The sequence below is a fragment of the Alnus glutinosa genome, chromosome 4 (assembly GCF_958979055.1).
Source record: "Alnus glutinosa chromosome 4, dhAlnGlut1.1, whole genome shotgun sequence".
Classification (NCBI taxonomy): domain Eukaryota; kingdom Viridiplantae; phylum Streptophyta; class Magnoliopsida; order Fagales; family Betulaceae; genus Alnus; species Alnus glutinosa.
Genome location: NC_084889.1, coordinates 17,314,842 through 17,459,020, shown reverse-complemented (window position 1 = coordinate 17,459,020; position 144,179 = coordinate 17,314,842). Strand labels below are relative to the sequence as shown.

Sequence of the window (144,179 nt, the reverse complement as noted above, 5' to 3'; positions counted from 1 at the left end):
CACTCCCAACTTTTCTTAATATAAATTCATTAATTAAAATAACAAAATATGCAAAGTCCACATGCGCAAACAATTAAATAAAGTAGAAATCATAACATTATAGAAATTCAGCATCGCCCTCAGTGAGTAAGAAATACTCACAGTTATTTTCTGCTTTAGACAATATTCACACAAGTGCTCACTGCAATACAATTTTGTACATGTGATAGTGTGTTAGTACGAAATTGCTAAGAAACTTATTTTATCACATTTATCACTTTCGACTTCTGAATTACTTATCCCAATTTCTAATGTCACTTAGATATTATAACGGCATAAAATAGGTTAATTATATTACCACATATTTTATGCGGACATTATTACGGCATTTATTAATTAACGTCCAAAATTCCTTTTAAGAAAAATAAATATCGCAACAACATTAGCATTAAAAGCTTAGATATTTTTATCAAATAACATAATAACACCATTAATATAATGGGTTTTACACTTTAAAAATAACTGAATAGTACAACGATATAAATATAAATAATCCTAATTTCATTCTTTATAAAATTGGGCAGAATAACGGCACTACAAAAAATATTCATTTTCTCTACTAAATATACTTCCCTTACAAATATATATATAATTAAACATATATTTTTATATGTATAACACTTACACTAATTAGTAATATATCTATATACATAATAAAACATATATCAATAACACTCACACACACTTATTTATGTATTATTACACAAAGTTCGACACACACATATATAGAGACAAGTGTCCTCTTTATTTATTTCTTTTAGGATCCAGATGCTTCTATTTCTCTTCTTCTTGGTTTCATCAACCTTTATATGTTTTCCTCTTTTCTTTGTTTTTTTGTTGACCGAGATAGAAAGGGGAGACTTTCTAGACTATTCTCTTTCTTCTTTTATTCTACATATGGACACACACATCAACAAAGAAATAGAGAAATAGACAGAGAGGAACTTACGGGGAGAGAGAAGGATTTGGGTCTACCACCGTGCAAGGCAAAAAGGGCAGGTATTTTTTTTTTCAAAATTTGGTTCCTGATTATTTTCTTGTTTTGCTTTGAATGAGAGAAGGTGTATTCTACATAAAATCCTAAAAGGAATGGAGGAGAAAAAGAGTGATCTCTTTTTTGGGTTCCTGCACCGATTGAAGAAGAGAGAAAGGTGTTTCTTTTCTATATGGGTCGAGGGATGCAAGAGCAAGGGAAAATTTCTATGTTTTTTGCACAAAAACGAGAAGGGAGATGAGTTGTAGAGAGTGAGCTTCGGTTTCTTTGAGGTGTGAAGAATGATCGCAATGTAAGCTTCCCATTTATAGGATCCTTGACGGTTGGATTTCCACCAGGTGGCTCTTTATCGACGGTTGGGGTAATGGCAAGTGTCCTCTGAGCTAGTTCGTAGGTGGAAGAAAATCTGCAATTGATAAGAGCTCTTATCAACTTCTAACGAGTTTTTAGTTTTTAACTTTCCTCTGACTGAGTTCTCTTTAGTTAGGTATTGATGGTTAAGATTGCTCAAGAGCTAATCAAGGGCTGGAGGTTAAACGTGGGGAGCAAGTTTGAGAGATGAGATATTTTGGTTAGAAGTCAATGAAGGGGAAGAAGGAAGAAGCCATGTGTGAATGAGAGCTTCATTTGGGCTCTAAGTTTTTTTTCCACATGTGTGGGCTGCTGGGTTGGTTACATAAGTTTGGGCTGATATGTGGACTGGACTGGGTTCATGTAAGACAAAATGGGCCCACAAATTATTAATGCTAATTTTCACTCAAATCAGGGATAGTATTTTTCACGGGTATTTTGATACCTTTACCGAAGTCGAAAAATTATGAAATTCGGAGGTTAGCTAAAGAACTTCGAGAAGAACATTCTGGCTTTTAAATCGACCAAAATAGAGTTCGTTTGACCCTGTTTATGTTATTCCAAAGTTTAAGATCCTTTTGAACTTTTACTAAACTGAAACTATAAATGCTTCTTAATAAATGAATACATAAATATTCATATTTATTCTTTTACATTATTATTAGGTCTTAAATTATATTTTAAGATATTTTATTTAATATCTTAAAATACAAGGAATTACAATTTTCGTGGATGTTGACCGATTATCAGTTTTGAGTGTTGAGGTTAAAGTTTGATTTCTTGTTGAAGTTGATTGGGTATTTTCGGAGTTAGTATTTGCTGTTGATAGGCTGTGTGTGTCGGCCAGACCAGTTTGTGTTGTTCTATGGGTTCGGTCAGTGGTGATGTATATGGATATTGGGTCCCTATTTCAGATTATGTTAAATTCTAGGGTTTGGTTGAATTGATTTGAAGTTTGGATTCCTATTACTTGTACTTAGCAAGAAGTTCCCTTGTTTTTCCTATAGTGTGTACTGATTTGGGATTCAATTGATTGTATGTTGGCTATGGGTATATTGGACGGCTGTGTGTATTGTGATGGGGGTTTTGCTGACTGTTTTAGTGTTTCTATTTTAGTTATGGTATCTTTGAGAGTTAGGTGTTGATATTTGGGTTGTTCTAACCAAATTAATTGATGAGCTTTATTGTTGGTTGATTTAATGATTAAAATGATGATTAATGACTTTTAAAGAGGTTGCTGGTTTGAGTTGGTTAATTTGGTATGTGGGTATAGTGTTTTGACCAATTATGAGTATGATGATGTTTTCATTTGGGTGATTTGGTAAGTGTTCGGGTTGTGTTCAACTATTGGAAGCTTAGTGGTGTTTGAAGACTGGATATTGGAATGATTGTGGATTTACTGAGTTTTGGATCATGCTCTATGTTTTGAGTGTATTTCTATTTTAATTGAAATAGCCGAATACATGTATTTTGGAAATTATCATATGTACCTCAATTATGATCCATGTTGCCTATATGTGGTTTTGACAGATTATGTTACGTTGTTAATAAATTGATATTGATGTTTTAAAGGGAATTCTTTTAAAACGAAAAGGTTTGAATATTAAGTAAATGAGTTTTATAATCTAAAGAAAATATATGAGCATTGTTGTTGAGTTATATGGTTTTATATGAAGTTAATTATGGAAATTGAATATGCTGTTTTGCTGTGATTTCTTTCATATATGTTGGTTGAAATAATTGTGAGAGTTAATATGTTTTAAACCAGATGTTTTGTTAGAAGTGTTGGTATTTTTGCAGAAAATGGGTTTAGGTGTTATTGTTGAAAAATAATATTGGAACTTAACCATGTTATGTTAAGTGTTAATAAATGTAAATGATTTTCCAATTAATAGATAATTGCTTCTTTGTATGCATATATAAATGATTAGGGCTCATGTTTAGGCATAAGTTTCTAAAAGTAATGATATTAACCTTCTATGCATATATATATATATATATATATATATGTGTGTGTGTGTGTGTGTGTATTTGATGCAGATGATGAACTACAACTGTACAAAAGGGCTATAAGTATAAATTACTTACTGAGGGTAGTACTGGGTTTCAATAGTGTTGTGTTTATGTTTTATTTTAATTGGATGCGTGTGACTGATTATTGCATACTGTTAATAATCAGCCTATTAATATTGGGAGCTGCGTTTCCCAAAGGTTCAGGATGGGAATAGTGCTTGAACCGAAAACCCTAATAATTCATATTGATTGCTACGCCTCTCAAAGTGCTAGTAGAGTGACGTGGAATGTACTCTGCTAGTGTGGAAACCATGCTAGTAAAATGTAATGTAGGAGGTACGTCTCCGAGATAGACGCTAATCGAGTGGCGGCTCTAAATGAGTGGAGTACAATGACTATATTGAACTGTTTAAAACTTTGCATAGAAATCTGTCATCTCATTTTTATGTCATCTCTGTTCCTTAAATAATGCATAAATCATGATATTGTTGAATGACAGTTAGCTCACTTATGGAACTATGGGGTTGTGGTAATAACCACCGTCTCATAGATGTTTGCACAAGTTGTGAAGATTATGGAATGGATTAACTGCTAGCTTAAGAGATTTAAAGCTATTGTAGTTAGGATCTTAGTGCTTTGTACTTATAAATGTTTGTACTATTTTGTATGTAACATGTTTAGGAATTTACTTGTATTTAGTAAACTTTCCATATATGCTTTTGTGTCATTTGTAACACGTATTTCTTTGAAAATAGTTTAAAGGACATTAAAGGATTTTTAATTTATGTCTAGAGGAATTTCAGTTAAAGCTCTGAATGTATTGTAAGGGAATTGTCCCTGATGTTTGAAAAGAAAAAAAGAAAGAAAGAAAAGATATTCATATTTTTCACTGTGAGATATATCGTATGTGAAAGTAGTAATGGCACGTAATTATCCAGATATAATTTTTACGCCTTTTTGTAAAAAGCGGGTCGTTACACTCAGCTTGCGTCCAGAAGCTGCCTAGAGAAATACATTTCAGACTTGTTTTATGTCTGCTGAGCCTATAAATAGAGGCCTCTAGGCATATATTATTTACAGAATTCAGCATTGAATTCTTTATAACTTAGAGAGGGTGTTTAGGGAGATATTGTAAAGATCAGCTAGCCCCCAAGCTGTTGTCGTTGTGCTGTTCTTGTACTTGTGTTGAAGTCTATCTTAGGGAGGAAGCTTAAGGTAAAGAAATTCATAGAAGACCCCTTCAAGTAGGTGACTTGGTTGGGAGGTGTTCACGTTGGGTTACGTGTCAGAGTGCAAGATACAATCGCTGCATCGGATATGTGACTGTTACTGTCTTTGTACTAGATTTGTCTTCTGATAGTGGATTTTCTGGGTTTGGCTGCCTCGGAGTGGTTTTTCCCTTAATTGTGTTTCGATTTCGTTAAAAGAATATCCGTCTCTTTTAATTCTGCACTTTTAATATTTTGTTAGACATTGCACACACAAGGTTAAATTAGAAGTCAATTTAAATTTTCAATACATATGCATCGTATAACTTTGTATGCTTCTCTATCCCTTTTCAAATACATCATGAAAACATAATTCTCAACTCATTTTAAATTATCTGAAGACATAACTTAACATAATTGAAGGTATTGAAATCAATCACAAGCATATATAATCTCAAAATATCATTGGCTCGGTTTATCATAAATCTAACATTTATTTCATCGTAAAAACTTCACAAAATTTAATTTCTTTTCTCAGTGAGTTGAATACTCACCTTGGCTGCTTGACAATTGGGTATGCAGAAATCTTCCTTGTAAGTCACGCGATGTATCACTGGACAATACATGTGATAACAATTAATACTAACACATTGTATTTTCTAACTTTAAATTCCTACTTAACTCTTGAATTGGTCAAGAATAAAGACCCATGGTGTGACGATCCATTTTTTATTTTTTTTTTAAGTTTTGAAGTATAAGTCAAATTTAAGTCTTTCAGAGTTATTTATTTGTTTACATATTTGGGGCAATTAGGGTCTTTCCATTCGCTTTTTTTTTTTTTTTTTTCCTCTTCCTGAATTTCCTTTTTCATTTTTTTTTCATTAAATATTTTTGGAATCCGTCAAGTGTTTTGATGGAATTTGAACTAATTTTGCTTTTTTCTATTTTTTTTACTAAGAGTGACACATGTCACTATTTTATTGGTACTCGCATGGATACTAATGAAATATGTCAAGTGTTTTGAATACAATGACTAAATTGTTATATTGGCCTACTCTAATGACCTCTAAGTTATTTTTATACCTTAGAGAACGATTTGTAATTTAGGTCAATTACAGAGACTGATTTTGCATTTATTTATTTATTTATTTTTTTTGTATTAATTCACCCGTTGGGTTTTTTTTTTCTTTTTTTTTTGTTTAAAAAATATTTTTTATTTGTTTTAGTTTTTAAGAGAATAAGTGTATTATCGAAAAAAAAAAAGTGGCGTTTTTGGCACACCTTGGTAGTTTGATAGTTCACTTTAGCACACTTGAAAATTCATAGGGCTATTTTCAAATTGGCTGTTAGTTGAGGGAGTTTTTTAATATTTTTCCCTAAATAATAAATGGTAGTTTTCGTTAGTGTGAAGCACAACTTGGTTCCTAACATTAATCTAAGATATTAGTATCTTCACAATATTTATGATTTTGGTAGATAGAAAGTAGACTACCTCACTGTTGTGGGTGTGAAGGTGCACACATCCTCCTATTTGGTAGTTGTTTCAGAAACAATTCTTTTTTTTTTTTTTTTAAAAAAAAAAAAAAAGGCAAAACGCTTTTCTGTACTATTGATATGTGTTTGGTAAACTGTTTTAAAAATGAAAACAAGTAAAAGCAAAAACACGAGGGAAACAAAATTTGGAAACAACGCATACATGTTTCTAAAAACAGTTTTCGATGTTTTCATTTAGTATTCTTTGTTTTTCTTCCTCCGTCGAGAGAAATATACTTATGCATATACTCATACATAATATATTATATTTAATTATTTATATACTTATATAAATATTAGTATACTTATTACATAAATGATAATATTATATAATAGATATCATAAATTATTTAATATTATTATAAATTATAACTTATAGCATTATAGCATATACTTATAACTTCTAACATATAACATATAACGTACAATTTTTACTACACTCTTAAATTATATATATACGAGTATACGAGTTGACCAAACGTATGTTATAAGTATCATTTAATAATTTAGACTAATTTCGTGTTTACGAACATCTCTTTTAATAATCAAGTCTAGCTTGAGTTGAGCCTAATCCAGTCGAGCCCAAGTATGTTAACAAGTAGTTATGTTCATTTACAGCTCTATTTGCTTCACTTACATAGCAATTTTTTTCTTTTCTCATACATATTTTGCTGGGTTCCATTCCATATACATATATTTTACCATTCTAATTGGTTTTGGGTCTCAAATTTAGCTTATTTTTCGGTAATGGTGAAATGAGCTTGTTGCAAATTTTCTAATAAATCAATGTGTGTATGAGAAGAAAATTTGATTTTAGAACAATTGTCCAAACGAAATCAGACCAGTTTTTTTTTTTTTTTTCAAAAACTATTTTCGGAAGCAGTTTACCAAACGCTTCTTTAGCAAAAATAAAAAATAAACAAAATTGTTTTCTATTTTGTTTCTAAAAAACAGTTCTCAAAAACAAAAACAAAATCCAATTTTCCAAGGAGTTATTATTTAGAAAATTAGGGATTAAAAAAAATAGATCACTTTTGTGGTTACCCTTAGTGGAGAAGGGTGGTCATGCAGCCATGACAATAGGCTATGCATGGCCACATAGCCATCCCTCTTCTACATTAAGGGTGGCCACACGATCACTATTTTTTTGAAAAAAAGATAATAATAATTTTTTTTATAAGTAATAAGTGAGCACTACATCTTATTGTATTTTCTCAAAATAAGTAGTTGTAATCTATAGAAAATATTTTCTCAAATGTGGATCACACAAGAAAATATTTTAAATTCTCACATTTATATCACATCAAAATATTTTTCAAATATAAAATAAAAAACACTCACAATAACATACTAGCAAATGTAGCATATTAATTCCAAGCAAATTGTATGCCAATGGTAATTCATTCGTTGGCAGGGTATTGTAGGATAGTATGCTACAATAGAGAAAAATGTAAGAAGAGGATTTCTAAAGAGGATTTTCTATTTTTTCTATTGAAAGATGATGGCCTATTGATAGTGGAATGTGCTTAATAATAATAATAATAATAATAAGGGGTAATCAACTTTTTCCCCCATCAACTACTGCCATTGTTAATATGCCATCTTGAACTGACACCTCGACGAAAAGAGAGAATGCATCTACCATTTTCATACCATTACCCCCCTTTCGTCAGTCAGCGTCGTTAATTCGGATGGTCAACCCATCGCGTGTGCCTCGCATGCTGTTTAACTAGGTTTTCATCCACTTTTACCTACGGCCTCGGTTGTTAAAGGACACATATATCCTTCGTCCAGTTTGTTCAAAATTTAAAATATCTAGATGGAGAAATGACACTTATACCCTTTGTTTACCAAAGAAAAACCTCAAATGCCCTGTGCTCTTATTGAAAGTCTAAACTTCCCTAAATATCCCATTGCAGTGCCGCGCATTTCATCTTCCACACTCAAAACCCTAGAACATAGATTCGAACCTGATGCTTTGCATATCAAAATCAGAACAAACCCTAGAGATTTGCTACCAACTAACTCTTCGCACTCGAGATTTTGAAGGCATCGCGAACTTGTTTTAGCATTGTATGTATCGTCCGATTTTCTTGTTTTCATTAAAATAAAGCATTAACCTTTCTTGTTAGAGTGAAAGCAACAGTTTATTGTTTAATACTTCAAATTTTGTTCCTTTTTTGCGATAAAGTACTTGTCCTTTGCTTATTTGTTGGGTGTTTTTTTTTTTTCCTTAAATGGTCTTGCATGGTCGTCGTTTTCCCCTTTGTCGGTGGTCCCCTTTGTTTGTTGGTTTTTTTTTTCCCTGAAGTGGTCTCGAATGTTGGATTTTTGCGGTCTGCGTTGGAATTTTCTCACATGTCTTGTGTTGGATGTATTTACTATAATGTCTGTTACATTGCCCGTACAAAATAACAAAAAAAGCTACTATAATTAGCCTTTATTTGGTGGTTCCGAATGTTAACAGGTTGTTGGAAAAATCAAGGTTATGCTTAGGAATTTTTTATTGTCTTTTTGCAAATATAAGGAATATAATGCTTGTATCATCTGCTCCATGTAGTTTTTTGTGATTTTTTTTGAGATTTTTTCTATATTTAAGGAAGATAATAGGCTTTAAAAAAGCCAATGAGAGTGCTCTAAATGTTTTGACCGCTTTGGATAAATGGCCTTGGCTTAAAGTCCCTTGTTTGTTTTTACATGTTGTTCACATAAGTTCCTTTATTATTTTTGTTATTAGAAAGTAGATACTAACTAACTTCCCCCCCCCCTCCCCCCCCCCTTTTTGTCATTTTATGTTATGGACTTTGGAACAACAAGAATTTATTTTGTGGAGTACCTTTTTATTGGTTTTATTTAGAGCAATTTCGCTTTGCTGTGGAGTATCAAATGTTAATGTTATTAGGAGCAGAATGTTATTTATGTTTAATTTCCTTTCTTATTTCTGCTAAGGAGGGAAACTAACTTTTATTTTTATTTATTTATTTTTGTCCCTTCGTATTCTTCTTATGATGGTAAGATGTGATATGATTCGATTGTTGGATTTTGATGTGCTCACCAAGTCACTGGTTTTGCAAGTTAATTGATAATGCATATGAACTTTTTGGTATGGTTGTGCTGTCTTTTTAATATGTTAGGGTTATGTTGTTATTACTTGCTGACTTGGCAAGTGATTGTTGATTTTGATATGTTTGATTTTATGACTAAGTGGTCATTAGAAGTTAATAATGCATAAGTCATTCTGCTTATGATATAAACTTATTTTTTATTTGTTGTCTTTTTAATAGGTTACCTTTATATTGCTTGCTGACTTGGTGCTTGTGATTTTGAGGTATTTGTGTAGTTATTTGATGAAAGTGTAAGTTGTAAGTTGTGTAATTTTATTTTTTTGAATAATTTTGTCGTAATTATGAGTTGTAGCTAGCTTGGAGAATTTCTAAGTTTTAATTTTGATTTGAGTAGTATAGTATAATTGCAAACAAAAATCGACTGTTGTGGATGTTGGGAAAGTTTAGCATGAGTTTGTATAGTTTGTTGCTTAGTAATGTTGTTTCTGTTTATGGTACAAGAAAAGAGGCTCCAAATAGCTTTAGATCATAAGTTTTGGTTTATATCCCAATGGGTAAGCATCAAATATTTTATAGCTCATTTATCCATCCAAAATTGCCACCATAATTTTTTTTTGCATATCTAATTGAAGGTCTAAATTAACATGTAATATCTATCTAGCATTGTAATGAGATAATTTTGAAAACATTATCTAAGAATAAGTTTTAAGGTACAAAACTTGTGGGATTACAAGAGGGCTTTTTTTTTTTAAAAAAAAAAATCATACACATCCAAGTTATATTTTACTTGTTAGTTTGTAATTGATTGCATTCTGTTGGACAAAATCACTTCTAAGTAATGATGCTTTTTAAATAAGGATTCAGTTATTTTTAGAATATTTTTATTCAGAGTTATACTTCTCAAAGATTCTGCACAGATTCCAAGACAAAGAAATCGGATCCTTTGCATCTGTTCGGAAGATGTGATATTCCATCCGGACACTCAACTGTCAAATCATCATCTGTCCGGACAACGAGAACTTTCCATACGGACCTTCCTCTGTGTCGAAATGCTCCACGTTGCATCCGTCTGGATGTCTCATCAACACGGCCAGATGCCTTTCAGTGTTTGACAAGAAAAATGATTTCGTTCTAAAACACAAATATGGGAAGACAGCTGCAACCGTATGGATGATGTGTGTTCCTGTCCAGACACTATCCTTGATAAGGCAAGTTGTGCATACAAAGTTCAACCGTCCGGACGTCAGTCTCCATGGTTTGGATGTGCCAACCTTAATATGGAAATGTGTGCCACATAAGTCCAATCGTCCGAACGTTAGTCTCCATGGTCCGGACGCTGAAGCCTTAATATGGAAACTGCGTGCAGCTGAAGTGCAATTGTTCGGGATGCTAGGGCAACACAGTCCGGGCGCTGCCTAGGAAAATCTCATTGGACACGAATTAGGTTTCTATGGCCTATAAATAGGGACCCCTAGGCATATAATTTGTAAGAATTCAGTATTGAATTCTATAAAGCTTAGAGAGTTTATTTTAGGAGTTGTTGTGCTGATCCGCTCACTCTCTAGCCGTTGCAATTGCCATTGTGTACTGTTGCTGTGATGAAACTGAAGTCTATCTTAGGGGTTGGCCCTAAGGTAAAGGATTCCATTGAAGACTCCTTCAAGTAGGTGACTTGGTTGGGAAGTGTTCGTGTTGGGTTACACGTCAGAGTTCAAGGTACGACCATTGCATAAAGGGTATGTGAGTGCTACTGCTTTGTAACTAGCTTTGTCTTTTGAATAGTGGATATCCTAGGTTTGGCTGCCCCGGAGTGGTTTTTCTCTTAATTGAGTTTCCACTTCGTTAACAAAATTCTCGTATCATTTAAATTCCACTTTATATTATTTTGTTAACACATTGTGCACACACACACGGTTAAAATAGAAGTCATCTATTTTTCATTACTTTTTTTTGAAATTGTACAGCTGATATAGGCTTGAGGCCAAAGCAGCATTTTATGTTGAAAAATCTATAGATTCCCTCTGTTAATAGTAATCAATATTATTGTTTTCTTGTGGATCTACACAATACTAAAAATACACTAAATCTTGTTATGTATGTGAACACGTTAAAATTGGGGTATTCCTTTAATATGATGATATTATGTACTCAAACACAAGTACTCATAATGTTTGTACGTTTTATGTGTAGGGTCAAGTTGTCCAAGTAGATAATGGTAAACAATGATGTGCGTTTTTAGGGTTCATTTTGGGGGCCGGTTTGATAGGTGGCACAAGTTCACGTATGTTGGTGGGGATATAGGGTTAAATGAAGAGACATATGATCTGGATTGTCTATCTTTTGTTGAAGTTGAAACAATTGTTAAGAAATTTGGATACCAACCAGGTGACTTGATTTACTAACTATCGTGAACCTGGTAAAGAATTAGATGATGGGTTGGTTTTTATAACATCTGATGAGGATAGAATGACTATGTTCTTTCTAGGCCATAAACTTGTAGTACTGTATACGGTGTCTTTTGCAAATGCTATTGATGAAGTAGAGCCAAATGTGGGTGAGGTTGCAAAGGTTGAGGATAGTGATGATGAGGAAAGGAGGATGAAGGTTATAAATGATCCATATTGGCAGTCATTGATCAGTGATGATGACGATGCATGGGATGCTATGGATGAACCAGTGGCTCGTACATCAACCCATGGAGATGACACTTCCACATTTGGAGAGGATGATGATTTTCATGATTGTGATGAGGATGATGATTTTCATGAGAAGGATGGTGATGAGAATGATGGGGATGGTGGTGATAAGGAGGCTGGCCATGAGGAGGCTGTTGAACTAGAGACCACTCATGTTGGTGGCTCAAGAGATCCGGCTAGTTTGGGTGGCTGATTGTTAGATGATGAAGAAGAGCATGAGTTATGTGACAACCCCTTTTTTTTTTCTAAACATACAAACAGATCATCACAGTAGCGCGACTACTTGTCGCTCAGCCAACGTATGGTACACGTCCATAACACGTATGTGATAATTAGAGTTACATCTAACAGTGGAATACAATAATCAATGTGTAACGGAGCACATCTATATAGACATAACTGTTAATCAATAATAAGAGACATTTACACGTCTATCTATTTAAGGCTTGCATACATATTAATCTACTTACATACCCATAAGACCAGCTCTACAAAATACAAATGTCACGTAGGACACGAGCCAACTACAAAAGTCTATCAAATGGGGATATCTGCGTCCGCATCACTATGACGCCTGCTATATGCCTCAATCACAGAACCCCAAATATTGTGCTACGGGGTCGCCTTCTACATTCGCTTAACCTGCAGTAAAAGCATCGACATCTGTATGGTTGTGGGGTTAATCACATCCATACAAGTGAAAGTATGAGTTCACCAACTCAGTATAAATATAGAGGTCTCAGCAATATAGTAGTCACTCACAATGAGCCAACCCTTTTTATCATCAAAGGGTAAGTTTATAAATATGTTTCTTACCGATAAAGTAAACCATGATAATCTCTGTTCAAAAACATTACATATAAATAAAGTGTAAGGCTCAGACATTCCCATACGCATGCTCTTCCGTACTTTTGAGGAATTGCAAGCATACGTGAGCATCTAAGCATTGAGTGTCATTACATTTCGACCGTGTATGCATAAGAGTCATCCGTGCTTTTTGGAGAATCCTGATATACGCACACTCCCAAACGTGGTATCACTTAGAGGCGATTGACATAACATTCCGGATTTGTGTGCATGCATTTCTTCCATTCCTATGAGGAATATGTGCATGAATACACTCCAAAAATTTACATCAATATAATGTAGACAAAACAATCAACACAAGCAATGTCATACAAACTAGTCCGATATCACTATGTATATGCTCCCCGTCCCATACCAAGAAACATAGGCATACAAATACGTCTAGCACAATCAATTAATCCATCACTATGCTATGCATGCTTTTGTTTCGTTTCTCATTTCTGTCCTATAGGCATCAACCTTGTTTTTGAGGCATCAACCATGTTTCCAAGGCATCAAACCCACTTGAGTCCACCCATCAGGCATCCACCCTAGGGATCGTTCTTTAGCATTATGGCATCAACCCTTTATGAGGCATCGACCTCATTCTGTGGCATCAACCCTTTATGAGGCATCTGCCTCGTTCTATGGCATCAACCCTTTATGAGGTATCCACCTCGTTCTGTAATGTCCGAGACATTATTTAATAATTAAAGTATAAAATTTGAGTAAATAAGTGATTAAAGTTAATTTAGTGCCCTTAAAAAAATGCTAGAGAATAATTTTTAGGTCCAAAATGGAATAATAGAAAAAAAAATAGAAATGAATTAGAAAAAAAAAAAGGGGGCCGCACAGCCTGTCAAATGAAAGGTCGTACAACCAACAAAAAAACACAATGGCAGAATGGCCTTTGTTCAAATGGCCATTCAACCATTAGAGCAAATGGCCGTTGGCCATTTTACAAATGAAGGGCCCGATGGCCCTTCAGTAAAAAAAAAGTTATAAGTGAGGTGGCGCATAGACGTGCACCCCTTAGGAGAAAAGAAAAGAGGCAGATTGCCTCTTTTCGGACTAGACCAAAAAAACAAAAAGAAGAAAAAAAGTAAGGGCTCCTCTCTTAGTTTTCAAGAAGAAAAATTGTGATCTACGAAGATCCAACGGTTCGATCTTCAATCCGTCTTCGGAAACGTGATCCTTGCACTTGGATCTATGTTTTCACTGATCATTTTGAGGTAAAACACTAAACTCATGGTTTTGTGATTTTGGGGTAAAATCCTATAAATGAGTTTAATCCTCTATGTTGTTTAGGTATTTGGGCTTGTTGGAACTTACTTGAGGCAACCCAAACCTTGGGTTTTGGTTTGGTGAATTTTGAGTGAGTTTTCTTCAAACCCTAACTTTTGGGTTATGTATTTAAATTGCGGTTTTTGTGCCTAACCCTAAGTAAACTTTATGGGTTAGTGTTATTTGCGTTAAAATGGCATTGTTATGTTATAGGTTAGTAAGTATAAATTGTGGTTACTATTTATTGTGATTAGGTTAGTGAAAATTAATTTGGGCATTTTTAGGTGTTCTAACCCCAGATTATTAATTAGTGGATTAATTGCATCTAGTGTGTTAATTAATCCCATATTATCTATGAGTTTCATGAATGTTAGTTTGTAATTACCCACATTCTGTTGGACAAAATCACTTATGTGTAAAGATGCTTTTTAATAGGGATTTTGCTATTCAGAGTGCTTCTAGAAGATTATGCACAGTTTGCAAAGTCAGAAAATTCAGTTCCCTGCCAGCCGTCCGGACGATGTGTCATACCGTCCGGACGCCCATCTGTCCAAAGCATCATCCGTCCAGTCGACGTGGATTCCTGTCCTGACCTTCCACTGTGTCGAGAAGTTTCAAACTGTTCCAGCTTGCATCCGTTCAGACGTTTCAGCAGCATGTCTGGATGACACTTAGTGTTCGACAAAGCTTCAGGATTTCTTTCAAAAACACAGTTATGGGAAGATCCCTGCAACCGTCCGGACGACGTTGATTTCCGTCCGGGCGCGCTCATCCATAAGGCAAGTATCGCAATTCAAATCCAGATGTCTGGACGCCAGTCATCATGGTCCGGACGCGCGTGCATCAGATATGGAAATTGCGTTCATCAAATCAACCGTCCGGACGACCATCCTCTTGGTCTGGATGGGCGAAGCCTTTATATGGAAATTACTTGCAGCGGACGTGCGACCGTCCAAACGACAGGGCACCATCGTCTGGACTCGGCTCATTTCAGGAAAGAATTTCAGCGAAATTCTCAGACAATTGATCGCACAGTTGTCCATCCAGATGGCCCATGACTACTGTCCGAAGGACGCCCAGTTTTTATCAAGCCAGATGCTCATTTGAACCGTCAGCCTATACATAGAGGTCCCTAGGCTTGAGAACAGCAAGAATTTGGTATTGAATTCCACTAGTGCTTTGAGAGCTATATGGTGAGGTTATTGAGTTGAGTTTGTCTCTCTAAAGCCGTAGTTGTGTGTGCTGTTGCCGCACTTAATCTGAAGTCTATCTTAGGGGTTGGCCCTAAGGTAAAGGACTCCATTGAAGACCCCTTCTGGTAGGAGACCTGGTTGGGAGGCGTTTGTGTTAGGCTACACGTTAGATTGCAAGGTACGATGACTGCATCAGGGGTATGTGAGTGTTATTACTTTGTATCTAGTCTTGTCTTCTAAATAGTGGATATCCTGGGTTTGGCTACCCCAGAGTGGTTTTTGCATCTTGAGTTTCCACTTCGTTAACGAAAATCTTGTGTTATTTCCGCATTATTTTGCTAACACATTGTGCACACACACACTTGCTTTATATTAGAATTCAAATTCCATTTTTCAATGAAAAATAGACATTTATGGGATTAGGTCCTAAAAATAGTAATTAGCATAAATTGTAGATTTTAATTGTAAACTTAGGAATATTTTTTTGTATGGGTTTAGTCAAATAATGGGTAACTTCGTGTTATAGCCTTTGAGCGATTTGAAGTGCTAATTGATAAAGTTGTTGGTTAAATAGCTAAATGGTGCATTGTGTTTTAATTATAGCGGCATATTGCTGGTCAAACCTAGGATTGTTGGAATCAGGAGTGCGAGCAATCCAAGGTGAGTATTCTACTTACTGAGAAAGTATTATTTTTCATATATGATGAATTGCAAAATATATATTGTTTTACAAACCCGAACCAACTGTATGTTGATTATGATCTGTTTTGGATGATTTGAGTTGAAAAATTGAAATGACTTCTAACACAAAGTAAGAGTGTGTGTGCACAAAGTTTTAAACAAAATATCAATGCAGAATTTAAAAGACACAAGAAATTTTGTTAACGAAGTGGAAACTCAATATGAGAAAAACCACTCTGGGGCAGCCAAACCCAGGATATCCACTATTCAGAAGACAAGACTAGTTATAAAGTAGTAGCACTCACATACCCTTGAAGCAGTGGTTGTACCTTGAACTCTAACGTGTAACCCAACACGAAAGCCTCCCAACCAGGTCTCCTATCTGAAAGGGTCTTCAATGGAATCCTTTACCTTAGGGCCAACCCCTAAGATAGACTTCAGATTAGCGCAGCAACAGCACACACAGCAACGGCTTCAGAGAGACTAACTCAGCTGAATAATCTCACACTATAACTTTCTAAGCACTAATGGAATTCAATACCGAATTCTTGCTGTTCTCAAGTCTAGGTGCCTCTATTTATAGGCTGAGGGTTCAAATAAGCGTCTGGCTTGATAAAACCTAGGCACCGTCCTGATGGTAGTCATAAAGAGTCCGGACGGACAATTGTGCGATCGGCTTTCTGAAAATTTCACTGAAATTCTTTCCTGGTTTGAGCCTCGTCCGAATGGTGGTGTCTAGTCATCCGGACGGTCTTACTTTCGCTGCAAGTAATTTCCATACCAAGGGGATGGTCGTCCAGACGGTTGATCTGATGCACGCAATTTCCATATCTGATGCTCGCGCGTCCGGACTATGCTGACTGGTCCAGACGTCTGGATTTTGAACGCAATACTTGCCTTTTGGATGAGCGCGTCCGGATGGGAATCCACATCGTCCGGACGGTTGCAAGGATCTTCCCATAACCGTGTCTTGAAAAGAAATCCTGAAGCTTGTCGAACACTGAAACTCGTCCGGACGTGCTGCTGAAAAGTCCGGACGAATGTAAGCTAGAGCAGTTCAAAGCTTCTCAACACAGAGGAAGGTCTAGAAGGAAAGTTCTCGTCGTTTGGACGGATGATGCTTTGGACAGGTGGGCGTCCGATGGCTGGCAGGGAACCAAATTTTCTAACCTGTAAATTGTGCAGAATCTTCTAGACGCATTCTGAATAGCAGAATCCCTATTAAAAAGCATCATTACAAAGAAGTGGTTTTGTCCAACAGAATGTGGCCAATTACAAACTAACATGAGTACTTTTGAGTATATTGAAATTATGATGATGTTTTGAAGTGTGAGTATGATATGTGGAGTTTGAATGAATGGTGTGACAGTATGTTATGGTTGGGAGTTTTGAAAAATGTGATTGCATTGGAACATGAATGTAATTTTAGAGTGAGTATAAAGTTTGGGAACATGATGCATTACGTGCACAACATGGTTACTTGCATGCCACAAGAGCACAGCATGGTCACTTACATGCCACAAGATCACAACCTTGAGCCACAACTCATGGTACTCGCATATGCATACATATATTGTGATGTGATGGAATGTGTTGCATGTCTTATATATTGTAGTTTTGCTAAACGTATTAGTTGCATGATTTAAGAAGCATTAAGTTTGGATGTGCCTAGATGTTCACATTGTTCAGAGATTGGTATGTTATGTCTTGGTATAGTTGGTAGTTGTTATTTGTTCTTCAGCAAAGACATGCTTGCATATTGGAGTCTCACTCTAGTGCTCGCATGATCACATTGACATTCAAAGGCAATAAGTCTCAATGTATTCAAGCGTAATGTTACCGATAACTGGGAATGCAAATGTCTTTGTATAGCTAAGCTAAATGTCTTGTTTTAGTATTTCCAAAATGCATTAAGCCTCAATGTATTAGGAGGCAGGTATTTCATTAACTTAAGGATGCTAATGCTCTGTATAGATATGCCTCGAGCAACAATGTACAGTGTGTTGGTATTTCTTATGTGAAAATTAAATAGACTTCTAATTTTAACAGGTGTGTGCAATAGAGTACAACAAAATATCACAATGTACAAAATAAAGAGACATATATTTTGTTGACCAAGTGGAAACTCAATTAAGAGAAAAACCACTATGGGGTAGCCAAACCTAGGATATTCACTATTCAGAAGACAATGCTAGTTACAAAGCAGTAGCACTCACATACCCTTATGCAGTGGTCGAACCTTGAACTCTAACGTGTAACCCAAAACGAACGCCTCCCAACCAAGTCACCTACTTGAAGGGGTCTTCAATGGAATCCTTTACCTTAGGGCCGACCCCTATGGTAGACTTCAGTTTTAGCATAGCAACAACACTTGGCAATGTCTTGAGAGTGAGCAGAACAACACATGTTAGTTTGTAATTGGTTTCATTCTGTTGGACATCACTTCTTTGTGATGATGCTTTTAAACAGGGATTTAGCTATTCAGAGGTCTTCTAGAAGATTCTGCACTGTCTACAAGTACGAGAAATTGGATCCTTTGCATCCGTCCGGACGTTTCAGCAGCACGTTCGGACAACACTCAGTGTTCGACCAGCTATGGGATTTCCTTCCAAAAACATAGATATGGAAAGATTGCTGCAACAATCCGGACAATGTGGATTCCCGTCTGGACATTCTCATGCATAAGGCAAGTATTGCATTCAAAATCTAGACGTCCGGACGCCAGTCTTCATGGTCCGGATGCACGAGCTACTAATATGGAAATTGTGTGCATCTGATCAACCGTCCAGACGACCGTTCCCTTGGTCCGGATGCACAAAGCCTTAATATGGAAATTGCATACAGCTGAAGTGCGACTGTCCGGACAACAGGGCACCACCGTCTGGACGCGACTCAAATCAGGAAAGAATTTCAACAAAATTTTGTAAAGCCGATCGCACAGTTGTCCGTCAGGAGGCCCCTTTGTCTACCGTCCGGATGGTGCCTAGGTTTTATCAAGCCAGACGCTCATTTGAACCCTTGAGAATAGCAAGAATTCAGTATTGAATTCCTTAGTGCTTAGAGAGTTATATTGTGAGATTACTGTGTTAAGTCAATCTCTCTGAAGCCATTGATGTGTGTGCTGTTACTGCGCTGATCTGAAGTTTATCTTAGGGGTTGGCTCTAAGGTAAAGGATTCCATTGAAGACCCATTCAGGTAGGAGACCTGGTTGGGAAGCGTTCGTGTCAGGCTACACGTTATAGTGCAAGGTACGACCACTACATCAAGGGTATGTGAGTGCTACTACTTTGTAACTAGTCTTGTCTTTTGAATAGAGGATATCTTGGGTTTGGCTGCCCCGGAGTGGTTTTTCTCACATTGAGTTTCCACTTCATTAACAAAATTCTTGTGTTGTTTAAAGTCTGCATTGATATCATTTTGTTAACACCTTGTGCGCGCGCACACACACACACACACACACTTGTTTATATTAGAAGTCAAATTTAATTTTTTCAATTGGTATCAGAACTTGGTACACTCTGAGAAGATTAAATTCTTGAGTGTTATTCTGTCTGACTTCTATCATGTCTGATTTGAGTATTAATAAAGTTACTTCTATTTCTCATGCTATGTCTGTTCATAGAACTATGTTCATTAAGCCTAGCATGTCTCATAATCATACTCAGTTTACTTGTAAGGATAAAAGGGCCAATCATTCTATACCTACATGTCACCACTGTGGTGTTAGTGGTCATATTTGCCCAAATTGTTTCCAGATTCGTTCTCAAAAACCTTGGAACAAAACTCATGCTCCTACAAAAGATGAACCAGGTTTTGAAAAACAAGTCAAGAAGTTAAGTGATCAAGTTAAGCTCATTAGTGAGAAGTTAGCATACCTCACCCCTAATGAACAAAGATCTGTCTTGGTAAATAATAATAAGAAAGCTTCCAAACAAGTTTGGGTTAAAAAGGAAGATAATCTATGTTTAGTTGGTCATACTAACCTAAAAATTCTTGATACTTGTTTGTAGTATTTGGATAGTGGTTGTTCTAAACATATGACAGGTGATAAGACTCTACTGAAAGAAGTTCAGATGGGCAAAGGAGGAAGGATCACATATGGAGATGGGAGCCAATCCAAAGTTATTGGAAAAGGATTCATTGACATTCCAGGTCTCTGAACATCTCAAGAAGCTTTGTATGTGGAGGGGCTCAAGATAAATCTCCTCAGCACCAGCCAATTTTGTGACAATGATTTGTGGTGCAATTCTCCAAAAAGGAATGTAATATTTTTGACAGCAGTGGCAAGTGGCTTAAAAGGGGAGAAAGAACTGCTGACAACTGCTATGGTCTTCCTGGTCTCACTGGAGACCCTCAAATTTTCTGCAATAAGGCAACCATAGATGACAGTGAACTGTGGCATCAACGGTTGGGACATCTAAATTTCATAGATATGTTGAAGATTGCTAGCAAAGATATTGTCAAAGATTTGCCCAAAATGGAGAAGACTGGGAATCTGTGGTTCTTGACAACTAGGTAAACAGACTCGAGCGGCTCATAAAAAGACCTCAGGTATTCATACTTCCAGAAATTTAGAATTACTGCATATGGATCTCATGGGTCCAACTAGAACAACTAATCTAAGTGGGATGAGATATATGCTGGTAATTGTGGATGATTTCTCTTGATATATGTAATACCTGGGAAAAACACCATACTTAAGTTATTGTCGCATAAATTAAATTATGTGCACTCGCATGCATAAGTATAAGGCTTAAAAATTATTATTAGTCTAAATAAAATTATATATATATATATATATATATATGCATGTAGAGAAATTGGGTTAGTAAATAAGTTATTGAACAAAATCGATCTAGCGACTTTATGGTCGATCGAGCGATTATGGGTCGAAGTCAATCGAGCAACTGAATCATCGATCAAGCGACTTTACCCAGTGCGGTGCAGTTTACGTTGAACAGCAAGGATCGATTTTCAACCATTGATTTTTGGACCCACACCTTGCTCTTAGGACCACACGATCATACCCCATTTTTAGTTAGTCTAGTTGGCCTAATTTGGTTCAAAGCTAACAAGATTTCCATAGATATCAAGCAATCAATGCCTAGAGATGTTGAATAGTGACCTAAGGGATTTGGGCTACAAATTTGGAGGATTATTTGGCTCAAATCTCCATTGGAGTGTCTTCTTGATGGCTTGATCTCAGCCTTTCAAGGACATTATATATAGGATGCATGGGAAGTTGATTTTCATGAAGAAGGAACCAAAATTTCAACCCAACTCTCTCTTGCTCTAATGCAGTAGCTATAGCACGAAAATTCCTCTCATTTCACCTTACTTTCCAGCACCTAGCAAGCCAAATTTAAGCCTCAAATCACCCTCATTCTATCACAAAATCAGTAGTAAAGTCTGAACAGAAACTGTCCTTGTTTTTAGACTAAAAATCAAGCACTATTAGTATAATTTTCTGTTGGACAGCAACACCTCTTTTTCCTTTGAGTCTTTAAAGAAGCTTTGGTAAGTATCTTCTTACTTAAACTTCTCAAAGAACAAGTAGTCCTATTGTTATTTTGAAATTATGATTTGCCCTTGCTTTGATTATGTAAATATATGTAAGTTATGTGAGAAGTTGGCCAACTTATATTATGAACATATGAGTATATCTGTAAGCATGTGGGTGAGTGTTTACTACATGAGAAGTAAGTTGGAGTGGGTGAATTGTGTTTAAAATGGATCAAGAAAATATAAGTGTGAGAGTGTGTGTGTTGAGGTTTTGATATGTGATATATATATAGTAAGGAAATAGGTGTGTAACTTTGTAGGAATATATATGTATTTGGATTTATTAACTTATAATATGTAAATATATATAGAGAGAGAGAGATATATATATATGTGTGTGCACATGTGTAGGTGTATGCTTGAAAGGAATGTGTTTATAAGTGTGCGTGTGTGTGCACTTTTATTATAAGCTTCATTATAAAGGATGTATTTTTAAGTGTGTATATTATTTGGATGTGTGTGCTAATTAAAAGGCAAGTTCATATGTGTGCTTAATTAGATGACACTTGTATTCTTGTTTTAAAAGTTCACTATGTGCTAAAGAGATTGAAAATTGAAATTGACTTCTAAAAATAAAGTGTGTGCAACAAGTGTCAACAAAAATTAAGCACAACGGAAAATAAAAGACACATAGTTTTTGTTGACGAAGTGGAAACTCAATCAAGAGAAAAACCACTCTGGGGCAGCCAAACCCAGGAATTCCACTATTCAGAAGACGAAGCTAGATACAAGATAGTAACACTCACATTATCCTGATGTAGTGGTCGTACCTTGCTCTCTGACGTGTAACCCAACACGAACGCTTCCCAACCCGGTCTCCTTCCTGAAGGGGTCTTCAATGGATTTCCTTACCTTAGAGCCGACCTCTAAGATAGACTTCAATTGTAGCGTAGCACACTTGAAACGGCTTCAGAGGGATCTTGAACTTCTTTGAGCTCTTGTGGAATTCAATACCGAATTTTTGCAGTTCTCAATGCCTAGGGGCCTCTATTTATAGCCTGGGGTGTAGAATGGGCGACTGCTGTAATATGTACGGACCCCGTCCGGACGGTGAACCTGGGCCATCCGGACGGACAACTGTGCGACATGATTTTTCAAAAATTTCGCTGAAAATGTTTCCTGTTTAACACCTACGTCTGGACGGTCGCACGTCCGCTACAAGTAATTTCCTTATAAGGCTTCGTGCGTCCGGACCAAGGGGGAATAATGTCCAGACAGCAATTCTTCAACACGCAATTTCCATATCTGCTATGCGTGCGTCCGGACCATGAGAGGCAGACGTCCGTACGGTTGAAGTCGAATCAGCAATTTTCATATTAGTTGCATGCGCGTCCGGACCAAGGCTGATTGACGTCCGGAAGGTGATATTGAATTGCGATTCTTGCCTTATATATGATCGCGTCCGGATGGGAAACCACATCGTCCGGACGGTGTGTCAATCTTCCCATATACTGAACTTGGAAAGAATCTGAAGCTTATCGATCACTGATGGACGTCCGGACTAGCTGCTGAGAGGTCCAGATGGATGCAAACTGGAACAGAAGCTTCTCAACACAGTGAAGGGTCCGGACGGAAAAGATACGTCAGCCGGACGGATGATGCTGGTCTGTCTGGCATCCGGTTGGGATGAATACGTCGTATGGACGGATGGAACAGTGGACAGATGGGCGTCCGGACGGGATGACACGTCGTCTGGACGGCTGATAGGGAATCTGAAATCTTCTATCTTTTTCGCAGTGCAGAGTCTTCTGAAAATACTCTGACAAGTGGAATCCCTGCTTACAACATCTTTACACATAAGTGATTTTGTCCAAACACAAAATGAGGCCAACATACTAACAAACTCCCCCTTTGGCCATATTGAGACAAAAATCACTTGACCGGTTTGGAAATACATTCCCGGTCCAAAAATTAAAATTACTCCCCCTAACGGTCTCAGAAGGACCGGGGTAAACAGAGTAATATTAGTTTAAGTTTTTAACAAAATAATAAAAAAAAGTCTCAAAATAACAAAAAACAATAAAACAAAGGGAAATCAAACATCCTTTGGCATGTGTATAGTCTGAGCTACAGCATCCTCATCATCACCGCTGTTCGGATGATGAACTCGAAGGCACTCGTGAATGTCCAAATGGGTCTGCTCCACTCGCTTGTTGATAGACCGCACTTGGAGCTGCAAGGATGAGAGGGACTGCTACATGGTGGACATCCCTCCCTGAATGGCAGCTAAGGCCTCCATGATCTAAGAATAATTCGCCTCTGACTCAGATGGCGGGACGGTATGAGAGGATGAAGCCACGTTTGGAAAAGCAACATGCATAGCAGCAGGCATGTCATCATCAGAATCTTCTCGTCGCAGCTGCGCATTCGACTTCATCAGTGTCTGTTTACTGAGGGCTGCTGGATTTTCATCCTAGGCTCTCCATTCTCATTGATACCCGACTGAAGGATGATCTGAGTGATTAGACAGCCGAAGGAGAGACCGGTATTGCTCTCATCATGAGCCTCGAGCATGACTCCCAGAATATGCTTGCAAAGACAGAAAGGCAAGCGAAGATGAACAGCATAAACAAACTGTTCCTTCTTCAGTATTAGATCATTGTGCCTGGTAACTGGCCAGAGATTGTGCTGAACAATTTTGGCCAACATATGATGAGCCGGAGCTAGTGCACCAATCTTGATATTAGTTGGACGCCCCTCACCCTGTGGAACGGCATGGAAGAACTCTCAAAGATCGTCCATAGATCGAGGAAGCACCACCTCATTGTAAGGACTGGCAGGCAGATCAAGGACTGGTACTCCAAGGAACCGACTGATGGTCTGGGGATCTACAGTGATGATGTGTCCATCAACAATGGACTACAGTACCATCCCATGCTCATCATCCTGAGCCACCTTAAGGTTGACATAGAAGAGCCTTACTAACCTGGTGAGGACGATGCAGGCACAAGTGTAGAGGTAGCCCCAGTGATAGGTCTGGATAGTCTCATAAATGTTATCCAATGGAGGCACCATGATGTCAGCACGGACCACGTTCCACTCAGCGAGGACATTGCGGTCCATGATCTTGGCTTGGAAAGCACTCTGCTCTTCCTCTGTCCTCTGACGGACCTGGCGCTGGGAGCTGATGGCAGACATGATTCTGCAAAAGAACCAACAAGAATTTTTGCCAAAAATAATCCAAAAAGAATATTCTTGTTAGTGTAATAAAAATTTGGCAGAATAACAGCAGTAACAAGGACTTTTGTAAAAATAAAAACAGAGAATATCACAATTAAGTCAAAAGAATTTCAGCATGGAAAATATCCCAAAAACATTCCAAAAAAAAATCTAACAATTGTAAAATAAACTGAAAGAAATAAGACAAGAAAAAAAAATACCTGGAATGAGAGTGAGAATACACACAAAAATAATGAGATACTCCAAAAACTCAAAGAACTTACTCACAAGATGCCAAAGAGAAAAGTTTGTGGGGTATGAGGGGAGAGATCAGCGATCTGGGCAATTTATAGCCTCTGGTCCCCGTCCGGACGGTGTTTTGATAACGTCCGGACGCGCGCTGCCTCGAAAAGGAGCAAAACGGTTACGCACGTCCAGACGAATTAAATTACCCGTTCCGACGAGGATGACAGCTCACGTCCGGACGTGGAACAGATTCCGTACGGACTGCAGAACGTCGTCCGTTCGGACTCCAAAACAAGAACCGTCCGAACTGCTGAACTCCACCCGTCCGGAAGCCAAGAGGGACCGTCTGGACGCTCCACACTGAAACACCAGAAAAACTGAGGAAAATTTTACAAAGATCAAATTTTCTCAAGTCAGTGTCAGAACATGCATGTATAATCAACTGATAACACAATCAGAGAGCATCTCAAAACTAAACAGAGATATAAAAGAGAGTTGAGATTTTAATTAGCACAAATTTTTTTTTTCCTGGTCATAGAAAATTCAAATAGACAACTCAACTCACTCAATGCATGTGTGTGTGTGAAGAATCTTTTCCCACAAGGTATGACTTACGATGACATGACATAGAGCAACTAGATTTTCAAGACAGGAGAGAAAATCAGTGACAGATTAGCCAAAAGTCAAACCTTAAAACTCGCTAGGGCCTAGCCACCCTCATCTGATACACTCCCCCTGAGATGCAGCACCTAAGTGATTTACTTGTACCATGAAGGACAACGTAAATGTTTTACTTGCAAGTAGAGGGCAAGGCATAAAGCAAAAGTAGCGCATAAGCAGTGAATATATACTTTAAACCATAGATATCATACGATTAACTGCTTGTTTCTTATGGTGCTGCAAACTGTAGGGAGTGCCAAAGTTTATAGGCTCTAGGTTCAACTAGCATGAGGTCAATTTGGTCATCTTATCAAGGACTTCTTCTCTTATCCAAAATTTCTAAAAGCAAAAGGTCAGAGAAGGAAGGATGTACCTTTAGGGGAGCCCGGGATAGTGCACTTTTTCATCGAGTGAGGAAAGAAGCTATCCTACTTTTACACAAATAGGAAAAACACTTGGCCAATATAGTCATAAACTCTTAATTATATCTAAGCAAAGTAGATTAATGCTTACAGAATTGAGATATCAGGCAAAAATACATGCAATAACTAATAAGCCAAGAGAAAATAAATCCTGCAAATCCTCCCCATTTTTTTTTTATATAAAAAAAATGCAATATGGAAATGATATCATATGCAAAGGCAAGATCACACCTGTGTATGCTCAATGATGCCACTATAGAAAAACAGTCGCTCGACTTGCTTTTTCTGTCTTCCCCAAAAAAAACCTGCACAGTTCTCTCAAGAAACATAGGGGGCAAATAGAACTGGTTCCTAGATTGCATATAACAATATGTCAAGTAAAATGAGCAATCAAACCTGATGCCATAGGATTACGAACTGAATCCTAGGCATGAACACCCGAAACTGATAGGTGCGTTCATTCCCCCTCATGGGGTGAATGGTCTCATCCTTCCTGACCCATACCTGCTTGACTCGAGGCGGTGGCTTGCAGGTCTTGTCCATGTTGGCCATATTCCTTAGCATACCCTGCATCAGGCTTAGCAACCCTTCATAGCCATGGTTGCTGGTGGGCTTCTTTCTCTTGTAGCGCCTTGATTTGTTCTTCTTTGATTTGCCACTTTGGTTGGCAGGAACATATTGCTGCTGATGTCATGGAGCTTGATGTGTTGTCGAAGGTAGAATGTTCTTGCTGGAAGCTCCTTTTGAACCTTCAACTTCTGAGCCTAGAGCTGTGGACATTTGGGTCGGATGTGACCGGTGATGCCGCAGTGATGATAGGTAGGCAAGCTTCTTTTGTTTGAATGCTTCTTTGTAGTCTCTGCAGAATTATGATTAGCATTCTTACAAACAATATTGCCTTTACCTTTTATATGTCTCCTACGAGGAGGGACATATTTTGATGAGGAAGAATCTTCAGCTTCACTTTTCCTCAAAGCATCCTACTCAATCCAAGGCCTGTGGGATCTCAACAAATAACAATTTGGCCTAATATGACCAATCTTCCCACAATTATGACAAGTAGGGACAAACTTACCATGAGCTTGTGTACCTGTATCTTTGGATTCTGGCTTCACACAATTATTCAAGCAAGAATTTTCAGAACAAGCTGCATCTACTTCAAAATTAGAAGCATGTGAAGTAGAAGTACTCATATCATCAACAATTAAAGCAGGCTTGTTAGAAATATCTGAATGAATACAAAGCATGCTCTTCAAATTATCACTTGAGAATTTTTTCAAGAGATCCTCAGATTCTTTTAATTTATTCTCAAGTGTATCAATAATGTTAAAAAGCATGGTATTCTCAGATCTCAAAGAGTCAATCAAAGCATGTGGTTCAAACAATTGAACAATCAATGACTCTTTTTCTTGCTTCACCTTTTTTAGCTCTTTTGGAGAAATAAGTTCATCAAATTTTGCAAAAACTTTAGAGAGCTCAATATCATGATTTTCTTCAGATAACTGAGAGAAATCCATGATAAAAGGTGTAATAAAAAATAAAAGTCACAATGAAATGAGGATCACACTCAGGAAATAAATCCTTACAACGGAGTGTGCCTGCTCTGATACCAATTGAAAATTGAAATTGACTTCTAAAAATAAAGTGTGTGCAACAAGTGTCAACAAAAATTAAGCACAGAGGAAAATAAAAGACACAGTTTTTGTTGACGAAGTGGAAACTCAATCAAGAGAAAAATCACTCTGGGGCAGCCAAACCCAGGAATTCCACTATTCAGAAGACGAAGCTAGATACAAGATATTAACACTCACATTAACCCGATGTAGTGGTCGTACCTTGCTCTCTGACGTGTAACCCAACACGAACGCTTCCCAACCAGGTCTCCTTCCTGAAGGGTTCTTCAATGGAATTCCTTACCTTAGAGCCGACCTTTTAGATAGACTTCAGTTGTAGCGCAGCACACTTGAAACGGCTTCAAAGGGATCTTGAACTTCTCTGAGCTCTTGTGGAATTCAATACCGAATTCTTGCAGTTCTCAATGCCCAAGGGCCTCTATTTATAGGCTGGGGTGCAGAATGGATGACTGTTGTAATATGTACGGACGCTGTCCAGATGGTGAACCTAGGCCGTCCGGACGGACAACTGTGAGACAGGATTTTTCAAAAATTTCACTGAAAATCTTTCCTGTTTAAGACCTACGTCAGGACAGTTAGACATTGATGTCCGGACGGTCGCACGTCTGCTGCAAGTAATTTCCTTATAAGGCTTCGTGTGTCCAAACCAAGGGGAAGAACGTCCAGACGGCAATTCTTCAACACGCAATTTCCATATCTGCTATGCGTGCGTCCGGACCATGAGAGGCAGACGTCCGGACGGTGTGTCAATCTTCCCATATACTGAACTTGGAAAGAATCTGAAGCTGATCAATCACTGATGAACATCCGGACGAGCTGCTGAAAGGTCCGGACGGATGCAAGCTGGAACAGAAGCTTCTCGACACAGTGATGGGTCCGGACGGAAAAGATATGTCGTCCGGACGGATGATGCTGGTCTGTCTGGCGTCCGGTCGGGATGAATACGTCGTCCGGATGGATGGAACAGTGGACAGATGGGCGTCCAGACGGGATGACACGTTGTCCGAACGTCTAATAGGGAATCTGAAATCTTCTATCTTCTTCGCAGTGCAGAGTCTTCGGAAAATTCTCTGACAAGTGGAATCCCAGTTTACAGCATCTTTACACATAAGTGATTTTGTCCAAACACAGAATGAGGACAAAATACTAACAAATATATATATATATATATATATATATATATATATATATATATATATATATATATATTCAAGAATTTTCTAAAAGAATGAATAACTCTAGTAGTACTATTATGAAGAGTTGGTGAAAGTAAGCACTAAACCGAAATAAATAAATACGAGATCATATTTATTATATTTAAATCTGTAGCCGTTGTAATGTTTAGAAAAAGATATGGTAATAATAATGAATGTTTTCACAAATGCTTTTATTAATCTATTATTATTACTTGATGATAATTATGCAGTTGTAGAGGAAAATCTTTGGAGCAGAAACTAGTAAGTATCTCTATACTTACTGAGGACGAAGCTGGTTGACTTTCCTATAATATATGTTTACTGCTTTATTTATTTGTTTGCGCATGTGATTTTACATATTTTTTATTTTAACTAAAATGGTTAATAACAAAGCTGGTAAGCAGCGGGGGGGGGGGGGGTGATGGCTGCCAGTGGAACCTTTGGCTTCCGTGACGCTTAGTAAATAAACGGGTTATGACCTTTGGCTCATAATCTGCTAGGACCTTTGGATTCCAGTAACAAACAAATAAGCTTTAAGTGAGTGGAACCGTTGGCTTCCACAACATGTTATTCCGGACCGTTGGTTCCATTAGGAGAGGAGTGCAAAAGATAATAATTAAAACTCTGCATTTAAAACTGTCATATCATTGGCTTATGATTATCTTTATGTTCAATTTATGTCTATGGCTCACGACTATAGATTATATATTGCGTATACATATAATCATGAAACCCTTGCATTATGTTACATTTATTAAATAAATCAGCATTCATTATATTATTGGAAACAGTGGACTCACTTTAGTGTTTTATGTTGCTGTTTTCTCTCTGTATTATGTGACAATTCAGGCTGTGAAGAAGAAGAATATTAGGACTATCCGGACTCTTAGATGGTTCCTAATATTGGTTTTGTGAGGCCGGACAGCCTTTCTTTTTGGGAACTACTATGACGTAGTTCATTAACCTAGCTCAAGACAATCTTTATAATTTTACAGTTATGTAGATTTTTTGGCTTGTATGACTATCTTGCCCTGTGAGGCATGACTGCTACTACTATTTGTATAATTATATTGATTGGCTTATTATATATATTTTGAGGTATTTCAGTAAAAGCTCTGAAGTGTCATTCAATTCCCAAGTCTGTATTATATTTATATATAATCCGTTGCCAATATTTAACTCTGATAAGTAAGTAATGTCACGTGGAAATTCAAAAATTTTCACTTACGCTTTTTGTAAAAGCGGGACGTTATAATTTGGTACCAGAGCGGTTTCTTTGAGGACTTTAGACTTAACCTTAGCATAGGATTGAGGCACACAAAGCTATAGGAATATAAAAGTATTTTTGTTTGTGTGTATATATATATATATGCTAGATACTAATTTCAATTTCATGAGTTAGAATAAGAATAAAATCTTTTAACGTGCTTCATTAGATAGATGTATTTGTACACTTAAAATTTTATTGTTTATAATCATTATTTACTTGAGTGATTTTGAGTATTATAATTGTTCATAACACGATTTGTTTATTAATGAAATCTTTATCAATGATTGATTATTAAATGATTAGGTTGTTAGCTTTATTGATTGGTTTTAAATATTATATAGTCATTTAAAGGAAAATGATTGTATCCTACAAAATGTGGAATAACTGTTCCTTTAGAACATAGAGTCATGCCTCCTAGATGCTGTCCTCTCTGTGACTCTAATCGTGTCCCTCGTCCTGAAGAAAACGGTGAGGAAGATCCGCCACCTCCACCTCCACCGCCACCATACAATGATGGCATACACCCAACTTTAATACAACAGCTGACACCACTAGGCATCTTGCCGAAGCAATATCACGAATTCCATAACCTAATGAACGAGCCTAACCCGTAGGTTGTTCATTACGTGATTTTGCTAGCTATCATTTTCGAACTTTTGAAGGAACCGAAGAGCCGAATGCCGCAGAAGCATGGCTCACAGACATAGATGTATTGTACACTACTCTCGGCTAAAGGGTGAAGTTGAGAGATGGTGGACTGCAAGGAAGGTGCTGCTTGGGGAAGGAACAGTGATAACTTGGGAGATGTTCAAGGAGGAGTACAATCAACGCTTTTTCCCTAGATCCCAAAGGCAATTGCGGGCGATAGAATTCTAGAATCTTGTCCAAGGTGGCATGACTGTGGAGCAATATTCTGCTAGATTTATGGAGCTAGCTCGGTTCGCGGCCAATCTCATCCTTGATGAAGAAACGAAGGCGGAACGATTTGAGAATGGCCTCGACCCTCGTATCAAGGAGAGAGTAATTTGTCTGGAAATAAAGGATTACGCCAAATTGGTGGAAGTTGCATCAGTAGCCAAAAGAGGAATGCAAGAATCAGCAACGGCATATGAATTGAAGAAACGTTCGAAGCAGCAAATGACACGTCCAGTCAAGAGGTTAGCCACTGGAAGCGGTGCTAGGCCACCTATTAGAAAAAATCTTCCATCGGCTGATAAGAGTCAAGGACCTCCATGCGACAAGTGCGCGAAGTCACACCCCGGAGAATGCTGGGTTGCAAACCCAAAATGCTTTACTTGCGGTAAGACCAGTCACTTCGCAAGGAATTGCCCTAAGAAAGCTACTCAGCAACAAAACCCAGCCCCAGCACAAATATATTCTCTTACACCTGGAGGAATGGAAGTAAAGGAAGGTGAAGGCGAAGAAGAAGATGCGGATGTAGTAACAAGTACCATCCCTCTATTTGGTAAATTAGCAAGTACTCTTTTTGACTCAGGTGCAACGCATTCCTTCATATCATCTACATACGTTAAATTATGTAGCATGACTACTCAACCTTTGAATCAAAACATAATTGTATCCACACTTGCTGGGAATGTAGTTACATGTAGAAAATTCATTGAGAACTGCCCTATCGTTATAGGAGATAGAGTCTTACCGGCAAACCTAGCAATGTTTCAAATGTTAGGTTTTGATATAATTTTAGGAATGGATTGGTTGTCAAAGAACTATGCCAATATCGATTGTAGAAAGAAAGAAGTTATCTTTCGCTCACCAAGCGAAGGAGAATTCAAATTTTATGGATCTCGAGTACTAGCCACTCCACCTCTTCTTTCTGCAATTCAAGAAAGATGAAGCATTAGCTGTGGTGCACAAGCATTTTTAGCTTATATCAAGGCTGAGCCAGAAGGAGAACGTAAGCTGGAACATATACAGGTAGTGCGCGATTATCCAGATGTTTTCACCGATGTCACAACTGGGTTGCCGCCTGATCGAGAGATCGAGTTCACTATCGAACTGATGCCAGGAACTCAACCCATTGACAAAGCACCGTATCGTATGGCGCCATCCGAATTGAAGGAACTGAAAAAGCAACTAGAAGACTTGGTAGACCGGCGTTTTATTCGCCCTAGCGTCTCACCATGGGGAGCACCCGTTTTGTTTGTAAGGAAGAAGGATGGATCTCTGCGTATGTGCATTGATTATCGCGAACTCAACCGGGTGACAATCAAGAACAAGTACCCGTTACCAAGGATTGATGATCTCTTTGACCAATTGAAGGAAGCTGCGGTATTTTCCAAGATTGACCTTCGATCGGGATATCACCAGCTCAAGGTGAAGGAAGCAGACATACCAAAGACGGCAATACGTACGCGCTATGGGCATTATGAATTCCTAGTCATGCTATTTGGAGTGACTAATGCACCTTCCGTATTCATGGATTTAATGAATCAGTTGTTTCACAAGTACCTTGATCAGTTCGTAGTGGTGTTCATAGATGACATCTTAGTTTATTCCGCCACTCACGAAGATCACGAAGAACATTTGAAGACAGTGCTGAGCATCTTGAGAGAAAAGAAGCTTTTTGCTAAACTCAAGAAGTGCGAGTTTTGGCTAAAGGAAGTCTCATTCTTAGGTCACATCATTTCGAAAGATGGAGTAGCAGTTGACCCAAGAAAGATTGAAGCATTGACGAATTGGGAGCGACGATCGAATGTAAATGAGATTCGGAGCATCCTAGGGTTTGCTGGATACTACCGAACATTTGTTTAAGGTTTTTCCAAGCTTTCAGGACCTTTAACTGCTTTAACAAAGAAGAATGCTCATTTTATCTGGAGTGATGAATGTGAAGAATGTTTTCAAGAACTGAAGCAAAGGCTAGTATCTGCACCTGTCCTGACCCTCCCCAAGGAGTTAGAGAAATTCGTTATTTTTAACGATGCGTCTCTTCAAGGTCTAGGTTGCGTTCTCATGCAGCAAGACAAGGTGATCGCTTATGCGTCAAGACAGCTGAAGGACCAAGAGAGAAACTACCTTGTGCATGATTTGGAACTTGCGGCCATCGTCTATGCATTGAAGATTTGGAGACATTACTTACTCCAAGAAACAGTTGAGATCTACACCGATCACAAGAGCCTCAAGTATATCTTCACGCAAAGGGAATTGAATATGAGGCAACGAAGGTGGCGAAAGTTAATCAAAGATTACGATTGTCGTATTATGTACCATTCGGGGAAGGCAAACGTTGTAGCTGATGCATTAAGCAGGAAGTTGTGTAGTAAAGTTTTGAATTCTATCACCACCCCAGATCATGTGGCTCAACATGTAGAGATGATCCAATTGAACGCTGTAAAGGAGCAAGCAGTTTTAGCAACCCTAGTCATTCAACCTCTAATTTTTGATAGAATCAAATTGGCCCAGGAAAATGATCTTGAAATGAAAGGATTGATGGAGAAGGCTAATCGCAGCAACGCTTCTGGACTTTATTTCACCAATGACGAATTACTGAGAATGGGAGATGCTAGGATTGTCATACCTAACAATGTGGAGCTAAGAAGAGATATCTTAGATGAAGCTCATAAAACGCGATATACGGTTCATCCAGGAAGTACTAAGATGTATCAAAATCTGAGGAAGAATTTTTGAAGGCAGGGTATGAAGCGAGATGTTGCTGAATACGTGGCCCATTGTCATGTTTGTCAACAAGTGAAAGTTGAACATCAAAGACCTGCAAGACCTCTTCAACCTTTAAGTATTCCGGAATGGAAGTGGGATCAGATTGCCATGGATTTTGTGGTAGGTTTGCCAAAGGCACTCGGTGGCCAAGATTCCATTTGGGTTGTGATTGACAGGCTTACCAAAAGTGCTCATTTCATTCCATTCCACATCACCGACTCTGTGCCCAAGCTAGCTGAAATGTACATTAGAGACATCGTCAGATTACATGGAGTGCTTGTTTCTATTGTATCGGACAGAGATTCCCGTTTTACTTCTAGATTCTAGAAGTACTTACAAGACGCATTGGGAACTAAGTTGAACGTTATCACTACCTATCATCCTTAAACCGACGGACAATCAGAGAGAACTATCCAAGTTTTGGAGGACATGTTGAGACTGTGCATGCTTGACTTTAAAGGTAAGTGGATTAAATATTTACCTTTAGTCCAATTTGCCTAAAACTATTGATTTCAGGCGACTATTGGAATGGCACCATATGAAGCGCTGTATGGACGGAAATGTAGATCCCCACTATATTGGGATGAAGTGGGTGAAAAATACCTCATCGGCCCGGAAATGATACAAGACATGAAGGACAAGATCTCTATTATTCGGAGAAGGATGTTGACAGCCCAAAGCCGGCAAAAGAGTTACGCAGACAAACACCGTTGTCAATTGGAATTCAATGTGGGTGACCTTGTGTATCTGAAGGTGTCATCGATGAAAGGAGTAGTGAGGTTTGGCAAGAAAGGGAAGCTGAGCCCAAGATTTGTAGGACCCTTCGAAATTAAAGAAGTGGCTGGCCCAGTGGCATACAAAGTCGAGCTACCGCCAGCCTTATCTGAAAGTCTTCCATGTATCAACCTTGAGAAAGCATGTTCATAACCTGCGTCTTATTGTAGATTTTGAACCTCTTCAAGTACAAGACGATCCTAAGTATGAAGAATTGCCAGTTCAAATTCTTGATCACAAAGAGCAACGATTAAGGACCAAAACTATTCCTTTAGTTAAAATCCTTTGGCGAAATCACGATGTTGAGGAAGCGTCTTGGGAACTTGAACATGAAATGAGGAACAAATATCCACATTTGTTTTGAGGTTTGAAAACTCTTTGCGGTATTTAATTGAAATACTTGCTATTTTTTTAAATGTCATACATTTGTGTTATATATTTGTCTTGGTTTTCAGGCATGGATCCAGAAGGGAATCCTATGGCACCTGGTTTTCCATTAGTACCTCCTAATGTTCCTGAGGAACCACCGGCACCTGCTGAAATTCCTTTGGAGCAGCTTGCTGCCCCCAACTTGTTTGTGTTAGGACCTATTCCTTTGGGTGTGTTTGACCCAGTAGGAGAATTCATGCTATCGCAGCAGACTTACTTTAATAATCAAACTCTTAACGAAGTGATACTTGATAGGATGGCATAGATACATCATGATATGGGTTGGGATATTCCGATGGAAAACTTTGACCCTGAAGATGAAAACCAGCCGGAGGCAGAAGAGATTCCTGCTGCACCACCCATGGATATCTTCATTGATGATGAAGATGACTAGGTAACAAGAAAGAAGTTATTATTTCTTGATTGTTATTAGATTGCATCATGTCTATTAGGATTGCAAATTTCGAGGATGAAAATTTTTGTAAGAGGGGTGGGATGTAATACCCAAGAAAAACACCATACTTAAGTTATTGTCGCATAAATTAAATTATGTGCACTCGCATGCATAAGTATAAGGCTTAAAAATTATTATTAGTCTAAATAAAATTATATATATTTGCATGTAGAGAACTTGGGTTAGTAAATAAGTTATTGAACAAAATCGATTGAGGTACTTTATGGTCGATCGAGAGATTATGGGTCGAAGTCGATCGAGCGACTTTACCCAGTGCGGTGCAGTTTACGTTGAACAGCAAGGATCGATTTTCAACCATTGATATTTGCTCCCACACCTTGCTCTTAGGACCACACGATCATACCCCCTTTTTAGTTAGTCTAGTTGGCCTAATTTGGTTCAAAGCTAACAAGATTTCCATAGATATCAAACAATTAATGCCTAGAGATGTGGAATAGTGACCTAAGGGATTTGGGCTACGAATTTGGAGGATTATTTGGCTCAAATCTGGCCATTGGAGTGTCTTCTTGTTGGCTTGATCTCAGCCTTTCAAGGCCATTATATATAGGATGCATGGGAAGTTGATTTTCATGAAGAAGGAACCAAAATTTCAACCCAACTCTCTCTTGCTCTAGTGCAGTAGCTATAGCACGAAAATTCCTCTCATTTCACCTTACTTTCCAGCACCTAGCAAGCCAAATTTAAGCCTCAAATCACCCTCATTCCATCACAAAATCAATAGTAAAGTCTGAGCAGAGACTGTCCTTGTTTTTAGACTAAAAATCAAGCACTATTAGTAGAATTTTCTGTTGGACAGCAACACCTCTTTTGCCTTTGAGTCTTTAAAGAAGCTTTGGTAAGTATCTTCTTCCTTAAACTTCTCAAAGAACAAGTAGTCCTATTGTTATTTTGAAACTATGATTTGCCCTTGCTTTGATTATGTACATATATGTAAGTTATGTGAGAAGTTAGCTACCTTATATTATGGAAATATGAGTATATGTGTAAGCATGTGGGTGAGTGTTTACTACATGAGAAGTAAGTTGGAGTGGGTGAATTTTGTTTAAAATGGATCAAGAAAATATAAGTGTGAGAGTGTGTGTGTTGAGGTTTTGATATGTGATATATATATAGTAAGAAAATAGGTGTGTAACTTTGTAGGAATATATATGTGTTTGGATTTATTAACTTATAATATGTAAATATATATATATATATGTGTGTGTGTGTGTGTGTGTGTGTGTGTGTGTGTGTGTGTGTGTGTGTGTGTGTGTGTGTGTGTGCACTTTCATTATAAGCTTCACTATAAAGGATGTATTTATAAGTGTGTGTATTATTTGGATGTGTGTGCTAATTAAAAGGCAAGTTCATATGTGTGCTTAATTAGATGACACTTGTATTCTTGTTTTAAAAGTTCACTATGTGCCTAAATATATATATATATATATATATATATATATATATATATATATATATATATATATATATATATATATATATATATATGCAAGTATTTTCTTAAAGAATGAATAACTCTAGTAGTACTATTATGAAGAGTTGGTGAAAGTAAGCACTAAAACGAAATAAATAAATACGAGATCATATTTATTATATTTAAATCCGTAGCCATTGCAATTTTTAGAAAAAGATATGGTAACAATAATGAATGTTTTCATAAATGCTTTTATTAATCTATTATTATTACATGATGATAATTATGCAGTTGTAGAGGAAAATATTTGGAGCAGAAACTAGTAAGTATCTCTATACTTACTGAGGACGAAGCTGGTTGACTTTCCTATAATATATGTTTACTGCTTTATTTATTTGTTTGCACATGTGATTTTACATATTTTCTATTTTAACTAAAATGGTTAATAACAAAGCTGGTAAGCAGCGGGGGGGTGATGGCTGCCAGTGGAACCTTTGGCTTCTGTGACGCTTAATAAATAAATGGGTTATGACCTTTGGCTCATAGTCTACTGGAACCTTTGGATTTCAGTAACAAACAAATAAGATTTAAGTGAGGGGAACCGTTGGCTTCCACAACACGTTAATTCGGACTGTTGGTTCCATTACGAGAGGAGTGCAAAAGATAATAATTAAAACTCTGCATTTAAAACTGTCATATCATTGGCTTATGATTATGTTTATGTTCAATTTATGTCTATGGCTCGCGACCATAGATTATATATTGCGTATACATATAATCATGAAACCCTTGCATTATATTACATTTATTAAATAAATCAGCATTCATTATATTATTGGAAACAGTGGACTCACTTTAGTTTTTTATGCTGCTGTTTTCTCTCTGTATTATGTGACGATTCAGGCTATGAAGAAGAAGAATATCAAGACTATCCAGACTCTTAGATGGTTCCTGATATTGGTTTTGTGAGGCCGGACAACCAACAAGACGGGCTTTATTCCAGACCACAGTACCATGCTCATTAATTTTGTTCTTGAAGATCCACTTGGTACCAATGATATTCTGTTCTGCAGGATGAGGAACCAAGGTCCAAACATCATTTCTGGTGAATTGATGGAGCTCTTCATGCATGGCAGACACCTAGCCCTCATCTTGAAGTGCTTCATCAACTTTCTTGGGCTCTGTTTGTGCAAGGTAGCAGCTGTAGGAGACTTGATTAGCTACTTCACTGGTAGGCTGGATGACTCTGTTTCTTAGCCTACGCCATTCATCAACGGTCCCAAGAAGCTGCTGAGGAGGATGATTGAGCTTTACCCATGACCGCTTGGGAGGATTTGCAGGAGTAGCCTCATCTTCGGAAGCACTGGAAATTGTATCCAAAGCTGTGGGAGGGGAAAAAGGTTCATCCGGAGACACACTTGGAGAAGCCTTGATATTGTCAGTTGACATTACTGATGGATCAACTGAATCGAGCTGATTTTCCTTCCCGCTACTTGGTCTCTTAATTTCTTCATCATCAACAACAACATTTATGAATTCCATCACAATCTCTGTTCTTTTATTGAAAACCATGTAAGCACGACTGTTTGAGGAATATCCCAAAAATATACCTTTGTCACCCTTGGGATCAAATTTCCCAAGATTCACCCTGTCACGAAGGATATAGCATTTACTTCCAAAAGTTCTGAAGTACTTCACTATGGGCTTTTTACCTCGCCAAATCTCATAGGGAGTCTTGTTTGTTTCAGGCCTTAGGTAGACTCTGTTGATAATATGACATGCAGTTTTAACTGCTTCCCCCCAAAAGTGTTGAGCGAGATTCTTTGAGTGGATCATCACACGAGCCATCTCTTGAATTACCCTGTTCTTCCATTCTACAACTCCATTCTGCTGAGGAGTGATAGGAGAAGAGAATTCCTGCTTGATTCCATACAAAAGGCAGAATTCTTCAAACTTGGAATTTTCGAATTCTCTTCCATGATCACTGCGGATTCTCATAATCTGGCAATTTTGCTCAACCTGAATCTTCTTGAATAAATGTTGATCTGCATCAAAAGCATCAGATTTTTCCGAAGAAGAATAGCCCATGTATATCGAGAGAAATCATCCATAATTATCAGTATGTACCTTCTCCCACCTAGGCTAGTAGTTCTAGTGGGACCCATGAGCTCCATATGTAGTAATTCCATATTTCTTTTGAATACCTGAGGTCTTCTTATGAGCTGCTCGAGTCTGTTTCCCCAGTTGGCAAAAACCACAGATTCCCTTCCCAGTCTTCTCCATTTTGGGCAGATCTTTAACAATGTCTTTGCCCGCAATCTTCAACATATCTGTGAAATTCAGATGCCCCAGCCTTTGATGTCACAGTTCACTATCATCTATGGTTGCCTTGTTGTAGAAAATTTGAGGATCTGTTGTGAGACCAGGAAGGCCATAGCAATTGTTAGCAGTTCTTTCTCCCCCCAAAAGCCATTTGCCACTGTTGTCAAATATATTACATTCCTTCTTGGAGAATTGCACTACCAAATCATTGTCACAAAATTGGCTGATGCTGAGGAGATTTGCCTTGAGCCCCTCCACATATAAAGCTTCCTGAGATGTTCCGAGACCTAGAATGTCGATGATTCATTTTCCAATAACTTTGTATTGGCTCCCATCTCCATAGGTGATCCTTCCTCCTTTGCCCATCTAAACTTCTTTCAGTAAAGTCTTGTCACCTATCATGTGTTTAGAACAGCCACTATCCAAATACCACAAACAAGTATCAAGAATTTTCAGGGCAGTATGAGAAACTAAACACAGATTATCTTCCTTTTTGACCCAAACTTGTTTGGAAGCTTTCTTTTTATTTATCAAGACAGGTCTTTGTTCATTAGGGGAGAGGTAAGCTAACTTCTCACTAATGAGTTTAACTTGATCACTTAACTTCTTTACTTGTTCTTCAAAACCTAGTTCATCTTTTCTAGGAGCATGAGATGTATCCATTCTTTACACAAATCACAAAAGGTATCCGGTTTAAACCAAATCATCAAATGTATCCGTAGAATAAATCACAAGGGATATTCAATTGTTTTATAAATAAAAACCAAGCAATCAATTATGTGAAATTATCTCAAATCATCAAATGTATCCTTGAATCACAAAAGATATTCAAGAATCATTCCACACATTGAAAATAAGTAAAACAATTGAAATATTAAACCCAATAAAATCGGACAATAAAAACTTACATGAAAGTATTTTTGTTCTTCATTGATGATGCTTCATCCTCAACCTTAGTTGAAAAATTAGCTACACATGGCTATGAAAAATAAATCCTAAACTAAAGAAAAACTAAACTAAAAAGAGAAGAATATATTTGGTCTCTAGCTCCTCCAACACCCTTTTTCTTGAGGCTTAGAGATCTATTTATAGAGAGAAAATAAACACTAGAAGCCTAGAATATCTAGAAAAATCGGAGGTTAGTCTTCTAGTTTGAGTAGGAGACTCAAAACTCAATCCAAGAAGGAAAAGGACTCCAAATTCGTCTAGATTTGCGGTCTTTTATTGTGGGGCACTTTTGGTATAGTAGACGTCTGAATTAGGAAACTTGTATTTCACAATGATTTGTAGATAATTGAGTTATCTTTCCAACGACGCTTGATTCACCTTAATCGAATACTTGAACTGAAAGTTATGGCCAAAATACTATAACATATGCAGAATCTGAATTCTAATCCAATCCGATTTTGACTCCAATTAGAGAAATTTCGATTTAGTCCTCTCTTTGATTTGGTTGAACATAACCACATTATCTAGGTCTTCTCAAAGTGTGCTTTCTTCCAAACTTTATATTTTTCACCTTAAAGCTGCCGCTTTCACTCAATGTCCTGCAAAACACTTGAATACTAAAACTAACCAAAAACATTAGAAAATAACAAGGCTAAAGGTTTAGTAAATGCAAATTAAGGGGTCCACATATGCAATATTTGGCACTCATCAAATACCCCCAAACTTACATTTTGCTAGTCCCTTAGCAAAACAAAACAAAAAATAAATTCAAAGCAAGAAACAAAAGTCCGCTGTCGTGGGAGAGACGATTGCATTTAGTGTATACTTAAACCCCTAGGAATCCCTAGAGGACGAGTGAAGTCTCGTGAGGGTTTGCCAGAAATGATACCCACAAACATTTTAAAAGACTATGTTGTTGACAAACAATGACTTCCATACAAACACATGGTTCATACATCATGAGCAAGTTTAACAAAATGACCACCACACTCACATCATTAGGACATTAAAAATTATTCAACTCATAGTTGGAAAATTGAGACAACTCAGGTTCAAATGTGTGCAAAGTAAGATTAACATAGACTCATGAGGTTTCAATTTTTCTCAAAGTTTGTGTACCTCAAAATTCATAGGAATCTCATCAGATGAAAATAACCAAGGCTTAACTCGAAATATGCATTTTTTTCTCTCTTTTTTTTTTTTTTTTTTTTTTTTTTTTTTTTTTTTTTAGTCTGTGCAATGTCTAACTCCCTTAAGCTTTCTAATTGACCTATGTAATGAGTGTTGGGCAAATGACTCCCAAACCAGATGGTTTTAGGGCAATAGATGTAGAAACATCCCTAAGAGCTTAATTACTCAAGTCAAAAAGGCTACGAAGTCAAACTAGCTATATGATCAACCAAATTGAATTTCTCATCTTTTGACGCGAACACTCAATGCTTAGTGAGGCAAGAGGCCCGGTTATTCAATGAGAAGTCAAACTGATGATATTATTAATTTTTTTCTTTTCTTTTTTTCTTCTTCTTTTTTTTTCATTCCCTTTTTTTTTTTTTTTTTTTGAATTTAAGCCAAGGTTTCATCAACAAATCATCCTACAAATCTCAAGACACATATTCATCAATTCAAATTTCATACCTCACAGAACCAATGCTAATGTGTTTGTGATAATCAATTTAAATAAGTGATGTCTCTCAAATCCAACATACGAGTCAAAAGATTCAAATTTCTAATGACATGCAGTGTTTAACATGTTAAACAAACCAATGATATGCAAACCACAGTTGTGATGTAATCATGCTTAATCAACAACATAACACAATTTTTTTTTTTTAAACAAAAAGACAAATAAACAAACAAACGAATAGACAGAATGTTTTTTCATACCCCCAAACTTGAATTACATATTGTCATCAATGTGTAGTATAGAAATACATTACCAGAAGTAAGGAAACATCAAGGTGTGAACAAGGCCAGGGCGTCCCCCAAACTTAAACACCAAAACACCTGTCAACAACACTAACAACAATATTTTATAATAGAAACAAACATCAAAAAGTTAATTGCTGTCAGAAAAAAAAAATAAATGAAAAAGTAAAAAGAACGTAAAAATTAAATGTAAAAAATAAAAATAAAAATAAAAATTACCATACCTTCCCCGATCATATGGATGTCCAACCAATCCCTTCCACCCTTTCTTCTTTAATCTCATGTAGCACTCCGGGAGGATGTTTCGCCATCTTAGGTAGCCAACTTGCTTGCTTGGAAATATTTTCTTGGGACGATGATTCCTAGATTTGTGCGCTTGTCTACATAAATCCTTAAGAATCTTGGTATTCGATGGCTCTTTCAAACATTGAAGAATTGAAGCTTTGGATTCATGTTGTGTCTCAAAGGGGACAATGACGAAGGAATGAGCTTCAGTACTCACTTCCTTGTCATTGGACAGACTTGTATTTGCTGGAGGCTCAATTTTCTCTTTATGCTCATCTTGCTCAACATGCTCAATTTCCTCCTCTTTGTGCTCAACTTGCTCTATGTGCTCAATTTCCTCCTCTTTGTGCTCAACTTGCTCCTCTTTTTCTTCCTCCTCATTGTTATCCACAATTTCCTTACTCTCGAGTATGGTGGTGTCAGGGACATGCTTATGACAAGAATGGCTAGCATCATCCTCATCAATCATGTAACGACCCACCCCCAATGACACAATATTGTCCGCTTTTGGCTCCCCAAATCAAACTTCCCAGGAGGTCACCCATCCTGGGATTGCTCTCGCAGAAGCACGCTTAACTGCGGAGTTCTGATAGGTTCATAATCATCACGGCTTTAAAACGCGTTGTGTCATAAATGGTGCATTTATACATATAAGCACATCCTCATTCCCAGGCAATGTGGGACATCACAATCATCCCCTCTTTGGACCCAGCGTCCCCACTAGCATCCCTCATTGGCTTGTGCACTCCCACCATCTCAGGCTGAGTAATGGCTCTGATACCATTTGTAACGACCCACCCCCAATGACACAATATTGTGTCATTGGGAGTGGGTCGTTACACTAATTATTCATGAAAAAGGGATTTGCTTGTCTATAAATTTTCTTGGATTCTTGAGTAAAACCAACGTTCTTAGAAACAAGAACGATGTCTTTTGCAATGGTTCTATTTGACACGATGTGTGTTTACCTATTAGAGTCACCTTATAAGGTATGCTAGGGAACTCCGGTCATTTCACACCTTTGGTAGTCTAAAATGCTTTTCAATTATAGTGTAACTTTTACGTGAAATAGATCGGTGTGAAACTAGATACTTTATCATTGTGGCCTAATTAGGGTTTTTACGTATTATGTATGCTTATTAGGATGTTTTATAGAGTAGTAAGTTAGGGAGCATTAATCACTTTACACCTTTGGTAGTGTAAACGTTTTTCAATTGTAGTTTAAATCTTTACGTAGAGTTGTTTAATGTAAAACTAGGTGCTTTACATTACGTCTCAACTAAAGTAATTTCATGTCGAGGTCGTCGTAATGGTTGACGCCCATTACGCGCTCTGATCATGCATGTTAGGAAGACCCATATAGACATTAAGCACTTCATTGGTTGAGGATTGGATGAGATCAATACCCTAAGTTTCCTTTAAGTTTATTTTCATTTTCCGCTTTCATTTCTTCACCTTACTTGTTGTAGCTTCAATTCTACAACCTTTACTTTTGTTTTCTTCAAAGTCAAGTTAAATATGTTCTATAAGTATCTCGTTACACAAAACAACCTTATATCTTTGTGGTTCGATAACCCTTACTATAGTACAATTGATTCGTACTATTGCGAGTGGTTCAATATATAAATGTAAAATCCACGTAGTCGAGTTGACTACCAATTTTTGGCGTGAATCCTCCTGGTCTTCATGTGGAGCCGCAAAGGCTAGAATTTTCTGATCTTGAGCAAGAGTTTCTTCTTCTTCTTCTAACTCATCACTGAGAGTCGTATGGTAAGCCTTCCTTGCTTGAGATCCCCACATTCATCCCGAATATGCCTAGATCCTAAGCATTCAAAACATCTGGGACCTCTCGGGTCCTTCTTCTCAGCTTCTTTAGGCTTAGATTCTCTAGGGGCCTTCTTCAGTCTTTCGGTGAACTTCTTCTTGAATTTGTCATTCTTCATCAGTCTCCCGAAGTTCTTGGCCAACATTGCCACTGCATCATCTTCATTATCAGAGTCCTCCTTATACGAGACTCTAGCCTTCTTTTTAGATGCCTTGAGGGAAATTGTCTTTGCCTTCTTGATTGGAGGCAAGGAATACTTATAAGTTTGAAGAGATCCCACCAACTCTTCAATCTTCACCTCATCTAGATCCTTGCTTTCTACAATGGTAGTTATTTTAATTCTGAAACGATCAGGCAAAGATCTTAGAATTTTTCGAATGAGTTTTACATCCGAGACTGACTTCCCGAGACTCACCATTGAGTTTCTCAAGTCGCTGATCTTACAAGCTTTGTGCCTTCATATGTTGTTTCTAAGATTTTCCATGCTGCTTAAGCGGATTCATAGTTTGAAATTCTTGCGAATTCAAACGGTGAAAGTGCTTCATATAGAGCACGGAGAGCTTTATCATTGGAAAGTTTCGCACTGGTTTGAACAATTGTAAGTTCGTCAGCTGTATCCTCTCGTTTAACCCAACTAGATTTAACAATCTTCCAAACATCAATAGATTTTAAAAAGAAGGGCATGCAAGCTTTCCAATTGCCATAATTTGGGCCATCAAAGGCAAGAACATAATTAAGATTTTGAGAAATAGTAACAAAAATAGAAGTCAAAAAATCACACTCAAGAATTTAATCTAAATAGAATGTACCAAGCTTTGATACTAAATGAAAAATAAATATGACTTCTAATTTACCATGTGTGTGTGCACAATGTGTAACAAAATATTGTAAATGTGGAATTTAAAGAACACAAATGCGAGCTTTCCAATAACAACTTCGGGGCAGCCAAACCTAGGAAATCAACTATGAAAAGACAAAGCTAGTACAAAAACAGTAACACTCACATACCCGATGCAGCGATCTTCTATGGATTCCTTTACCTTAGGGCTCCTCCCTAAGATAGACTTTAATTACGAGCACAACAACAGCACATCGGCAAAAGCTTGGGAGCTAGCCGATCTTCACAATTTCTTCCTAAAATATACTCTCTAAGCTATAAAGAATTAAATACTAAATTCTGTAAAGATTACATGCCTAGAGGCCTTTATTTATAGGCTTAGCAGACCTAAAACAAGTCTGAAACGGATTTCTCTAGGCAGCATCTGGACGGTAGCTGAGAGCGACCGAAAGGTCTTTTGTGCAATCGGCTTTCTATAACACGCTCCTCTCGTTTTCATATTAAGGCCACGTCCGAACGGTGTTGCCCTAGAGTCCGAATGGTTGTACTTCTGCTGCACGTAATTACCATAATAAGGACCTCGTTCAGACGGTGTTGCCCTAATGTCCGGACAGTTGCAATTCTTCTTCACGTCTTGCCTTATTAAGGATCACATCCGGACGGTGTAACACTGTAGTCCGGACAGATGCAGCCGTCTTCCCATATAAGTGTCTGCAAAGGAAAACCTAATTTTGGTCGAATTCTGAAGAGTGTCTAGACATGTTACACTCTAGAAATAAATCTAAATAGAGCGTAACAAGCTCTGATAACAATTGAAAATTAAATTGACTTCTAATTTACCGTGTACTTGTGCAACGTATAACAAAATATCAAAAGCACGGAATTAAAAGAGATAGATATTTTGTTAACAAAGTGAAAATTCAATTAAGAGAAAAACCACTCTGGGACAACCAAACCCTGAAAATCCACTATCAGAAGACAAAGCTAATACAAAGACAGTAACACTCACATACCCGATGCAGCGATCGTATCTTGCACTCTAACATGTAATCCAACATGAACACCTCCCAACCAAGTCTCTTACTTGAAAGGTTCTTCTATGGATTCCTTTACCTTATGGCTTCTCCCTAAGATAGACTTCAATCACGAGCACAATAACAGCACAACGGCAAAAGCTTGAGAGCTAGCATATCTTCACAATTTATCCCTAAACACCCTCTCTAAGCTATAAAGAATTCAATACTGAATTATGTAAAGAATACATGCCTTGAGGCCTCTATTTATAGGTTAAGAAGACCCAAAACAAGTATGTCTCTAATTTCTCTAAGTGGCGTCCGAAAAGAAGCATAGAGCATCCGGACGGTCTTTTGTGCAATCGGCTTCCCATAACGCCTTCCACAGGTTTCCATATTTAGGTCACGTCTGAATGGTATTGCCCTAGCGTCCGGACGGTTGAAACTTTGGTGCATGTAACTTCCATAATAAGGGCCACGTCCGGACAGTGTTTCCCTGATGTCCGGACAGTTGCAATTCTTCTCCACATATTACCTTATTAAGGATTGCGTCCAGACGGTGTTGCCCTGTCATCTGGACGGATGTTGCTGTCTTCCCATATACGTGTCTGTGAAGGAAAACCTAATTCTTCTCGAACTTTGATGTGCGTCTGGACGTGTTGCCATGACGTCCAACCGGATGTACGTTGGAGCATTGAGAATCTTCTAGACATTAATGGGCATCCGAACCCATGGCTTGGTCTTCCGGACGGAAACTTGGGATCCGACTTCTCTAAGTTGGAATCTGCACAAAATCATCTTTGAACATCTTGAAGAACTTTTCTAAAATGAAGACTCTGAAATATACGACATCCCTAATATGAAACAACAACTTTACAAGATAGCGATTTTGTCAAACAGAATGCAGCCAACACAAACTAACATAACAAAATATCAAAAGTGTGGAATTAAAAGAGACAGATATTTTGTTAATGAAGTGGAAACTCAAATAAGAGGAAAAACCACTCCGGGGCAGCCAAACTCAGGAAATCTACTTTCAGAAGATAAAGATAGAACAAAGATAGTAACACTCACATATTCGATGTAGCGATCTTATCTTGCACTCTAACACATAACCCAATGTGAACGCCTTCCAACCAAGTCACCTACTTGAAGGGGTCTTCTATGGATTCCTTTACCATAGGTCTCCTCCCTAAGATAGATTTCAAACATGAGCAAAGTAACAGCACACTAGCAACCCTTAGAGAGTTAACAGATCTTCACAATTTCTACCTAAACACCCTCTCTAAGTACAGAAGAATTTAATACTGAATTCATAATTTTTACATGCCTAGAGACCTCTATTTATAGGCTTAAGAAGACCTAAATCGACTCTAAATCGGATTTCTCTAGGCCGCGTCCAAACGCAAGCTGAGGCCGTTGGAAAGAGAACTGCAACTGCCTTTCGATACCGCACTTCACTCTTTCCATACAAAAGTCGCTTCCGAATGGTGTTGCCCTAGCTTCTGGACGGTTGCAACTCTGCTGCACATAATTTTCATAATAAGGACCACGTCCAGGCAGTGTTGCCCTGACGTTCGCACGGTTGCAATTCTTTTCCACGTCTTGCCTTATTAAAGACTTCGTCCCGAAGGTGTTGCCCTGTCGTGAATGCAGCTATCTTCCCATTTATGTGTCTGTGAAGGAAAACCTAATTCTTCTCAAACCCTGAAGTGTTGCTATGATGTTTGGACAGATTCAACCTTGACCTGTTCGACTTCTTGACACTAATGGACTTCCGGACGCATGACTGGGCCGTCCGGATGGAAACTTGGGATCTGACTTCTCTAAGTTGGAATCTGCACAGAATCTTCCTTGAACATCTTGAACAACTTTTCTGAAATGAAGACTGAAACATACGGCATCCCTGATTAAAACACCAACTTTACAAGATAGTGATTTTGTCAAACAGAATGCAGCCAACACAAACTAACAAACTCTCCCTTTGGCTATTCTGGGACAAAAATCACTTGACCGATTTAAAAATAAAATCCCAGTCCAAATAAAAATACTTTCCCTTTTTGTCTCAAAAGGGCAAAGGGTAAACAGAGTCTAGAAAAACATATAAAATACTTCTCATTGATGTCTCAAAAGGGTAAAGGGTAAACAGAGTATAGAGAAACCTATAAAATACTCCCCATTGATGTCTCAAAAGGACAAGAGTAAACAGAGTATATAAAATCCACAAACAAGTTCTAAAATCCAAAAATGATAAGGATAATAGAGAAGTGTCTGCAAGTAGTCCAAAAAAGATCAGAAGTATGTAAAACAACTGATAGAGAGAGGAACAAAAATCCTCCAAGTACCAAATCTTGTTGATCTACTAAAAGCAAATGACGGTGAGAGATCCATACATAAAGTTTGATTTGTACTACTTCAGCTTCTAGCTCTTGAAGTGAGGAACCAGAGACTAAAAATCCTTCAGTCACTTGATTTTGAAAAGCCTGAAATTGGTTATCCACAGATTGACATCTTCTAAGCAACTGGTCTGCAAGATAGATGAGAAGATTCACTGCCACTTTTCCTTCAATTCTAACCGACGAAACTGATGTAGAGACGTTTTTGACACTGAACAATAATTTAGTGTATCGTAATATTATGTTTGTCAGTTTCTAAAGTAAATCGAAATGGGATGATAGTTCATGAGCTAAAATATATTTACGGTGGTAAAGAAAAATGCATTTCGATTTTCAAATACCGAAAACAGTTGCTAGGAAAAAAAAAGAAAAAAGAAAAATATATGACAGTTATTGGTACTTTACTCTTGCTAATAGAATTCAAAAAAGAAGCCCCGCTAGGCGCTAGTCGTTACTCGTTAGTCACATAGGAGTGGCATCTTGTAGTGGTTAGTAGAAAATCGGGGGGCATTTGGGTAAGGGTGCTATTTCGTCTAATTTCCGTTGATCCATGTCCGAAAGAGCACCGATTTTGAAAACAAAAAGTCTCTCTCTCTCCAACTCGCTCTCACTCACACCTCTTCTCAGACTTCTCCAGTTAAAATTCTTTTTCTTAATCGATAATATGTGTTGATCGGCAAAAGCGAGAAAATGTATGAGGCGCAGCGTTTCGTGGATTCTCAAGAGAATGCGAATTTTGGGGACCCAAAATCGTGGCTTTCGGGGGAGGATCACAACTCGTCTCCGACTCACCGGCTAACTCAGTCCTCACTCGCCAACTCAACCACTACAGCCCCAGCTGGTCAAAGTGGCAGCTTGGTTCGGGTCCTCTACCAAGACCTTGTCGAGATAGTCCCTCTCGTTCAGTCTCTCATCGTAAACTCTCTCTCTCTCTCTCTCTCTCTCTCTCGGATTTTCTTTCATGGTATTTGTTTTTGGTTCTTTTGAGTTTATCGAAAGTAGGGGTTTTGCTTAGTTGGATTTTAAATGAGGGAAAATTTCCAAGATTTTCCCAGTAATTGACTAGAGCATTTGATTTCAGGGGAAGCTGCTATGAAAAAAAAAAAAAAAAAAAAAAAAAAAAAAAAAAACTTTCTTTAAAGATCTAAAGACGCTGAATTTGAAGTAAATGTTATTTGTGGTATTGAGATGAAGGCGTCGATTATTTGTTTAACCGTGTTTTTTTTTTTTTTTTGTTGGCTTTTAGTTTCCTGGGTTTTGAATGATGGAAAATTCAAAGGACTAAGAATGTAATTTTCTGTCTTTTCTCAGAGTTTCGTAGCGAAAATTAAAATGGAGCATTTCCGTTGCTTCTTTTTTGGTCCCTTTCTATAATTGAACTTTTTGAAATGAATTTGGTTAGGATCGGAAACCGAGCAGTTCGTTTACGCGGCGGGGTTCGGTGATCTACACGAAGACGCCTTCAAGAGATTCGTTATCGAAAAAAGTAAAGTCTTACAGTCAGGTTTTTTAATCTGTACTATGTTATTTGTCATTTATTTACTTTGCTTGCTTTTTACTTGGTTTGGAAGAAATTTGGGTCATTCATGTTGAATTTCACATAAATGTGTGGTGATTATTAGTTAGATTTAATAGGAAGGTGTCATGGGCCTATCAGGGGACTAGCCCATGGGTATCAATCTACCATGGGTTATTACCAATAGACAGCTAAGAAGGAATGACGTAGCAGGAAGGTGTAGACCGTTGCAAAGAGAATTCTAGAAGTATTCCAGAATATGTTATTCTTATTGTTCTTTTACTATTTTACCCTAAGTTTGTTATTGCTTACTGTCAAGGAGAGAGAGAGCAGAAGATTCCTAACCGAGTCTATATAAGAACTATGTAGTAAGGGAATAGAACATACTTGAGAATTATTGTGATCCTTCCTTTGGAGAGACTGAGCCTCTCGAATCGCTCAGAACTATCAATACCAGTATTATTCAGTATCTTCCCTTTCCATTTTCTCTATTAATCACAAATCCCCTTACATTTGGTATCAGAGCCCTCGCTCCTTCACCCACTGCTTCCTCACAAATTTTTTTTTTCCATTTTCCATTGTCCTCATCTTTCCTCATGGCCGACGGTACCCGCTTGTTCCAGTTATCCGAATCCCTGAAAGAGTGTCAGGATGCCCTTCTTCAGCAGCAGACCACCACCAATGCCTTCCAACAGCAACAACTCACCCATAATACCTCCTTTCAGCAGCAACTCACCGAAATGTCTGATTTACTGCGCACCCTCGTCACCACTCATGCTCGGCTTCCTCCCGAACCACACCACGTCGCACCTGGCCTTTTTCCTCCTTAGGGGAATGTGGGTCACGACGTTCCTCCTGCTCAGGGTCTAGACGCTCGTGTTGAGCCTCGGCAGGGCCGCGATGATCGTGGTTTCTTTGGCAACCCAGGCTGGCACCATCAAGATGACCGTCGTCTCTAGTTTGACGACCAGCAGGATCTTCAACCAGGCGACCGTTTGATGACAACTCGGGCCTTACGTCTTGATTTTCCCCGTTTTGATGGCACCAATCTTGCGGGCTGGACTTATAAAGTTAATCAGTTTTTTGATTACTATCAAACTCCCCTTCATCAACGCCTTCGCATGGCCTCATTCCACATGGAGGGCGAGGCCCTCATCTGGTTCCAGGACGCAGAGGAGTCAGGGCAGTTTCCGACGTGGGATGCTTTTGTCCATGCCCTGTTAACTCGATTTGGGCTAGCTTATGACGATCCGATGGAAGAGTTGATGCGGCTTCGTCAATCTTCTTCGGTAGCTGAATACACCACTCAGTTCAAGGCTCTATCTAATCGGCTTCGTGGGGTCTCTGATAGGAACCGCTTGAGTTGTTTTCTCAGTGGTTTAAAGGATGATATTAGACTTCCTGTCCGTATGTTACATCCTACCAGCCTTATTGCTGCGCTTGGCCTTGCTAAACTCCAGGAAGAATACTTGCAGAGTTTCAGACGTCCTGTCCGTTCTGCTACGTCTTCTTTTTCCTTTGGCCGTCAGCAGAGCTGAAACCATGCGGGCACTGTGTCCTCCCCTGTTCCAACCCCTGCATCTGCCCCATTAGCTTTACCGGCCAAACCACATACTAGACTCCCAATCCATCGTATTTCTCCTGCTCAAATGAAGGAACGCCGGGAACAGGGCCTCTGTTATTACTGTGACGACAAATGGCAGCCTGGCCATAAATGCAAGTCTCCTAGCCTGTATCTCCTATCTGGCTTAGAGCTACTTTCGGATGAAGCTCCTGAAGATGTTTATTATGATTCCACCGACACAGTTGAGCCTACGACGGAGTTTGACATCGTGGAATGCAAAGACCCTGAGATTTCCTTAAATGCTATTTCGGGTTCGCTCGGTGCTAAATCCATGCGACTTTTGGGTTTTCTCCTCCATCACCGAGTAAGCATTTTGGTTGATTCAGGCAGTTCTCATAACTTCCTGGATCAGTCCTTGTTGCTTAAGGTTCCACTCTCCCTTGAACCTACTCACCGTCTTCAGGTTAATATTGCGGATGGCACTTCCATTCCATGTCCAGGGATGGCCTCTTCGGTTTCCCTTCGAATCCAGGGCCACACTATCATCTCAAATTTCTATTTGATCCCTTTAGGGGGCTGTGATGTTGTCCTTGGCATTGAGTGGCTTCGCACGTTGGGCCCCATCTTGTGGGATTTTACCCAAATGACTATGTCGTTTACACTGCAGGCCCAGAACCTTACGCTCACTGGTGTACCCCCTGGCGAACTTTCAGTGGCTGACGGAGCCCACTTTCTTCAGTCCAACTCTGCTGCTACTAAGGGCCTCCTATTGAAGTTGCTCTCTTGTGATACAACTCCACTCCCTACGGCCTTACCAGTTCCCATTCAGACACTCCTGGACTCCTTTACAGAGGTTTTTTCCACACCCACTGGTTTGCCGCCTTCTCGTACCCATGATCACAGCATTGTCCTCAAAAGCCCACACCCTGTCAATATTCCCTCCTATCGCTACCCTTATTTCCAAAAGGCTGAGATTGAGAAGATCATACGTGAGCTCTTAAGCACTGGGGTCATTCGCCCCAGTCAAAGTCCTTTTTCGGCCCCAGTCCTTTTGGTCCGGAAGGCTGATGGCAGTTGGAGGCTCTGCGTGGACTATCGCGCCCTTAACCGTGACACCGTCAAAGACAAATTCCCAATTCCGGTTATTGACGAATTGTTAGATGAACTCCATGGTGCAACTGTTTTCTCCAAGCTTGACCTTCGTTCCGGTTATCACCAAATTTGGATGAAGCCCGACGATGTTCCTAAGACTGCGTTTCGCACTCACGAAGGCCACTACGAGTTCCTCGTCATGCCATTCGGCTTGACAAACGCTCCAGCTACTTTCCAGGCCCTCATGAACTAAATCTTCAGTCCATTCCTACGCTGTTTCGTTCTCGTCTTTTTTGACGATATATTGATTTACAGCCAAAATTTGGAGGACCATGTGCACCACTTAAAGGCAGTTCTGGAGGTTTTATTGCAGCACCATCTTTTTGCTAAACAATCCAAGTGCACATTTGCTGTGGCTGAGATTGAATACCTTCGCCATTTTATCTCTCATCAAGGAGTTCGAGCGGATCCGGCGAAATTGGAAGCCATGCTGAATTGGCCTCTTCCGCAGTCAATTAAAGCCCTGCGCGGGTTTTTGGGCCTTACCGGTTATTACCGGAAGTTCATTCGGCACTATGGTATTTTGGCTGCTCCCTTAACGGCTTTATTAAAGAAGAATGCCTTCCACTGGTCTCCAGCTACGTCGACTGCTTTTGATCAACTTAAGAAGACGATGATGACTCCTCCGGTTCTCAGGCTCCCAGATTTTTCTATTCCCTTTGTGATAGAATGTGATGCTTGTGGGACGGGCCTCGGCGCAATTTTAATGCAGCAAGGCCGACCCATTGCTTTTCTCAGCAAGGCCCTTAAGGGCCAGGCACTTCCTCTCTCTACTTATGAGAAAGAGCTGCTTTCCTTAGTCACCGCTGTCCAGCAGTGGCGGCCTTATCTGCTGGGACACTCTTTTACGGTGCGTACGGATCATCAGGCTCTCAAATTTCTGTTGGAACAACGGGTGGGAACAGTCTTCCAGCAGCGTTGGTTGTCCAAGCTACTCGGCTACGATTTCCAAATAGAATACAAAAAGGGCCGTGACAATGTGGTTGCTGACGCCTTATCCAGGTTGCCTGAGTCTAACCCTTCTATTTCTCTCATCTCTTTTCCGACTCCTACTTGGATCTCGGATTTAAAGGATTCTTATCTCCTAGATCCATACACTGCTGCCTTGTTACTTACTCTGCAGCAGGGAAAGGCTGCTCCTAAGGGATACACCTTGCAGCAGGGTTTGATCCTTCGCAAAGGTCGACTTTGGATTGTGAAGGGTTCACCGTTTCAGCAACTACTTTTGGAATTCATCCACGCCAATCCCGCGGCAGGACACTCCAGGTATCACAAGACCATCCAGCATGCCAAGGCAAATTTTTTTTGGACAGGGATGCGTGCTGATATTAAGAAATTTGTTCGTGAATGTTTGGTGTGCCAAACAAATAAGCATGAGACACTGCCCTCCCCAGGCTTGCTCCAGCCTTTGCCAATACCTTCCCGAATCTGGTCAGACATCTCCATGGACTTCATTGAGGGCCTTCCTTTGGCTCATGGGTTTTCTGTTATCATGGTGGTCATCGATCGTTTTTCCAAATATGGACATTTCATCTCTTTAGCTCACCCGTATACTGCTGCTACCGTTGCTCAAGCCTTTTTGGCCAATATTTTCAAATTACAAGGGCTGCCGGCAACAATTGTTTCAGACCGTGACCCGGTGTTTACTAGCTCCTTTTGGCGGGAACTATTCCGTCTCCAAGGCACTACCCTTGCCTTCAGCTCAGCCTACCACCCCCAGTCGGATGGGCAAACAGAGGCTCTCAACAAGTGCCTTGAGACCTACCTTCGGTGTTATGCGGGTGCCAAACCAAAAGAATGGAGTGTGTGGCTTCCTATGGCTGAGTGGTGGTATAATACTAACCACCACTCCTCTACTGGTCTTACACCGTTTGAGGCGGTTTATGGCTATCCACCACCCTCTCTTTTATCCTACGTTCCTGGCACCTCAGCTAATCTCGCAGTCGACTCCCAGTTGAGGGATCGTTCTACTGTCCTTTCTATTCTTAAGGAGCATCTGCGCGAGGCCCAGCATCGGATGAAGACTCAAGCTGACAAACATCGCACTGAACGTGAATTTCAGCCTTATCGTCAGAAAACCGTTGCTCTGCGCCGAAACCTGAAGCTCTCTCCTCGCTTCTTCGGACCATTTAAAGTCTTACGTCGCCTTGGGTCTGTTGCATATGAACTGGACCTGCCTTCTGACGCGCGTATTCACCCAGTATTCCACGTGTCTTTCTTAAAGAAGAAACTGGGTCTACACATCACACCTCTTTCCACCCTCCCGCCAATCGATGCTGCTGGTGAAATTCTCCCCGAGCCAGAGGAGTTGCTTGCACGCCAAATGGTCAAACGCCGTGGCAAAGCGGCTACAGAGGTCCTTGTTCACTGGATGGGTACTTCTTCGGCCGATGCTACCTGGGAGCTTTTATGGGATCTTCAACATCAGTACCCGCACCTTGTGGGCAAGGTGCTCTGATGGGAGAGGCCTTGTCATGGGCCTATCAGGGGACTAGCCCATGGGTATCAATCTACCATGGGTTATTACCAATAGACAGCTAAGAAGGAATGACGTAGCAGGAAGGTGTAGACCGTTGCAAAGAGAATTCTAGAAGTATTCCAGAATCTATTATTCTTATTGTTCTTTTACTATTTTACCCTAAGTTTGTTATTGCTTACTGTCAAGAAGAGAGAGAGCAGAAGATTCCTAACCGAGTCTATATAAGAACTATGTAGTAAGGGAATAGAACATACTTGAGAATTATTGTGATCCTTCCTTTGGAGAGACTGAGCCTCTCGAATCGCTCAGAACTATCAATACCAGTATTATTCAGTATCTTCCCTTTCCATTTTCTCTATTAATCACAAATCCCCTTACAGAAGGTGGCGTTCCCAGAGTGGTTTGTTTGATGTCTGTGTTGCAAGTAAGGGATGGTAGGAGTGGGGAGAATGTCCGACTGCTGCCGAACCATCACCGACCGGCAACTGACTTCCAGCAGCCGGTAGGTTGAATAAAACTACTCTTTCAATTTGGTTCGATAGGCGGTAGAGATTTAACCGAACCGCACTTTTTTCTTTTTTTTTTTTATCAAATCAAAACGATGTCATTTCATTTGAAATGAAACAAGGTTGTGTTGAGTCTTAGAGTACTTGTTTAGCCCAAAAAACCATTTACGCAAAAAACCTATTTTGGCCCATAAAAAAAGTCTTGGCTCAATATAAAAAGGTCACGGTTAACTGATTAACAAATCGACATGTAACCGACTTAACTGAAATAGTCGGAAATTGTTACCGTCAGTATGTAGTCGGTTAATTAACCGACTGTGACAGTTCAGTGGCCGAAAATATTCCTACCGTCATCGATTTAACCGATACTCAATCCTAAGGATTGGTAAATCTTTCTTCTTCTTCTTCTTCTTCTTCTTATCTTTTTTTTTTTCTTTGGGTTATTGCGGAGCAATCAAGTGGAAATAAATGTAGAGATCTTAATTATGTTCTAATTGAATCTTAAGCCATTAGAGGTGAAAGTAATTCATACTTCACTTTCCCTAATGCTGTAAGTTTACTGTAGTCAAAGTGTCTTGGAAATGCACATTTGGCCACCCTTGGTACGCCACGGCCAACCTGTGTATAGGTCACATAAATACGATTATTGGTGTATTTTTGTCGTATTACTTGAATTCTAAAGTTAATAACATAAAGGGTTAAATGCAACTTTACTAGCACTGGTTTGTATTTTTTTCAAAAAGCTACCAAGATTTTCAAAAAATGACGCCTCTACTACCTGGGTTTTTGCTCGCATATCAGATTACTTCTTCTGTCAATTTTCCATCCAAAAAATAACAATCATGTTGTCATATGGGCAAATAGCCACATCATCTTCTATGAGATTGTTCCACGTGTACATCAACACCTTCTCATACTTGAGCCCTCAGCATCACTTGTCAAATCAGTATTTAACATATTAATTAAGCATAATAAATTAAAATTATATCCTTATGTTAAAAAATTTCTAAAAAAAGAAAAAAAAAAATGATGCTGAAGACCTCCACGACCCACTCGCGGAGGGCTTCACGACCTTCATGAGGGGTGGGTCGCGGAGGCCCTACGACCCCCGTGCAGAGCTCCACCTGTGAGGAGTGGGTTGTGGAGCTTCTGTGATCCCTCGTGGAGGTCATGCCTCTGTGAATGTTCGTGGAGGCTCCATGACCCACACCTTGTGGAGGTTGCTGAGGCAACGCAACCTCCACCCGTCAAGGGTGGATCTACATGCTGATTATTGGTGTTGGGCTGACCAGTTTTTTTCTTTAGACCTTTTTTAACAGAAAGATATAATTATAATTTAATTAATATGTTAAATACTGATGTGGCAAGTGATGCTGACGTGTCAAGTATGGGATGGTGTGATGTACACATGACACAATCTTGTAGGAGATACGTGGTTATTTGCCCACGTGACACATTGATCATTATTTTTTGGATGGAAAATTGACAGAAGTAATAATTTGGTAAACGTGTAAAACTCATGTAGTTAAATTGCCATTTTAGAAAACCTAGGTAGCTTTTGACAAAACTGCAAACAGTAGGTAGTAAAAATGGATTTACCCTAACATAAATGCAGAAGAATTGATCTATATTTTATTGTTCTATGCTTAAGATGTATTGTCATCTTTTGTGATTATGGGTAGGAACCATGAAGAATTACATATTACAAAGAGAAAAATATAGAAGACTTTGAAATTTAGAAGTTAATATAGGCATATAGGGTATGATAAGAAATCAAATAAAGTGAAGGAGAAACATAAATAAAATAAATTCTGCATGAAATAGCACGGTTTCTTTTTCCTTTTTTTCCTCATAACACAGATCATGATGTCTCAAATAAGTCTGAGCCAAGTCTTTCTTTTTGTTTATATATGGTTGTATAATGTGTATAATGAATACTGAAAGTTGCTATTTGAGATGTAACGTTTTTTTGAAAGTGGAGTCTACTTGTACAAAAGCTATCGCACTTGTGGCTATGTTTTCCTAGTGAATTACACTGTTAGAAAAGTAGTTGGAAAATTTTAGCTGTTGGACTATCTAGACTTATCTATGAATGTTTTGGTATGGACTAGGAGCAGTTCCCCCCCCCCCTCCCCACCTCATTCCAGTGAGACATGGATTCGAGTAAGTCTGAGCTAATAATTTTTCAAATTTGGTTGGGAACTATTTGTTTGTTAGGTTGGAAGCCAAAAATGTAACCTTTATCTTTCCTTGGGCTGAAGTAGTTACTGTTTATCTCTCTACTTTGTATTACCTAATCAAACACTCTAATAGTGACGTTTAGAGTATCTTATTGCATATTACCAATTATAATTGTAATTGCTAGTATTATGAAAGTTTCTTCTCAATTTTAATTCTGGTTGCAACTTTTCTTTGTATATTTGACAGTCTAATTATGCGTTTGTAGTTTTAGGATTTTTTTTTTTCTTCCCAGAACTGTGGCTTTGTGCCAGGGAGAAATTTGCTGTGTATTGATCATCAAGTGGGTGTTGATAGCTCTTTTCATTATTTGAAGGTAACTGAATCAAAAGGACGGACTGCAGCTCAATCGATTCCCACTAAAAAGAGAAGAGACCCTGGAGATAAGGACCAGGGTAAGAACACTAGCAATAACTCAGATGCTGACAACTATTCAGTTGTTTCATCAAGGGCTTTGGCAGCAGAAAAGGACAGAGAAGAGTTGGTCATGTTAAAGGAACAACTGGAGGATCTGCGAATAAAATTATCAGAGAAAGATGAACTTTTGAAATCTGCAGAGATCTCAAAGAATCAGGTGAATGCTGTTCAAGCAAAACTTGATGAACTGAGACACCAAGCTTCAGAAAAAGACTCTTTAATAAAGTCTACGCAGCTGCAACTTTCTGATGCAAAGGTACCAATCTATTGCTTATGTTATTTTACTAGCATAATGAATTTGTCAAGTGTTCGGGGTTGTGAGCGCCAACTTCTGGTTTATTATTTTAGTGATAGATGAGATAAAATACAGATTTCTCAAATGTTGTCATTTTACTGCAATACCTAAATGAAGTTGTTGATATGGGTCTTAGGAAATATGACAGAGTCAGCTAAGGTGGATATGGATGCAACACTTTTAGGTTGTTAATCAAGGTTATAATATTACTTTTGACATTGATTTGGTCTTGGTCCAATACGACATAATTTTACAAGATATTGTCACTGTCAATTTAAAAATTTTGACGTTCATTTTTTTACTTATTTTTTATTTTATGGGTTATGTTTGGTATGAATTGAAATTTTGATTTTTTTAATTTCAAAATGCATTGAAATCAGACTACATGTTTTTGTTCTATGTTATGAATCTTAAAAGAAATATGTATATATATATATTTCCTTCAACAAAAATGGTTTAGTATCTAATGAATCAAGTTGAAACCTGGCTGCATGCTCCATGTAGGAAAAGAATATAAGATTGAATATATCTCTATTTCTTTTTCTTGTTTAACTTTCTTCTTCTTTTTTTGGATGAAATCGTCTCATTTGTTACTAACAGCTCTTCTTTTCCACAGATTAAGCTTGCAGACAAGCAAGCTACACTTGAAAAGATACAGTGGGAAGCAATGACATCCAACAGAAAAGTGGAAAAGCTCCAGCAAGAGCTGGACTGCATGCAAGGAGAAATTTCATCATTTATGCTGTTGTTTGAAGGCTTGACAAAGAGTGATTCTGCTGTATATGCTGATGATTATGACCTAACAGCAAAATATTTGGATTGTCTGCCTTGTACTGTAAGTTAATAGTCCCCACCCTCTGTTTTCTTCTATCTGGCATACACTCTTCTTCCTTTTGGTGCATATATCTTCTGGAATTTATATCTTCATTGATGCAGCAGCTCTAGAGTAAAAAAGAACCATGCTGTTTGGAAGCCCAAGGCTTTGGGCCTTACGCCAATAAGAGCCCTGTGCCAATCAAACACTCTTTTTAGTCGAGGGTTAAATGTCCATAATAGTTGTTTGAGCCTTATTTTTTATTGCTTTTGTTTTATTATTATATTAGGTTTTATATGCATGGTCTAGAATTATTTGGTCTTAGGGTTAGGATTTGCATTAGGATTTTCTTACTAGAAAAACGTGGAACTTTCCATGATGGAGTTTTGGTGCTTATTGATTAGATGTTTACAGCTTTAAAGCACGAGTATGAGTGCTCTTTATCTTTCTTGTTTCTTTGTCTACTTTTCTCGTTGTTTTCTGGCACCTTCATCATTCTTTTGAACCCATAATCAGCCCGCTATACTCTTTACATTACTGCTCACGCAGCTTAGAACAGCCCCCAGTTTCTTCTCTGTTTGCTTCCTTTTCAACTTCCATATTCCTCCTCTGACAACCTCTGCAATGCTTAAACCCTATTTTTTTTCTCAGTCTTTAGACAGCAACTAACTCTTTTAAACCAACCTCAAAAACCCCAGTTTTATTGCTGCCAGGAAATTTCCAGCAAATAGTTTTCTCTTAAACCATAACTCGCCATCTATTATTACTTAAGGCAGCTATAAATGAATAATACCAAGGCTGTCCTAGCTCACCTATACTGCTGCATTGTATGTTTTTTTGCTTCCCTAGCAATGTACTTAACCAGAAAGGTGCTTTGTACCGCACTTTGCTTTGCAGCGATAATTGTACTGTTTAATTCAATTGGACCTTAGTTTATCGGTTTTAATTCGGACAAGTTGATCGCTTCTTCCTTTGCTGAAACTTCCATCTTTGCTGCTCTCAGCTTCTGAATTCGTGCCTTTCAATAGCCAGTCTACAGGCCCTAATTTGTATGGCACGTGACTGCATTTCTAAATTCTATCGCCGGTTCCTTCACTGCTTCCCAAACTGACCTGCTTCTTCCTAAATTATGTTATCTAAATGAGATATGCAAGAAGAGAAAGAACAAATAAATAAATTTTTATTTTAAAAAAAAAAAAAAAAAAAAAAAAAAGATTTCTATGGTCATGGCGAAAGAGCTAAGTGATAAATTATAAGAGTGATTTTTAACTGAGGCAATAAAGCATCACAAGTAATTAGCCAATAATCTATTGAGAGGAATTGGTTTGTGTCTGCAGATATGTATAACATAGGTTTGTTGGTTGTATATTTTGCAACTCACACATTTGTGTTTGTTTAAAAAGGATGATTTGGATGAGAAGGAGATGCAAAGAATGGATGAAGCAAGAAAAGCTTATATTGCTGCAGTTGCCACTGCAAAAGAAAGGCAAGATGAAGAATCTGTTACTGCTGCAGCCCGAGCAAGGTTACATCTTCAATCATTTGTTCTGAAAACCTGAAGTTAAGCATTGCTCCCAGCAGAAAAACGGAAAGTCTTGATTTCCCCCCCCACCCCCCCCAACCCTTCTTTTTTCTCCGTGTTGCGGGCTGTTGTTGATAATTATATCTTAATGATGTAAGGATAAAATTTCCACTTGCTTTTCAAATATCTGTTTTGTTCTTAGGTATTGAGAGGCTTCACACTATGAGGTATTGCTCCCAGCAGAAAAACGGAAAGTCTTGATTTTTTTTTCTTCCCCTCTCCCCCCCTCCCCCCCCCCCCCCCCCCCCCCTCTTTTTTCTCCGTGTGTGTTACTGGGCTGTTGTTGATAATTATATCTTAATGATGTAAGGATAAAATTTCCACTTGCTTTTCAAATATCTGTTTTGTTCCTAGGTATTGAGAGGCTTCACACTATGAGGTATTGCTCCCAGCAGAAAAACGGAAAGTTTTTTTCTTCACCTCTTCCCCCCCCCCCCCCCCCCCCCCCCCCCCCCCCCCCCCCCCCCCTCTTTTTTCTCCGTGTGTGTTACTGGGCTGTTGTTGATAATTATATCTTAAATTCTTAATGATGTAAGGATAAACTTTCCACTTGCTTTTCAAATATCTGTTTTGTTCTTAGATGTTTAATGGGCAACTAATAGGTGCAATTTGTGCATCTGAGAGGGTCCTTTCATTTCAGTTATTAAGACTGTTTCAAGGAGAGAAACAGCTGAAAGTTGTGCCTATTAAAGCACTAGTAGCAAAAAATACTTAAAAATGCTCTACATTCAGCTCAACAAAATAGCTAAAGATTTGCTGAGCACTCTAGTTCAACAATTTATAATTTATTTTTTGACATGGCCACACAAGAGGAGGGAGGAGGGTTCGAACTAATCACTTCCGATTCATGAGGCGTGGTTCTCAGCCAATTGAACTAGTCACTAAAGATTATTCATACATGTAAATTATATACTAGTGCATTAATCTAAAGCTCTCTTGAGTCTCATTATGCACAAAGCCTGAAAACAAAACATAATAAGGATAAGCGAGAATTGTTCAGTAATTAGATCTCAACCATAAAACGGTTGGTTAACTTCATTTTCTGTAAAACGGTATTTTTAAAACTCTTTTTCTTTAAAATCTCATGAAAACATATTTATCACTTGGACACTTGAAACATATAGGCTATGTTTATCAAATTACTCTATTTTTTCCTTGAAAAATTCATCTCCAAAACAATCGACTTTTTATACCACATCAATTATTTTTTTAACAATTTTCTTCACTATTTATATGACATTGATTATTTTTTAACATTTTTTTTTTCAATTATCTATACAAAAAATTCAAAACTTCTTTATGCTTTATATCACATTATTCATTTCTTATTACTATTTGGCTTAAATACCTTTTTGCCTCCTCAGTTTTAACGACTTCGTGTTTTTCCCACCTCGGTTTCACTTTCCATCATTAGTCCCATTTCCAAAATGCTACTCTTGAGTCGTCTCAGCACCAGTTGAAGCCGAGACAAGCTCCTTTCGCTGCCAGCATCAACCAAGTAAAATGTTTCTACAGCTATGGAGGCTAGCTATTGTAGGGTTCCTATTTATTGTGCTTCTGGTAATACCTAGTTTGATGTACGGGGGGAGGACCCTAATGGGACTAGCTAGGAAGATTAGGGAAGAATATAATCAGGCCGGTACAATAGTGGAGCAAGCAATATCATCCATCAGAACGTTTATGCCTTTGTTGGGGAAAGAAATGAAAAAGTTTGAATTGCAAAGTTGTATTTTTGCTTGATGAAATAATCAGCAGTACCATGGCCTTATATGCAGGAGATGACCATGGCAATTGCATTGATTTACTCGTATCCAAAGTAAGTGCAGAATTACAAGAAATCATGGACAATGTAGTTTCCTTATTTGTTGAGGTGATCTTGATTTGCATTCCTTAGCTGTCATGAATGGACTTGGGATTCTGACAGCAGTACTTTCCTTAAGCTGCTGTAATGTTTTCCTTTTCTGCATAGGAGCTGTTGCTACAGGATCTTCGCATAGCAAATGGATGGAATATGCTTTGATGGAGCCACAATCCTCGCTAGGTAGATTGGCTAGATTGGAGCGTGATAGATCATGTGATGGACCGTGATCTTTTTGCTTGACAAGTTGACTGCATGATCTGCACTTGCTGCAGCGTGGTTGGAGCTTTCCTCATTGAGCTCTGATATGTTCATTCTAACAAGTAAGACAATTGCAACATTCTCAAAAAATTTCAGCCACCCTTCTCACCACCACCACGGCCACCCTTCGAGTGAACCGTCAGCTCATTCCCCGAGTCACCATGGCCCACTGGCTGACCCTCCTAGCCACCAGTTAAGCCATCAGTTAAGCCCCCAGCTCACTCCAATTATTGGAATCCAACATTGTTGAATTTAGAATGCAGAGTAAAAGACTTGAGAAATATGAAGAGAGGAGAGAATTCTCTGTTTCTATTGTATTGCATGTAATGAATCAAAGTACACTGAGTAAAGATTAAGCCACCTATCTAACTAATCTAACAAACTAATTTTAAGTAAATACATTAACAGCTGTATATCTAATTGATCTAATTAATCTACACATGTCAAAATAACTGACTTCAACTCAGCAAATATGATACTCGTAATACTCCCCCTCAAGAGGAAGGTTCGGAACAAAATATGTTAAGAACATTCATCTTGGGCAGTAAACGAAGAAAGGCAGTAAGACCAAGAGCTTTTGTGAAAATATCAGCAAGATTAAGTTGAGAAGTGATATGCATTGTGCGTAAAGTGCCTTGTTGAATTTTATCTCAGATTAAATGACAGTCCAATTTGATATGCTTCATACACTCCTGAAAAACAAGGTTAGCTGCTATATACAAAGCGGCCTTGCTATCACAAAACAATAGAGAAGCCTGTGAATGAGGTACTTGGAAGTCATTGAGTAAGGCAGTGAGCCATGTAAGTTCACAGCTAGTAGAGGCTATAGCTAGTGAGCCATGTATTCGGCCTCAGCAGAAGAACAAGAAACAGTCTATTGTTTCTTAGATTTCCAGGAGATGAGGGAGTCTCCAAGAAAAACACAGAAACAAGTGACTGAACGCCTTGAATCTGGACACCCAACCCAATCACTATCACAAAATGCCTTGAGCTAAAGATCAGAAGAGGAAGGAAAGAAAATCCCTTGACCAGGAGTGGCTTTCAAATATCGCAAAACATGATGTACTGCATCTAAATGAGGTTGTCTAGGCTTATCCATGTACTGACTTAAAATCTGTACAGAAAAAGCAAGATTTGGCCAAGTGATGGTGAGATAAATCAATCGACCAATTAACCTTTGATACATAGAAGGATCTTCAAGAAGAGTACCACTATCTCTCGAAAGTTTCAGATTAGGTTCCATGGGGAACTTTGCAAGCTTAGCACCTAAGAAACCATATCCAAGGCATATTTTTTTTGAGAAACATAAATGCTTGTAGAACTACGAGCAATCTCAAGACCAAGAAAGAACTATATAGTACCAAGATCTTTAAGACGAAATTTGTTGTTGAGAAACAAAGCAAGAGCTGAGATAGCATTACTGTCATTACTTACTAAGATAATGTCATTAACATATACTAGGAGAGCAATGAAAGATGAACCATACACCTTAGTGAAAAGGGAATAATTAGCTTTTGACTGATGAAAACCATTAGTAAGCAAGGTATTGGAAAACTTAGAAAACCATTGACGAGAGGCCTGTTTGAGACCATATAAAGATTTGAATAACCGGCAAACTTTATTCTCCCCCTTAGTGAAATAACCAGGCAAAGGGGTCATGTAGACTTCTTCATCCAAATCACCATGAAGAAATGCATTGTTCACGTCCACTTGATGAAAGATGTCATTGTTTGGCAGCAGCAAGAGCTAGAAGGCATCAGACAGTGGTTAACTTGGCAACAGGTGAGAATGTCTCATGATAATCAAGACCTTTGCATTGAGTGTATCCTTTGGCTACCAACCAAGCCTTGTGTCTTTCTATGGAGCCATCAGATTTATATTTGATTTTAAACACCCATTTACAACCAATGGGCTTCTTATGTGAGGGTAAATCAACCAAAGACCAAGTATTATTGGATTCAAGGGCTGCAATTTTAGAATTCATAGCATCTCTCCATTGAGGAGATTTAATAGTGTTAGTTTTATTGTCTACATTCTGTTGACAAAATCACTACCATATAAGTGTGCTGCTATAACAGGGATGCCGTAATTATTCAGAGTCTTCAGAATATTCAAAGATTATTTCTCAAATATGGAAATGGCATTAATATGACAAGTATCAGTATCACAAGCATCAAGAAGGCAATTTCTGAATTCCAGGAAGATTCTACGCAATTTACAACTCAGCAAAAGTCGGTTCCCTAGTTGCCGTTCGTACGTCCTTCAGTGTTCGAGAAGATTTTGAACAGCTCAACAAACACAGTTGGTGAAGACAGCATGCAACCATCCGGACGCTAGGGCAACACCGTCCGAATGCGGAGACTGAAGTTTAATGAAGAAACGCGTGACGCGCGTTATGGAAGTCAGTTGTTGCTTGCCGTCCGGACGCTCTCTGTCTAAGTTCAAACACCGCGTAGAGAACTCCGAATCAATGTTGTATTAGGTCTTCTAAAGCCTATAAATAGGTGTCTCTAAGCTTGTATTATTTACAGAATTCGGTATTGAATTTCATTATGCTTAGAGATGGTGTTTAGGTAGAAATTGTAAGATTTGCTAGCTCTCTAAGAGTTTTTCTTTGTGTGATTTGATCGTTTGAAGTCTAGTTTAGGGAGGAACCCTAAGCTAAAGAAGTCCATTGAAGACCCCTTCAGGTAGGAGACCTGATAGGGAGGCGTTCATGTATAGGTATGTGTTAGAGTTAAAGGTATTACTACTGCATTAGAGGTTTGTAAGTACGAGTACGAGTGCTTTATAACTAGCTTTGTCTTTTAAATAGTGGATTTTCTGGGTTTGGCTGCCCAGATTGGTTTTCTCTTAACTGAGTTTCTACTTCGTTAACAAAATATTTGTCTTTTTTTATTTTCGCTTTTAGATATTTGTTACACAAATTGATCACACACATGTTAAAATTAGGAGTCTTTATTTTTCAATTGGTTTCAAAGCGGGCTCACTCTTATTGGATTAATTTTTTGAGTGCAATCCTTGACTCCTTATTTTATCATGTCTCAAACTCTTAATTTCGTTCCTGCCTTTGATGACACACATTATGGCTATTGGAAAGCCTGTATGAGCTTCTTTTTAAAATTTATTAATGTTTGGAAGATTGTAGAATCTAGTTGGATTAAACCAGCTGATACAACTGACGAACTCACAGTTGCTCAAACTAGCACACGACTTTCTAATGATAAAGCCATCTGTTGGGGATAAATTCCACTCAACCCAATCCAAGGAGGAGATAGACATTTAGCAACTACTTCAGGGAAATCAGGTATCAGTTATCTCAGTAAATTGGGATAGGATTCTAATTAGTCCAAGTATAGTTTGATCAGTAGTCCTATCCCTAGTGGAATTGGGATAGGACTTATGGTCCAATCAGATAAGAAGAATGATCAGATCAAAAGTCTAAGAAGATATCAGATTAGAAGTCTAATAAAGGATCAGAGTCCAATTAGAACTCTGACATCAATTCTAGATCTCGATTAGAACTCTGACAGCAATTCTAGATCGATAAGGAGCAGGGATTCTAATCCAGCTTTGACTCCACCTCTTTGCCTATAAATAGGCACATACCCCAAGTATAAACGAAGACTCGGTTTTTATGCACAAAGTATTATTTTATCACAGAAGCTAATTTAGGTATCGGAGCGGGATCCCCGGAAGGGTCCTTAGTTTTTGTTGTTTTGCAAAATTATTGAAAAGCATGAAGAACATCAGAAGAACGTGCAGATTCACACTATACTGGAAACTATACAAACACCCTCCATGCTCTATGTCAAGCTCTTTCACCGTCTGAATTCGCAAGAATTTCAAACTGTGAATCTGCTCAAGAAACGTGGCAACTTTTGGAAACAACATATGAGGGTTTAAAAATTGTTAAATCTATCAAGCTCCAAATATTGATTTCAAAATTTAAAGAATTAAGATGTTGGAAGATGAGACATTCAATGATCTGATCTAAAAAATAAAAATTGATAAAAATAATAATATAAAAAAATTAAAAAAAGAAAAAGAAAAAAGATATCAATAAGAAAACAAAGATCTAGAAAATCAAAATCCAAACAAAATAAAGATCCAAAAAAACCAAAACAAATAACAAAGTGGGATTTAGCGAAGTTAGATATTGCTCTTCCTTTAGATTACTATTAGGGAAAATATTTGTTAGACCTTCAAGTATTAAAGCCCATCAGAGTTCATTTGGGCCCAACCCGATTCACCCGACCCAGGTAGTCAGGTCCGGTTACCCGTGTAATCCAAGTCTGTGGATATCTCGGGATTACCCGGGGTTTAAGAATCATGACGCACGATGCATACCTAGATTGTGCGCCCAAAGCTGCTTCAACCACGCGTCATTCATAAATAGATCGTGCACCTGAGATAAGTGGTCATGGAGCTCGGAATGTTCGTACACTCGGGACTACGTCGTCCTCAACTGCCAACCCCCCGCATAAACCGGAAACTCTGAATATCCTAGCTATTCTCCAACCCCTATAAATAAAGGGGTCTTCTCAAATATTAAGGTACATTCTATGCTTCTAAAAATTACTCTGTCTATATTCAAACTGTCTTCTGACTTAAGCATCGGAGCGGGATTGTCGAAGCCCTCCCAATGCAATGTTTGTTATTTTGTAGATCCCAAGAGAAGAAGTAATCACACTATCCAATGATTGACATATCACCATATGGAAAACTATATCAACAATTACAGTTTTCCTTCCGATGCTAGAGAATGAGAGACTTGATATATATGGAGAATGGGAGAACTATATCTAAAAAGAAATTCTAAAATAATAATAATAAAAAATTTAAAACACAAAACAAGTAATATATTGGGTTAGAAAACCATGATTGCTAGAAAATAGGTGGAGCGAGAAAGATGAAAAATAAAAAATAGAAAGAGTCATGAGAGACATACCTTGGCGATTATGCAAAGATTTGAGAAAAAAGGAAATGCGATTATTCTTGAGAACTTGAGAGTTGAAAAAATTGAGGGAAAGATTTGAGAGTGAGAGAGCTTTTTTTTCTTCGGCGGTGCAAATAGAGAGACGGAAATGGGAATTGAAAGGAGAAATTGATAGGATTTCTAAAAACTAAAAAATTCACTTGCAAAAATGACGTCTTTTATATATATATATATATATATATATATATATATATATATATATATATATATATATATATAGGTAACGGGTGAACAGATATTATGTACCCCTACCTACCCATATTTCGCTATCCGCATGCATATAGATGGATAGCGGAACAAGTATCCATTAGACGAGCCTTTCTACACATCCTTCACTCATCCCCCTTCATCACCCTTTTATAATAAAAAATTTAATTTTTATTAAAAGGTTGTCTCTGATGTGACATCAGAGACAACCTTTTAATAAAAATCAATTTTTTAAGGAAAAGAGAGTGATGAATGGGGGATGAGTGGAGGATGTTTAGCATTTCCTATTAAAATAAGTATTGTCATACTTTATTAGGATTCAATTCTTGCATTTTACATTTAATTGTGAAATATTATTTAATTATTAATCTTGAGCTTAAATGATATATTAATGCAAGAATTTGTACTTTGTAGGAATCACAAAAGAAATAAAAAGAAAGAGGAGTTCCTATTTAATTAAAAGAAGTCCTTGAAAAAGAAGACAAGAAGTGAACCCACAAGAGAACTCTTACTTGTGTGAAGAGTGAAGACTCCTACTTGCATAAAAGGTGCAATGTAATCAGTGATCCAAAAAAAAAAAAACTTTGAATAAAGAAAAAAAAAATCTGGATCAAACAAGGCTGCACACACACGATAATGAAGGGGAAAATAAGAGGATGATATGTTTTCTTCTCTATAAAAGGAGCACAGCGGGTTTAAGGGTTAAAAATTCACCTATAACCAATGTAAGTGGGCAAATTGTAAAGGCAGACCATTTTTTAACTAGCCTGTTGTACCGTCCTAATTCTATTACAACTCTTACACAATTTATTATACGTTGTCACGACGCTTATACGAACTTTACCGCACCAGTAACTTAACATATCGTTTCAAATGAAATAGGGATGAGCCTTTCGTGACTAAAATTTATTATATGTATAAATGTCATGCGGTAAATATATTGTTATATTATTTAATTTTTTTCTTAAAAAAAAAAAATGATATTTATATTATAAAATAAAATCTTGGCGGTACATAGATCCTCTACATTTCCCTTCCTTGTCCGAGTCCTAAAAAGGGTACAGTCAGAAAGCTCACGTGATTGAGAAGCTGAAGTTGTAACCAATTCCCCGCCAAACCTCTTTGTATGCTTGGAAAACAATTAGAAACCCTTGAATCGACAACGACCTCTTGTTCTTCTTGTTCTGTCTGGCTTTCTCTTCAGAAAGAATCGACAAGTGCACAAAGCTCACACACTAACCCTCAAGAGAAAAAACAAAAAGGAAAAAAAAAAAAAAAACTAGAATGTCTGGGAGCGATGCGCGAGAAATCCAAGTCCGGACGATAACCGGGGAATCCACCACCGTTTGGGTTCCGACTAATAGTACCATTGAAGAGCTCAAGCTCCTCCTCAAGCAATCTTTCCTTCCCGCCTCTAACTCCCCCAATTTCCACCTCTTCTTCAAGGCAAGGCCCATTATTGTATCTCTCTACTGCAATTTCAATTTTTCTCTTCCATTATGATTCTTTGTTCTGTACTCTTTATGTATGACATGTTTCACATTGAGAAGAAATTCTTGTTTTCCAAGACCTATTGATTTAATATTACCCCATTTTTTTAAGCAACTTATTGTAGCAATACTCTTTTGCTTTGAAGTTAGTCACAGTGGGTTGAAGCTTAGGTTGTGATTTTGAATATGTATACATTTTTAGTTTTTTGGTTTGTATGATTACTATTAATTCTCATATATATGGCATTGTTTATAATTCTTGTTGTAGGGCGTTAAACTGACATTGCAGAGTCAGATAAGCACTTACCCTTTTGAGAATGGTGAATTTATAGTACTCGTTCCATTTACTAAGAAGGACATGAAGAACCAGGAATTTGAACAATCTAAAACTTCCTTGAACAGTCCCAATAATAGCTCAATCTCAAAGTTTGCTGATTTGGCGTGGTTCGATATGATGCAAGATTTGTCGTATTTATGTGAAACATCGGGTAATGAAACTGGTACAAATCGGAAGGTGGGGAGCTTTAGTCTTGGAGATAGAAGGGAAATCATGTCAGGAAATTCTAGTCTTGGAAATAGGAAAGAAACTATGGTGGGAACTTCAAGTTCTTGTTCCTTTGATTCAAAACGGAAAAGGGGTTTTGATTTTGATAAATGGATGGGGCTCCCCTATGACCTTATACTGGATACATTGCGGTTCAATAGCAAGGAAGTTCTCGATGAACATAATTGCGAAGTACTTCTTAACGTTTTGGAGTCGGTGAATTGTTTGTCAGACCCACATTCTGGATTCTGCTTGTTATTGAGAAAAGCCAACTTTCGGGGTAGTGGCATGGGAGTGGGACCTAAAAGTGGTACTTCATGTTTGTGTCCAGCTTGGTTGAAGCTGATCATGAAGGCATTTGCTTTCTTGAACATTTTTTCTGCATTTCATCATTTGCAGCAGAAGAAATTGACTACTGCTTGTTTGGAAGAAGTGCTGAATAAGCTAGGAAAGTCTGGAATTAAACTTGATATGAAGAACATAGAGCATGTTTCCCTTGTTTGTCCTAAGGTATTAGACTGGATTTAGAAGGACTTAGAACCATGTGTCACTGAGTTCCGATATTTTATTCTATTGTCTTACTTTAAGCATGTATGTTGTTTCTCAGGGAGTCCGTTTTTCAGATAATGAAATGGAGAAAACAAGTTTTGGTGATACCCTTGTTATCAGTAATTGTTCAACAGCACCGAAAGATCAAATTGATCATAATCCTAAAACTGGTATTCTTGAAGATATGCGCTTTCTTTTCTTTCATTTTTTTTGAGTTAATTTCAAATTTATAGGCTTCTAACTTCATTGGCCTAATATTTCTGTTCAATAGCTCGCAAACAGTTGTCAGTACCAAAGATTATTAGTGCAATGAAGAGACGGGAAAGTTCTTTCAAAACTACTCTGTTGGAGGCTGTTGAGTTATTAGTGGTATGTTTGTTAACTTGTAATATTTAGATGTCTCCTACAGGTACCCTTCCATTACTGTAGCAATCTTGATATGATTTATATACATGAAGTGGACTTCAACTATAAAAGCAGACAAGATAGAAATCCTGCTTAGGCACATACTTCCTGCCTCTACTCATGTTTTCCTGCATCTTTTAAAGTGTCAAATCGTATGAATCTGATACAATTTTTACTTCTATTTTCAGATTTCTTTGCTTTTATTTGAATCTAATGCTTGTCTATTCTATTATCAGTCTGTCTGATCCAGAGTCTTATTTCCTACATGTTTTCTGACTGCATTTAATTGTCATTGGTGGAATCAGCCTGCTCTTGGTCACCTACTGCTGATTAATCAGTATCTTTAGGACATAAATTCAAGTAGGAGAGCCTGTAGAAGGCATATCGTGGACTTATACTGTAACAAGAGCATAGCCATATTGTTTTCTTCTCATCATGTCTGGTGATTTTCTTTGTATGGAAGTGCTTGTGGTTGTTCAGGGTTATAATACATAAGTAAATGCATATCCACTCTCTGAGAGCTTTTTCTATAACCAAACCTTATTTTTCCTTCCTTCCTGAATGTGTCTTTATGAAAGTATCTTCTATATGACAAATTGACAATATAACTATTTTGCTGCTGTTAGTGGCTGAGTAACTTGGTTTACCTGCCAGACTGCTCCTATTCTATAGTTAGGCATTAACTCTTCTGTTCCACAACTACACTTTTGGGCTATTGAATAATCTAAGATTTTCTATGCAGTATAAAAATGGACCTGAGATTCTCGTGGCTTTTTCCTTGGAGGACTTACTCTTATCAGTAAAGGAACATGGTACTGCTGCTAGTGGAAATGAAGCAAAATGTGCAAGGAGAAGCTCAGCCGCTTCAAGTTCTGATTCAGACCGTGTACATTGTCATGTAGGTCTTCATTCTCATATTTTTGTTTTTGTGTTTTTGTGTTTTTTTAATTTTTTTTAATTTTTTTGATATTGAAGATGCAAGTACAGACTCCACATGCAAGGAAAAACAAAAAAGGAAAATAAATGGTGAAATCAACAAATTCAAATGAATTCCAAAACTTTTTTGGTGTTAGTGCTGTAATACTTCATTGGCTCATGGTTATTAAAACAATTATGCTGTTGCTGCAATATTTTTGCATCTTGTTCCATTTTGATTTGCTGTGTCATAACAATTGGTTTATTCTCTGAGTGTTTTGCATGATACAGTATAATACTACTTACTGGGAATAAAGGGTATTTTTATAATGATAAAAGAAGCTATAATCAGTATCGAAGGTTCTGTGGCTTCTCATAGAATAAGATACTGAATCAGTTCTAAGATTTTCCTTCAATTCGGAACTTCTTGCTGCGATAATTGTCTTCTGAAGTTGAGGAATTAGGATTTCCTACCTAAGATATCTATGTCATTGTAACAACTTCTTTGCTCAGCAGGAAACAAATTCATTGCTTCCTGTGGAAATGGTTGAACATCTTAGGAAGGGCATGGGATCTAAAGGACAGGTTTCTTCAGTAGAAAGAAGAGTATGTTAACATGTAGTTCATCCAGGCTTCTTTGGAGCTGGCAGCCTAACATGTTGGCATATATAAACACATTTTTATTTCTTATTTTCATGTTTCAATTTTTTTTTTCATGAGTCAGCCATTGCTCCTACTTGGATCTTGGTTTGTGGGCATGTTTATAACTATTCTTAGTAGAAGGCTCTGCTGATGACTACACTCTGAAAGCTTGTCTAAACGCAGATGGTGCATGTTGAGGATGTTGGTGCCAAGAAGGCCACTTATGCAGAAATCCCAAATCAACTCTCAGATAACATGAGATCGGCACTTAAATCTTTGGGAATTACTAAATTATATAGTCACCAGGTATGGTATTTCCTGTGTTTTTATCCTTCTAATACTAACATTTCTGAATGTTTTCAGCTTTTTCAATATCCATAGGTAGAGTCTATAAAAGCCTCCCATGCCGGGAAGAATGTGGTGGTGGCAACAATGACATCCAGTGGGAAATCTCTTTGCTATAATCTCCCAGTTCTTGAAGTCTTGTCCCAGAATTTGTTTTCATGTGCTCTATATTTATTTCCAACAAAGGTTTGTTGCAATCTGTATAACTCTGACTTCTATATGCTTTAACAGAGGTCATCATCTTGGATTTTTGCTTTTAGGCAGTAATTAGATGATGAAATATTTCATGCATGCAGGCCTTAGCTCAAGATCAACTCAGAGCTTTGTTAGATATGACAAAGGGATTTGATGCCAGTCTAAATATTGGTATATATGATGGTGACACTTCTCAGAAGGACAGGACTTGGCTGCGTGATAACGCTAGACTGGTAATTTAGTATATGGTTGGCTCATACAGGGCAGCTTTCTTTGGCTGGCTTGGTCTCACCAAAATTTGTGCTGGAATTCTTGTTTGCTTGCATGCAGTTGATCACAAATCCAGATATGTTACACATATCAATCTTGCCACACCATGAAAGATTTAGGCGGATTTTATCAAATCTTAGGTATTGTATTTTTACTGCAATCTCTCTTTCTATTACCAAGTGACTAATCATTTTTTTTTTCAGGTTTCTGCCACTATATTGAGTTGAGCTCTGCATTAAGTGGTTGTTTTGAGAATTTTGTGGAGTTTGTTACCTTGATAACTACACGTGTTGTTTTTTTGTTTTTTTGTTTTTCCTGATAGCACGTTGTTTGTTGTTTTGAAGATTTATTTATCTTCCTATTAATTAGGTTTGTGGTCATTGACGAAGCTCATGCTTACAAGGGAGCATTTGGATGTCATACTGCTCTTATTATAAGGAGGCTTCGCAGACTCTGTTCGCATGGTAATTTTTTCAGTAGAGTTTGTGAAAGTTGAATAACTTCCTTTGCATTTATAGTTTGTTCTGTTGATATGGGACATCACTCAGTGGTTTGCTTCCTTGTGCAGTATACGGAAGTGATCCTTCTTTTATATTTTCTACTGCAACTTCTTCAAATCCTCATGAGCACTGTATGGTAAAGATTTCTAGAATGTAATTAGATACATATAATGAGTGAAATAATCAACAGCGAGGGGGGAGGTTCTAGGTTCTTTCTTTGACTTGCTGAGTTGGCCTGAAATCTTGACGTGTAGCTTATCGGCACTGTGTACTTGTGCATAGGCCAGCTCGTTTATGGTTGTATGATGGATTTTGCAGTTCAGTTGTACTTCAATTCAGCTGCTGTACCATGTTTTCTTTCTGAACCTTCATTATATGTAGCTTTCCTCAGCATATTGGCACGGGCTTCTGGAAGCCCAACTGTGCTCCCTCTTTGGAAATTTGCAAAAATATTCAATGTTCTGAATGTGAGGATGATATATATTGAATATGAAAAGAGATTAACTTTTTTTCCCCTACACATGTAAAATTGGTTGCATTAGGTTTCAAAAATATTTTTATGCATTTTGAGAAATTGAGTGCGTTTGGTAAAGGTTTTTGAGGGGAGTTTTGTTTTTGAATAGTAATAAAATGTGATGGATGTGATATAAAGTAGAAAGAATTTGTTTGGAAAAGTGAAAAAGTTTTGTTTTGTGGTGGGTTTTTTTATTTAAATAGTAATAAAAAAAAAATTATTGATGTGATATAAAAAGTGAAAAAAAGTTAAAATGTTTTGAAGTTCACTTTTCTTGGGAAGAGTGAAAATAAGGGGAGGGGAGGGGAAGATGGTTACAAAACAGAGCCATTATCTTGCGTACATATTGAATCGATGCATTTGACAAAAGAATTTTCTGGTACTTCAGGAACTCGCAAATCTAACAACCTTGGAGTTGATTCAGAATGATGGAAGTCCCTCTGCTAGAAAGCTCTTCATCCTTTGGAATCCTGTTGCATGTCCAAAAACTGTATGGGTTTTTGCTACTATACGTGATCTACTTAGAAGAAGTATTTTTTCAAGAAATATGTATTTCTTGCTAACTCTACTTAAGTACAGCTGTTGGAGGAAACTCGTAGTATGAATACTGGAGAATCTACAGTTGAAAATTCTAATTTCAGAAATTCAAGGTAACAATTATCTTCTGTTACAGAAATGGATGGAGAATTTAGGGCCACTTCTGCTAGGTTTGCATGGCATACAGAAAATTCTGGTTCCTTTTTTTTTTTCCTTTTTTTTTTCTTCCTATTTTTGTAGCTTTCCTTTATCTGCTGGAGGCCACATTTGAGATGCTTACGCTGTCAAGATAAAATGCTTACTATTGCAATGAGAATTTCACATGCCTCCTGTGAGAATGTAAAAACCAAAAGAAAAAATAAGATGGGATGACTCCCGCTTCCCCTCCTTCTTCTCTTTTACTTCTCTTCATGGATTAGTGTTTTTCTTGAGGACTCTTTAGAATGGTGTCCATCTGAATCAAGGCATTGTTAAATCATTTTAACCAATTGTGCAACAATTTGAAAAATTCATCATTGTATACCCTGCATTTAATAAGACTTACTACTTATGCTTAGTCATAAATCTCTGTGAATGAATTTTGTATTGCATTTTACATGGAATGAGTACTTCAGTGCCTAATGATTTATTTACTTTTGCAGCCCACTTTTGAATGTTTCGTGCCTCTTTGCAGAAATGGTTCAGCACGGACTTCGTTGCATCGCATTTTGTAAATCGCGTAAACTTTGTGAAATTGTTTTAAGCTATACGTATGTCACATCAGTACCATGATTTTCAGTACATCAATGCTATATGACCTGATTTTTGGCTTTCTTAAGATATGGTTTTTTTCTTTTTCTTTTTCTTTTCTTCTTTTTTTTTTTTTTTGTATACTATTCATTTTAAGATCTATTAAGTTTTTTGATGAAGAAAATGATGCAATTAAATTGCTAAAATTGTAATAGGCGTGAGATTCTTCAGGATACAGCACCGCATTTGGTTGAGTCCATATGTGCCTATCGTGCTGGTTACATTGCTACGGTCAGTACTGTTGTTCTTCGATGCTTTTTGTTATCAATGGTTGCATGTTGGCTCATCTAAATCATGGTCTATAATTTAGTTACATTTTCTTGTGCTCATTGTGTAAGACAACAAGCCTTTGTTTGGAGAATAATTGTGATGCCCTAAATTCAGTTGTGACAGAAAAGTATGTATTTTGTTATTTTTTGTCTTTGTTGTTATTTAGATTGCTGGAGCATAATGTCTTGTAAAGCTTATAGTTGGTTGGTAAGCCTTCAATTTCACTTGTGGGATCCACTCTACATGTTTGTTTGGGTCCAAACAAGTTGGGTATTTGTGTCGATTTTTTGGGGTTACAAAAAGAGAATTTCTATTATTGGTGAGTGGCCTCGGTTTTGAGTGATAGAGGCAGCCACTGTTTTAACCATTATTATTTACTGTTTCTTCAGCTTCTGTTTTCTCAAATGAATGTAGGCCAGAAGATGTGCAGCAGGGAGGTGGTAGACTATAATACCATCTGATGCAGGGAGCGTGTAGAAATTTAAATCTTGGAAAAGAAAGATAAACGATCTTGAATATGTTGATTCCCGCACGAATACTGAAAGCCAAATCTTGTTTTAAACATGTTGATTCACTCAGAATGAGAGGAATAAAGACATCAACAATTGGTTGATTCTTCAAGAATACCTAAAAGTTGGAAGAACAAGAGAAAGCTCTCTCCAGAAATTTTATTCACCAAAACACCAATTAGTTGTCTTGCCTACTCTTTTTTATAGAAATACTTGTAGAAACCCTAAATAACACAAAGTACAATAATACCCTTATGCTAAACATTAACAAGAAAAAAATAAATCTCAAAACAAGCAAAACACAAAATAAAACCTAGCTGCTGTCATTCCGTGATGAGTTCTGCATCAAGATGATTCTTGGTTTCATTTTTTTTAGAACCCTAATCTGTGAGACTGTGTGACAATACTGAGTGTCAAAAATCAAGTGAAGGACGTGAGAAAGGAAAGCAAATTATAAATCTTCCATTTGCAAAGAAAAATTGGTGTTCTGTCTCTCTCCACCTACATGATGAACAGGTTGTGACAAGAAGAGAATATTTTCTAGCAATTTTGGGACATAGGACTGATATTGGGAACTGCCTACAGTTGTTTATTTAGTGAGTAAGATAACAACCTTTATATTATTGAGTTTTTTCTGATCGTAAGAGTAAGCATACTAGGTAATCTGTTTTACCTTTGTCTCTTTTGTTTACTTGGAAATCCCTAAGATTGTGTATCCCCGAATTGAAGTTGTTGAGGAACATTTTTATTTGAAGGGAAGAGGCATACACCCCCCTCCCTGCACACGTGTGCTTTAACAAGCCATGGTTCTCTTCGGCCATGGACAACTAAATAATGAAGAAGAAACAGAGGGAGAAAAAGAAGGGTTGTCTGAAGTGATGCATTAGGGATTCAAAAGGGTAAAAGAAAGAGGTGAGAAAAGGTGGTGGTTGAGCTAGAGTTTCAAATGAGAGAGCTCCGCGAAAGAACGGGAGCTAGGGTTTTGAGAAAAGTTATTTTGGAAGAATGGAGAAGATGTAGGAAGAAACATTCTGGGCCAATGCGAGGAGCATAGGGAAGAGTAATGGATAGGGGTTGGAAGATTGCGATCAAAGGGAGAAGATTGAAGGGTTGAGATCAAAAGAGAGGGGGAAGTGAATCAACTCGTGAGTGCCAAGTGTCCCGAGGGGTTGAGCAGAATTAAATACGGGTGATAAGGAACGAACATCTTTGATGAAAGGGGGATGAACAAATGGGTGCAATTTTGGTTTGGGCTTGAATTTGAAAGCCTTCGTTTTGTTGGGCTGGGTTTGGATTTGAATAAAATGTGTTTGAATTTGAAATTATAGGGGAATGAGGGAAATTAGTTAGATTAAGAGGTTTTAAAATAAGGGGAATAAGGGGAATAAGGGGATTTTGGGGGACTTATGAGAAAATTGTCATTTGAATGTCTTTGCAATCTTGGGAAGCCTGGCTAACCTCAAATCTAGCCATTATCATCTATCCATTGTATTTTCCTTTTGATCAATCAATAGAATTTCCTTTATCCACTACATTACAAACTCTATTTACCAAAAAAGAAAAAAAAAATAGTGCACTATTACATGCGTGTGGAGGTACAAATATTGTTATTATTTTTTACTACTTGCACTTAAATATTTCCTGAATAAAAGATAGCATTACTGATCCGTTTTCCACTTTCTATGCCCAGATTTCAGTTTTGATCATTGTACTGTTTGAAGCTTGATGTATGTCTCAGTATTTTTTATGCCACAGTATACTTCTGTGCTGCTTGGTGGTCTGTCTCTATACTGTTGAATTTTTGGAGCACTTGGTGCCATCACGAGGCAGAAATTTGTTCAATGAAATCTGCCCTTTGACAGCCTATACGAATTTGCCCAACATTGGTTCCTTGGGTTTGACATTGGCTGAATGATGTAACAGGACAGGAGGAGAATAGAGAGAGATTTTTTTAATGGGAAGCTTTGTGGTATTGCTGCAACCAATGCGCTTGAGTTGGGCATTGATGTTGGACATATTGATGTAACTCTGCATTTAGGCTTTCCTGGTAGTATTGCTAGGTAGGTTGTCCAGTCATCTTACTTTTCAGTGATTTAACTATTTGCTTAAATAGTTTGATCAGTGATTTTTTCTCCATTTATATGCATATTTTTAGCTTGTGGCAACAAGCTGGCAGGGCTGGGAGGAGAGAGAGACCGTCTCTTGCAGTTTATGTTGCATTTGGAGGGCCTCTTGATCAGTATTTTATGAATCATCCTAATAAACTCTTTGGGAGCCCAATTGAGTGCTGTCATATTGACGCTCAAAACCAGCAGGTTTTGAAAATTTTATCATTACCATTTACTTATTCATCAATATTTTAATGTTGGATAAATTGGCAAAACTTGATTCTTATTTTTCTTGTTGCCTTCTTCTTTGAAGGTTCTTGAACAACATTTGGTATGCGCTGCTCACGAACACCCTCTGTGTTTGCTTTATGATGAGAAATATTTTGGGTCTGGTTTAAACAGTGTTATATCATCTCTAAAAACCAGAGGATACTTGAGTTCTGATCAATCGTGTGATTCTTCTTTTCAAATATGGAACTATATTGGGCATGAGGTATCTTATCTGTTGTGTGGTTTATGTATACTCTTTGTACCATTGGTTTATAAATTGCTTAAGTTACTTTATGAGTATGATTTTGTATCAGCAAATTCCACAGGGATTGTAAGTTTTTTATTTTTTAAACTTATCATTCCCTGATGTATTATGTTGTAGAAAATGCCTTCACATTCAGTTAGTATCCGATCAATAGAAAATGTGAGATATGAAGTCCTAGACCAGCGCAATGATGAAGTCCTTGAAGAGGTCGAGGAAAGCAAGGCTTTCTTCCAGGTTAGCCCCTTGTTTTAGTTCTATGAAGTGCTTTATACATTAATCTTACTTTTGTATTCTGATTATCTACAGATGAAATAGAAATTTGATTTATTTACTGAAGTCCTTTTCAGTATTAGTGTTGATCACTCTATGGTTTACCATATATTATTTTATGCAGATATATGAAGGTGCTGTTTATATGCACCAAGGGAAGACCTATCTGGTTAAAAAATTAGATTTATCAAATAAGATTGCTTTGTGCGAAGAAGCTGATTTGAAGTATTACACAAGAACACGAGACTACACAGATGTTCATGTCAACGGCGGCAATATTGTATGTCTGGCTCTTAACTGTCTGATCCCATGTTCTTTAGGTGGCTTCTTATAAATTGCACGACTTAATCCAGTACTTGGACAGGCAGGATGCTTTTTTATCTCACTGTTTTTAAGCCATGAAACATAATTGTAATATCCACATTTTCTGAGGAAGTTTGCTTTGTAGTTCATTGATCTATCAAGATTGACACTAATAGCTCCATGGGTGAATAGGGATCATGGGGTTCCCTCGGAAATGTAGCACATATGCCGCTTGATGAGATAGTAACAGTTTGCTCGTCATCCCATTTACATAGAAGATCGGTTCCTGAGACTTCAACTTAATCCAGGCTCTCTGCATTAGCTGTATATATTAGCCTAGAGTAAGATGAAATAATGCTTCCGGAGCAATCTTGAAAGTATGATTTGTCTTGAATACAAGAAGCTAGGTACAGCCAATAAGTGAAACTTAACTCCCCTTATGGGAGCAGCTTTCAATTGCGCTATTTGCTTCTTCTTACAGTGTAGGAACATATGGGAGGTCCAATCTAAATAGATGGTAGCCATCAGCATAGGCATGCAAGAAAAATGTTGGTATGCAAGAAAGTGAGTTCTCTCCATAATGGTATGCAAGAAAGTGAGTTCTCTCCATATAATCTAGGTGTTGGGATCTAATTTGCATAAATGTTGCAACCTTACCCTTGAGCAATATATTAATACACATGTTGGATATGAACATGTGTCAGGTAAATCTTGATTTCTGTTGTATATGCTTTATTCGATTGTCAATTTCATATGTTAGAAATAGAACACTCCTTGATATGTATAAACTGTCTACTTTTTCTTGTCTTGATCCTCAGTTTTTCCCATTGGGGGGTTGGTGGAGAGAGAGACAATGTGTAGGATTTTAGGATTACCTATTTTTGTAAGATATGCCCAAGGAGATTAAATTCATGTATCTCCCATTGTGTCCTATTGTCTGTGTATAAATTGATTACAAACTTCTTTATATTTGGCATAGCATTCCCTCGTATTGCAATTTCAGAAATACTTACAATGTTGATATACTAATCGGTCAGTCCTGCCCTATCTTAGGCCTATCCGGTGAGGGTTTCCAACATTCAGCTTTCAAGAACAACTGCAAAAGCAAATACTTGCAAAGTAACTACTAATTGGTTTGGTTTCTATCGAATCTGGAGAGGAAGCAACCAAATATTTGATTCAGTTGAACTGTCACTTCCTAGTTATTCATATAACTCACAGGTGGACTTCGATAAAGATTTACATTGTTAAGGGCTCTAAAAATTTTAATTGCATCATTGTTTGGGATCATGCAGCATACATACATACATAAACATACAGACATACATTTATATGTACATACATAAATACATATTTGTTTCTTTTTCTTCTGAACTCTGCATAATCTTATTTCGTCTTTACATCTAAGCAGGCAGTTTGGATTCCAGTTCCGCAATCAATAAAAGCAGCAGTCAATAAGCAAAACTTTGATTTTCGTGGAGGCTTGCATGCTGCTTCACACGCTCTTCTGAATGTAGTGCCCTTGTAAGTCTCTTATGTTCATTTAAAATGCTTCATTACAGTTGCATTTGGAAAGTTAGTGTATTTTTATGCATTCTTTACAATTATTCTTACTAAATTGCAAAGTGGTTGAGAGGATTGATATTAAGAAGTTGAGCACGTCACTGCTTGTTATCCTTGAACCCACTATCAATGTCAATTCTGTATGATCCCAACTGTTGTGTATCTGAATACATTATGATGCTTTGGTGTGTAGACATATAATATGCAACTCATCTGACTTGGCTCCAGAGTGTCCAAACCCTCATGATAGACGCTATTATCCAGAAAGAATTCTATTATATGATCAGCATCCTGGAGGGCTTGGTGTATCAGTACAGGTAAGCGACATGAAATTGGAAAATTCAACCAAATGCTCTAACATTTGATCGATACATCTTCCCTGACTTGAGGCAAACTTCAAGGTTAATTTGAAAGTTGCCGATTTCACTCCAATGGCATATAGGACATTTGGATCTGTAAACCTCCATCCGATTTGCTTAAGATTAAGATGTGCAAAGTCAATATTTTCCTCTCGTCTTTTTTTTTCCCCATTGCTGCAGCAGTGATGGACAATCCTTTCATTTATTTGGACAGACGTGTTTTACTCCTGCAAAGTTTCTTATATTTCCAATCTGCAAAGTGATGGCAACAGACGTGTTTTACTCCTTTTTTATGTGAATATATTTGAATTTTGGAATAGGTTCAACCCATTTTCACAGAGTTGTTAACCGCTGCTCTGGAACTGCTTTCATCTTGTTACTGCTTAGGAGATGCTGGTTGCCCTAATTGTGTTCAAGTCTGTTTCAAGTTCTCTTGTCTTTACTTTATTTCTCTCTCTCTCTCTCTCTCTCTCTCTCTCTCAATGTTTTTTGCATGTTACAGAGTTTTGCTTGTCACGAGTATAATGAGGTTTTACACAAGGATGCAGCCATTATTATCCTTAAGGTTCTGACCCCTGAAGCTCTTGGATCCAAATCTCTCTATGCTATTTTCATTTCCTTTGTGATAGCGACTGGATTTTCTCTCTTTTAGGGTGTTCTGGACTCAGACAAATCGTATTTCGGGGGATGTGCCGGCTATTCCGAAGTTTCTGGAGTAGAAGAGCCTTGCCAAACTGTTTGATATATTTGTACAGCCAGTACAGGAAAGCGAATCAAATTCCTTTTTTCTTTTTCTTTTTCTTTTTTGAGTGTATTAAGTATTGTACAAAAATATAATCAATTGGATGAGTTATTTGCAATGTCTGTCTCCCATTGGTTTCTGTTGATTTCATGATTATGATTCATTAGATAGCATCTTAAAACTTTTCCGCTTGATGATGGGCTGTAAGATTCTTACTTGGGGAGATGCCAAAGCCTTTGCATCAGAACCAATCCCAATATGGTATGGTTAATGAATGAGAACAACCAACCCCATAGTGATGGAAATGGAGGCCAGCTACACTGATGGGAAGTGCCAATGGCACTTTGTAGTGGAGGCTTGATTGGACCTTTGCTTAGCCATCGCATGTTATGATGTTAATATCGGCTTGGCTTGGCTTGATCATTTTTTTTCATTTTTTATTTTTGGTTGAAAAAATATTCCGATGTAATATAAAGATAAACTAGTTTTAAGTGTTTTACGAATGTTTTGAATTTAGAATTTGTTAATGCTCTTGCTCCCAAAAAGCGTTCTCTTTTTTCTCAATGTTTTTTATTTTATTTTATTTTTTTATGCAAACCTCTAAGATATTAGGCATAAATCTTTTTTACTAAGTTGTTTTCTAAAAAATTAGCATTTCAAACCTAGTAAAAAGTGGTACAATAAAAGGGTTAGAAAGGAACAAAAATTCAAGAGGGATGGACTCCCTAACAAAAAACCTAAAAAAAAAAAAATTTCGAAACTGGAAACATAAAGTAGGAGATGGGTCCATAAATGACCCCAAAGGGACCCAAAACAGCCCAGTCCTCTATTTCTTGGGCAAAAGCCAAGAAATTGGCTGCATAAAGTGGTATAGGCACCAAAACAAAGGACAGGTAGGAGCATGACTCTCGCGAGACCCTTCAATTCTATCAGAACTTCTAACGAAGGAAAAGCAAGTATGGGCATGACCCTCGAAATACCCTTCAACCCTACTCGAACCTTTGCTAGGTAACAACAACCACCGATGGGAGGTTGAAGAGGGGGAGGTACTGCCAAAATCATAATAGAATCTGTCATCAAGGAGTAACAGACTTTGGATGCAAAAGGCTCCACAATAAGGTAAACCACAAGAAACAAAGGAGACTTAAACCCACAAACAACAAATACAAACACATAAATACAAAAATAATAACATAAATATAAAAAGAAAACCCAACAATAGAAACACTAGCAAGTGGAGCAGGAGTGACGAAGGGCGACGAAATCTGACCTGAGCGTGCAAGCCACACGCAAGTGCGTGGGGGCCTATGAAGCCACAAAGTATGGCGGCGAGGAGCGGAGTGGTCGGTGGAGATGATGGTGAGGCACATCCAAAGGCTGAATAGGCGGGAATAAGAGATGATATGGCCCAGAAGAATACCTTCTTGCATCATGAAGTGGCTCTTCTCCCAATTCAGAATCTAGTTTGTTTCTTTACATCGTTGAAGAACCAATGAGAGATTATGGAGACATTGATCAAATGTGGGCCCAAAGGCAGAAGTCATCCATGAATACCTCTAGAAATTTCTCGACCATGTCAGAGAAGATAGCCATCATGCACCTTTGGAAAGTAGCAGGATCATTACATAACCCAAAGGACATACGCCTGTATGCAAATGTGCCAAAGGGGCATGTGAAGGTTATCTTGTCTTGATCTTGGGGATCGATGGCCACTGATTATAGCCAGAGAATCTAGGATCTGATCAATGAATGGTAGTGGAAAGTGATCCTTCCTAATGCTAGAGTTGAGTTTCTGATAATCAATGCAAATATGCCAGCCAATGGTTGTGCCCTGTGGAATTAAATCCACTATAGAATTCTCAACGATTGTGATGCCGGACTTCTTAGGTAACACTTGAGTGGGACTGACCCACTTGCTATCTGAGATTGGGTAGATGATACCTAAATCCAGCAACTTGACAACCTCTTTCTTGACCACCTCTTTCATATTCGGATTAAGTCAACGTTGTGCTTCACTGGAAGATCTATTGTCGTCTTCCAGATGAATCCGATGCATACAAATGGAGGGGTCAATCCCCTTCAGATCTGCCAAACTCCACCCAATAGCTTCCTTATGCTCATGTTGTACCTATCACAAACTACTCTCCTGGTCTTGCTGTGAATCGGAAGCGATGATGAGAGGAAGAGCGTCTTTCAAACCCAAGAAGGCATACTTGAGTGTATCTGGGAGATGTTTCAGCTCCAACATTGGTGGGGATTCTAAGGAAGGAATTGGAGGAATGCCTGAAGTTAAACGCAAAGGCTCTTTACTTACTCTCCAAGGCGGGCAATCGATTGAGGAAGCAGTATCAAGTAAAGATTGAACCTGGCCAATGTACTGCTCTATATCAAAATCTTCAGTGCTAAAATGGGTTAGGCATACCTCTAGTGGATCCTTTGTCAAAAGGAATGGAAGTGAGTTTCCACTGATTCTTCAAGGTTATCTAAGAAGAAACACTAACTTGTATCTGAAGGATGCTGGAAGGCATTGAAGATGTTCAATTTTGTCTTCATGTTACCAAAGTCAGCTCCATCATTCATGTTCGACAATTGATGCAAGCATTGGCTATAGCTAGGAAAGAACGACCGAGTATCACCGGGATGAGCTTGGTCGGATTGGCGACCGGTTTTGTATCCAAGACAATGAAGTCGACGGGGAACTTGTCAACCTAAATGATAACATCCTCGATGACTCCCCGCGGGTTCTTGACAAATCTATTAGCCAGTTGCAAGATAACTATAGTGGGCTTCAACTCCCCCAGACCGAGCTACAAATAAACTAAATAAGGCAGCAGATTCACTCTAGCCCCCAAGTCGAGAAGGGCTTTCTCAACCTTATGGTCTCCAATGATGCAAGAGATAGTGGGAGCATCAGGGTCTTTGAACTTTGGAGGGATGTTTAGTTGGATAAGAGAACTAATCTGCACTGTGAGGAGAACTTTCTTCAGAGTGTTGGCCCGTGTTCTTCACTTTTGCATACACAAATCCTTGGCATATGTCGGAATCTGTTTTATGGCATCAAGGAGAGGAGAGGGATATTGATTTTTACCTGCTTGAAGACCTAACATGTTTGGGATCTTCTCTCCTTGCTTCGCAAACTGATTCAATTTATTAAGGCATTCAAGGAATGGATCCTTCGGTTCAAATGTTCGCTTAAGAGGTAGAGTGGCTAAAGTTGGCTCATCTTGAATTACCCCTTTGTCTTTAATCAAAGTAGGATTGATCATCTTTCTTCTCCGTAACCTTGTTGTCCACTTCTTTACCGATCCTCAATACAATAATGGCCTGAACTTGCTCATTATTAGAGCTGCTAGCTGTATTCCCATCTACAATATATTGTCCCTTGGGATTGGCCACTGGTTGGCTTAGAAGTTTCCCTTCTTCTCTCCTACTAAGTGTATCAGCTAACTGCCCGAGTTGGATTTCTATTTTTTGAATGGCCTGCATATGAGAATTCAACATCTACCTCATATCATCACTTGTAGAATTCCGAGGAGGATGAGGAGGAGCTAACTGATATTGCTGGGAGGGCCTATAGTTGGATGATGGATTGAAAGCTCTGGTGGGCTGCTACTGCTCTTGATGGTGCTGAATTTTTAGCAGCTTGATTTCACCAAGAGAAATTCGGATGAATCCTTCAACCCAGGTTATAAGAATTGGAACATGAATCATTACCCGGTCTGGCGAAAACTGCATTCGCCTACTCATGAGAAGTGTCAGAAAACTGGTTACCTAAAGGCAATCATTCGCATGGTGCGAAGGATGAGAGCAGAATGCACAAGCCTCATGTTGAATATAAGTGGTAGGTGTTGAGGTAGGAGCAAAGCCGACTGCTATCAGTTGGTCCAGCTTTCTTGATAGTACATCCACCTTCATAGTTACCTCCAAGGGGTTGTTCACTGCATAAATACCTTTGGCCTTTGGAACTTTTTCGTGGCATGCGTCCGTCGACTGGATGAGGCATGCTGTATGGAGTTCTCGCTGAGGTTCTCGAAGAGGGTCCATGCTTCACTTTCACTTTTTAGCCTGAATGTACCACCACAAGAAGAATCTACCATCTGCTGGTGAGGTTCGATCAACTAATCATAGAAACATTGAACAAGTTGCCATTTGGGGACAGCATGGTGTGGGCACTTCTAGAGTAGGCCTTCATTCTCTCCCATGTCTCATAGAACAACTCTCCTTCGAATTGGAAGAAACTAGTGATAGCTATCCATAGTTGATTGGTCTTTCTGATGGGAAAGTAATTTTTTTGAGGAATAGTTGTTGCAGCTGAGTCCAATAAGTGATTGTGTTCGCTTCCAAGGAATGGAACCAATACTTAGCCTTCTCCTTGAGAGAGAAAGGGAAGAGACGCATCCGTAAAGCATCCTCTGAAAAGCCTTCAGCTTGATGGTATAACAAATCTCTAGGAACTTGTCAAGATGCTTATATGGATCCTCATTGTTAAGCCCACGGAAGAATGGCAGTATTTGAATGATGTTGGACTTAATCTCATAGTGGGCTACTACAACTTGCAGCAACTGAAGGCAGGATGGTGAAGTGTAGGTAGACGGGATATAGTGATTAGCAATATCTGTGGTTCTTCGTCCTCAGCCATGATCTCAATGTGGTAGTCTCTGGTTAGCTCAGAGTCCCTTTCAGCCTGACGTTTCCTCAACATTCGCTTGATGTCTAGATCGCGAGATATGGTTTTTAGTGATAATGATCAGTGACCAAACATTCATTGCACAACCAAACCAAAAAAATATGTCACAATATAAAAAATTACAAAATTAAAAAATCTTTAAAAATTAATTAAAAAATTAAAAAAATAATAAAACTAAAAAAAATTATTAAAAACTTAAAAAAAAGAAAAAAAAGAAAAAAAGAAAAAAAGAAAAAGAAGAGGGTGGCTAAGCCACCCCCATGAACGGTCTGTGGTGGCCGAACCACTCCCATGGGTGGTTCGGCCTCTCCATGACCAAAAAAAAAATAAAAAAAAAAATGAAGCATTTTGGCCATTGGGCCCACGGGGGTGGTTTGGCCACCCCATGGGCAAACCCTCTAAAATTTTTTTAGAGGGTTTTGGCCCTTGGGAGTGGCTGAACCACCCACATGGGCCAAAACCCTTGATTTTTTTATTTTTATTTTTTTTTATTTTTATTTTATTTTTTGTCATGGGGTGGCCGAACTACCCACCATGGCTCAGCCACTCCTCTTCTTTTTCTTTTTCTTTTTTCAATTTTTTTTAAAGTTTTTAATATTTTTTTAATTTTTTAATTTTTTATTTTTTTATACTACAACATGTGTCAATCCCTGTACATGTCAAGCCTTAGGGATTGACACGTGTCCAGCGTTTTCGGGCGGAAAACTTAACTGAGGTACTAATTCGGTCTTTTTCTAAAATTGAGGTACCATCTGTGATGCGAATTGAAATTCAGGTACTAAAAATTAAAGTTTCCAAAACTCAGGGACCAAAAGTATATTTAACTCAAATAATAACTTATAAGAAGAAGAAGAACAGAAGAACTTACAGAAGTCTGCTGGTTGCAGTAAGTGCAGTACTCCAGTACTACTACTTTGGGAATATGCGCTCGAGCTCACTTGTGAAACCGAGATGTGCTCGAGCCCAATATGTTGCGCTCGAGCGGTTTTGGACAGTTAGTGCAGAACCTGAAATAGAAACTTAAACAAAAATGTAAAAATAAAATAAAATTTTCAACAGTACAATTGCCCTAAGTTATGAATCAATATTAAAATTAATCCCAACAACTTTAACGACGTAATCGTGAACAATCCCCGACAACAGCGCCAAAAATTGATGTGGTCATGAGTGTAAAAATAATAAAATAGCTATTCACAATAGGACGAGTCTTTATAGGTTAGGTCTATGTGAGAGTGTCGAACCTCAAAGATTGTTGGTTCTTGATAAGTTATTGAAATTAACTCTAATCTAATTCAGAAAAGATGTTTGAGTTTTGTTTTTCAATTGAAACTAAATAAAAAATGTAATTGAAAGTGTAAGATAATCAAAAGAAATATAGGGGATTGATCTCACCTCTAACCTCATCATAATGGTAAATTGCATTTAACATAAAAATTTCACGTACATGAATATTATGACTTGTGTGTGTGTGTGTGTGTCAAGCACCCAACAATGTCGTCAAGAAAATTCTTTTATCAAGAAATAAGCATAGTTCGTCTTTCGGCAAGGTATGAATGTTCTACCTAAACTAGGGTGTAGAATAATTCATTCTTCCTAGGCATTGGCTATCAAATATCCTAATTAGCTTACACATAATTAAGGAATAAGCATAACTCATCTTTCGGCAAGCATAAATTGATTTACATAAATTAAACTAACTAGGGTGTAAAGCAATTTATTCTTCCTATACATGGCTTATCAAACCCTCTTGATTTTGCGTCCATTAAAACTGTAGTAAACCTATCGTTTATATAATCACAGAAAATATGAACGTTAAGTTCAATTAAATAATTTTCTAAGATAAGATAAAAGATTTATCAAAATCGAATATAACATTAAAAACAATCTCAAGATTAAACAACCAATATTCATGCTCATACAATTCCCAAGAGAAAACACTCTTACACCATTTCAACTTTGAAAAGGCTACATCAATACCCTACGGAAGATTTTGCCGCTCATGGAAATGCTTGAAATCATCTTTGTCACAGAGAAATCCATCACAAATCGCTATTGGAAAATATTCACTTTTTCTCAAAAACCGTAGCCTTTAATCCTATTGATTTATATTATTTAATATAAACTAATCTCTATATCCTTTAATTTGGACGAGTTTAGGGTATTTATAGAGATTACAAGTGAAATCCTTCATGGATTTGTTCATATAAGAACATCTAATTCAACTAGAAATCGTAAGTCTTGTTGTCAACTCTGTCGCACAACTGCTCTTGATCCCAAGCATTACTGCACTCGAGCTCAGGTTGTGCTCGAGCCCAATAGGCTAGTGTCCTGTGCGCACATGTCTTCCGGCTGTGCTCGAGCTCCTGATGCGCACTCGAGCCTTATGGCCTGATGTGCTCAAACCAAGCTGAGTTGGGCTCGAGCAAAATGGTCCTGCCCTCGAGCTCACTTGTTTTGGCGAATCCTGGATTTTGCCTTTAAGTTTGGAAGATTATTCGTGTTTTTCTCTTGGTTCCTAAGAGTGCTGTTAACATAAAAACAATGCAAAATATCATATCACAATGAAACTAAGAGGCTATTATATGCGAGCTAATGAGCTTGAATATGCAATATTCAATGCTCATCAATTTGTAACTCTTGTCTCTTGAGTGCTCTTATCTTCTTTAATTCTTGTAACTCTTGTGTCAATATGCACCCTGCAAACCCAATGGTAGATCACAGACGTTGAGGGTTGATCTTGAACATCAAATGGCTACTATGGCTTGAATTGGAACATCAGTTTCTATGATCTAAACTTGGACTTCGGTGACTCTGGCCGACATTGGCTACTATAGCTGGAATTTGTACATCGGCAACTTTGGCCGGAAGCGGCTACTATGGCCGAAATTGGGCCAACTATTGGCATGAAACCTTTTTTGGCATTTTTTTTTTTTTTTTTTTTTTTTTTTTTTTTTTTTTTTTTAACAAGAGAGAATTGGATGTGTGATACTTGCTGATAGAGGAAACAATAGCATTATGACATGTCATCTTGACAAAGACAGAGACTCGCGTGGGTGTGGGAAGAGAAATAACTTGGGCATAAGATGAGAAAATGTGGAAGGATGAGAAAACCCAATAAACAAAAAAAATTGGCACACGATGGATATTTATGGGCATTTTGATTTTGGTTATGATTGAAGATACAAAATGATGAGTGAACCAAAAAAAAAAAAAAAAAGAATTGGCACATAATCGAATACTGGCGTTAGCCTATAGTTTTGATACTCTGTAAGATCACATAATTAAGGAAAGAGATGAGAATAAGAAAGAGAAACATAGAATTAAGGTGGTTTGGCCTATGGCCTATGTCCACACGTCAAAACATTTTCTTAATTCATTTGATTGTATACAAAACTTTATTTATAGAGAAAGAGTCTGAACGTTAGAAGTCTCTTCTACTTCTACATTAACAATAATAAATCTAACTTATCATCTTGTAACTCTTGTTTCTTGAATGTTTGTAACTCTTGTCTCTTGAGTTCTTGTAACTCTTGTGTCAATATCAATAATAAGAAGAAAATTGAATAGAGTAAAGCTTACCTCTTTTGGTGGCCCAGCTTGTTGGTCAGAAGCGAGAGTGCGTTGAAGGGAGGAGAGGGAGGACCACGATGCTCCAATAACTCGAGCACAATGGGAGAGGGATGAGCTCATGGGTTGCTCCGGTTTGCTCGTCGTTAATGCTTCTAGTTGCCGGTGGGCAGTAGACAATTTTGGGGGGGAGGGAGGGGGGGAGAAGATGGAGATGGAGGGAAGGGAGAAGATAGAGATGGAGGGAGGGGATTTGGGGATTAGTTATTTTGAAATTTTAGGAAAAAAGATGACAAAGAAAACAAGTTGCTTTTTTTTTTTTTTTTTTTTTTTTTTTTTTTCTCTTAATTAAAAAGATCTGATGTGGTGGGCCACGCCACGCCAAAGGGGAGGGACGCTTGGCGGACTTAAGCTTGCTGTGTAGAATTGCTCGATTCCTTTACCGACGACAAAAACTTCCAATCCCATTTTTTTGCTTTTGAACTACTATCTCTAGTCTCTATCTCCAATAAAATTCAAAGAAAAAAGAAACTATATTTTCTCTCTCTCTCTCTCTCTCTCTCTCTCTTCTTTCAAATTCTTTTTCTCAACCCAATTTTTTCAAGAAAAAAAGACCTCGGGTTTTATTCCATTAGTATTGGGTTGGTTTTCTCATTCTTGAGATTTTCTAGAAGGGTCGTGTGTGTGTGAGAGAGTGAGAGAGAGAGAGAGAAGGGGAGAGATGAAGGAAAATGGATGAGAATTGCAATTAATCTAGTGTTTTCATTTTCCTTTTTGTTTTGTTTTGTTTTTTATTTATAATTTTTCTATTTCACGATGAGGCTTATTCTTGTATTAGAGAGCACAAAAGACATCATTTATGCAAATATTTATAGAAGTTATTCTCGGATTTAATTCTCCTTGCAATCAATTCTCTCATTCCTTTCTCGGGTGGACCAGCCCTACATTGAAGATATCTTAAGGGTTTAAAGGTTTAAAACTAAAGAGATATGATACATTGCCACTCTAAAACACAACTCCTGACCACCTTTGCTTACGTGACAACTTTTACTTTTATTTTATTTTTTTAAAGAAAAAAAATTCGGTAGGAGACCACCTTACCACATAAACAAGATGATCAAGAATTGTGTCTTAGTATGACAAAATATCACATCTCAAAACTAAATTACTAAGTTTTAAAACTAAATTACTGGTGCTAAAAGTATAGCTTTTCTTTTTATTTATTCATTTTTTATTTTTTAAAATTATTAAAACAAACAGTAAATTCTTAAGAATATTAGACCTTGATAAAAATTCAAGAAATTATAATTAGTACTCAAATTAGGTATCCAACTTTATGAGTAACTTAAAAAAAAAAAAAAAAAAAAAAACAAAAACTTTATGTCAGTAATAATTAATAGTAGTAGTATAGTAATGGATTCTTGTCAGTTTACATCCTCGGACATTTGACTTCGCTTCGCTCCACTCAGCTGTCTCTCCAACATAAAAAGGAGAACACTGCCTGAGACGTCTACTTCAATTTATAGTTCTTGCCAAGAGAGAGAGAGAGACAGTGAGAGGTGGGGAAATGGGGTGGGCCATAGGTCTACATGGCGGCGCCGGTGACATCCCGCTCACACTTCCGGCAGAACGCCGCCAGCTGCGTGAAGCCGCCCTGCGCCACTGCCTAGGAATCGGCGTCGACGCTCTCAAAGACAAAAAGGCCCCCCTCGATGTCGTCGAGCTTGTGGTACGTAGCCATTACAACTTGTGGGTTGATGTATATGTGTCCGCGCAGTCCGACTCTATGTTTACCTCTGTCTGACATTGTCGCTTTGATCTTTTATATATATAGCTATTGCTTTTCTCTGCGTTTTACGTAATTGGGTCATTCATTTAGATTCAAAGTCCTATCCGCTGAGTTGTTTATTTTTCTTTATCATTTTAGGCATTTGAGTTGTTATCGAGTTGTTCTCTTTTTGAGCTTTTTGAGGTGTAAGATTCGGTTGGCCAGTGAGATTCTGTTCAACTTTGGTCCTATTGTTACTTAGTGAGACTCTAAATTAAAGTTGGATTTTATCTATATTTTATTTGAGGAATACTAGAACATCTCCTGTGTTCTTCTGGAATTGCATTTATACCATTCAAAAGGACATAGATGTAATTTTTTAATTACATTTATGCCATTCCAGGAAAACACCAGGAGAACACTGGGAGATGTAGCATTTCTCATTTTGATTTGTCCTTCTTTTGTCCTGCGTCAATTTCCCTATCAGAGCCTCCAGCAATTGTTTTCCATCAACAATCGTGTGATCCCCAAAGCCAGCTAAACAGAACAATCAATATTCTTGATTAATCCCAAGAACCTATAATTAGTTCCTTCGTCACTTAATGTAGGCACAAGACTCGGTCATCTAAATTTACCTAGATGACAATCTCCATATAACACATGTATATGATGATCAAGCATAAGCATAACACATAATACATATGAATAATGAAATAAAACCTGGAAGTAATCAATTAAGCATCACAAAAATAATTTGTTACAAAGCAAATCGAAATCCTTAAGAAAACATGACTAGGGTTTCAATCGAGCCCTAACTAAAATATTTAGTTACACATAATTCTAATGAAAAATATCTTTGTCACAAAACAATAGATAAAAGAAAGAAAAGACAACTCCTCTATGATGATAATCCTCAGAGAACAAGACCTCTCATACGTGAAGACGGCCACCTTAGAAGAAAATCTAGTAAAAAAAAAAAAAAACATGTGCCTCCTTTTAGTCTCTTAAACATGTATTTATAGAGCCCTCAACAAAACCCAAGCTATTGAATGTGTGCCTCTTTTTAATTTCTGATTTTTCCCTAGACTTATTTAGGCACTCAACTTCCTTTTCCAGCCGTGCAAATCTCCAAAAAATCAGAATTTAATACCTCCTTCAAGCCTGCCACATTGACATCACGCACAGCCTAATCTTTGTCTACTAAAACTGCCATAACTTTTTCTGGAAAAATTATTTTTACGAGCCATGAAATTCTCCATAAAATAGACATCTGGACCTTTCCAAGCATATCTAGCCCATCTCCTGGTTTTTTTTGAATCAGTACAGCTTAATCCACAAAGATGACTGATCTGTACGAGCAATTCTGAGAATTTAGTGAGGCTCCTTTTCACCCTTTGCTAGTGACAACATGACTTAGCAAAATACTTAATTTATCTTTAATAGTCCAAAAATGATGGGTTTTGTTGCACTTCTCTTCGGAAACTTAAAAGCATGTAAAACACTTCAAAAGATCAAATTGTAGCAAGGCTAAAGGATTGACATATGCAAATTAAGGGGCTTGAATGTGTAAAATTCAGCGCTTATCAAATAGTGTTTCAAAGAAAGTGACATCCATTGAGACAAATTGTTTTCTCGATGGGGGGTAATAACATTTGTACCCCTTCTGTGTGGGAGAATCACAAAGACACATTTAAGGGCTCGAGGGTCTAACTTACCCCACGTAGGACCATGAACATGGACAAAACAAACACAACCAAAAACTTTCGGAGAGATTTTGAAGTAGAGTGAGGTGGGGACAATACTTGAAGAGGTGTTTTGAAATCTAATACCCGAGAAGGCATCCTATTTATGAGATTAGTAACGGTGAGTAAGGCGTCCCCTCAATAAGATTTCGGAACATGCATGTCAAGCATTAAGGAACGAGTTACCTCTAAAAGATATCGATTTTTTCGTTTAGCAACACCATTCTGTTGCGGAGTATCGACACACATGGTTTGGTGTATAATGCCTTCCTCGCGAAAATACATCCCGAGATCACCCGACATATATTCACCTCTATTGTCAGAACAAACAATTTTAATATTGGTATTAAATTGGGTCTGAACCATCTTGTGAAACATCTAAAACACATCACTTTTGTCCTTTAACAAGTAGACCCATGTGGTCCGAGAAAAATCATCAATAAAAGAGACAAACCACCAATAACTAGATAAATAAACCACTCATAAAGGGCTCCACATAGCAGTATGAACAAGAACAAAAGGTGCATCACTATTATTGATTTTTTTTTTGATAAGTAATAAATTTTATAAAAAAAAAAGCGTAAGGCGCCCCTACGTACACAAGAACAAACAAAACTGCCCACAAGAAAAAACCCAAATAAACCCTAAGACCCTCAAACCCAGAACCCACATGGAGCATACACGACAACACGTGAGTCTTGCCTTTCCCTCGCTAAGAAGACACGCTTGTATCGCCGTAGTTAATAGAGCTATTTAGGTTCAACACCTCCCTCCTACCTTTGTTCTTTGGACGCGCAAAAGCTTTACAATTCGAAGAAGGTCATCTTCAATGGCATCCTGAAACTCCAAGGAGGGATCCTCAACCTCCTCACCATTCGACATCCCATCCTTGTCATCAGCAGGGATGCCTAAGGAGCTACAGCCCACATAAGAGGGAGAAACGACCGTCACTATAAGCAAGTGAGGACCATCCACAAAACCCTCTTGATTACTGACTTGTGCCAAAGAAACCTCCAACAGCTGCTAGAGATGAGGGACTGCTTGAGAAGAACATCGCCGAGACCTAGAGGACCTTGACTTCAAAAAACCCCCCAGAGAAAACCCACATCCGCACTTGTCGTGGGCTAGGTGTTCTTAACAAACGGTGACTTGTGAATCTCGTCCAACTTAGGGGCCAGACCATCGACAACAGGACTTGACGGAGAGGACTGAATAATTGGCAAAACTTCGGGCTTCTTCATAGACTGCGGCCTATGCACCATGTCCAACGCAGGGATCACATCCATACGAGAATCCTCCTTGCCACCCAAAGAAACCCCCCTTGAATGAGAAGCACCAAAAGTAACAGACCCAATCACGGAACTTACCGTGGCCAAAGAAGACCACTTCAACTTGACTGAATCTGGCGCAAGCATCACAACAGGACTGGGCTGAGGTGCCAACAAATCAGGACCAGTGCTCATTGGATCGAGCCCATCACATCGAACCTTCGAAAAAACCCCAGACCCAACCTCCGGCAACCCCATCACTAAGTCTGCCACCGAAGAAAAAGCATTACTCATTAGGTCAGCCCCAAAACTTTCCTCCATCAAGACCTCTGGCGAAGAAATCAAATCATTGGCTTCGGGGGCTCCTTCGCGAACCGAAGGACCACGCCCAGGACCTTTGGGCTGCAGGGAAGACCTCAAAATGAGCTTGAACTCCTGACCCGACGACTTGCAAACTGGTTTAAGCTGGAGAATGGGCTTCTTGCTGCCAACCTTGGCTCAAAATCCTTTGGGCTTAAAACCCAACCCAACTAAACGACCTAGATAACATCTGACCCGGGCTAACCCAAATTGACAAAGCCCTAGAAGCTTCTTCAAGCAATGATTGACAAAACTGCCCTGTGCAGGAGGCAGCCGCCACCGACCCAGAGGACCAAGAGTCAAACTCAAAACAATTCACCGCTGATATGACCTCCTCTTCGCCATTCACCAACTCATTACAAGCCACCTTTGGTAGCAGATCAAGAGGGATCACCAACAAAGACCTCAAACCCACAACCTTCCCATCAACGCTAGCCACTGAGCGTAGGACTTCCGCAAAAGAGCGACTGGACAAGAGAACCACCCCCTTCTGTTTACCCTTCGGAGCAGACACCACGGGTATCAGCGATTGATCCTTCGTCTCGAGAAACTCCAGCAACTATTGCAGCTTAGCTGCAACCCGGGACCAACCCCTACCTTGACGGCCCTCTGGTAGCCAAATAACCCCTTTGCGACCTCCCTCAACAAACGCAACCACCTCAAGGTACCGGCCGGCCTTGTTACCACCCCCACGAACCATCAAAACTTTCACATCCTCACAGAAGGACTTGACGAAATCCTTCTTCCTTGGATCCTTCATCGCATCCTCTACCGTATTCTTCAACCAAATAGAACAGTGGATGCCCAGAAAAATATTCCCAACGAACCCCTTCCTCTTTTCCTCCAAGCAAAGCTTGGACTCATTTGCCTTCACCGAGAAGGAGAAGGCTTTAGCTTCCACAGAGAAGCGGCGCTCCATTACTAGCTAAACCAGAGCAGATGAAACTCGCGCAACTCCTGAAGCCATAATAGAGAGGCCGAGAAAGAAAGGAAGAAAAAAGAACATCAAAACCAGAAGACAGACACACCAAGACGACGAAAGCACTCAGAGACGACTAGTTGGAGCAGATCCCTTGTAGGACGCACCTACACGTGCCACCGCTAGAGGAGAGAGAGGCAGGAGGAATGTTGCGGCCTATCAATACAGATACACCAAAAGGAAGAAAAGGAAGAAGGGGATGGGTTTTGGCTGAGATGAAGAAAACAGGAGAGAGGTGTTGTGCATCACTATTATTGATACTAGGAGAAAAAGACACAAGGTGGTGTTTGGAAAGTTCACAAGTTTCACATTGAAACTTAGAAACATTATTTTGCATAAATAATGAAAGAAACATGTGTTGCAAATTTCTTTTTTTGATAAGTAATGATAGTTTTATTGAAAGCGTAAGGCGCTCCTACGTACACTAAAAGTATACAACAGGAATCACCTAACTAGAAAGCGAAAAAGAAGCAAGAAATTCAGCAAAGCTGATAGATAAAGGGTACAAATAAGCCATCGACCAGACATACAAGGTATGAAGAAACAACTCTAGCACCCTCCTCTAGGGAGCTTTCTAGATTCTCAAAACACCTAAGGTTTCTTTTTCTCCAAATACACCAAAAAAGGCAAATAGGCACCATCTTCCAAGAAGTAGCGCTCCCAGATCTCCCAGACTTCCACCAACAAGCAACTAAGTCAAGCACGCTCCTAGGCATGACCCACGAAATACCAAAGCGGGAGAAAATGTTATTCCATAGAGCTGAGGCCAGATCGCAATGCAGAAGAATATGGTCCACTGATTCCCCATCCCGCTTGCAAAGACAGCATCTATCCACAATAATTAAGTTCCTCTTCCTAAGATTGTCCAAGGTCAAAATTCTGCCTAGAGCTGCAGACCAAGTGAAGAAAGCTGCCCTCGGGGGAGCCTGAGACCGCCACACACACTTCCATGGGAACCGAGTACCTCCAGCACACATCATAGAACCAAAAAAATGACTTCACCCTGAACACACCTTTCTTGGACGGGACCCATTTAAGACAATCTGCCCTCTCCATATTCACCTTGGTAGAGTCCAGCATCTGGAAGAAAGAGGCAAAAACATCGACTTCCCAATCATGAGCCTCTCTAATAAAGCTTACGTTCCATTGAATGGACCCGCCCAAACTCTCCAAATTATCAGCCACTGACGCATCCTTCACCCGAGCAATGCCAAAGAGATCAGGAAACACTTCTTTCAGAATCGAATCACCACACCACAAGTCATGCCAAAATCTAATCCTACTTCCCATCCCCCACCTCAAATCTAAGGAATTTGGAGAAATTCTCCCAACCTTTCCTTATAAACTTCCACAACCCTACTCCAAACGCCCCAGCAACCTCTCGGGAGCACCACCCACCCCACGAACTTCCATACTTGGATTCCACCGCGACTCTCCACCAAGCATCTCTATCCGTACCAAATCGCCATAACCATTAACCTAGCAATGCGCGATTAAACTGAACCAACTTCCTAATGCCAAGCCCCCCATTCGAAATTGGAGTACAAACCTTCTCCCAACTCACCAAATGGTATTTAAAAACTTCACCCATGCCACCCCAAAGAAAATTGCGTTGCAACTTCTCAATGCGAGAAGCAACACTCACCGGAATAGGGAACAGAGACATGTAGTACGTAGGTAAGTTAGAGAGCGTACTCTTGATAAGGGTCACTCTCCCTCCCTTAGAGAGGTATAACCTTTTCCAACTAGCCAACCGTTTTTCAACCTTCTCAATAACTCCATCCCAAATACGAGTAGATTTGTAAGGAGCCCCCAATGGAAGACCCAGATACATCACAGGCAAATAAGCAACTTCACACTCTAAAATGTCGGCTAACCTTCCCACATTATCGACATTCCCCACTGGAATAATGCTGGATTTGGCCAAGTTAACCTTAAGACCCGATACAGCCTCGAATAAGAGCAAAAGAACTCGCAAAGACCGAATCTTGGAGGAACTAGCATCACAGAAAATCAAAGTGTCATCAGCGAACAAAAGGTGGGAACAAGAAGCATCGCCCACTCTGAAACCATCCAACACACCCCCACTCACTGCCGCAGTAATTAGGGCTGAGCATGGGGCGGGGGGGGGGGGGGGGGCGGGGATGGGGATTTTTTGACCCCGCCCCGCAGAGGTGCGGGTTCCCCAAAGTGAACCCGCACCCCGCAGAAAACCCCTTCCACCCGCACGGGGCGGGTGTAGATGGGGCGGGGCTGCGGGGCGGGGATCCCCGCGGGTATGCGGGGATCCCCGCGGGTTGTGACCCATTAACCCTTGTGTTCAATTTTTTTTTTTTTTTACAGGGGAACAGAGCTCTGGGTTGCAAAATACAAAGAACAGAACAAGAAACCCAAATCCAAAACATCACATAGTCGGCTGAACCACACAACCAGCTAGAAACCCAAATCCAAAACATAACTCAAACCAAAAATCAACATACGGTTTCCCCAACATACACGGCCGAATCTTCACAGGGCCAACAGGAAATCCATACCCAAAATCATTTACAGATTCAAATCAAACTCATGAAAAACAAAAAGGAAAACCCTCACTAATCAACAACGAAAATCAATGGAAGCATCAGATTTAAAATAAGGGAAAATAAGGGAAAATTGTAACGTATCAAGCTGCTGTGGCCTGCTGGGCGCTGGCTGCTGCTGCTCTGTGCCGAACCGTGCGTGCCGTGCGGGGAGGTGACTAGGTGAGCCGATGCTGGGATGGGAGACTGGGGGCGGCGCAACTCAACAGAGAATCAACAGATTCCCGATCTCCTCACTCCTCAGTCTCTCGATCTCTCTCTCTTCAACAGATTCCCGATCTCCTCAGTCTCTCGATCTCTCTCTGTGTATCTCGACTCGGCGAGAAGAAGTTGAAGAACAAAAGAAGAGGAAAGAAGAATAAGAAAAGGAAGAGGCAGAAGCCGCAGACAGAATAGGGTTAGGTTTTCTCCGTGCCGCTTGGCGCTTTCTTCCTTCTTTTCTTTTCTTTTTTTTTTTTTCTTTTTTTTTTTTTTTCTTTTTTTTTTTTTAAATATGCGGGGCGGGTGCGGGGCGGGGCGGGGACCCGAGAAAATTCAAGGGTCCCCCCCGCAACCCGCCCCGCACCGCGCGGGGGGGCCAAAAACAGCCCCAAAACCCGCACCATGGGTGCGGGTTTTGGGCTCTGCGGGGAGGGTTGGGGCGGTTTCTGCGGGGCGGGGCGGGTTTCTGCGGGTTTTGCTCAGTCCTAGCAGTAATCATGCGACTCAGCGCCTCCATAACAAACACAAACAAAAGGGGAGACAAAGGGTCTCCTTGCCTTAGGCCTCGAGAGCTGCTGAAAAAGCCGTATGGTGAGCCATTAACAAGCACCGAAAACTTTGTAGAAGAAATGCACCGAGCTATCCACGAACACCATTTTCCCCCAAAGCCGCATCTCCTCAACATATACAACAGAAAATCCCAATTAACGTGATCATAAGCTTTTTCTAAATCCATTTGCAAACGACTCCCGGCTCCCTTGATATAATACGACTATCAAGGCATTCATTCGCAATAAGGATTGGATCAAGAATCTGCCTCCCTTTGATGAAAGCACTTTGGGATTTGGAGATAACCTTGTCCATAACCGTCTTCAATCTGTTGGCCAAGACTTTAGCAATAATCTTGTAGATACCTCCTACAAGGCTTATGGGCCGGAAATCTTTGAGAGACAAAGCTCCTGGAATCTTAGGAATAAGAGAAATAAAAGAAGCGTTCAAACTCTTCTCAAAAACTTCTCTAGCATAAAACTCAGAAAAAACCTCCATAATGTCCAAGCGCACCACCTCCCAACAAGCTTGGAAAAAAGCCATAGAGAAGCCATCCGGACCCGGCGCTTTATCGCCATTAAAAGCAAACACTACCTTTCTAACTTCCTCCTCCTCAAAGGCTCTCTCCAACCACCTTGCTTCTGACTCTAAAATGGCATCAAAGGAAAGATCATCCAACCGAGGCCTCCAACTATGCTTCTCAGAGAAGAGATCTTGATAGAACTGAACCACATGCTCCCCTTTCTCTGCTGGATTAGAAGAAATGGAATCTCCGATCAATAAGGAATCAATAGAGTTATACCTTCTGTTTGAGTTGGCTATAGAATGGAAGAATTTTGTGCATTTATCTCCTTCTTTCAACCACGTCACCTTGGACTTTTGCCTCCAGCAGACCTCCTCCAACAGTGAGCATCTCTCTAACTCACTGACAACCTCCAGCTTCTTTTGAATTTCCCCCTCAACCAAAGCCCTACTGCCTTCCATTGTATCAATCGCCTGAAGCTCCTCAAGAAGCTTTCTCTTGTTCCTCTCCATATTACCAAAGGCCTCTACATTCCACGTCTTCAAATTAGCCTTGAGGGCCTTTAATTTACATGCAAGCACAAAGCTAGGAGAGCCATGAAAAGAGAATGAGTCCCATCATTGTTTCACCAACCCCACAAAACCATCCACCTTGAGCCACATATTCTCAAACTTGAACGGCCTACTTCTTGCAGAAGAGTGAGCACAATCGAGGAGAATAGGAAAGTGGTCAGAGAAAAGGCGGGGAAGCCTATTCTGAGACGCCTCAGGAAACCTATCTTCCCAATCAGGAGAGACAAGAAAACGATCAATTCTGGACCAAACAGGAGGATCACAGGAAATTGACCACGTATAAGAACCTCCAACGAGCGGAAAATCCATAAGACCCTGGTCAGAGATGAAGTCACAAAAGTCCCTCATGGCAGACACACTACCATCTCCAGATCTTTCGCTAGGGAACCTAGTAGTATTGAAATCTCCCCCTATACACCAAGGCAAACTCCACCAACTCATAATCCCAGCAAGCTCATCCCAAAGACCCCTCCGATCAACCCTGCAATTCGGACCATACACGCCCACAAAACCCCACTCAAAGTGATCATCAACATTCCTTAAAGAAACTGCAAGTGTGAAACTCCCCACGCACACATCCACCTTTTCCACCACCCTCTTATCCCACAAGATAAGGATACCCCCTGAGGCCCCACTTGCATCCAAACAACACCAATCCACATAATTACACCCCCAAAGACTACGCACAAACTTCCTAGAGGGATCCTTAACTTTTGTTTCTTGGAGACAAATAAGATCCACCTTCCAATCTCTGAGCAAATTGCAGATCCTTAAGCGTTTACGCCTATTATTCAGCCCCCTTACGTTCCAAGAAAGAATCTTCGGCTTCATGGCACTACTACTAGCCCCCTTGCCCTCCTCTTACCGCTACTCAATCCGGAACCTTTGGCATCATAGTTAATAGAGCTCTCCAAATTCTTAATCTCCCTCTTACCCTTCGTGCGTCCTTTACCCAAGCGACGCTCCTCTTTTCTCTCCTCTTCTATACAAGTCAGAAATGCTAACAATTGCAATTTATGCCCCACGAACGTCATCCCAACAATGGGATAAATCTCGTTAGCACTCTGCATCACCCAGTCCGAGTACCCCAAGCCACCCAAGTCTAGAGAGTAGGCATTGAGAGGAGAACCCACAACAACAGTCCCTCCCCCCTCCTTGAACTCCACCAAACCAACTTCCCCGGGAGAAATGCTACTAGAGGCCTCACCCAACAATCCAACCTGCAGACCAGGGGACACTGAGTCCACCACTGGCCCCCCCATCCACTCACACCCTTCCCCTCCAGCACTGCCAAAGCATGGAACAATCTCCATATCCACCGATTGATGCCCAAACACGTTCCCTGTCAACTCCCGAGGCACACTCAGCATATCCACACTCCTCAACTGCGAAAATGCCGAGTCTTTCACCCTCACTAAACCACCCTCTAAGCACAAGACAGGGATCTCACTACAATTCAACTGCTCCTGCTCCGAAAAAAACTCATCCCCTGCTACACCGGACCCAACTACCAGCTCCCCCTCCCTCTGCTGACCCGGCTCCTCCCTCTGCACCGCCTCTACCTCCACCTGCACCTCAGAGCTACAAAGGGGAGAGAAGCATCTATCCAAGAGCTTGGACTGTCCTTGGAGCTGACCTTCACCAACACCCAGAGATGGAGTCGATGTCTGACAGTCGGCGACTAGGCTTTGAGGACTGTACTGAGAATCATTCCCCCGTGCGGCTGGATCTGTGCCTACCGAACCCAGCGCAGATGACTCCCTCACCGGCGAACGAAGCTGGCCGTCGAGAGAAGAGGATGCAACGACATGTCCCAAATCCGGATCCCACGAAGAGGAAGAGGCACCAGGCGTCAGGTTACCGGCGTCCAAGCCCGGAGTCGAAACAGCCCCATGACTATGCACCGAACTCGCATGGGCCCAAGGGGGGCGGAAGACTGGATCCACCTTAGCCCTCCACTCCAAAGCCTGGTCTGGACAATCCAAGATACCTTTTCCTTTGGAGGCCCTGGCTGATTTGGATAATGCAATAGTTTTCGATTTGGGCTTAGGTTTAGATTTGGGCCGAGCCACTTTGAAACCCACCATCCGGGCCCTAGAAGAAGCTGCACGACCCAGACCATCACCATCCACCAAGGCCAAACCCTTCAGCCAAAAGTCAATCTCCTTTTTCATCATTTCTAACGACTCTCTGAGGGCACCCACATCGAAGCTTTCACCAGAATGGCTGTTGCGTGCTGCAGGGAGAAACGTAGCTTCGGCTACACCATGCCTAGTGTCAGACGACCTTCCCAACGCAACAGAGGGTCCAGCTTGAGCCGCTGTCGGAGTCGGAGCCGTATCCGGAACTGAAGCTATCTCACCCTCCGCTGTTCCTTTCCTTGCTATGACCTTCGGAACCGTCTGCATGGGCACACGTTGCCGAATCTCAGGAGCCCATGCATGGGAATTCTTCTCCTCAGTACAAATCCGCTTCGCCGGAAGAGACTCCAAAGCGTGATGCTCTTTCGCCAGACAAAAAACATCACTCTTCGCCGGGTAATGATCACCCTTATACCCACAGAGCGTTCTCTAACCCATCTCGGCACTCTAGCTACAGGGCCGGTAATCTCTCCAAAAGGTGCTTCCAGCGAGGAAGCAGTCTTGGCCAACACCTCAGCATAACTCCTCCTCCCTCTCTGAATCGCGGGGACCTCCGAATCAACCTCCCTGGCTCTGGAACCGGCTCTTAGATACTCAGAAACCAGGCGCAATTCCTCTCGAAAGCATATCCAGCCTTTCCCGGCTCTTCCCTCCGGTATGAAGATCGAGTCCTTCCTCTGATTCCCAATAAATTCTTCTATAACCATGAAACCGCCATGTTTGTTGAAATGCCGTTACGCAATGATCCGCGGGAATCCATACCGAGACTGATCCCAGAACACCCGAGAGTCTTCCACGCACACCAAAGACTCGAAGGTTTTAATCAGCCAGGCTAACTCCGATCTATCCAGCAAGATCGACCTATGTCTTCCCTTACAGCTCTCCCTAATTCGAACCCCTGATTCCCCTCCTACAACCACCACTTCAAACTCTTTAGCTTCCACCGACCAGCTACTCGAGAACCCCATGGGAGAGAGACTTCAGAAACTATGTGTTTTGCAAAATTAAAAAAGAAGGACGCCATAATCGCTGATGCCAGAGCCAGATTCTAGTTGCCGAGTCATCCACCCGAACAGTATGATATGCCAATGTGAGTTGACCTTGTGTGTTGGGCTGAGACTGGACACCAAGGGGTTGCTTAATCGGTTGGGGGCCACACATCATGAAGGGGATGTTACTTGTTCAAATCTCCCATTTCTCCTACCATTGGGGTCACAAGTTACTTAAAAAAAAAAAAAGAAAAATTGGTGGAACTCCTATTATTTTCATGGCTGTCTTAGCTTTGTTTTGGCTCAGAAATTAAGAGCTTTGAAAGCTGACCTAAAAACATGGAATGATGGAGAGTTTGGTAATGTGGAGAAGAACAAAAGGTCCCATCTTGAGGACATAAAGGGGTTGGATGGGATTGCAAAACAGAGATCACTTTATATGGAGGAGAAATTGAGGAAGGATGTGGCTACAGTTGAGCTGTAGAAGACTATTCTTTTGGAGGAGGCAAGCTGGAGGCAAAAATCAAGAGACCATGGTTAAGAAAGGGGGATAAAAATACAAAGTTATTCCATCCAGTGGCTAACTCTAATAGAAATTGTAATAAGATAGAGAAATTGGTTATCAATGGTGACATCACATCTAATTTGATGGAAGTCAAGGATCATACATTCCACTTTTTCACTCAGCTTTATATTGAGGATGAAAGTTGGAGATTAGATTTGCATGGTGTTCCTTTCCACTCTATTAGTGAGGAGGAGGCAGCTTGGGTGTTGCGAGCTTTCGAGGAAAGGGAGGTCTTTAAGGTGCTAAAAGACATAAATGGGGACAAGGCACAGGGTCCAGATGGATTTTTTATGGCTTTCTTCCAATCTTGTTGGGATGTCATCAAATTCGATGTTATGATAGTCTTTCTTGAGTTCCATGAGTGTCAAAAAAAGTCTGAATGCGACTTTCATCTCTCTTCTTCCTAAGAAAGTGGGGGCCTGTTGAGGTTAAAGTCTGAATGCGACTTTCATCTATCAGTTTATTAAGCAGCATGTAGAAAATTATTGCGAAAGTTTTGGCTAATAGATTGAAAATTGTTTTAATCTTGAAGTCTTAGAATGCTTTTATCAGAGGTCATCTGATCTTAGGTTTTGTTATCATCACCAATGAATGCATAGACAATTGTCTCAAATCTTGCGAACTGTGAGTGTTATGTAATTTGGATTTAAGGAAGGCTTATGACCACGGTAGCTAAGTTTTTTTGTTATACATGTTAAGGAGATGTGGCTTTTGTAAGAAATGACAATGTTGGATTGTGCACTGCATATCAACTGTACGGTTCTCTATCTTGATTAATGGTACTCCCAATGGCTTCTTCAATAGCTCTCGTGGGGCTGAGACAGGGTGACCCTTTGCCCTCCTATTTGTGATTGTTATTGAACCTCTAAGTCAAATGATGTCAGCTACTGTGAATGGGGCTTTTATTTTTGGTTTCTTAGTGGGGGCTAGGAATGATGACCCATTATTTGTCTCCCTTCTCTTTGTGGATGATACCCATATATTCTGTGGGGTTGCCCCAAATGATTGTCAGTACTTGAGATGTGTTCTCCTTTCTTTTGAAGCTACTTCAGGGATGAAGATTAATTTGGCTAAATCTAAGTTGGTCCTGGTTAGTATTGTGCCGAATGTTAATGGTCTAGCTTGTATTCTGGGTTGTAGGGTTTCGTCTTTGCCCTTTTAACTTGGGTCTTCCTCTAGGTGCTCATGTTAAGGCTAACTTTATTTGGGATACTATTAATGAGAAAATGGTGAGAAGATTAGCGAGTTGGAAAAGGCTTTACTTATCTAAGGGTGGTCGATTAACGTTGATCAATAGCACGCTTTCCAACATTCCTACATATTTCCTCTCTTTTCCCTATCCCGGTATTTGGAGTAGATTGGGTTATGCCAGATAGGTAGTGGAGCTCTTGACGTGTTGAAAAGGAAGGTTTGGTCGGAATGATTTAAACATTGTTTGGAATGTAATATCTTCTTGTTTAATGTGATGCATTTGGAGAGAATGAAATGCAAGCTTCAAAGATTGCGAAAAGAAGAGTTTTGAGCAACAATTGTTGACACCTCCGAAAGTTAGTTCTACATTGAGAAATGAATTGCCCACATTGACTTAATGGTTTATAAAGATGCCCATGAGTGCTAAGTCCCACATTAGTTCATTACTAGGTGAAATTGAACTTTATAAGCAATTCTAGAGAGTTCTAATTGTAATTTGACTAGTCATTTTGGAGTGATAGTGCAAATGTGGTTAGTGTTTTCCTGGGTCATTATAAACAGTATCAGAGCAGTCTAGTAACACCATATGGTGGTGGAGTACTACATGACATGGGCCCTGACGAAGTCGTCAAGGATTTAAGTGGGGGAGATTGTGACACTCCAGAAAATTAGTCCCACATTGGGAAATGAATTGCCCACATTGAGTGGTGGATTATAAAGATATTCATAGGTGCTAATTTCCACATTAGTTTCTGTTACGGACCTATGTTAGGAGGCCCAAACGAGTGCAGCAACATGATGAAACCCTAACTGTTGCACACTCTAAACCTAATCCAAGTGGCGGCTGAGGTATTTTAGGAAAGAAGTAAGGCACAAGTCTGTGCGTGGAGAGCAAGACTTGTGGGAGGGAAAGTCCTATAAATAAGGAATTATGTATTCCAATAATTAAGGGATTGATAGCAGGATTTTTAGGGAGAGAAATAAGGGAAGGATTCCTAAAAATAAGGCATTAGCCAAAACAGTATTGATATTGTATTCTATAAGTAGTGATTCTGAATAAGAAGAATACATGCTGAAATTTATCAAAAAATCACAACTCTTGTAGTTGAAATTGGGAGGCAGAGGTACCTCGAATACCTCATATCCATTCACCATCTTTCACCTTCCACCATAGGGAAACTCAGGAAATCAAATCCTGCAGCTTTACCCATCCACAAACCCATCACACGATCCCAAACCCAGGCCCACAACAACTTGGTATCAGAGCTAAGTTCCGAAGAGATGGAGCAAAGGATTGAGCGAGTGGAGAAGGAGATAGGAGCCATGGACGATCGGATGCAGAAGGAGATGGAGATGATGCTCGGTACCCAAAAACGTATGGAGGAGATGTTGAGTGCATTGCTCTCCAAAAGTCAGAGTCATCGAGAGGAAGAGCAGACCAATGCGGCGAGTTCATCCAGGGGTCGAGCGGGCAAGGATTCCAATCGGGCTGAATCTGGAAGTTCCTTCCCGAAGGTTGCAAAGCTGAATTTCCCCAAATATGACGGCACCGAAGACCCAACCAGTTGGGTGTGCCGCGCAGAGCAGTTTTTTGAATTTCAAAATACTGCGGAAGAAGACAGGGTAAGTCTGGCGGCTTACCACCTTGAGGGCGAAGCGCAACTCTGGTACCAACTCTTCAAGGAAATAGAGGAAGCGGCCTCATGGGAAAGTTTGAAGGACGGCTTGCATGTGAGGTACGGACCGACCCAGTTCGAAGATTTCTTTGGGGATCTTACAAAACTACGCCAAACCGGGACGGTGCGAGAATATCAAGGGCAGTATGAACGCTTGTTGAGCAGGGCGGGTCGACTTTCGGTCGCACAACAAGTAGGGGGATTTATAAGCGGCCTCAAGGAGAGCATTAGGCCGGAGGTCCAAGCTTCCCGACCAACCAGCCTGACCGCGGCAGTTGGGCTTGCCAGGTTGTATGAAAGACGGCTGATGTCTCAACGAAGGAGTCCCCAACTCTTCGAACCACGGAGGAGTGCTGGTCAGCCGAGTGTACCACCCTTACCATCAGCCAATCTGGTGCGGAATCGGACGCCAGTAATCCGGAAACTGAGCCCAGCAGAATTAAAAGACCGAAGGGAAATGGGCCTTTGCTTCAATTGCGATGATAAGTTCTCACCCGGCCATAGATGTAAGAAGCTATTCCTGATTGAAGGTATTTATGAGGAAGCTGAAATCACAGACCCGACAGAAAACGAGGAAGCAGGGGAGGAGGAGGAATTTGAGATTCCGGAGATTTCCCTTCACGCCATTTCCGGAGTACCCAACCCTCAAACCATGCGTATCTCTGGTACCATCAGGAAGGCGCGGGTAATTTTGTTAGCAGATACGGGAAGCACGCATAATTTCCTTAACACAAGGTTGGCGGAAAGATTGGGGTTGGTGCCCGACAAGCACACGGCTTTTGAAGTAATAGTGGCAAATGGGGAGAGGCTATTGAGCAAAGGGAAGTGTTCAGCCGTACCCGTTTTCCTAGAAGGTACTTGTTTTATACTTGAGTTTTTTCTCATTGATCTTCAGGGGTATGATTCCGTTCTCGGAGCACAATGGCTCAAGACATTGGGTCCCATCCTTTGGGATTTTGCCTCCCTGCTCATGAGTTTCACGTGGCAAGGAAGAAGGGTGACTCTGACCGGTATTAACGGCCCCAGCAACAGAGTGTTGGACGGGTCAAAAATGCAAAGGGAACTTCGCCGTAGTTCCGAGGGTATTTTACTGCAACTACTGGCGGTGGAGTTGGGGGTGGAGCAACACTGTCCGAGCATTAACAACCCGGACTTACTGCAGCTGTTGCAGGAATTCCAGGGGCTCTTTGAGGAACCGCATGGTCTTCCTCCCGCGCGTCCACATGACCACAGAATCACCCTCATACAGGGTTCTCCTCCTGTCAATGTGCGACCCTATAGGTACCCTCATTACCAAAAGAATGAGATCGAAAAGATTGTGGTATTACTCAATACAGGGGACATTCGGCCTAGTACCAGCCCTTATTCCTCCCCTGTGCTGCTGGTCAAGAAGCACGATGGTTCGTGGCGACTATGTGTAGATTACCGAGCCCTTAACCGAGTTACAATTAAAGACAAGTTCCCCATTCCTGTGGTAGACGAGCTGCTGGATGAGCTACAAGGGGCCAAGTATTTCTCCAAACTTGACCTCCGTTCCGGGTATCACCAAATAAGAATGCAGCAGCAAGACATAGAGAAGACGGCTTTTCGCACGCATCATGGACACTTTGAGTTTCTAGTCATGCCATTTGGCCTCACGAATGCCCCTTCAACATTCCAATCGTTGATGAACGATATTTTCAGCAGCCTCTTGTGTAAGTTTGTTCTTGTCTTTTTTGATGACATCCTAATATATAGCAAGAATTGGACAGAACACTTACAACACCTCTCTGCTGTTTTGGGGCTTTTGAGAGCTAACCACTTGTATGTAAGGAAAGAAAAATGCAGTTTTGGGCAGCAGCGGGTGAAGTATTTGGGCCATGTGATTGACAGGGAGGGTGTCGCCGTAGACCCCGATAAAATTCAGGCAATGTTGGCGTGGCCAAAACCCCACTCCCTTAAGGCACTTCGAGGCTTTCTCGGCCTCACGGGTTACTACCGTAAATTTATCGAGCATTATGGCAGCATTGCTCGACCGTTGACGCAGATCCTAAAAAAGGATGCTTGGGGGTGGAACAAAGAGGTTGAAGACTCCTTCCTTCGGCTCAAGAAGGCCATGACTGATGCACCGGTGTTAGCTCTACCGGACTTTTCTCAACAGTTTGTAATAGAGTGTGATGCATCCGGCCTCGGCATAGGGGCAGTCTTAATGCAATCACACCGGCCCATTGCGTATTTCAGCCAAGCTCTCCATGGTCGTAATCTTGCTCTTTCTACCTACGACAAGGAAATGCTTGCCTTGGTCACAGCTGTCCGTAAGTGGTGGCCATACCTCCTAGGCCACCGATTTGTTGTGCGGACTGACCACCGCAGCCTTAAGTTCTTATGGGACCAAACCATAGCCACGGAGGCACAGCAGAAGTGGCTGCTCAAGCTCATGGGGTACGACTTCAGCATTGAATACAAGAAGGGTTATGAGAACCGTGCAGCAGACGCCCTTTCTCGACAAATGGAGGGCACTCTTTTGGCTGTATCAGCCCCAATTCCTCACTGGATCATGCCCATTCAGCAGGAACTCCAACAAGATCCTAACCTTATAGACCTAACAGAGAAGATCAAGCAGGGAAATATCACAGGTCCTTGGAGTTTACAGGGGGGCCTCATCTACTTCAAAAATCGGATCTACCTCAACTCTGCCTCACCTATCACAGCCACCATCATTGCTGAGTTCCATAACAGCACACACAAGGGGTATCACAAGGGACTCAAAAGTCTCAAATCAGTTTTCTATTGGTCGCAAATGAAGCAGCAACTCCGCGAATTTATTAAAAATTGTGATACTTGCCAATGCCACAAGGTTGACAACACCAAGCCTGCCGGGCTGCTGCAGCCCCTGTCCATTCCAGAGCAAGTTTGGACCGATATATCCATGGATTTCATAGATGGATTGCCCACTTTGTATGGTAGAACTACTATCTTTGTCGTTGTTGATCGCCTCTCCAAATATGGGCATTTTACTCCTCTCAAGCACCCTTACACAGCAGCCCAAGTAGCGAAAACCTTCTTTGAGGTAATTTTCCGCTTACATGGCATTCCCTCTTCAATTGTTTGTGATCGAGACCCGGTATTCACCGGAATTTTTTGGAAGGAACTCTTTCGCCTCCATGGGACCAAACTCAATTTCAGTTCCGCTTATCACCCCCAAACGGATGGTCAAACGGAGGTTGTGAACCGCACCATTGAAATGTACTTACGGTGTTGCACAAGTTCTTCACCTAAACTATGGGCCAAGTGGCTGCTGTGGGTGGAATATTGCTACAACACCAGCTTCCACTCAGCTACTAAGCGGACTCCCTTTGAGATCGTTTACGGTCGACCACCGCCATCCTTGCTACCTTATGTTCCGGGAACAACCAAGTCCGCTGCTGTTGAGGACACCCTGAAGACTCGAGATGAAGTTCTTAAGGAGGTACGTCAACACTTGCTTGCAGCCCAGAATCGAATGAAGCAAGTCTATGATAAAGATCATACGGAACGCAGTTTTTTGGAGGGAGAATGGGTTTACTTGAGGCTCCAAGGGTATCGGCAGCATTCTGTACAGAAGAGGCAGCACCAGAAACTAGCTCCTAAGTTCTATGGACCCTACAGAATCATCAAGAAAATAGGCCCTGTGGCGTACCAACTAGCCTTGCCTCCAAAGGCTAAAATTCATAACGTTTTTCATGTATCGGTCCTAAAAAAATGGGTGGGTGTTGGCGTACCAGTTCAGGATGATCTTCCCCTTCTGTCTCAAGATAGCAGGCTGACTCCTCAAGCCATTCTCGATCAACGAGTTCAGCAGGGCAGTACTGAAGTGTTAGTGCATTGGAAGGAGTTATCACCTGCAGATGCCACATGGGAGTCTCTCACAGACTTCCAGTTGCGTTTTCCCACCTTTGCCCTTGAGGACAAGGGTCATTATAAGGGCGGAGGAGTGTTACGGACCTATGTTAGGAGGCCCAAACGAGTGCAGCAACATGATGAAACCCTAACTGTTGCACACTCTAAACCTAATCCAAGTGGCGGCTGAGGTATTTTAGGAAAGAAGTAAGGCACAAGTCTGTGCGTGGAGAGCAAGACTTGTGGGAGGGAAAGTCCTATAAATAAGGAATTATGTATTCCAATAATTAAGGGATTGATAGCAGGATTTTTAGGGAGAGAAATAAGGGAAGGATTCCTAAAAACAAGGCATTAGCCAAAACAGTATTGATATTGTATTCTATAAGTAGTGATTCTGAATAAGAAGAATACATGCTGAAATTTATCAAAAAATCACAACTCTTGTAGTTGAAATTGGGAGGCAGAGGTACCTCGAATACCTCATATCCATTCACCATCTTTCACCTTCCACCATAGGGAAACTCAGGAAATCAAATCCTGCAGCTTTACCCATCCACAAACCCATCACACGATCCCAAACCCAGGCCCACAACAGTTTCTTACTAGGTGAGACTGAGCTTTATAAGCGGTTTTGGGGAGATCCAATTGTAACTTGACTAGTCGTTTTTGAGTGATATGGCATATGTGTCCAGCTCGCTTTTCCAGAGTCATTACAAATATTTTTTCTTAAATCACTCTTGGAGTAGATCTCTGTTAATGCTCTTCTCAATATCTTTAGTTTTGTATATTTTTGTGCGCTCTTTTCTTCTTCTTGATCTTGATGGGTATTTTCTCTTGTATGCATCATTTGTACTTGGGTTGCGCCATTTGTGCTTTTATTGAATTTTTTTTACTTAAAAAAAAAAAGGTAATAATAATTCTATTGCCAAGCACTGCGATGACAAGAATGAAATGTTCTATGATCTCTTCAGTAAAAGGTAAAACCTTTCTCATCAGTCATTTATATTCATGCCAAGGAAGATTTCTATGTCTTTTTGGAAGGTCATTGAAATGCTGAATCTCTGGCTAAATATGGGCCTTGGTAATTTGTTTTGCAGTTGAAGGATTTTGAACTTTCTTCCTACTTTATTTCACTTTCTGGTGTACATTTGATCATTTGCTATGTATAGGTTCGTGAACTAGAAAACAATCCGCACTTCAATGCGGGTAGGGGATCTGTCTTAACCAACGAAGGCACGGTTGAAATGGAAGCTTGTATCATGGATGGTAACACCAGAAGATGTGGAGCTGTTTCTGGTCTCACTACTGTCGTTAATGCTATATCTTTAGCACGACTGGTCATGGAGAAAACTCCTCATATATATCTTGCTTTTGATGGAGCAGAAAAATTTGCAAGGGAACAAGTGAGTGAATCTTACTATGAAAAAATGCTAGCCTTGAACTTTTCTATTATATTCTCCATTTTTCCTTTATATATATATGTGTGCGCGCGTGTGTGTGTCATTTCCGATTGAAGGCAAATCTCTATAATGTTTTTTATTCAGATATATATATATATATATATATATATGTGCGAGTGTGTGTGTGTCATTTCCGATTGAAGGCAAATCTCTATAATGTTTTTTATTCAGATATATTCATGCCTATATATGTGTGTGTGTGTGTCATTTCCGATTGAAGGCAAATCTCTATAATGTTTTTTATTCAGACATATTCATGCCTATATATATGTGTGTGTGTGTGTCATTTCCGATTGAAGGCAAATCTCTATAATGTTTTTTATTCAGATATATTCATGTTTTGTGTGTGTGTGTGTCTATATATATATATATTTATTTTATCCACAGAATTAATAAATTTTATGGCTAAAGGATAGTACTTCCAAAATTTTAGAATCAATATTTCTACATGTGGAATGTGGCCAAGGTATGCTGCCTAGAGGTCAGCATCTCTTTTCTGATCTTGGCTGCAATTCGAGCATTACAACACTGGCATGATACTTATTAGAACACCTCTCGCACAAGACTCAAAGTCCCAGCAGGAGTCTTGTGCGGCTCAATCTGTGGAGGTGTCCAACCGGGACTCTACTAAGAAGTCCTCTACTTCTATCCAAAAGCCGAGACATGTTATAGAGTCCTAATGCAATAGTATCATAGCTGGATAAAGATTTCAAGTGTTATAGTTTGAATGTATTTAGAGGTAGAAACCGGTTGCTAGACTAGAGTTGGTGTTTAACTTAAAACTCTGTAATGAAACTCTATATATGATCAATGAATGCTCGGTAAAGAGCAAGGTTTTAGCTTCCATAATTTCTATGTTCTATCATGGTATCAGAGCCATCTCAAAGACACACGTCTTGAGCTATGGCTCATTCTGATTCCGAATCCAGTGCTTCTGCCAGTTCGGTGGCTTCCATAGCCACTCAACCTCATCTCCCACCTCCCCAACCGCAACCGATTGTCTTAACCATACCCAACATGAATCCGAATCTTCATATCAAACTCTCCAAAGGAAACTTTATGGCGTGGAAAACACAGACTCTCGCCTACATCAAAGGACAGGACGCCTACGGCTTTCTTGACGGCTCATCTCAGCCTCTGCCTCAAACAATTCCGAATCCTTCAACTGATGCTGGAGCGCCTGCCACAATTGTCAACCCTGAATTTCTTGCGTGGAACCAGCGTGATCAGATGATACTCAGCATCCTTATATCCACATTAACCGAACCCTACGTGGTTCATGCAGTTGGCAGCGTCTCCTCGGCAGCTCTCTGGTCCACTTTGCTTTCCATGTTTGCATCTCAAGCCCGTGCTAGAGTCATGCAAATATATTTTCAGCTTGCCACAGTAAAGAAAGGTAGCAGCTCCATCACAGAATACTTCCAAACCATCAAGACTCTTAGTGACACTCTCGCTGCCGCCGGACAACCTCTCAGTGACTTTGAGAGCGTCTCTTTTCTCCTCAAGGGTCTTGGCTCCGAATATGACCCGTTTGTGACATCTATCACCACCAGGGTTGATCCCTTATCCATAGATGAACTTTATGGTCATCTACTGGCTCACGAGATGCGCATGGACCAGCAGACCTCTGCCCTTGATCTTCCTCCGGCTGTTGCAAATTTTACAAATCACTCCTTCCCACCTCGAGGCAGGGGCTACCGTGGCCGTGGAGGACGACCCTTCAACCGTGGTCGTGGCTATTTTCCCAACAATCGTGGCTGTGGCTCCTATTTTTCTCCTGATGCTGCTACCGGTTCCCGTCCTACTTGCCAAATTTGCGGGAAAATCGGCCATACTGCCTTTCGTTGCTACCATCGACAGAAGTCTATTCCAGATCAGCAACCTCCCCCTTCTCCACAGGCCTACTACTCAACACCAGCCCTACCAGCAAATGATGTTTGGTATCCGGACACCGGTGCTACACATCATGTCACTAACGAGCTACAACACCTCAACTTATCTCGTGAGGAATATCACGGCCAGGATCAGATCCGAGTAGGGGATGGAGCAGGTTTGCCTATTTCTCATGTTGGTTCTGCATCATTCATCTTTTCTTGGCGTAAATTTATCCTTAACCAACTCCTTCGTGTTCCATCCATCTCTAAAAATCTTCTCTCAGTTCAGAAATTTGCCTTTGACAACTCTGTATTTTTTGAATTTCACTCATCTTATTTCTTGATTAAGGACATTCAAACCAGGGCCATCCTCCACCAAGGGCAAACTAAAGATGATCTCTATCACCTTCTTCCGTCAACCAGTTCTTCGTCAATAAAACAAGCCTTTGTCGGTGAACGCACTTCTACAGCTTCATGGCACAAGCGCTTGGGTCATCCTGCCTTTCGCACAGTTCAGCATGTTCTTTCTCAGTTCAACCTTCCAGTTTCTTCAAATAAGGCTTCCTCCCCTTGCTCTGCATGTGCACAAGCCAAGGGTCATCAGCAGCCATTTAGTTCTTCTAGTGCTTCAATTTGTAGTCCTTTACAATTAATTTACTCTGATGTATGGGGACCTTCTCCAACATTATCAATAAACGGAAGTCGGTTTTATGTGTCATTCATTGATGCCTTTAGTCGTTTTACTTGGGTTTTTCCTCTACAAGCCAAATCAGATGTCATGTCTATCTTCCTTAAGTTCCAAGTTGTGGTTGAACGGCTCTTAAACACAAAAATAATCAGTGTGCAATCGGACTGGGGGGGTAAATATCGTAATCTTCACTCTTATTTTCAATCTCAAGGCATCACACATCGTCTTTCTTGCCCTCATACACACCAACAACAAGGGTGTGCCGAACGTAAGCATAGACACTTAATTGACACCACTCTAGCCCTACTGGCCGAGAGTTCTCTCCCTCAAAAATTCTGGGAAGATGCTTGCCTTACCTCCTGTTATCTCATCAACCGAATGCCAACTCCATTGCTCAATAATCAGTCCCCCTTTGAAAAATTATTTCATCAAGTTCCTGATTACAAGTTTCTTAAAGTATTTGGGTGCGCGTTTTTTCCAAATTTCAGGCCTTACAACACTCATAAATTCTCCCAACGCTCCAAAGAATGCGTTTTTCTTGGGTACAGTCAACATCACAAAGGCTATAAATGCCTTCACATAGAATCTGGCCGAGTGTACATCTCTCGGGATGTCATCTTCCATGAATCCCGATTTCCTTTTGCTTCTCAAGGTTCTGCAACTCCTCCTAATTCCACTCCTGTTCAAGCTCCTATTTTCCCTCCTATTCTTTTACCTCCACCCACTCCATCTTCACCACAACCTCCTGCACCACCACCTTCATCTTCCAATTCCTCTTCTTCCAATTCTGCAGAACCACACGGCTCTTGTTCTAGTTCCTATGAGGAAACTCCTCCTGCCCGAATACATCCCATGCATACCAGGTCTATGAACAATATCGTTCAGCAAAGACAGCTCACAAATGGCACTGTCCGATATCCTGCTCCTCGGGGTTTATTAACAAATCATGCCTCAGCCACTCAGGAACCGACCTGTTTCTCAAATGCTGTGAGTATTCCAGAATGGAGAAATGCAATGCAACTTGAGTTTAATGCTCTTCTCCATAACCAGACATGGTCACTTGTACCTCCACACGGCTCCCAAAATCCAGTAGGATGCAAATGGGTGTTCAAACTGAAAAGAAAAGACAATGGTTCCATTGAGAGACACAAAGCTCGGCTGGTAGCCAAAGGATTCCATCAACAAGCAGGTGTGGACTATGGAGAAACTTATAGTCTAGTTGTTAAGCCCACTACGATCCAAATAGTGCTTTCACTTGCATATTCTGCTGGATGGTCAATGAAACAGATTGATATACAAAATGCTTTTCTTCATGGTCTTTTGTCCGAGGATGTTCATATGGTTCAGCCACTAGAATTTACCAATCCTAACTTTCCTCATCATGTGTGCAAGCTTCACAAGGCTATATATGACCTCAAACAGGCGCCTAGAGCCTGGTTTTCCAGGTTCAGTAACAAGCTCATCCAACTTCGTTTTGTCGGGTCCAAGGCCGACTCGTCACTTTTTCTTTACAAAACACAGTCAGTCACCGTATTTCTGCTTATTTACGTTGATGACATCATCATCACAGCTTCGGATCCAGTTGCCATCCCGGATTTACTTCACCTCCTTAATGTTGACTTTGCTGTTAAAGATTTGGGTGATTTACATTATTTTCTTGGTGTTGAAGTTCTCAAACTGAACTCAGGTCTTCTTCTCTCTCAATGGCGCTATATTATGGATCTTTTAAAGAAGACGAACATGCATGAAGCAAAGCCTATTACTTCTCCAATGGCTTCCTCGTCCGTCCTCTTTACCTTTTCAGGGGATCCAATGGAAGATCCGTCTCTCTATCGCAGTACAGTTGGCTCCCTACAATATCTATCTCTCACAAGACCAGACTTAAGCTTTGCTGTAAACCGCCTTTGCCAATTCATGCATCGACCACTTAAACCACATTGGCAGGCCGTTAAAAGAATTCTCAGATACTTGCAGTATACACTGTCTCATGGGCTTCTTCTTCATCGCTCATCTTCCAATGTTCTTCAAGCTTACTCGGTAGACCCAAACCCGTTTATGACCCAAACCCGTTTAAAGTAGACCCAAACCCGCTAATTTCATGTCGTGTTCGTGTCGGGTTGTCTGATCGTGTCAAAATTGCCAGCCCTAAACATAAGTATATATATGTTATCTATAAAAAAAAAAGAAAAGAAAAGTATATACATGTGGGTAGTCAAACATATCATGGAAGGGCATGTGGCCTGTGGATCGCATGCACAGCCCTGTGATTGGACATTACCCCCAACTTAGTCTTGGTGGCTAGGGAATCACCAATATATTTAAACCCCTGTTGGCAAGCCAATTTTTTATTTTTATTTTATAAGTAATGTCATTTCATTAGTAAAGCGCAGAGGGATGCAACCCTAGTACACATGGAGTATACAAGAGAACCTCTAATAAGAAGGAACTTAAAATAAATTAAAAAAATCTGCATAAATAAAAATACTCTAGCTATGATGCGCCGCTATCCATATATATAACGTGTTAAGCAAAAACTTCCATAGCTCCAACATCATGTCTTTATGTCTTCAAAGTGCCAAGCATTCCTTACTCCAAAGACACTACATTAAACACAGTGGAACTAACCTCCAAACTTCCATAACTGGACCACACCCAATCGAATCGTCCTAGCTAGTGAACAAATCCAACACCCGTCTCGGCATAACCCAGTCTACCCCAAACAAATTAAGAATGTAACTTTGTAGATCGCGTGCAACTTCGCGGTGAAGTAACAAATGCTCAATAGACTCCTCATTCTTCTTACACATACAACACCACTCAACCACCACAACATTCCTCTTTTGCAGATTATCATGCGTCAACATTTTTTCTAATGTTGCTGACCATACAAAGAATGCCACCTTCGACGAAGCCTTGACACGTCAGATATTCTTTCAAGGAAATGAAGGGCTGTCTTGTCTAAATAATACTTCATAAAATGACCTCACTTCAAATTTACCCCTCTTGGAAGGGCTCCAAACTAACCTCTCATTCTTTCCATGTCGAACCTGAATAGAATACAACCACTCGAAGAAAGAGAGTACCATCTTCACCTCCCAATCCTAAACTGGTCGTGTAAAGATGACATTACGTTGGGTAACTCCATCTTGAGCACACAAATTATCCTCCACCCTCGCATTTTTATTCCGAGCAATACTAAACAACATTGGATAGCATAGCTTCAACGAACTATCCCCACACCAACGGTCATGCTAGAAACTTACTTTAGACCCAACCCCCGCCTCAAATCGAACAAAGTTGTGAAACTTCTCCCACCCCTTTCTAATATGTTTCCACACGCCTACTCCAAAAGTCCCCAAAACCTCTTTTGAACACCAACCACCCCTCAGACTCTCATATTCAATCTCCATAAAACCTCTCTCTCCATAGCATACCTTCACAACTATTTTCCCAAAAGAGCTTGATTAAACTGAATGAAGGTCTGAACTCCCAGCCCACCTAATTTTATTGGAGTACAAGGGCCAAATGATATAGGTAACAAACAGAAACCCATATATTTACACCTTATGGGGAAGTGCCAGATTCCATAGGCAACCAAGTTTCAAATACAAATAATAGATGCTCAATTACAGCTGAAAATCAGTTTACTGATATTCTAGTCAAAATATCGAAACAATTAAATAAGTCAGGAATATTTCCAACATCATCAATCTGTCCCAAAACCTTAGTAATATAACAGAGGAGATTTCTAAGCAAATAAAGCAGAGACAACAAAGTGCTTGACCCCAGAACATAGACGGATACCATATTAGAACGAGTAGTTTTCAAAAAGTAATTAATATCGAAATTCTTTTTGAAACATTAGTTAGCAAACAACCAAGGTAAAAAAAACTTAATTGAAGTATATCAAATAATTTTAGAATTATATTAGACTTGGAGTTTTCGAAAATAGTGCACTAGATATATGTTACTCACCTCAAATGCTTATGCTATGTTTTTAGTCGGGGACCCTTAGAAAGGCCTTATTTCCATGCGAGCTTGAAGAACCTATGTCAACATATTTACTCCATTAACACAAATTCTACTCAAAAGTTTCAATCCTCAGTCCAAATGGCATCAAAACGTATTGCCTAATGAACCATGGTTTGTAAGTCTTAAATCTAAAATTTAGTCATTTGATACCAGCCCTTAAACTCATTTGTTTCTATCTTTTCCAGATCAATTTAACAGCCCTTAAAAGTCATGCAAGGTCTGGGTTTTGACCAAAAACCCATTATCACACTTTGTTGCCCAAAGTGACAGCTAACAATACCGGTTATTATTATACTTCAATCCTCGTCATTACATGTCTTGGCCCTCCATGGCCTAGACCTAGAGGTGTCCTAGGATGTCCATTGACACCTTCTTAGAACGATAAATAACCAGGTTTCCATTATCACCGGATTTTTGGCCTCAAACCCTAAGTACATAAATTGTTCTTATTCAGACCGGGCTAGAATTAGCAGTTTCATTCAAGGCCTGGACTTTAGGGTTCGAAAAACCCTGATTATAGGTTTTTCTTATGCATGACTTGGCTAGAATTATCAGTCTGATTCAAGGCCTGGACTTTTGGAATCGAAAAACCCTGATTACAGGTTTGTTACAAGGGTTCCAAGGACCCCAAACAACACTATCAACCCCAATTAAACCATGACCAATCCCAAACTATGGACTAGGGTTAGCCTATCCGAAGTTATCAACATAGCTTTTTGAGGTTTTTGTTCTTACCTTATTCCTGCTGACTTCAAGCTTGGGAAAACCTTCTATGCCAGCCTTCAAAGTCCCTTCCAAGCCATCGTGCCTCTCCCTCTCTCTCCCTCTCCCAGTAGTTCATTTCTTTCTTTTTTTTTTTTTTTCTTTTTTTTTTTTTTTTTTTACCTAATTTACTAACTTGAAATAATAAATATAATTTAATCTCACAAACAGAAAAATAGGTCAAAAGAATTCTGTTCAAACAGTAAAAGAATTTCAGATTGTGAAATGCAGGGTCTTACAATATATGCTTTTAATACCCATACCTTTACCTACAGGCTAAAGGTGCTACATGTTCCCAAAATGTTTTGTAATTACTCAGACTTTCAAGTCTATGCTTCCTCTGTAACTATTATTTAAGAAAGACAAGCTGAGAGGCACATGAAATTACTTTATCAACACTGTCAGCGTCTGGCACATTATCAACATATAGATCAATGTCTAGGCAAATGGTTAATAAACCCTTTCCAAAATGTGGCCTTATATGTCTCAATTAGAACCTGGTTCTATCCATTTACAGTTCTAAATTCAGCAAAAGAAAACTGGTATGGCTTTGGATATTTTGTCTTGACTGAAACCGAGCAAGTGATACATAGACGTTTGTTTGTTTCATTGATTTTTTTCCTCTCTCTCTCTCTCTAATTGTATTAATAATAATAATAAAAATATAACAACCACAACAACAATAACAATAAAGATAATAACAATAGTATTATTGTTATTTATAAATAAAAAGTATTAGAATCTTTATATATATACTTGGTTCTTTCAACTTGTCTGGTCTTTTAAACCCATTTTCTTTTCTCTCTCTTCCTTTGCTAGCGGTGGCACGGGAAGGCGCGTCTCCCGCTAGCTTCAAGTTTCGTCTCTTTGTTCCAAGGTTCTACACTTCGGTTTCGTCCTTTTCCCAGTCTTTGTAGGCCCTTTCTGAGGTAGCTCGGGAAGCTGCTGGTGGTTTGTCGGCGGGTTTCTACTGGAGTTGGTAGGTGCTCCTTCCTTCTGGTGGTTTTGGTCAGTTGTCTCTCATCTCTAGTGGCTCTTGGGGGGGTCTTTTTGGCTGAGATCCCATATTTTGACGACGATGTGAGCGACACTTAGAGGTGCGTCCTCCTCAGAGGTGATCACGGGTTGTGGTGGTTTCTGTGCGAGGGTATGGAGTGGCGCTTCTTTGTCAAGGCGAAATCCTTTCTCTTCTCGGTGAAGGAAGATGTGGCGATGGTGCAATTGGAAGAGATAAGTAAGGGTTTTGCTGGTGTGGTGTCTTTGGGTCTTCAATTTGCAGTCTGGCTGGTTGCAACGATGGAGTTGGCATTGCTCAACACTGGGTTGAAGGATTTCGTCAAATCGTTCCAAGAGGATCAACAAGTCTTGATTGTTCGCCGAGGTGAGAATAGGGTCGGTTGTTTCTTGAAACTGGAGGTGTATGCTGAGGGGGGTCGGCAAGGGCTTATCTTACTACTGGAGGGTCGTCAAGGGAGAGGTTGGGGTCGGTTTGAAAGGGAGTTGAGTAAGGTGGTGGCTTTTCTTGAAGCCATGGCTGCTCCATCTCTTTCTTCTTCTTCTCTTGTTTTTTCTTCGTACGTGAGGTGTTGTGAGTGGAGGCTTCATCAGTTGTGCCTCTCGGTCCGCTTGGTATTGAACAGGCTTTCGACAAAGATTTGTGGGCTAATTTTTTCGAATCTCAGCTTGGGTCCGATTCTCGAGGGATGGTGGAGTGTGTTGTTGGAGTTTTAGGGTCTGGTGAGAAGCTCTTTGATCTAGGTGTGTAGCGCTTCTATTTGATACTAAAACTGAAGGAGTTGGATGATGCCGAAATTGAAGGAGTTGGATGTAACGTGGGAAAGGAGAAGAAGCTTTCTCCTTTTTGGGCGAGAAGGGCGAAGGCTGAAGTGGAGTGGGTTGTGCAGCAGTTTCTTGCAAGGCTTTTGGAGTTGGGCTTTTCGTGCGGTGGGCTCTCCCTTAAGAGTAGGCCCTCTTTTGGCAGGCCTCCAGGGTGCTCTTTTCAGCTTAAGCCCAAGACTAGGTTTCTCTTTAAACTCAACAAGCTGTTTTCTGAGGTGGTTTTGACGTGTCAAGGTTTGATGGGTCCGAAGCCACAGCCTAGCGTTGGCAGATCACTTGTGATGCAGATTGAGACTCAGAATGTTTCTTTGGAGGTGGTTTTGAGTTAGGCAAAACCTTCCAGACTTAGTTTTGGAAGGATGTTAGTGGCTTGGAGTTTACCAGTGTTTCTTTTTCTGGGGCGGCTAAGTTAGGCGATAGACTCCGTTTCTCTCTCCCTGTGATGTCGGAGTCTGAGGTGCTTATATACCCGTCGGAATCCAAGAAGCTGCTGAGGTATTCTCAGAAGCTGAGAGGTGCAAAGACGAACGAAAACTTGATCACCGAGGTTGTGGCGGCAATCAACGGCCATCCTTCATCTCTAGGTCCTCGTTCTTTTTCGGTGCCTGCATTTTTTTCGTGACGTGGTCAGTTAGCCTCTTCTTTGGCGTGGCTTCCTTCTCTCGAGCGGTGAGGTCCTTCCTTCGACTGGAGTGGGTGGGTCTTCTCTCCCGTCGTCCCAATTTGTGGGTGAGAAGATGCTGGATGTTGGTGCCCCGTCGAGGCTTGTGGTCTTTTTATGTTTGGGTGCCCTTCTCTGTTGTCGTCTTCCTCAGAGGTGGGTGAATCTTCGAGGGAAGGTGATTTTGAAGGGGTTGGTGATTTCAGTTTTCAAACACTGGGGATCTCCCACGAGGGGAATGTGAAGGGCTTTCGGGACTTCATGTCTCAAATTGATGAGGAGTAGCGTCAAGAGTCATCAATCTCCACTTGTAAGTTTAGGAGGGGTAGAGATGTGAAAAACTTAGAGTGCTCGATTAATTATGATGTTAGGGGTTTTGGTTCTAGCCGGGGCAAGGCAAGAGGGCCCTTGTTATGATGTATTGTTCTCTGGGTTTTGTGGGTTGGTTCCAGTTAGGGTGCTTTGGTTTCCTCCTTTTTTGGGTTTAGTGGGGTTTTTTTTTTTTTTTTTTTTTTTTTTTTTTTTTTAAATTTTTTTTTTTTTTCTTTTTATGTATGTTTAGGGGCGCCTTTACGCATTTTATAAAATGTTTCTGCTGACCTATCAAATTGTTTTTTCTTCTTAATTTGTTCAGGGTGTTGAAACTGTAGATCAGAGCCATTTTATAACTCCAGAAAACATTGAGAGGCTTAAGCAGGCAAAAGAAGCCAATAGAGTCCAGGTATTTTCTTCTCTCTATTTTTAGGGGAGTAGATGCGAAGTATGCTGAATGTGTGCTTTGAATCAATCTTAGCTTGTGAAATTGTGTTTCCTCAATCAGTTGCAATGTTGCATGGTGCATATCACTACTTGCAAGCTGCTGGCTATTCCTTTGCATTGGCGAGGGCCTAAAACTTTTTAGGACTTTTCAGTACGTAGAGCAATCTAACAAATCATTTGAAGTGCCCAAATGTCTAATTTTTCCCTGTCTAAAACCTGTTTTTCAGCCTTCAGTGTGCTTTGAAATGTTTTTTGGACTTTAAGCTGGTAATTTCTTCCATAAATCTACAGCTTGACTATACTCAACCTATTCAAAATGATGTGAAGAAAGAAACACCATCTGCTGATGGTGATAGCCAAATCGGGACAGTTGGATGTGTGGCTGTTGATAATGATGGGAATTTAGCTGCTGCAACTTCTACTGGTGGATTTGTCAACAAGATGGTTGGCAGGATTGGGGACACCCCGATCATAGGGGCGGGGACATATGCCAACAATCTCTGTGCAGTTTCCGCCACGGGGAAAGGTGAAGCAATAATCCGCAGCACTGTTGCAAGAGATGTAGCAGCTCTCATGGAATTCAAGGGTCTTTCTCTCAAGGAGGCTGCAGCTTATGTTGTAGAGGAGTCTGTTCCGAGAGGCAATGTTGGCTTGGTTGCTGTCTCTGCCAAAGGAGAAGTCACAATGCCTTTTAATACGACAGGGATGTTTCGAGCTTGTGCCACTGAAGATGGGTATTCAGAGATTGGAATATGGCCTTCCGTGCAGAACTGAGTGCTTTAGGTCTGTTGAGGAAATTGCTTGGGATGGCTGTGTCTCATTGTAGTTTTCGTTTGAATTAACATGAATAGTTTGCCACATGTAAGTATGTTACAACACTCGTACCACTATTGTGTATATATATATATATATATATGGAATTGCACAATCAAGACATTCTCATCTGTCTGAGTTCTATTAAAAATTATATTTTTATTTCACAATGCTGACGTGACAGTTTCAATCAACATTTAAATAAGTCATTGTTTAAAAAAAATTAAAAAGATATTTAATAGTTGGTTGAGACTGTCACATTAATATTATGTGATAGTTGTGTGATAAAAATGTATTTTTTACTCTATCCTCGTGACAAAATAAAAAATGAAAAAAAAGGGAAGATATTTGGTTTTAATCTTAAAGGCCTATATGAAGACCAAAACTAATACCTGATTCAAGAGTTGCTACACGTCGGGGTTGTGTGAAGCTGAAATGATTTGATTTGATGATGTGGAGTTTCGACAACCTTCCTATTTTCAGGTTGGCATTGCTCATCATCTTCAATGTAATGCCCTGCCAGTTAAAACAATGGCGTAAGTAAAAATATTTAATTTTTTTTTTTACGTGAAATTACTACATACATCAAAAATCATGTAGCACATAACACATTAGAACTGTTGTATAAACTTCTAATTAAATAAATATTAACTTTGTTATATCACAACCTTAAGTACACTGTATATCCAAAAGGTGCCATAGACGGCACATTAGAATATATACAAAGTTAGACTAATATAAGATAGTCTAAAACAAAACTGAGAATACAGACGGTCTTAGACGTAAAACCCTAGCCCTGCATAAGGGTCCAAACCCTCAGTTTCCTTCCCTACATAGACAGATAAATGAGTCCCTAGTCCCGATTAGTATAATAGAAACCGACCTTTATAATAAGAGCTTTCTTTAAGAAAATATCTCTAACGTGTGTTCATAATGACTGCTGGATTAGAGTTTCCCGTAGAATTGTTTATAATAGCATATATAAAATATAAAATCCTCTTATATTTTCTTTGACATTTTCTATATATCATATAACCCCATATATATATATATATATATATATATATATATATTTTACGTCCCATGTGAAATTTTATTGTACTCACAAGTGCACGAATTGTTTGTAAATATAATTTTGTAAGTGCGAGATTGTAACTACAAGGAATTAGATTAATTTAAGAAAACCAAATAGATGTAAACTAATTAAATCTTAATCTAGTTAGAAAAATGAGTGATTTTAAACTAAAATTGATTGTAAAAACATGCAATGAATAAACCAAAATAACCAAAAGATAAAATTACTAAGTGACAAATTACTAAGGTTTAGAAATTCATACTCATCAATTCATAGTAAAATATATTTATGATCATCAATTTTTTTGAAACTTTCTTCGTAACAATTTCGATTTCATCACATTTTGTTCTTATTTTTTTTTTTATTAAAGAAAGCAAGTTAGTACATAAAGAATAGGGGAGGAAGGTAAGAGTATTGGGACTTTTTCTATTTGAAAGTACTTGGTGGTTTTCTTTAAAAATAAAAAATAAAAAATAAAAAATTGCCCATTGTGATTCATTTCATATCGTAGAAGGTACCTCGTTTATGGCTAAAGACGGAAGTGGTACTTCTATCCAACTTCTATTCAAAAATTGACGAAAGTCCACGTTAACACCTCTTAGAAGCTAACACGTGTCTTATACATTAAAAGAAATTAAAATAATAAAACTTAAAGAAAAAAAAGCATTAAAAATAAGGAAAGATAAAAAATAAAAAATAGAGGAGGGGTGGCTCGGCCACCCCCATTTGGCCTAAGGATGGGTTCAGCCACCCCAAACTGGCCGTTATGGGTAGGGTTGAGCATGGGGCGGGGGGGGGGGGGGGGGGGGGGGGGGGGGGGATGCCCATTTTTTGGCACCGCCCCGCACCTTTGCAGGTTGCGAAAATCGCACCGGCAAACCGCACAAAATGGGGAGAACCCGTGCAGTGCGGGATGATGAGGGGCGGGGGGTGCGGGTTGTGCGGGGATATGCGGGTTTTATACCTAGATCTAGAAACATCTAGATTTTCTCAAAAACCAAACAAGAAAATTAGATTCAAACAATACCACTATACCAGATTCAAACAAGAAAATCTCAAAACCCAGATTCAAACAAATCAATCACAAAAAAGGGTTAAGAGGTCACTGACCTTAGGATCGGCGACTTGGCGAGGCCTCTTGAAGTGAGCGTCGACGATCTTCCTGCCGTTCTCGGTTTCGTTGGAGCGTCGACGATCTTCTCGCCGTTCCCGGTGACTCGGCGAGGCCTATCAACTTCCATAATTCCATTGGAGCAGACGTAGCACGCATGATTCGGTAAGAAATCGTGAAGAAGAAGAAGAAGATGCAAAGGGGTGTGTGCGGCGCCAGGGTTTACGAAGAAAAGAAAGGAAAAAATATGAAGGGGGGGAGGGGGGTTCGGCACTGCTAATGCTAGGGCTTTGTATTTTATTTATTTATTTTTTTTAAATGTGCGGGGCGGGGCGGGTCCCTGGGGTTTTTAAAAACCCCAACCCGCAACCTTCCCTGCACGGGTATACTAGTTTTTGACCCGCACCCGCAAAAAATCAACTAAAACCCGGGATTTTTGGGGCGGGGCGAGGCGGGGCATGAGGGTTGGGGCGGGTCCGCGAGTATTTGATCAGCCCTAGTTATGGGGGTGGCCGAACCACCCTATTGGCCCTTGGGGGTGGTTCGGCCACCCCCAAACCTCTGTGACCCCTCCTCTTTTTTTAATTTTTTTTTTCCATTTTTTTTAAAAAAATTTTATTATTTTTCAATTTTTTTTAATTTTTTAATGCATAGGACACGTGTCAGCGTCTTAGAGGTGTTAACATGGACTTTCATTAATTTTTGGATAAATGTATCATCTCCATCTTTAGCTATAAACGAGAGACACTATCTATAATACGAGATGAAACACAGGAGGCAAAAAATCAAGGCATCAAACCACATGGGGCAAAAATGTATTTACTCCTAAAATGAAAGAAGTATTGACTTAGGCATCAGAGATATCTCCCACCGACCCGCTTTGGCAAGCTCTTTGCCTAATTTCTTTGTCTTGCAGTTATTAACAAGTCACCAGTCGGAATACTATCCCAACAAATGTTTACATATATATATCAGAATAATAAAACATATCATAAGACACATATAAATCTCATGCTGTAAATTAAATATGCTATGCCAATATATTCATCTTCTTATAATTTGTTTTTCCTCTTCTTCTTCTTCTTGTGAGCAAGTTTCCAATCTCCCATTTCCATATAGTTTGCTAAATGTATAACCTCATTTAGCTAATGGGTTACTACAGGTTTTTCTCTCATAATAGCTCGGATGTGCTAATGTATACCTCCATTTAACCGACAAGTTGCTACAGTTTCTTCCTCTTATAATTTGGAGGTGTAAAATGTATAATCAAATTTAATCGACTAGTACCCATTAATTCATTTCACACACCTTATCTTTTATTTTCACAGACAATATCAATATAAGTTTTTATTAAAAATATGCAATAATGTGACTTTTCATAAATCCGGTTTTCATTCTAAAACTCATCCTTTTATAGAAATCATTTCTTTTAACACATGTTCAAAATATTGAAAGTATAATCATATTCTTTTACGCAGGGTCATAGTAAGTATCATATTTACATTCTTCATAGACTGCTATGATGACTCACGACTCAAGTGCTCGCTGCAATTTCATCGTATTTGCGCGTGACATATATCAGTATTATTAATATTAAAAGGTAATATCTGGACTCATGTTAGTTTTGGCCTCTTAACATTATACCTAAAACTGTCATAATGTCGCGTGGATGTTACCACGGCATATTTAAAGACGGCTATGTAGCATTTTCATGTATTTATACGGGCATTACTACGTCATTAGTATAATCAATGTCTAAATCTATTTAATATAAATTTGAGATTACAACATTATTATAATCAATGCCTAAATATATTTAACATAAATTGGGCATTACAGTAACGCTATTGAGAAATAACCAATTGAATTTGGGCATTGTTGTGCAAATTTATTTACTCGCAAGTGCACGAATCGAATGTAGCATAGTACATGCAAGTGCGAGGTCGAATCCGCAGGGAAGTGTGTGTAAAAAAAGAAAAAATCAACTTCTATTTAAATTAACTTTATTTAAACTAGAGCCAAATATTTGAAAGATTTGTCAAGCAAAATAATAAACAAAAATAAATAAATAAATAAAACTGAATAAAACAATTTATAAAAAAACACTAAGGTATCGGAATTCACCAAATCAAATCAAACACCCTACTCTTGCATTTTATTCATAAATTCAATTTAATAAGCTCGATATTCAAATTCTTGAGTAACAAAGCATGAAAATATTTTAAGAATTCAACTCAAACAAATCACAACGATTATCCATTTTTAATCGAAATCATCTATTGTATCCGGAAATCACAATAGATACCCCAATCTCAAAGAAATCAATCGATGTATCCATCGATTGAATTACAACAAACATCAAATAAAAATCATCAATCTAAAGAATCTGATTCAATAAATTGACATGGAATTTGGATATATATATATAAGTGTTAGGCTGTGATTGGCTACATTCTGTTTGGACAAAATCACTTGTATGTAAAGATGCTTTTCAACAGGGATTCCACTATTCAGAAGTATTTCAGAAGATTCTGTACTGTTTGCAAGTCAGAGATTTCGGTTCCCTGCCAGCCGTCCGGACGACGTGTCATCCTGTTCGGACGCTCATCTGTCCATAGTTCCAGCCGTCCGGACGACGTGCCATACCATTCGGACGCTCGACAGACCAAAGCATCATTCGTCCGGACGACGTGGATTTCCGTCCAGACACTCATCTGTATCGAGAAGCTTCTGTTCCAGCTTGCATCTGTCTGGACGACTCAGCAGCCCGTCTGGACGACTCTCAGTGATCGAGCTTCAGATTTTCTTTCCAAAACCAAATATGGGAAGATTGCTGCAACCGTCTGGACGACGTGGATTCCCCCATCCGGACGTGGTACTCCTTAAGGCAAGTTCGCAATTCAAACTCAACCGTCTGGACGTCAGTCTGCCATGGTCCGGACGCACGTTCAACAGATATGGAAATTGTGTGTAGAAGATCAACCGTTTGGACGGCCATCCCCCATGGTCCGGACACGCGAAGCCTTAGTAAGGAAATTTCTTGCAGCGGACGTGCGACTGCCCGGACGACAGTGCCTCACCGTCCGGACACGGCTCTCAAATAGGAAAGATTTTCAGCGAAAATCTCAGAATTTTGATCGCACAGTTATCCGTCCGAACGACTCATGTCAACCGTCCGGATGGCGCCCAGCTTTATCAAGCCAGACGCTCATTTGAGTCCTCAGCCTATAAATAGAGGCCCCTATGCTTGAAAATTACAAGAATTCGGTATTGAATTCCACTAGAGCTTAGAGAGTTATTTTGTGAGGTTATTGAGCTGATTTGTTCTCTCTAGAGCCATTGTTGTGTGTGTTGTTGCTGCGCTTAAACTGAAGTCTATCTTAGGGGTTGGCCCTAAGGTAAAGGATTCCATTGAAGACCCATTCAGGTAGGAGACCTGGTTGGGAGGCGTTCGTGTTGGGTTACACGTTAGAGAGCAAGGTACGACCACTGTATCAGGGGTATGTGAGTGTTACTATCTTGTATCTAGTCTTGTCTTCTGAATAGTGGATATCCTGGGTTTGGCTGCCCTGGAGTGGTTTTTCCTATCTTGAGTTTTCACTTCGTTAACAAAAATCTTGTGTTATTTATTTTCCGCATTATTTTGTTAACACATTGTGCGCACACACTTGTTGTTTATTTTAGAAGTCATTTTCATTTTTCAATAAGAAAATTGAATTTTTGAATATCATGACAAGAGCATAGGTGTTATCATTGATGAGGTTTCATCATCAACCTTAGTCGAGGATTTTATCCTCTCATGATTGAAAACACCAAAAACTCTTGAAACAAAATCATGAAATAATAAAAGTGAAAAAGAAAAGAAAGAAGAACAGAAATTTAATAAAAGTAAAAAGAAAAAAAAAAATTAAAACCAAGGGAAAGAAAGGAAGAACGGAGACGAAATAACAATAAACAAAGATAAGTAATAAAAAAAAAAAGTAAAAAAGAAAGAAGAACAATAAAAAATTAAGTAACTTTAAATTAAAGTGATGAATTAAATAACAAAGAAAATAAAGAAGAATAGAAAATTTAAATTAAAAGAACTAAGAACAAAGTAACTTACAAAAGAAAAGAGCTAAAACAAGTGCTCTGAAGAGAAAAAATTGATGCTCTAAGTGGTGCCTAGCATGGGGTATTTATAACAGAAAATTAGGTTAAACCTAATTTTTATAAAATGACACTTCTCCCCCTCTAAACCCTAATAGGAGAGAAGAACGCTAGGGTTTAGGGCCATATTTTCAAAATGACACCTCTACCCCTCAAAAACCATAATAAGAGAAAATAATGCTAGGGTTTGGAGTGTCTGTAGCTGCTAGAAGCAAGGAAATTCGTGTTCTTATATTGCGAGACACTTATGACATGACAGACATTCGAATTAGGAAAATTCTATTTCGAAATTATTTGTATAATTTTGAATTAGCTTTCCAACGCCGCTGATTTCATGTTAATCCGATACTTGAACTGAAAGTTATGGTCAAAATACTATGATTTGTGCAGAACCTGAAATTTAATCCAATCCGATTTTGACTTCCAAAATTTGCATTTTTCACTTTAAAAATACCATTTTCTCTCCATGATTTGCAAAATACCGAAATACAAAAACTAACCAAAAATATTAAAAAAATAACAAAGCTAAAGGTTTAACAAATGTGAATTAACGGGTCCAAATATACAATATTTGACACTCATCAGGCATCACAACAACGTTATTGTAATATTTAAAAACTATTTTAAAAAAAAGTCTTTATTTAAAGCATTAACTTAAACTTTCTTGGGGCATTCAGGTATCTTAACGAAATAATTAAAAACTTAAAAAAATTGAAATTATGAAAAACTTTGGTTAAAAGGAACATACTAAGCGATTCCCAAAACAAAATGCTTCTTGAACTCTGAAAATATTTTCAGAGTTGCGCCACCTCACCAAGGCTTTTTCTCTCTAAACTTTGAAAGCTTCTCTCACTAGGATATCGAAAATGTGTGAGAAAATGAAGGAGGAGATGGGCTTATTTATATGAAACTAGGGACCACAAGAGTGTGATACACATCCACTCAACATGTGGAGAGGAGAGTGCCACATGGCACTCACACAAGTGGTTGGCCAAGTAGCCACACAGATGATGTCATCCGGTTGCTCCAATCGAATTGGATGATGTCATCGAGTCCCCCAAGATGACATGGCTGCTGACGTCACTAGGGCTAACGTCAGCAGCAACAACCCATGCCGGGGTTGACATGGCACCACCACATCTTGCCACTTGGCAGCTCAATTGTGGGCTGCCAGCCAAGTTTCGTTCCTGGCCCATTTTCAACTCCCAAACGGACTTCAATTGACCTAACCAAAAAAGGCGCCGTACATGTGTTTTTCAATTAGATAAAATATTATTCTCTCCAAATTTGCTCTGAGGCTTCCAAATTCTGGGTATAAGTTGACCAAACTGTGAAAGATAATTCTGCTTCTTTGCAATTTCACATAAAGACCGTCATTTTCTCTCAATGACCTACAAAAACTCTAAAACATCAAAACTAACCAAAAACATCATAAAATAACAAAGCTAAAGGTTTAGCAAATGCAAATTAAGGGATCTAAATATACAATATTTGGCACTCATCAATTGTATCCACTATAAAGATCAATTTTGAGAAAATTGTAGAACCATGTAGTACATCAAGCATGTTGTCCAAGCGGGGAAATGGGAAACGATACTTTACCATGATTTTGTTGATAGCTCAACTATCAACACACATGTGCCAACTACCGTCCTTCTTTGGCTTGAGTAAAACTGGCACAGCGCAAAGGCTCAAACTCTCGCGAATGAAACTACGATCTAACAAGTCTTACACCTATCGTTGAAGTTCCTTCTTCTCTTTTGGACTCATTCGATAACTAGCAGATTGGGTAGTACTAACCCTGGCACAAAACCAATTGCATGTTGAATTGACCTCAGAGGCGGTAGTTCCTTTGGTAGTTCTTCAAGAGCAAGATCGATGAATTCTTCTTAATAGTTGGTGCAATTTGTTAGGAGGAGAAATCATGTTTTCACGTGATTTGTGTCTTGCTACAAGAAAAATCACAATACCCCGTTCATGCCAAGTTTTGGTGAAGTTTTGCATGGACAAGACTCGTGTCTCTTCCTTTGGCTCCTTACCGAATTCTTCTAACTTCATGGGTTGCCAGGTGATTTTTCTGCCTTCGAAAATAAACGAATAGTTGTTCTAATATCCATCATATTGGACATGCCTATCATATAACCAATGCCTCTCGAGAAGAATGTGACATGCTTTCATAGGAATAATGTTGCACCATACATCATCCTTGTATTTGTTGCCCAAAGAAAAAGATACCAAGCACTGTGCCTTGACGGGTATAGAAGTATCATCTACCCAGCTCATCTTGTAAGGTTTTGGGTGCCTCTCTATAGGGAGTTTCATTTTGTTTACGGCCTCTTGGGAAATCACATTCATACCACTTTCATTGCCAATAGTTAAATTCAAAGCTTTCCCTTGATGTTCAACACGAGTGTGGAAGATATTGGTACGTACCCATTCATTGCTATCAGCATCTTCCATTTTTTTGGCCTGTCAATATTTGCCTGATAACACATAGGGGAAGATTTGAGCCCTCCAACTAATCCTCAGCAATCTCGTCATCTTCCATGCTTGCTTGTCCGTCATGAATTTCTAGGTTGGAATTTTCTTCATCGCATAATAAAATAGGCTTTTGCTCTCGAGTGGGACATGCGACTGTGAAATGCCCTCTTCCTCCCCAACGATAACACTCTTCCTTCCCTTTGTTGGGTTTGTTGCCCATTACAAACTTTCCTTTCCGTTCTTCTTGGCTTGGTGAAAGTAGTACCCCTTTCTCTACTATTGCATTCAGGATAGCTCTATTTTGATTTTGTGGACCTCTTGATGTTGTGTTGTTCAATCCTGCCGGGCTGGTACGTCTAGAGGTAGGGGTTTGCATGTGATTTTCAATTCTAACAGCAATTTGATAAGCCTCCTCGATGCTTACTAGGCGCATGGTGAGTAGCTCCCGCCTAATATCCTCCCGAAGACCCTCTTTGTAACGATCAATTGTTTGGCGCTTTGTTTCTGAAACTTGAATCCTAATGCTTAATTCATGGAATCGGTGAGTATAATCACCGATACTACTACCGCCTTGACGAAGGGCTAGCAATTCTTCAAATAGTGACTCTTTATAGTCAATAGGCAAATATTTTTCTTGTAATCATAACTTCATCTCTCCCCACTCTGTTATGGGAGTTTGATGTAACATGTGGAGTTGCTCTTCAACACTATTCCACCACACACGTTGTAATACCCCAGATTTTAAGATAGGGCGCCTTAAATGGAATTTAAGACCCGTAGTGATTAATTCACACTTTCAATCGCTCGATCGACCACTTCTGCCAATCGATCGACCATCGCTCGATCGACATTATTATGATAATTGCATATTTATGTGCCATCTGTTCTAAAACTTAAATATCTAGTGAATTAGTTGGAATAATAATATCTCCAATATTGGAGATATTATTATTTGAGAATATTTTGTGAAATAATATTATTGATATATAATATTATTTGGAAATATTTATTGTACATGATATTATTTTGTATAATAATAATATCAGTGTAATAATGTTATTCAAAAATTAACATTATTTATGAAACAAACTGGACTTAAAAACGGGTTTAGAATTATATCCTAATGAGTTATTAAATGAAAAAGATTTTATGTAAAAATATTTATGATTATTAATGATTAGATTTTATTAAAAAGTAACTCTAGTTAATTTAACTAGATAAAAGTTAACCATGGGTTAACTAGATATTTTTAAGGTTAACTAAGGTTAGTCTAACTAAGGTAAATTTAACCATGAGTTAATCCGATATTTTACTTTTAACTCAGATTAATTTAACTGCAGTAAAAATTAACCATAGTTTATTACTTTCTATAAATTAAACCCCCTCCTTCAAGCAAATCTCACACCTTCTCAAACTCCTTTCTCTTTTCTTCTTTTATGCTCTTTCCTTTTCCTTTTTCCATCCGAGCCTTTGTGAGACGATCCTGGGAGAAGGGAAACAATGAGAGAGACGAACGTGGGAAAGATGGAGAATGAGACCTGATCCTTCCTCTTATTTCTTTCCTTTCCCTTTCTCTTTTCTCTTCTTTTTTGGTCTCCTTTCTTTTCTTCCTTTGTCCGAATACAGAAAGAACAGAGAGGGAGAGATCGTGAGAGAGGGAGAATCATCGAGAGAAATTGAGAGACCGAGAGAGAGAGAGGATCAGAGAGAGAGAAGAGACGCCGATCGTGAGAGGGAGAGAGACTGGAGCTGAGAGTGAAACTGGGAGAAGCTCGGAGAAACCCAACCGGAGGCCAAGCTTCCAGTGGAGCCAGAAAACCCGTCGGACCTAGGAGAACCGGAGCACATACCCAACCCTCCGACGAGACTCAGACCTGATCCTCCATGGTTCATCGCCGGTGATGGTCCGAGTAGCGATTTCCGGGGATTCTGGCCGGAAATCCAGCAACTTCCAGTAGCGATTTCCGGCGACACATCCCATGACCCATTTCAACGTTTTTCCGGTGGATTTTTGTGAAAAATCCTCAAAGGTAAATTCCAGTAAATTCCTGTCATTTAGTGTAATTGAAAGATAAATTGGAAGTTGATGTTTTATGGATTTTTGCCAAATTCCCATGGTTTCCTTTGATCGGCCGAATACTGTGATGTTGGGGAGGTTAGCCATGTGTTGATTTTTGGGGCTGTTTTGGTGGTTCGGCAGATTGCTTGTAGGTCGGTCAATTGCTATAAAATTTTTAGTGTTTTGATTGTTTGTTCGATGGTCCTTTGGGTTGATCCTTAATCGGCTGAGCCGTGATTTTGGTGTGATGGTTTCCTGGTTGTATGGTGTTCGGTGTTTCGGCTTGTTCGGTGTATGGGTGTGTGTTGTGTTTTGGGTGATTTTCTTAATGGCCAAGTACCCCTGTTTTGGAGATGATCTTCCCTGTTCCGGCCACTGTGTTTTGGTGAGGATTTGATCATGTGTGTATTATATTGATGTCGGTTGGATTGATGGTTTTTGGCCAATTGTGTTAGATGAGGTTGGACCAATTTCTCTATGCGTAGGTTTTAGCTATTAGGTGTTTTGGTTGCTAATATGCTTTTGATATTAGGAAGTTTCGGTAGTGTTAATGATTCGGCCAAAATGAATGTATCTTACTCAGTTGGGTGTGATTTGGTTAGGTCTAGAATTGGGTATTTTGGTAATTATTTTATTAAAGTATATTATGTTTATAATTTTAACCGATTTTGGGTGTTTAAATAATATGTGAAATGATATGGAAAATTGATAATCTCTTAAGAAAGAGTTTAGATATTGGGAATTAACGTTAAGACAAACATATTATGTTAAGTGGCTTTCCAAACTAAAAAGATTAGGTACAAAGATAAGTGTACCTAAGTTTATATAATTAATATTCACAAGTAATGATGTTAACACTTTGTATGTAAATATATATTTATTGCATAAATGAGCTATTATGAGAACTGCACTAAAAAAGGCTATAAGTATCTCTATACTTACTGAGGACGAAGCTGGTTGACTTTCCTATAATATATTACTGCTTTATTTACTTGTTTGCGCATGTGGTTGTGCATATTTTATTATTTTTAATAATCTGTCGAATAACAAGCTGTTGGATCAAGATCCACAGTGGGTACGTGAGGCTTCACTTGAGTTCCAAGGTTCTCAGTGAATGAGGAAGTATCTGAAAAGATATTAATAAATACAAAAACTGGTGTACCAAGGTCACCAGGGAAACCAAGGTTTCGAGCCAAGGCTCCTAAAGAATATAATTAAGGGTTAAAGTAAGGAAGCCAAGGCTTCAAATAAAACGCTAACCGTGCCAAGGCCAACAAAGTAGTGGAAAAAGGGCAATACCTAAAACTTTGCATTTAAAACTGACATATCACTACTTTAGGGTTATGTTTATATTCGATATATGACCATGATTAGCTACCATGGATCATATGTTAGTGTATATATGTGATTATAAAGTAATATTTGCATTATGTTGCATTTATTAAATAAATCAGCATTCATTATATTATTAGAAACAGTGGACTCACTTTAGTATTTTATGTTTTTGTTTTTATATATATGTATATTTGTGCAGGTTTAATAAATGAAGATTATAGCTCAAGAGGTTTAAAAGCTAAGGATACATAGTTTGTATTTTGTTTGTAGTTTTATGTGTTTATAACATTTTATGTTGACAAGATTGCTAATGATATCCAAGACTGTTGGATATATTATAGTCCGCTGCCAAACCTTAACTCTGGTGATGTCGTAGTAATGTCACGTGGAAATTAAAAAATTTTCAATTACGTTTGTAAAAGGCGTGGCGTTACACACGTGCTGTCCCTTAAGTGTCATCTTTACAAATTTCACTCGCATGTCAGTAGGCAAGCGATACCATTCTAAATAATCTTCCATGGACGTGAGCCAATCCAGGAAAGCCTGAGGGTCCAATTTACCGTGGAAATTTGGGACATCCACGCGGACTCTCTTGGTTATGTCGTCCATTCGGTAACCATGGTTCTCCAAGCAATCTGTAGGTGATTGCCATGGTATTCGTGGATAATAGTTGGGTTGAAATAGTTGGCGTGGCTGGTAGCTCCAAGAGTCATAACAAGGAGTAGTAAATTGTGTGAATTTCAATTTGCCTATTGTATCGTCATAGTGCATCTCTTCTTTGGTGGCTGAATCTGGGTGTAGAGGGACATCTTCAGTTTCAACGTTCTTCTCCTTCGAAGATGCTGTTTTGTCGAATAGCTGGCTCCAGACGACATCCACCCGTTTAGAAAGAGTCTTGTTGATGAGAAAGTGCGCCCAGTTTATGAACTACGTAAAGTAATATATCATCACGTTGTTGTTGGCTGAGTTGATTGTCTCCATAAGAACGTCCGCTTCGAGTGTTCATTGTGATGGGTGTCACAATAAACAACAGGAATTGTGGGTGTTGGCTGAAGAGAAGATTCTACGATGATGGAGAATTTTGTTGTTGTGTGGCAGATCGTGGATTGCTTGAGAAAACAACCGATCCTTAAACTCTGATACCAAAATTAACGTAGCACAATTGTAACTAAAAGAATTCTGGAGTCACACCAGAAATCTTGGCGTCACACCAAGAAGTAGTCACTACTAGAGAACTTTCAAATAACAATTGAATTTTATTTTTCTATCTCCAAATAAAAAGAGTACAGTGTCTTTTATAAGTGCTTATTTCAAACCAATGTGGATAAGGAAAACAAAAAGAAAGTTCTACTTGTATTAGGATTCCTTTAACCATTTGGGAAAAGAAAGGATTCCACCGACTTACAAATTAATGGCACGTTTTGATGTTTGATTTTTTAAATTTGAATTAAATTATTTTTTTGTGCACAAATTTTGAGGCAAAAAAAAGATGTTTGAATGATTAGTAGAATTTAAATCATATTTGAAATCATGTTTGGATGAGAGTTGTACGAGATTATTTTTTCACGGAAAACCATAGTAAAAAATTATTTGAAGTATAAAAAGTTGTGTAGAATGATTGGAGTTATAAAAATTAGTGTGGAATAATGATTGAAATAATTATTGTTTAATATAAATAAATATGAATGTATTATAAATAAATAAATAATTATTAATATAAATAAATATGTTTTTTTAATCTAAGAAAAAAAAGGATATATATATATTTTAAAATCCAAGAAAAATCGAACACCAACACCAACGCTGATGAGGGGCCGCGGCGAGCCATGGAGGCGTTTGCATTTGCCGACTCTTTGGATCCAGGTTGGATTCGGAGTCGGATCTGTTATGACCCAGTTTGAAATTTCGGCCAGTTCCGCAGGATTGGGCATTGTCACTGTCCATGGATTGCTCTCACTGGACCTGAAGAGCTTGCCAGAATGGTTGTTGGGGCTGGAGTCAAGTCTTTTCGCGACCACATTGTGCGTTTCGGCCAGAGACCGATCTGGACGAGCTAGAGCTACTACTAGTGGTAGTGGTGGTGGTGGTAGTGAGCCCACTGCTGGCGGGTCCGCTATGCCAGATTCGTAGAGACGAAACGGGTGAGCCCAGATCAAGCTCTCGAAAATCGGGCTTATTAGCCTCGCAACTCAGTGAGTCTCAAAAGCGATCATTGAGCGCGTTGAGCCCCAGCTCCAAAATGGGATTCCCGGAATGCGACATTTTCCCACAAACCAAACAAAATCCCAAAGCTCCAAAATTTTCAAATCTTTGCCTAGCTCTCCTTCTCTCAAAAAATTTCACTTTTCTTATTCCTTCTCTCTCTCTCTCTCTCTCTCTCTCTCTCTCTCAGCAATGTGCGTTATTGAAAGTACGAATGATAGAGAGCTAGAGAGTCTGAAGAAGAACCTCTGAACAAGACATGAAGGAAGAGAGAGAGAGAGAGAGAGAGAAAGAGATGGGTATCTCATGTATAAAAGGAAGAAGCAAATAATGAATGTGAGTGTGAGAGAGAGAGAGAGAGAGAGAGAGAGAGAGAGAGAAAGAGCCTGTTTGGCTACTTGTTTTGGAAACAGTTTTATGTTTCCAAAAACAAGCAAAACAAAAAACACCAAAAAACATGAAATTAGGAAACAACTCTAACATGTTTTCACGAAACTGTTCTCATTTTTCAGAAAAGGCACGCGAAACAACTTCATGAAACTGTTCTCATTTTAAGTGCACAATGCCAAGGCCACCGTTCGAACCACCTCACGAATTTTCTTTGTTTTAGTTTTCTCCATCTTCATTCTTTACGCGTCTTCATTAATCTTCACGCCTACCTTTACTCCATCTTTTCACGCCTGCCTTTACCCTCCATCTTCACGCCTGCCTTCACTGCACCTTTCTCTTCACATCACTCTTTCACCAACCTCTTCAATTCCTACATCTACCCCATAACCCAGCCATCGTATCATCTTCAATTTTGGCTTTGAATTTACGTTTCCTTCCATCCCAACTAACCCTACCAACCTTTGTTCTTCAGTGATTTCCTTCATGAGTTTTGTGTTATAAGAAGGCCTTAATGTGTTGGAGAAGATGATCTGATTACAGAAGAGATATTTGAGTCTCATCTGTCAAAACGGCTCCAATCACAAGATCGAAGAAGGTATTTTTTTTTCCCTTTATCCTCTTCTCTTTGGGTGATTTCTAAAGTATATTATGTTTGAGCGTTCTTGGATTGGAGATGGATTTGTGGGTTTTGTTTGTGTTAGAAGTACCAAACATTTCGTGTTCGTTTTCTTGGAGTTTTTGAAGTGCTCTATCACTGTGTAGTTGCCGAGCTACTTTGATTTTTGATTTCCTACTATTTTGCAATTCTTTCCAATGATTTTGAGTCGTTTTATTGTGCATTTGTTTATTATTGGGCATGATCAAAGTGGGTTTTGGATTATATTGTTGGTTGGGGTTGGTATGAGCTGTTCTATGAAGATGTATTTTCTCTTGGCCATGTTTTCATTTAATTTTAGAGCAATCATTTCTTGATGGTGTGGTTCTGCAGTAGGTTAGTGTGGTAATGCTTGTTTGTTAATTCGGTATAGTTTGGTACTGCTCTGTTTTAATAATATCTTTGCTGAAAGCTCATTGAGTTGAAATGGAAATTGATCAAGGTACCTACCTATAGAGTTTGTGTTGTTGGCATTAGCATCTTAGGAATATGTCTTTTTGCTTCATGGGAGCCAAGAATTGCCTTAATTTTTTGTGTTGTTGGCGTTAGCATCCTATGAGTCTTCTTACTTTCTAGTCCTTAGTTGCCAACCCATAATTTACAATCCAAAAATAGACAAAAAAAATTCCTGAAGCTGAATCACAAATTCACAAACTTCTATTCCAAAAAATCATATATAGCTTCATAACCCTTTATAGCTAAAGACATAACAACAAAACCTCAGTTGTCCAAATCAAACACCATCCCATCAAAACTACCCAAATTACAAAACTAAACAAGAACAAGCACATCAAATTCTTATCAAAAGCTGTTTTACCTTACTGGGAGCTAGTCAACGACGGTAACAAAACATTCTTTTTCTGGGGTAATATGTAGGACGTGGGTGAAGGTAGTCTTTCACTTTAATGTGTAGAGCCTGTTTGGTCATACCATTAGTCTTTCACTTTAAAATCTGTATTTTCTGGCAATAGTTAGTTATATAGTAACAATTATTTATTTATTTTTTAAAGGCTGGTGCTTATGTGTATACAAACCTGCAGTTCCTTTTGTGAGCACTGTGGTTTGTAGCATGAAAGTATTTTAGTTTGAATAGTTCAAGATAAGTCTCTATTTTTCAGTTTGAATTGGATGGATGGTTGGTGCTTATTTACAATTGCTGTGAAAAATATCTACCTTATATGCATGCATCCCTACTCATATGGATCTTTTTGGAAGTGTTATAGGCCTTTTTGTTCTTTTTGTTCTTTTTGTTCTTTTTTTTTTTTCCATGCCTCTGTAATTTCAAGTAACTGACCCTGTTTGACACTAGGTTTAGTGTTTTAAATGTTTTACACTTGTGGAATTGCTATATGAAAATGTAGATCTCATTTGCTTCCTCTAGTAATTCCATTTGTTAATATCATTACTCAATTGTGTAGATAGAATAGAAACATTTTAGATAATTTAGTACACATATGTGCTTTTATGTGGATATCGAATATAGAATAGCACATTAGGTACTAATATACTAATAATACAATGAAAAAAACTAGGTTTTAGTCTAGTATCCATAGTAAAATTTAAAGTCATGAAAAATACTATCACTACTTTTTTTAAAAAATAGCAATTTTCTTTTGTTGTTAATAAACTTCTCTAAGAGTACATTATAGGTGTACTTGTTGAGGTCACATGGGAGTCATGGATCACTAAGAAACTCTCCCTCTTTTGTGAAGTACAAGCCCAAGCCCACACGTCGAAAGGTATAAAAACTCCTCACTATTGAAATTTGGATGTTGAACCCAACTATTAGGAAAGATATACGGATCTCTTACACTTTTTATGTTAACTAGATGACTACCCAAGAACAAGTTGAAGATACTACCAAGTGGCCACCCCATTTTGAAAAGATTTTAATTGACATTTTGGTTGAGGAGGTTAACAAGGGAACATCCGACAGTGTGGGATTTTTCAAAATCCAATGGCGTAACATTACTGATGAATTCAACAAAAGAGCAAAAGTAAATCGTATGACGTACAAACAGATAAAAGGGAAAGTTTAATAGGCTTCGCATGAAACACCGTAGCTTCTCGACCCTTTTGAACGAACCATCTAGATTCGGTTGGGATCCTGAAAAAGGCACGGTCACTGTTGATGAAGATGTTTGGGCAAGGCATCTCTTGGTAAATTCTTAACCTTGCGGTAATATGGGAAGATTATGACATGTGCATTCAGGCGCTTGATTATTTATTTTCTTATTTTAGGTTAACTCTACTGTGACACAGTTTAAGACCAAAGGATGTGCAAACTACAATCTATTGGGGATTATATTCAATAAGACCACAGCAACTGACGTGTTGCAACATGCATCTACGCAAGACCCACCCAACTCGAAGGAGGAGAGACATCTAGATGAAGCGCTGCTAAACAGTGGTGTCCACGTGGATTTGGATGCTAATGAAGAGCTTGTTGATATTGACACCCCACCCCCTGCGAATGACAATGGAAGGAACCACTCTGGAAAGCGTTCTGGAAGTACTGCACCACCAAGATCTGAGAGGAAAGAAAGGCAGAATGTGTCAGAACAGCTTCAAGCAACCTTGGCCGCTATGGAGGAGTTGTGCCAGAGTCGGTCCTATATCAATAATAAAAAGCAAGAAAGACTTAAGAATATTGAGGAACAACAAATGAGGAGCAGCAATGTTGCACCTGACCCTTGCTCGATAAAAGGTTGCATGGCCATTATATCGGAATTGGATCCACCTGTCTCGAGCACCACTTATCTGAAAGCGGTGCAGACCTTCAAGGAAGATTGGTGGAGGATTGTGTTTGCTACGATGCTACCTGAGTATTGTGTTGAGTGGTTAGCCTCACTGTAGATTGTTCTCATCTTATGGAGTAGTTTTGTGGTGTGGTTAAGATGCAATGTGACAGGATATTATTTAGTATTAAGTTTTTGTTTTCCATGAAAAATGCTATTACTTAATGATGTAAAATGCATTGACTTATGATATCACTTTTGTAACTTATGAAGCTTGTTGTGCTTTTACTCTATGAAGTAAGGGTAACTTATGCTTCTACTCTATTATATAATATTTAGTTGTGAGTTTTCCATAAATAATGTTGTTGCTTTATATGTATGACATGCTTTTACGCTATTATGTAATTGTTTTTGCATAGTGTAGTTTCTTTGGGTGCATAGAGTAACATGGAGATATGTAGTATAAAGTAATCTCTATACTAATTTATTGAGTGTATGGTTTGTAGGTGGAGGCAACTTTCGAGCCAATATTCTTATGGATTTAGATAACATTTTGGATACCAATTGTGATTCCACAGATGAGGAGACCAAAATGCGTGAAATGCTTGATCTGATAGTGATAGTTATGAACTACAGGCCTAGGGAGCCTCAACGCACATCCATATTAACTGGAGCAGCCTATATCAATGAACAACTGGAAGGCAACCTTGCAAACTGTCATGACATGTTTCGAATGTATAAGGGTGCGTTTAGAAGCTTGTGTGCCCGTTTAAGGGAATTGAACTACGCTAAAGATACTAAATTAGTCACCGTTGAAGAGGCCGTTGGTATCACAATGTTTATACTTGGTCATGGTGTGGGAATGAGAGTTGTACCCGATCGTTTCCAGCACTCCTTGGAGATGGTTCATCGTAAATTTAGGCAGACTATTCGAGCCTTTAGCAAGCGAGGAAAATATATCATACGACTGACTTAGACTATCGGAGTGCATCCATTTTTTAGTAACTCAAGTAAATATTACCCGTGGTTCAAGGTAATTGTATATTTTCCCATTTCCAATTTAACTCGATTGTTGTACCTGTTATTTAAAGATCGTATATACTTGTTTTGTTGTTATTGTAGAATGCTATCGGTGCGATCGATGTGACACACATCAAAGTGCATGCTCCTGCATCGAGGCAAACCTCTTTTAGGGGAAGGAAGACGGTTATAACACAAAATGTAATGTGTTGTTGTGACTTTGACATGAAATTCACCTTTGTGTATGCT

At 39.2% G+C, this 144,179-nt stretch overlaps 3 protein-coding genes across 14 annotated transcripts; all 3 read left to right on the top strand.

Moving 5' to 3' along the window:
* The first annotated feature begins 48,896 nt into the window (after window positions 1-48,896).
* LOC133867500 (protein MICROTUBULE BINDING PROTEIN 2C) lies at window positions 48,897-61,269 on the top strand. 2 transcript variants are annotated; one of them, XM_062304297.1, is made up of 5 exons: window positions 48,897-49,285; window positions 49,773-49,874; window positions 58,142-58,498; window positions 59,154-59,372; window positions 60,755-61,269. In XM_062304297.1, exons 1-5 carry the CDS (start codon window positions 49,061-49,063, stop codon window positions 60,908-60,910), a joined length of 1,059 nt encoding a protein of 352 aa, XP_062160281.1. In that variant the 5' UTR covers window positions 48,897-49,060; the 3' UTR covers window positions 60,911-61,269. The 2 variants fall into 2 exon arrangements, with proteins under 2 accessions (XP_062160281.1, XP_062160282.1); XM_062304298.1 differs by having other exon boundaries at window positions 48,899-49,285; window positions 49,773-49,856.
* Window positions 61,270-69,306: 8,037 nt separating this feature from the next.
* On the top strand, window positions 69,307-82,730 carry LOC133866791 (uncharacterized). 11 transcript variants are annotated; one of them, XM_062303427.1, is made up of 27 exons: window positions 69,307-69,704; window positions 70,017-70,802; window positions 70,900-71,011; window positions 71,113-71,210; window positions 71,989-72,144; window positions 72,678-72,746; window positions 72,987-73,109; window positions 73,185-73,334; window positions 73,445-73,576; window positions 73,674-73,753; window positions 73,983-74,077; window positions 74,182-74,249; window positions 75,016-75,117; window positions 75,207-75,277; window positions 75,806-75,913; window positions 76,109-76,184; window positions 78,656-78,792; window positions 78,888-79,047; window positions 79,154-79,333; window positions 79,493-79,609; window positions 79,770-79,925; window positions 81,002-81,169; window positions 81,360-81,472; window positions 81,705-81,828; window positions 82,191-82,286; window positions 82,373-82,430; window positions 82,523-82,730. In XM_062303427.1, the coding sequence occupies exons 1-27, from the start codon at window positions 69,543-69,545 to the stop codon at window positions 82,705-82,707; spliced, it is 3,882 nt and encodes a 1,293-aa protein (XP_062159411.1). In that variant the 5' UTR covers window positions 69,307-69,542; the 3' UTR covers window positions 82,708-82,730. The 11 variants fall into 11 exon arrangements, 9 of the variants coding, with proteins under 9 accessions (XP_062159411.1, XP_062159418.1, XP_062159412.1 ...); XM_062303434.1 differs by having other exon boundaries at window positions 82,373-82,435; XM_062303428.1 differs by having other exon boundaries at window positions 72,678-72,767; window positions 75,838-75,873.
* A 9,572-nt stretch (window positions 82,731-92,302) lies between these two features.
* LOC133866966 (isoaspartyl peptidase/L-asparaginase 1) lies at window positions 92,303-124,842 on the top strand. The gene is made up of 4 exons (XM_062303632.1): window positions 92,303-92,595; window positions 112,997-113,230; window positions 123,778-123,864; window positions 124,194-124,842. Exons 1-4 carry the CDS (start codon window positions 92,434-92,436, stop codon window positions 124,674-124,676), a joined length of 966 nt encoding a protein of 321 aa, XP_062159616.1. The 5' UTR covers window positions 92,303-92,433; the 3' UTR covers window positions 124,677-124,842.
* The last annotated feature ends 19,337 nt before the right edge of the window (window positions 124,843-144,179 follow it).

Excerpts from the sequence above, each read along its gene's own strand:
- LOC133867500 (XM_062304297.1), top strand. The coding sequence starts at position 49,061 with ATGTATGAGGCGCAGCGTTTCGTGGATTCTCAAGAGAATGCGAATTTT. Across the intron at positions 49,286-49,772 it reads CTCTCGTTCAGTCTCTCATC|GATCGGAAACCGAGCAGTTC; the intron begins GTAAACTCTCTC and ends GAATTTGGTTAG. Across the intron at positions 59,373-60,754 it reads TGGATTGTCTGCCTTGTACT|GATGATTTGGATGAGAAGGA; the intron begins GTAAGTTAATAG and ends TTGTTTAAAAAG.
- LOC133866791 (XM_062303425.1), top strand. The coding sequence starts at position 69,543 with ATGTCTGGGAGCGATGCGCGAGAAATCCAAGTCCGGACGATAACCGGG. Across the intron at positions 74,078-74,181 it reads TCGCAGACTCTGTTCGCATG|TATACGGAAGTGATCCTTCT; the intron begins GTAATTTTTTCA and ends TTCCTTGTGCAG. Across the intron at positions 81,170-81,359 it reads GTTATTCATATAACTCACAG|GCAGTTTGGATTCCAGTTCC; the intron begins GTGGACTTCGAT and ends ACATCTAAGCAG.
- LOC133866966 (XM_062303632.1), top strand. The coding sequence starts at position 92,434 with ATGGGGTGGGCCATAGGTCTACATGGCGGCGCCGGTGACATCCCGCTC. Across the intron at positions 113,231-123,777 it reads AAAAATTTGCAAGGGAACAA|GGTGTTGAAACTGTAGATCA; the intron begins GTGAGTGAATCT and ends TAATTTGTTCAG. Across the intron at positions 123,865-124,193 it reads AAGAAGCCAATAGAGTCCAG|CTTGACTATACTCAACCTAT; the intron begins GTATTTTCTTCT and ends ATAAATCTACAG.